The sequence below is a fragment of the Podarcis tiliguerta genome, assembly GCF_965153285.1.
Source record: "Podarcis tiliguerta genome assembly, chromosome: 13".
Classification (NCBI taxonomy): Eukaryota; Metazoa; Chordata; class Lepidosauria; order Squamata; family Lacertidae; genus Podarcis; species Podarcis tiliguerta.
Genome location: NC_139546.1, coordinates 30,961,612 through 31,105,790, shown reverse-complemented (window position 1 = coordinate 31,105,790; position 144,179 = coordinate 30,961,612). Strand labels below are relative to the sequence as shown.

At 42.2% G+C, this 144,179-nt stretch overlaps 11 protein-coding genes across 12 annotated transcripts; 8 read left to right on the top strand and 3 right to left on the bottom strand.

The window, feature by feature from the left end:
* Positions 1-1,083: 1,083 nt before the first annotated feature.
* LOC310662574 (vomeronasal type-2 receptor 26-like) lies at positions 1,084-7,305 on the top strand (the record flags this gene model as incomplete). Its single annotated transcript, XM_083409512.1, has 5 exons — positions 1,084-1,245; positions 1,716-2,567; positions 2,871-3,098; positions 5,089-5,215; positions 6,404-7,305. The coding sequence occupies 5 exons, from the start codon at positions 1,084-1,086 to the stop codon at positions 7,303-7,305; spliced, it is 2,271 nt and encodes a 756-aa protein (XP_083265638.1).
* A 4,062-nt stretch (positions 7,306-11,367) lies between these two features.
* Positions 11,368-32,245, top strand: LOC310662573 (vomeronasal type-2 receptor 26-like; the record flags this gene model as incomplete). The annotated part of the gene is made up of 13 exons (XM_083409511.1): positions 11,368-11,387; positions 11,484-11,630; positions 15,450-15,741; positions 17,114-17,965; positions 18,274-18,501; positions 19,096-19,198; positions 21,001-21,380; positions 24,358-24,473; positions 26,456-26,747; positions 27,700-28,533; positions 28,895-29,122; positions 30,584-30,710; positions 31,344-32,245. 13 exons carry the CDS (start codon positions 11,368-11,370, stop codon positions 32,243-32,245), a joined length of 4,521 nt encoding a protein of 1,506 aa, XP_083265637.1.
* A 4,154-nt stretch (positions 32,246-36,399) lies between these two features.
* LOC310662572 (vomeronasal type-2 receptor 26-like) lies at positions 36,400-49,702 on the top strand (the record flags this gene model as incomplete). Its single annotated transcript, XM_083409510.1, has 10 exons — positions 36,400-36,561; positions 36,878-37,738; positions 38,060-38,287; positions 38,967-39,093; positions 39,574-40,452; positions 42,538-42,985; positions 44,326-44,503; positions 47,447-47,674; positions 49,122-49,248; positions 49,635-49,702. The coding sequence occupies 10 exons, from the start codon at positions 36,400-36,402 to the stop codon at positions 49,700-49,702; spliced, it is 3,306 nt and encodes a 1,101-aa protein (XP_083265636.1).
* Positions 49,703-55,433: 5,731 nt separating this feature from the next.
* LOC310662190 (vomeronasal type-2 receptor 26-like) lies at positions 55,434-64,419 on the top strand (the record flags this gene model as incomplete). The annotated part of the gene is made up of 7 exons (XM_083408960.1): positions 55,434-55,462; positions 56,090-56,227; positions 57,071-57,365; positions 58,662-59,519; positions 59,858-60,085; positions 60,731-60,857; positions 63,518-64,419. The coding sequence occupies 7 exons, from the start codon at positions 55,434-55,436 to the stop codon at positions 64,417-64,419; spliced, it is 2,577 nt and encodes an 858-aa protein (XP_083265086.1).
* A 5,566-nt stretch (positions 64,420-69,985) lies between these two features.
* Positions 69,986-76,504, top strand: LOC310662189 (vomeronasal type-2 receptor 26-like; the record flags this gene model as incomplete). The annotated part of the gene is made up of 5 exons (XM_083408959.1): positions 69,986-70,150; positions 71,367-72,308; positions 72,639-72,866; positions 73,466-73,592; positions 75,606-76,504. The coding sequence occupies 5 exons, from the start codon at positions 69,986-69,988 to the stop codon at positions 76,502-76,504; spliced, it is 2,361 nt and encodes a 786-aa protein (XP_083265085.1).
* Positions 72,777-88,579, bottom strand: LOC310662188 (von Willebrand factor A domain-containing protein 5A-like; the record flags this gene model as incomplete). The annotated part of the gene is made up of 14 exons (XM_083408958.1): positions 72,777-77,483; positions 77,808-77,931; positions 78,117-78,244; positions 78,773-78,824; positions 79,343-79,521; positions 80,146-80,348; positions 81,162-81,265; positions 81,864-82,028; positions 82,681-82,795; positions 83,100-83,179; positions 83,703-83,838; positions 85,473-85,561; positions 87,845-87,918; positions 88,552-88,579. 14 exons carry the CDS (start codon positions 88,577-88,579, stop codon positions 77,404-77,406), a joined length of 1,557 nt encoding a protein of 518 aa, XP_083265084.1. The 3' UTR covers positions 72,777-77,403.
* A 3,485-nt stretch (positions 88,580-92,064) lies between these two features.
* Positions 92,065-98,297, bottom strand: LOC310662293 (erythroblast NAD(P)(+)--arginine ADP-ribosyltransferase-like). Of its 2 annotated transcripts, XM_083409077.1 has the most exons (4): positions 98,019-98,270; positions 95,660-96,368; positions 94,486-94,521; positions 92,065-92,981 (listed from the first exon to the last, which is right to left on the bottom strand). In XM_083409077.1, exons 1-4 carry the CDS (start codon positions 98,088-98,090, stop codon positions 92,968-92,970), a joined length of 831 nt encoding a protein of 276 aa, XP_083265203.1. In that variant the 5' UTR covers positions 98,091-98,270; the 3' UTR covers positions 92,065-92,967. The 2 variants fall into 2 exon arrangements, 1 of the variants encoding a protein (XP_083265203.1); XR_014504250.1 differs by lacking the exon at positions 92,065-92,981 and having other exon boundaries at positions 94,486-94,599; positions 94,931-96,368; positions 98,019-98,297.
* Positions 98,298-114,101: 15,804 nt separating this feature from the next.
* LOC310662064 (olfactory receptor 10A7-like) lies at positions 114,102-115,037 on the top strand (the record flags this gene model as incomplete). The annotated part of the gene is made up of 1 exon (XM_083408828.1): positions 114,102-115,037. The coding sequence occupies one exon, from the start codon at positions 114,102-114,104 to the stop codon at positions 115,035-115,037; it is 936 nt and encodes a 311-aa protein (XP_083264954.1).
* A 5,095-nt stretch (positions 115,038-120,132) lies between these two features.
* Positions 120,133-121,092, top strand: LOC310662187 (olfactory receptor 10AG1-like; the record flags this gene model as incomplete). Its single annotated transcript, XM_083408957.1, has 1 exon — positions 120,133-121,092. One exon carries the CDS (start codon positions 120,133-120,135, stop codon positions 121,090-121,092), a length of 960 nt encoding a protein of 319 aa, XP_083265083.1.
* Positions 121,093-125,355: 4,263 nt separating this feature from the next.
* Positions 125,356-126,321, top strand: LOC310662186 (olfactory receptor 10AG1-like; the record flags this gene model as incomplete). The annotated part of the gene is made up of 1 exon (XM_083408956.1): positions 125,356-126,321. The coding sequence occupies one exon, from the start codon at positions 125,356-125,358 to the stop codon at positions 126,319-126,321; it is 966 nt and encodes a 321-aa protein (XP_083265082.1).
* A 1,549-nt stretch (positions 126,322-127,870) lies between these two features.
* Positions 127,871-138,694, bottom strand: LOC310663479 (serine protease 27-like). Its single transcript, XM_083411345.1, has 6 exons — positions 138,450-138,694; positions 137,233-137,259; positions 133,866-134,031; positions 132,301-132,578; positions 130,980-131,161; positions 127,871-129,349 (listed from the first exon to the last, which is right to left on the bottom strand). The coding sequence occupies exons 1-6, from the start codon at positions 138,526-138,528 to the stop codon at positions 129,065-129,067; spliced, it is 1,017 nt and encodes a 338-aa protein (XP_083267471.1). The 5' UTR covers positions 138,529-138,694; the 3' UTR covers positions 127,871-129,064.
* Between the last annotated feature and the right edge of the window lie 5,485 nt (positions 138,695-144,179).

Genomic DNA, 144,179 nt, shown 5'->3' with positions numbered 1-144,179 from the left:
GTATGTTTCTCATCAACTGATTATGTCACAATTTTAAGAACCATAAAGTATAGCGTGAATATTCCTGTCCTCATCCTTTCCCCTTGCCAACTGAATAATCCACTTTCCAAATCTTGACTGGGCAAATCTTGATCTCTTTGGTTAGGTTAGAATAAAAGCACATGGACACATTCTGAAATATAACACCACCTCACTATAAGGAATTTCACATTCTTTTGGACAAACTCATGGAGAATCATCAGTGTTACACTTCCTTTATTTGTACACCAATGAAAACCTTTGATATTTCTACTTGAACAGGAACATATGAAGGTTTGAATTCATACAGAGGGGAAAGTGCAGAGATAAATAGAGTATGCTGTTTCGAAATATTCATTAAAGAGAACCATTATTGAATATAAAACCAGGAGATGGTTTACAGATACCATTAGATACATCCACATCAGTCTGTAGGTAAAAAGAAAATAGCTACATATACTGCTGTAGATGTAAACATGAGAATGTACATTTGGAGGTGAAACTTTTTCAACAGGAACATGCTTATGGTGGTGTTGCTGCTTGTTCTTCTGTCTCATGCTGTATGCAAGAAGTATTCCATTAACTGCAGCATATATGATGATCCCCTCCCTATTCCACATGAATTTTACCAACCAGGTGACCTCATCATTGGGGAGATGGTTTCCCAAGTCTTCTTAAACTATGAGAGCATCAGTTTCAAGGAACAGCCTACACAGATCTGGGTTGATGAACCTGCGTAAGACAAATTCTGTTTTCTCTCCCTTTCAGTCTACAGAATGTATTTTAAATCTCAATTCTTTTTAAGCCCATTATTTTCTATCGTTTTAAAGTTTGCCACCATCTCGGAAACATTTGGATAAAAGATGCTGAAGAGTACAAATGCATTTTGTTGTGGTGGTGGTGATTTTATTAAACAGCTGTCACCTTTATTACAGTTCAGTGCCTAAGAACTACCAGCACATCCTGGCCTTAGCATTTGCTGTCAAAGAGATCAATGAGAATCCCAACATCTTGCCAAATGTCTCTCTGGGTATCCGCATCCTCAATAGTTACTTGACTGCAAGAATGACTTATAAGGCCACACTGAGCCTGCTTTCCACACAAAAGAAGTTTGTTCCCAACTTCAGTTGTGACAAGCAGAACCAATTGATAGCTATCATTGGAGGATGTTTCTCTGAGATCTCTGTCAATATGGCTTTCATTTCAGCCACCCACAAAACTCCACAGGTAAGCTGTGTGTATGAGAGTATGAAGCATGCACATATGGCATAGTATCTTGCTCTTATGAAAGCAGTTTTGACCATACTCCTAGTGATATTTTGGTAAGCAGATTGTTTAAATTGAGTCTTGATTATGACAACTGCAGGTGGACTCACAGCTACTTTGAAAGCTTTATTCAATAACTGTTCATCAGCTGCTAGGACTGGGCATGCCCCTCTAGTCCCATTTTGGATAGTAATAGTTCAGTTTCCTGAATCAGTCGCAACTCTCCCTGAGATTATTCAATTCCAGCCCAATGCCTGGCTTGTGATCCAGAAATACAAAACTTCAAAAATTCCTTTTGCTTGTATTTGAAAACCCAAATGACCATGTTTGCTGACATACATGAATGGCAATTGGATAAACACAATCCACTACAATCCTATAATTCTAAGGGATAAGATTAATTCCAAAAATTCTTATACATTTTATTTCAGCTCCCTTACGGATCCTTCTTGCCATTAAAAGGTTCCAGACTGCTCTTCCCTTTTCTGTACCAAATGGTCCCAACTGAATCCTACCAGCAAATGGGAGTTGTGAGATTACTTCAGCATTTTGGATGGAAATGGGTTGGGGTTGGTGCTGTGAATGATGACAAAGGGGACAGGTTTTTACAGACAATGATGCCAATGCTTGCTCAAAATGGAATCTGTTATGCCTTCATAGTAAGAATGCCAAAATGGGATTATGTGGAGGAGATGATAGACTTGATTTTAAAGCAGTTTAAAAATTATGAAGTTATCTTTAAGAATAATGCCAATATATTTTTTGTTTATGGAGAACCTCCATCCTTTCAGATTGTGAGGATATTTCTTTTTCTAGCAACCTATATGGATTGGCCTCCCCTTGGTAAAGTGTGGATTGTTACATCCCACTGGGATTTCACATCAGTGACCATTCAGAAGACATGGGATATGCAAACCTTCCATGGTTCCATATCCTTCACTGCTCACTCAAATCAGCCAGCAGGCTTCCAAAAATTTATTAAGGAGATAACGCCTTTTGGGGTGAAAGGAGATGGATTTATCCAGGACTTCTGGGAACAGGCATTCAGCTGTTCATTAAAGAAGCAGGAGGAAGATGAAATGGAAACATGCACTGGGGAGGAGAAGCTGGAAAGCATTCCCGGTATTTTATTTGAAATGAAGATGACTGGCCATAGTTACAGTGTCTACAATGCTGTCTATGCAGTGGCACATGCTTTGCACGACCTATACAGATTGAGACTGAAGCATAGAAGGTTGTTAGAAGATTGGAGATTGGTGTTGCAGAAGGTGCAACCATGGCAGGTCATTACAACTCTCAATCATTCTCTCTCTCTTTCTTTCTCTCTCTCTCTCACTATTCACTCAAAATATTTGGGTGTTCTTTCTGTTTTATGCTGTTCTCATTTATGAATCCATATGGATAATTAATGATAGTTTCATTATAAAATAGTGGAGGTTGAAATTGCAACAAATGAAGACAACTAGAAACATAGAATCACAAATACTGTCCAAAAATAAAATGCAGTATGATAGGCCTTTGTAAAGCTCAATGAAATCATTTCAAAGACCTAGTTCTTCCTGTCTTCGGATTGTCTTTGAATACAGATCCATCACTTTCTAAAGCTCATCATATTCAATAACAGTGTTGGAGAAACAATACATTTTGATGACAATGGAGAATTTGTAACAGGCTTCGATGTTACAAATTGGATGATGTTTCTGAATGCCTCAGTGGTTAGAGTAAAAGTTGGAACACTAGATCCTCAGGCTCCTCGAGGCAAAGAGTTAACCATTCATGATGACCAAATTGTCTGGCACCAAAGCTTTAATCAGGTGAGACATACTGAAAAACTATTGAGTGCAGTATTTTTCGCTTTATAACACGCACCTGACCATAACACGCACATCGTTTTTAGAGGAGGAAACAAGGGGGGGGGGGAATTCTGAAGAAACAGTGGATGTATCATTTTTGTGCCTCATGCTGTGGCCACAGACATGTGATCTGATGGTGAATTTGGGGTGACCCAATGCAAAGATCCTGAGAATCCCTGTGGATCTGTGCTTTGTAACCACGTTTTTGCACCATTGTGGCCCCAGGCAACAGTGGGTGCGTGATTTTTTTGGTGCAGGCTGTAGCCATGGACATGCTATGTGATCTCATGGTGAATTTGGAGTGACCCAATGCAAAGATCCTGAGGATCCATGTGGATCCATGCTTTGTAACCACATTTTTGCACCACTGCAGCCCCAGGCAACAGTGGGTGCATGATTTTTTTGGTGCAGGCTGTAGCCATGGACATGTAATGTGATCTGATTGTGAATTGGGGTGACCCAATGCAAAGATCCTGAGGATCCATGTGGATCCATGCTTTGTAACCACATTTTTGCACCACTGCAGCCCCAGGCAACAGTGGGTGCGTGATTTTTGTGGTGCAGGCTGTAGCCATGGACATGTAATATGATCTGATGGTGAATTTGGGGTGACCCAATGCAAAGATCCTGAGGATCCATGTAGATCCATGCTTTGTAACCATGTTTTAAGTGGGAAGGGAAGGAAAAACACAGAAGGGACAAGGAGCACAAGAGGGGTGTGCAGAGAAGCAGCTGGCTAAGAATGCAGGAGAGTGGTTTAACGGGAGGGAGGAAAGGAAGGCAAAAGTTTTCCCCCACCCAGCCACCCAAGCCAGCCCTCTCTCTCCCCCCCACCTGCATGTTTTCCGGCTGCCTGCAAGTCCCGAAAATGCTTCCCTGGACGCAGCAGCACCGGAGCACGGAGTGGAATTAGAAGGAAGGAGGCGATCCTTTCCTTTCCCCTCTGCTTGCCTGGAGGGGAGGGGTTGCCTGGAGGGGAGGGGATTTGTCTGCTCTTTGTTCTGTTTGAGCAAACAGCAACCAAAACAGAAGAGGGTGGGCAGTAAGACCCTGAGGCAGAATGCAGGAAAGCAACAGCTTCCTCTCTCTCGCGATTGGATTTTTGCCTGATTTTTGCCCCTGCGCTCGGGCCAGTTGGCTCCAGGGACCACACATTCGCTCAATAACACGCACAGACATTTCCCCTTACTTTTTAGGAGAAAAAATCTGCGTGTTATAGAGAGAAAAGTATGGTATATGCAGTAAGAGACAAAACGTTCATCATACCAGTTCATTCTCCTGACTCCGCTTTAGGTACCAAAATATGCCGGGTACTCTAAAGATCCTCCCTTTCTTTCTAAAGATGTATAGACAGACTAGTGACATCTCTTTGATCTTTATCTGCATTTTTCAGAGAATATTCCAGTTTATTGGATTTTTTCAGTTTTTTAATAAACAGGATATCTTGAGACACACCCCTGCAAATTGCTGTTAGAATTGCTCCTGTATAACCAGGTTATTTCATGTTTTTGTTACATCTTATTGAAAAAGATCACTGAAATCTCTTCATACTTCCTAAACTCATTCTCAATTACAAGGGGCCTATGTCTATCTTCTGGGCATAAGAGCAGCAATATAGTTTAAAGGGTCATCCTCAGGAGTATTATTCTAGTTAATCATGTTTAACTGGGTGTGGGGAGAGCAGCTCTGAATAGGTTTAGGCTTTAGAAATGTCATTTCATTTCATTGGTAAATCATGTCCATACAGGAAAAGAAATAGCTCAGACGTGGAATCACCTACCACCCTCACTTATGGTTTCCCCCTGAAGCTCAGTCCTATACCGATAGCTTCAGTAAATGGACAGAACTATAAGACTGGATGAACTAAAGCTCCCTTCTTTCACTATTTGCAAAAAACAAACAGCTCCCCGTCTTCACATTATTTCTGAACATCCATCATGTTTCTGTGCAGGTACTACCAGTTTCTGTGTGTAATGACAACTGCTATCCTGGCTACAACAGGAAAAAGAAGGAGGGAGCAAAATTTTGCTGCTATGATTGTGTGCCATGTCCAGAAGGGATGATCTCTGATAAGAAAGGTGGGAGACAGAATAATAGCAATAGCAATAACAATAACAATAATAATAAGGTTAGTATTTATATGCCACCCATCTGACTGGGTTGCCCCAGCCACTATGGGTGGCTCCCTTCAAAAAATTAAAAATACAAAAAAAAATCAAACATGACAAACCTCACTATGCAGGGTAGCAGGAGTCTTCTAAAAGACAAAATTTTCCTTAACGTCTGATGGGATGGCATTCCACATGGGAGGTGCTCTACCAGGAAGGCCCCCTGCCTGGTTCCCTGTAACTTCACTTCGTACCAGAAAGCCCGTGAAACTGAACCTCAGTAGCCAGGATGGAGACGCTCCTTTGGGTATATAGCCCCAAGGCCATTTAGACGTTGAATTTTGCTTCAGAATGTACTGTGATCCAATGTAGATTCCACTCCCAGTCACCAGTCTAGCCGCTGCATTCTGAATTAGTTGTAGTTTCTGAGTCACCTTCAAAGGTAGCGCCACACAGAGCGCATTGCAGTAATTCAAGTGGGTGATAACTAGAGTATGTACCACTCTGGCAAGGGCCCATTGCCCAGCCCTGGATGGCTGTGGTCTTGTGAATCATTGACCTTGGATAGCACAGTGCCACTTTAAGGTCATATGGGACACCCTTGTTGATACATGTATCCTTTTGGTCAGGATAAGACCCAGAGGCAGGGATAGTCTTCAGACAATGACTAAACCTACCTCCTTGGTAATGCCATGATCTGGCCCTCAGACAACTCCTCCTGCCTGTGATCACTGTGATCAGATGTCCCAATACAACTCCCCTACTGAAACCTGCCCCAGCCATTCTGTTCACCATGGCTTACTCCCATAGCAGCCTTGCCATCCTCCCCTTAAAAACAAATTATAAAATTAACTAATTTAGAAAATACTAGTCAAAAAAATAAATATACATATATAGAAATATCCAGCCATTTTCATGACAAAAGATATCTAGTGTTTATTTCTTAGGAGACTGTAAACTGCATGGATATAATGGAGGTTTAAATCTTAAATAAATATTTTTCAAACAACACAGTACATTTTTTATCATTTTAAAAGAACTGCAAGAGAACAAAGGGATATATTCTCATGAGGTTTTAAGACTTCCTTAGACAGATGTTGTTCTGCATTTGAGAATATTAAAATCACTCTTCCTCTTCTTTAATTTTTATTTTTGAAGACATGGATGCCTGCATAAATTGTCCTGAAGACCAGTATGCCAATGAAAACCAAACTCAGTGCATTCCAAGGATTATAAGCTACCTTACTTACAACGAAGATTTGGGGATCATCTTATTTATTATGGCTATTTCTCTCTCTTTTGTCGCAGCTTTAGTTCTTGGAATTTTTATGAAGCACAAGGAGAGTCCAATAGTAAAAGCTAACAACCGGAACCTCACCTACATCCTTCTTGTTTCCCTCCTCCTTTGTTTCCTCTGTTCCCTGCTCTTCATCGGACAGCCTGGAAAGGCAACCTGCCCTCTCCGACAAACAGCTTTTGGCATCATCTTCTCTTTGGCACTCTCTTCTGTATTGGCAAAGACCATCACTGTGGTTCTGGCCTTCATGGCAACCAAACCAGGTGCCAAAATGAGGAAATGGGTTGGCAAAAGAACAGCAAATTCGATTATCCTTCTCTCCACTTTTATTCAAGCTGGTGTTTGTACTCTTTGGTTAAGTACCGCTCCTCCATTCCCAGATACAGACCCACATTCATTCTATGGGGAAATCATACTAGTTTGTAATGAAAATTCAGCTACCATGTTTTACTGTGTTTTAGGCTATATGGGCTCTCTAGCCATTATCAGTTTCATTGTGGCTTTTCTAGCCAGGAAGTTACCTGACAGTTTCAATGAAGCCAAGTTCATCACTTTCAGCATGTTGCTGTTTTGTAGTGTGTGGGTATCCTTTGTTCCCACCTATCTGAGCACCAAAGGAAAATACATGGTGGCTGTGGAGATCTTCTCCATCTTATGCTCCAGTGCTGGGTTACTGGGTTGCATCTTTTTCCCTAAATGCTACATCATTGTGCTGAGGCCTGACCTAAATAGTAAAGAGCATATAATGCAAAGGAAACTATGAAAGAGTTCTATCTTCATCTTTTTATTTTTCTCTTAGATGCATTTTATTGGAAGTCCACCATTATTAGTTTCTCTGAGTTCTGCTCCTCATCTGAACATTAGGGAGCAAATTATAAGAAAAACAAAATGAAATCATATATCCATTTTTTATTGTAATACTACTTAAATGTATTATTGGAAATGCTGTTGCTAAGGATCTCATGTGAATTCAAGCATGGGTGCTTGATTATTTCTATTTCTTCTTCTATTACTACTAATACCACTAATATTTTTTTAATTTCCCAGCCACTCTGTGAAGCTTAGAGCATATATATAAAAACATAGTGAAATATCAAACATTAAAACCTTCCCAATACAGGGCTGCCTTCAGATGTCTCCTAAGAGTTGTATAGTTCTTTATCTCCTTGGCATCTTAACACAGGGCGTTCCACAGGGAGGGCGCCACTGCCAAGAAGTCCCTCTATCTGATTCCTTGTAAGTTTGCTTCTTGCAGTGAAGGAACCAGCAGAAGACCCTCAGAGGAGGACCTCAGTGTCCAGGCTGAACAATGGGGGTGGAGATATAAGAATGCTACTACTATTACATTACCCACCATTCACCCTAAGGTCCTAGGTTTGGTTACAACTATTAAAACACAATGATAATATTAATACACAATTGTATGCAATATGAAAAACAGTTTAACAACAGAATTATAAAGATAAGGTGGGTCCTAAAAATAGACACCTGGAGTATCAAATGTCAGCGTGAACGAGTGCATCTCCAGCATTCACTGAAAGTGCTAGAAACCCCTCTGAGGAAAGTGAGTTCCACAACTTAGGGGCTGCTACAGAGAACGGCCTCACCAATTTCAGCTCATGTTGTTTCTGTCTAGCAGGCTCTCTGCAGTAGTAGAGAGCTACCCTTAAAAAAGATTTTAAAAATACAGAATGCCCTCACCCAGGCTGCCAGCCACCAAACTTACGAGGGTGGAGGAATAACAAGAGTGAATAATATACCAATCTCAGTACCAGACAGGATGTGTAGTGAGGCATTCTGAAAGTAAAGGAAGGATTGAACTCTGATTAATAAGAATACACACAGAGGCTAGAACCAGCAAGACTCTGGGAGGGGTGCATATAATAATCTCTCTCCTTCTACCCCTCAGCCCAGATCGTTTTATTCACAAAAGAACTTTTTACAGAGTGTTCATAAGAACCAATCAGATTTCTTCTGAGCATTTCAACAAACCCCATGTGGGGACAAAGTTAAACTACAAACACTAGTTAGGCATACATATTTTGGGGTAAATGAATGAAAACTACAAAGGAGTGCATTTAGCAACCCCGGAAGTCATAAACAATCAATACACATGATAAGGATGGCCAGAAGATTAACATCCTAAGATTAACATAACAGAAAAGCTACAGCAAAGAAACTGCCCACTGTCTTTGATGACCCAGGACACCTGCCTGTCGAAGTGGGTACGTGACTTGTGAAGAAAGAGAAATGGAACAGGGATGCAGAGGTGTGGATTGATCAAGAATCATATCAAAATAGCTTAAACCCAGTCAACGCAATGCTTTCATTGCTGACACAGATGGCTTACTCTATATTTGTTATAATTCCTCATAGCAATCCCACCTGATCACTACAGTGTAGGGAATGGGCCCTGGGTAATTTAGGAATTTAAACACTGATGTGAGCACCTTGAATTGGGTGAAGAAACAAACTGGCAACCAGTTCAGCTGTTTTAAAACAGAGGTCATATGAGATCTGTAGGAATTCCCAGCCAGCAATCTTGCTGCTGCAATTTGGACCAATTGAAGTTTCAACAGCATCAAAATGCATTAGGAGGTCAAAGAGAACAAGCAGGATGGAACTATCTGCATCTCTCTCCTGATAAATGTTATCAACCAGGGTGACCAAGGTACTTTCTGTGCCATGATCAGGCCTCAAGTGAGACTGGAATGGATCCAAGGAAACATATCTGCTAAAAATCTTCTCAGTTGACTTGAACCAGGCACAATCTACCTTAAACAGGTTCCATGCCTTCATTCTTCTGTATTGTGTACTCTTCCATACCAAAGATGGATATAGGGTTGCATCTATCAGCTCTTTGTAATATAGGAAAGCTCTACTGTTGCTAGTAAAAAGGAAGTCACTGCCAGATAGTTCTTCTGATGTCTCTCCCCACCCACATATTTTGTTTGTTTGTTTTTTGTTTGGTTCTTTTCATGAACCTGACAGAAACATCATTATACTTTACATATCCTTCACTCCAAGAACAGTTGTAGAAGAAGGAATGCAGGCCAACCAAGCCTATTCTATCTTTGAAGAGTTTTTGCTACAACCAAGTATCCTGCCTTAGCTTCAAATGTGAGCCTTTTCCTTTGGAATTGGGACTGAATAGAGATTTTGACCTATTCTGTATTCAAAAGTAGCATGTAAGAAGTCCAGCTCCTGCTCAGAGTTAGGACTATAATGTTTGAGTGATGATGAGTGAACTGTGAGATGGTGGACAGGATTATAAACTGAAGGCTCAGAATGAGGAAATAGGTAAAGAAAGGGAGTCCATTGGTCTTTTCTTTTCTTTTTATAAATATTTTATTAAGTTTTACATGAAAAATAAAAACATACAATAAACAACAAACAAAACAGAAAAAAGTACACAGTTACACAAACATAAAACACCAAAACAACAAAAATAAAAGCAATTTTATCTTCATAATAGCCTTGCATTAACTTATTTCTCCGACTTCCCCAAACCTCCCTTCCCTGTATTGCAAATCATACAATTGAACAACAAATCCCTTCCCTCTGTCATGTTTAAATTCTTGTCTTAATTTAAGTATCCTAATTTAACTTATTCAATACTTATAGCTTAAAATATTGAATCTGTTAATTTTTAAGATTTTAACCAATAACCTTTTACATTCAATCTGATGTCGTTCTAACATTCATTAATCTTGTAGTGTTTCTGTAAATAGTCTTTAAACTTCCTCCAATCTTCTTTCACCGTCTCTTCTCCCTGGTCTCTGATTCTGCCAGTCATTTCTGGGGATTCCATATAGGTCTTTTCTACTCCTTTATTGAAAAAGGAATGTGGTAGGTTCAGCACAATAATTAACCTCCACTCCAAAACACTGACACCTACTTCCTATATTTAGGTGAATCATAGAATTATAGAATTGTAGAGCTGGAAGGCTCATATAGTCTAACCCCCTGCAATGCAGGAATCTCAGCTAAATCATACTTCAACTAAATCATACATGACAGATGATCATCTAACCTTTACTTAAAAACCTTCAAGGGAGGAGAGTCTACCACCTCTCTTGGGACTCTGCTCCACTGTCAAACAGCTCTTATTAAGAGAAAGTTATTCCAGGTGCTTTTCAGAATCTCCTTTCTTCTAACTTGAAGCTATTGGTTCAGGTCCTACCCTGAAGAAAACAAGCTTGCACCATCTTTCACGTAACAGCCCTTTATGACTATTATTCAAGTTGCAATACTTGAGCTTAGCATCACAGCTGATGAACACAAGGCAAACTACAGCCAGGGGAAGATATAGCCAAGTTCCAGACAGGGGAATTGCATAAGGAAAAGGTTGGAATATTTTGCTGTCAGGACAAGCAAGAATTGGAAGTGATCTGTTAAAGGATATGATCACCAAGCCTCAAATTTCACAACCTTTAAGGCAAATTATGCCAAATGGGAGTGATCTGTTCGTGTGACCTTAACATTTGTACAGGATGAAAGAAGTCTGCAACTTCCTGGCTAAGAGTAACTTACTGATTGTTATTCCTCATAAAAGAGAATAATAGTGCTAGAGTCTGGGAGGGAGGGATGTCCTAGTACTTTTTGTGTACATGATGCAACTTCAAGGAGCATCAGCACACAGGGGAAATTATCATCACACCTATCATTGTCAAAATTACTAGCTTCCATCCTCTTACAAAATGGATATACAGGTGTCATCAGCAAGATAAGCTGAAAGAAGAGAAAAAACTTTTGCATTGTTGAGCACTGGATCAATTTCTCATGTATGATTATATACTCTTTATATAGTGCTGTAGACAGAAACATGGAAATCTACATGTGGAGGTGAGTTTTCTTCAACAGGGTCATGCTGGTGGTGGTGCTGCTGCTGCTTCTACTGCTGTGTCACACTGTGTGCAAGACACATTCCATTAACTGCAGTATAAATGATGATCCCCTCCATATTCCTCATGAATTTTACCAGCCAGGTGACTTCATTATTGGAGAGATTGTTTCCCAGGTCTTCTTCAACTATGATAACCTTGATTTCACAGATCAGCCTACACAGATGTTGATTAATGAACCCACGTAAGGCATTGATTTTGTTCTCTTTCTCATTCTTTAAAACATTCTCATGAACCACTAACTGAATGAATGGATCTTGTGTATTGTTATTGGCCTTCTACTGAATAGGACCATGGAGGATTATTCTCAGGTTTTATTTATTAATTTGATCAAATATGAAAATGGCTTAATATCAGAACAATCACTGTACAGTTCACAAAATGACCACAAATACATTATATGAAATGTATTAAATGTTACTTGGAGAGAATAAAAAGAAACACACAGAGACACATAGACTAATAAAATTGAGATTTTAGTATCTTTTAGCAAAATATTTCAGCTGCTCCAAAGTGAATCAAAGACTGTTGTCAGCAAGCAGATATCAAGTAGAGGCAATGTGCTGTTAAGGTGTCAGATCAAAATATCCAAGAGTTTTCTCTTGTTTCCACTAACCCTGGACTGAGTGGCATTGTAGAGACTGCAACATTCTTCTAAGGGTGGAAACCTGAACAATCTCTAGAAGAATAACTGTAGGGATTCTACAGGTACTACAAATAAAAAAATGTTTTACTAGGTGTTTTTTGTTTTGTTTTTACCTCCCCAAAGTAATTGACAGCGACTGCAAGTGTTTCATTCGAGTTTGGGTGGATGAATTATGTACTGAGAAAATATATTAAAATTTACACTGTATAGGTTGTGCAAAAAGTGTACAGTAGAATAACAGGATCTGGCACTTAAAAAAAAAAAAGTATTTCCCACTTTGATTGACTGTTTTCTGCGGCTGTAGTTTTTTGGCTGTGACACACAAACACATGATAAGACTAGTGCCTTGTATAGCGATGAAACTCCTCACATTCAAGTAGCCTTCCCAAACCCCTCTGGCGAGCCAGAGCCACACACGGAAACGCCGTTTACCTTCCCGCTAGTAAGCGGTCCCTATTTATCTACTTGCACCCGGGAGTGCTTTCGAACTGCTAGGTTGGCAGGCGCTAGGACCGAACAACGGGAGCGCACCCCGCCTCGGGGATTCGAACCGCCAACCTTTCGATCGACAAGCCCTAGGCGCTGAGGCTTTTACCCACAGCGCCACCCGCGTCTCAGGTTTCTTCTAAGTCCTTCCCAAACCATTGTGCTTGGATGCAAAAAGAAGAGCCCTTATGAAATTATTCCCTGGCCTGATACTAGAGCTGTAAGTTATAACAATACACCTCAATTATGTCATTCTCCCACCCCCCTACAATTGGGTTTACATTATAAGGGATGCATGGAAATAAATATTTGTTTTTCTTCTTTTTTTGTCTCTCCCTTGACCTTCAAATTGAACATGAACGTTTGGGTGGACCTGTATATGATTCACAGGGAGCCTGACTCAAATTGGATATCTCCTAAAACTCTCCAAACAAGGAAGATTTGGCCTAGATTACATCTCATTGAAATTTGATGCATACCCCAAATATACAGACATCATCAGTTGTATCCACAGTTAAACTCAGAGTAGACTTATAGAAATTAATATGCCTAATTAAGCCATGTCCTTTAATTACAATTGGTCTTTGTCTGAGAATGACTAATATTGCATACAATTCTAAAATACATACACATTCATCCATTGGGCTGGTTGTTATTCTGAGTATTTTAACTTTTCAAATGTCTTATATTATTTTTGTCAATTTTACCTGTTGTTAATGTTAACAATTTGTCTTTTTTGCAAACCACTTTGAGAGGTTGTTGATTTTTCCAATCAAACAATGTATAAATTTCAAGAAATGTATTCATAAAAATAAGATAAGGGAACAGTTTATTAAGCTCTAGAATGATCCCAAAATATTTAGACAACTTACCGTATTTTTCGTCCCATAGGACGCTCCGTCCCATAGGACGCACCTAGTTTTTTGGGGGGGAAATAAAGGGGAAAAAAATTTCCTTTATTTTCCCCCCAAAAGCAGGTCCGGGAAACCCAACCAGGTCGAGGAACAGCGGGGTGGCGGCGCTGCGCCTCCCTGCTGTCCCCCGAGCTTGTGGGGCTGGCCAATGTCTGCCCGGCGTGAGGGGCGCCCTGAAGCAGAGCGCCCCTCGCGCCAGGCAGCAGGCTGCTATCTGCAGCGTGGGGAGCGCTGCGGGGAACTCCTGGAGGGCTCCCCACGCTGCGGGTGTCCGCCTGGCACGAGGGGCGCACTGAAGCAGAGCGCCCCTCGCGCCAGGCAGCAGGCTGCTATCTGCAGCGTGGGGAGCGCTGCGGGGAACTCCTGCAGCGTTCCCCATGCTGCGGGTGTCTGCCTGGCACGAGGGGCGCCCTGAAGCAGAGCGCCCCTCGCGCCAGGCAGCAGGCTGCTATCTGCAGCGTGGGGAGCGCTGCGGGGAACTCCTGCAGCGTTCCCCATGCTGCGGGTGTCTGCCTGGCACGAGGGGCGCCCTGAAGCAGAGCGCCCCTCGCGCCAGGCAGCAGGCTGCTATCTGCAGCGTGGGGAGCGCTGCGGGGAACTCCTGGAGGGCTCCCCACGCTGCGGGTGTCTGCCTGGCGTGAGGGGCGCCCTGAAGCAGAGCGCCCCTCGCGCCAGGCAGCAGGCTGCTATCTGCAGCGTGGGGAGCGCTGCGGGGAACTCCTGCAGCGTTCCCCATGCTGCGGGTGTCTGCCTGGCGTGAGGGGCGCCCTGAAGCAGAGCGCCCCTCGTGCCAGGCAGCAGGCTGCTATCTGCAGCGTGGGGAGCGCTGCGGGGAACTCCTGCAGCGTTCCCCATGCTGCGGGTGTCTGCCTGGCCTGAGGGGCGCCCTGAAGCAGAGCGCCCCTCGCGCCAGGCAGCAGGCTGCTATCTGCAGCGTGGGGAGCGCTGCGGGGAACTCCTGCAGCGTTCCCCATGCTGCGGGTGTCTGCCTGGCGTGAGGGGCGCCCTGAAGCAGAGCGCCCCTCGCGCCAGGCAGCAGGCTGCTATCTGCAGCGTGGGGAGCGCTGCGGGGAACTCCTGCAGCGTTCCCCATGCTGCAGATGTATGCCCGGCGCGAGGGGCGCTCTGCTTCAGGGCGCCCCGCCCGCCGGGCTGCAGGCTGCTATCCGCAGCGTGGGGAGCGCTGCAGGGAACTCCTGGAGGGCTCCCCATGCTGCAGGTGTCTGCCTGGCGTGAGGGGCGCCCTGAAGCAGAGCGCCCCTCGCGCCAGGCAGCAGGCTGCTATCCGCAGCGTGGGGAGCGCTGCGGGGAACTCCTGGAGGGCTCCCCACGCTGCGGGTGTCTGCCTGGCGCGAGGGGCGCTCTGCTTCAGGGCACCCCTCGCGCCAGGCGGCAGGCTGCTATCCGCAGCGTGGGGAGCGCTGCAGGGAACTCCTGGAGGGCTCCCCACGCTGCGGGTGTCTGCCCGGCGGGAGGGGCGCTCTGCTTCAGGGCGCCCCACCCGCCGGGCGGCAGGCTGCTATCCGCAGCCTAGACATCCCTGCGGGACCTCCTGCAGGGCTGCCTAGGGTGCGGATGTGTTCCCCAAGCGCCGGGCGCTCTGCTTTCAGGGCACCCGACGCTCCGGGAAGCAGGCTGCTATCCGCAGCCTAGACATCCCTGCGGGACCTCCCGCAGGGCTGCCTAGGCTGCGGATGTCTTCCTGAAGCCTGGAGAGCGAGAGGGGTTGGTGCGCACCGACCGCTCTCGCTCTCCACGCTTCAGCGAAAGCCTGCATTCGCCCCATAGGACGCACCCAGATTTCCGCTTCATTTTTGGAGGGGGAAAAGTGCGTCTTATAGGGCGAAAAATACGGTAGTTTTCATGAAAGCAAACAGATGTTAAATGATGAAGAGTACAAATGCCTTTTTATTATTGTCATGTTCATTTTATTAAACAACTGTCACTCTTATTACAGTTCAGTGCCTAAGAACTACCAGCACATTCTGGCCTTAATATTTGCTGTCAAAGAGATCAATGAGAATCCCAACATCTTGCCAAATATCTCTTTGGGTTTTCACATCCTCAATAGCTACTTGACTGCAAGAATGACTTATAAGGCCACTCTGAGCCTGCTTTCCACCCAACAGAAGTTTGCCCCCAACTTCAGGTGTCACGACCGGAACAATCTGATAGCCATCATTGGAGGATGTTTCTCTGAGATCTCTGCCAATATGGCCTTCATTTCAGAAATTCACAAGACTCCACAAGTAAGCTGTGTGCATGAAGGTATGGCGGTTTCACCATTGTGACATTGCATCTTGATTTTAGGATAACATTTGACAAAGTTCTTGAGATGCCTGATCATGAAGATCACCTGGCTGAGGAGATCCTTGTTGCTGCTCAGTGACTCAGTGGCTTCCAGGAAGGGTATGAGAACCATCACTAGCTAGGAAATGACACCCCACTTCTGCCTCCTAATGGGACCTACACCATAACTTCCCCATAAATAGAGAGTTCATGGACATCTTTTGCTCCACCATACACTCAAGCATAAGGTAGGTGGCATTCCACAATGTGCCCATATCACACACCAGCCAGAGCTGTAAGAGCCCTAACTCTGCCTGCTTCTTCTACAGCAGCATATTGCCCTTCACACTGTGGTGAAAATACCCAGAAACACTTCTGCAGCTCTCAAGATCATGGATGGTGGAAATCAGAGGGAGATTTAGGGGGCACTTCAGGAGGCACCACAACTATAATATAGAATGGAAGGTGAGAGCGAGGATGCCAAATTTTGGCATCACACAGGGCACTGCTGAAATTTGAGGTCCCAAGGTCCACCAGTCATAGAGATGGAGGGGAAAGCAGCAGTCCTCTTGTTCAGACTGAGATGGAATTCATGAATGTTACAGTAGATGCCCACCAGTCCACTCTCATGCTTCATGTTGATATTGATGTCTTGTCATACCTCTATAACTGTGTTTGAGCTGGTGCCTAGTAAGCCACACCTACACCATGCCCTTCATGGCTGCTGTGATCTCAACTGGCTTGCAAGACTGGTCTACCAACACCCCTCCTTCCTATTTTCTGATGTGCTGAATGCTTTTTCCCTGTGTCCACAAACCAGTGTGGTGTCAGAGATAAGTAAGCATGTACTAAGGCCTTACTATTCACCTCATACCAGAGTGTCATAACATTCTAGATAATATAGGGAGTTAAGAACACGTTCAGTGTAGAAAACATACCATGGCTGGTGGCGAAGTTACGTCACTTCAGTTAACGAAGTTAAGGATTGGTTTGTCTAAATTGCTTGCCTCCCTTCCTTTTGATGGTGCAGATTACAGTCCCTGGTGTCATTGCCGCACTTTAAGATGATTCGGGGGGGGGGGGCGTAATGCTTTCCTATTATTGATTGTAAGGTTCATTGAAAAACAGTTCTTAGAATCCATTTCCTGCCTTTGCATACTGATGCTTTGGCACAACAGATTCTTTATCTGCAAATGTTTCAAGGAAGTAATGGGTCACCTTGGAAAATAACTGTACATATCCAACACTATAAGCTGCCACTTAGACATGCCACTTTAAGATGATTCTAAGATAGAAAATTCAACCAACAGATTTTTACACATTCTATTTCAGATCACTTATGGATCATTTTTGCCACTACAAAGTTCCAAAATGCTATTCCCATTTTTATATCAAATGGTCCCATCTGAATCCCACCAGCAAACGGGAGTGGTGCGGTTACTTCAGCATTTTGGGTGGAAATGGGTCGGAGTTGCTGCTGTGGATGATGACAAAGGGGACAGGTTTTTACAAGCAATGGTGCCAATGCTTTCCCAGAATGACATATGTTATGCTTTTATAATAAGACTACCAAAATGGAGCTATGTGGAGAATATGGTTGACGTGCTTTTGGAAAAGTTGGAAAGCTATGACATTCTCATTGACACAAAAGCCAATGTATTCTTTGTATATGGAGAACCTCCATCTTTTCAGATTGTGAGGATATTTCTATTTGCAACATTCTGTGCATCATGGCCACCTCTTGGTAAAGTGTGGATTGTTACATCTCACTGGGATTTCACCTCGGTGTCCTTTCAAAGGACTTGGGATATGCAAACCTTCCATGGTTCCATATCTTTCACTGCTCACTCAAATCAGCCACCAGGTTTCCAAAAGTTTATTGAGGGGATAACACCTTTTGGGGTGAAAGGAGATGGATTTATCCAGGACTTCTGGGAACAGGCATTCAGCTGTTCATTAAAGAAGCAGGAGGAAGCCCATAAGGAAACATGCACTGGGGAAGAGAAGCTGGAGAGCATTCCTGGGATTTTGTTTGAAATGAAGATGACTGGCCATAGTTACAGTGTCTACAATGCTGTCTATGTTGTGGCATATGCTTTGCATGACATATATAGGCTGAGATTGAAGCAGAGAAGTTTGTTGCGAGATGAAAGTTTCTTTTCTCAGAATGTGCAACCATGGCAGGTAATTAAAACTCAATATATGATCAAGTGGTGAAAGGAACTATATGTCTTCATAGAGCAATCCCATCAACATTGGTTGGGTGACTTGTCACTGTTGTTGCTGCTGTTTTATATGAACCCATTTGGATAATGAATGTGAGTGTCATTTTTAAATAGGGAATTTTGATACTGGGATAAAGGAAAATTGTAACTAGTAATATAGAGCCACTGCATATGCTTTCCAATAAATCAATAAAGTGTAGCACACCATTGTGAATGTCACTGAAATAAGTCCCACGTATCCTTTTTTTATATTCCTTTTCAATCTAGGTCCATCACTTTCTAAGCAGCATCATATTCAATAATAGTGACGGAGAAACAATACATTTTGATAATAATGGAGAATTAATTTCAGGATTTGATATTACAAACTGGATGATGTTCCTCAATGGCTCAGTGGTCAGAGTGAAAGTTGGAAGATTGGATCCTCAGGCTCCTCCAGGCAAAGTTTTGAGCATTCTTGATGACCAAATTGTCTGGCACCAAAGTTTTAATCAGGTGAGGCACAGAGACAAATGATTAAGTATATTAGAGGAAAACTGTCCATTAGGCCATCATTCTGCCTGCTCTTAGACTTATTGAAATATGATTGGTGACATTCTTCTTTAGCTTTTTTTAATAGTATATCCTTTCTAAAGATTTCAATAATGAATAATGATACCTACTTTAACTTCACCTACATAATGCCAAATTTCTGATGTCGCGGTATCTAAGTCACAAAATCTCTTCCTAAACTAGGTCTCTTCTGCAATGGCTTTTGCCATATTCCTAGTTATTTCTATGTGTTGGAAATAAGGAAAACAATGCATTTTCAATTGTCATCTTCAGGGTTGGAGTATTATTCTTTGTAATCAATCTGGTTAAACTGATTACTCAAGTTTGGTTCTAATGGAGAGAGCCACTCTGTGAAGATTTAGCTTTCTTTCTTTTCTTTCATTGGTAAATCCTCTCTTCAGAGTGGGAAATCAGCTCAAACCTAGGATCACACACCACCACGTATGGTTTTCCTTTTGAAGCACAAACCAATACCAACATCATCCGTGGAGGGGCAGTATTATCACATTATGTTATGTGTTGTGCGGTAACCTCTAGGTTAGATTACTGCAACATGTTATACATGGAACAGCCTCTGAAGATGATTCAGAAAATTCAACTAGTTCAGAATTCAGTGACTTGGTTGCTCAGAGGGACAAGAGTATATAATGCCAATCCTGACCTGACTGCACTGGCTGCCAGTTATTTCCCAGGCCCAACTCGAAGTTCTGGTTCTGTCCTATAAAGTGTGTTCTCCTTCATGGAGAGCACGTGTTGCGGTGGGCGCCACCAGGACACTCCAAAGTTGGGGGCGGGCTAATTGATCGTTGGCCACTGATGCGATTGGGGCTTCCCTTGTTGTTGGGAAGAAGTTAATGTTGCCATTTATTGATTGACAGACAGAAATGCTAAAACTCCTTGCACGAGGCTAGGGCTTCCTCTTTTCGCCGGTGCATCGGATTGCCCGTCCCTCCCTCCCTAGAATAGGGTTGTTCGCTTTGACCTTGCTATGCCTGTCATGGGGTCGTCTGCTTTGGAGCGGGGGCCTGGTAGGAATTTTGTCCATCTGGCTGATTGGCTGGGGCCATTTGGTTTTTGCCTACTGCGTAGCAAATCGTCACAACTTGTAAGGTTGCGGTTAGGCATTGGTTTATGGTTTGGTTGGTTGAGGGGCATGGATTGGCTGTGCCTGCCCCTCTAATGCTGCTGCTGCAAGGGATTCCATTAAAGGAATTAGGGGCTAACTATTGCTTGTCCACTCTGTAAAGGGGGCTCGGGCCATAGCAATGAGCTCCTGGTTGCATTTGGGGTGAGGGCAGGTTCCCTGCTCCGCGTTACCCCCAGGTGTATTCCCCTATTCTGACTTTCGCATCGTGCGGAATGTCAGTCTGTCCCCCATGGTGGGGGCAGATAGTCGCAACCAATGCCTAAGCAACCACTCACAAATCAGTATTTTAATAAAGTTGTGGCCAAAATTATGCCAAAAATCTTAAACAAAAAATTCTGTGTGATGTGTGAGTTATTGGGGTGGACCTGGGGACCTCGACACGCAAAGCCTTAAATGGCTCAGGACCACAATAATTCAAGAAGCAACTCTTCCCCATCTTCCTGTGCCAACTCTGTGAGGTGTCTGGAGGGTGGCAACATGAGAATGGGTCTTTTCTGTGGTGCCTTCCCATTTGTGGAATTCTCTCTCTAAGGAGACTTACCTGGTGCCTTTGTTACATATCTTTAGGCACCAGGCAAAAACATTCCTCTTATTCCAGAACTTTAGTTTGTTAAATGATCTATGGCCTCTTAAACAGTGTTTGTGTGTGGTTATTGTTTTTGTAGTTGTTGTTGTTATTGTGGTATGTATTCTTGAAGGGCAGTATAAAAATTTAATAATTTATTTTTTATGCATCTAATGCTCAGCTCACTATTTGGAGGCCTAACATCCTCAAAACAACCCCCCCCCCTTCCTGATTTCTGATCATGCTTCATGTTTCTGTGCAGGTGCTGCCAGTTTCTGTGTGCAATGACAAATGTTATCCTGGCTACAACAGAAAAAAGAAAGAGGGAGAAAAATTTTGCTGCTATGATTGTGTTCTGTGTCCAAAAGGGATGGTCTCTTGCCAAAACGGTAGGAGGCATAATGTACAGAGATAGCACACAATTACCATATTGTTTGATACTGTTTGTTTGTTTGTTTGTTTGTTTGTTTGTTCTGAGAATGATAATATATATAGATAATCAAGGATATAATGGTGGTTTATATTACAAACCAATAAATACTTTTTGAAGAACATCCACAGATAATTTTTTAATCCGTTTAAAAGGCAGGCTAAGTAACTTTTAACAGACAGATAAAAAAACCTCCAAGAGTCCCAAAGGATGCAGTTTCACTAGCTTTTAGAACTGATTTCTTTAGATTGTTCTTCTACATTTGGAAATGTTTAAACTTATCTTCTTCTTTTTCTTAAGACATGGATGCCTGTGACAAATGTCCAGAAGACCAGTATCCCAACAGGGACCAAACCCGGTGTATTCCAAGAGCTATAAGCTACCTTTCTTACAAAGAGTATTTAGGAATCATCTTAGTTATCCTGGCTATTTCTTTCTTTTTTGTCACAACTTTAGTTCTTGGAATTTTTTTGAAGCACAAGGACACCCCCATAGTGAAAGCAAACAATCGGACCCTCACCTATATCCTCCTCATCTCCCTCCTCCTTTGCTTCCTTTCATCCTTGCTCTTCATTGGACTTCCTGGAAAGGCAACCTGCCTTCTGCGGCAAACAGGTTTCAGCACCATCTTCTCTTTGGCCCTTTCCTCTGTATTGGCAAAGACCGTCACTGTGGTTCTGGTATTTATGGCAACCAAACCAGGTGCCAGGATGAGAAAATGGGTTGGCAAAAAACCAGCAAGTTACATTGTAGTTTCCTGCACCTTAATCCAAGCTGGTGTTTGCATTTTGTGGTTAAGTACTTTCCCACCATTTCCAGATACAGACATGCATTCCTTGGATGGGAAAATCATACTACAATGTAATGAGAATTCAACCACCATGTTTTACTGTGTCCTGGGCTATTTGGGTTCCTTAGCCACTCTCAGTTTCATTGTGGCTTTTCTAGCCAGGAAGTTACCTGACAGTTTCAATGAAGCCAAGTTCATCACTTTCAGCATGCTGGTGTTTTGCAGTGTTTGGTTGTCCTTTGTACCAAGTTACATGAGCACCAAAGGAAAATACATGGTAGCTGTGGAGGTTTTCTCCATCCTGTCCTCTAGTGCTGGACTACTGGGTTGCATCTTTTTCCCTAAATGCTACATCATTGTGCTGAGGCCTGAGCTAAACAGTAGGGAACAAATAATAAGGAAAACTAAATAAAATATGTGTGTGTCCATCTTTTCTTTGTGCATGCTTCGGCAAACGTAATTAGTCATCCCCCCCCCCCCATGTAGTCTTGAAGCAGGCACAACCGTCAATGTGTCACAAATAGTGCCCTTCCTGCTCCTATTTTGGCTGGTTCCAGAAAGATTTAAATGAGACCTATAGCTGATTCATTTATTAATGTTTTTCGTCATCCTTATACTGTCGTACCTTGGAAGTCGAACAGAATCCATTCCGGAAGTCCATCCAACTTCCGAAACAAAAGAAAACTAAAGTGCTACTTCTGATTGGCTACAGGAAGCTCCTTGCAGGAAGCATGTTAGGAATCAATTGGAAATGAAAGGTATCTCAAATCCTGAGGGCAGTGACAGAGGCCAGACCTGCATTCTGTTCCACAAGCTTTCTGATCTCAAACCAGCCATGCATCTTGTCATAAAACCATTAACATTTCAAGTTTATCCTAAAGATGTAAATCTTTGGTTTCACAAACATCAATTACAAACAAAAAAGTCACAGTTACAATAAAGTCATTTACTATACATCTACTCTACTATTAATTGAAGTCAATTAGCTGGATGAGTTACTTTCAAAATGAAAGTGGATACCTACATGTCCCTGAGGCTGACCCCATTTAAGGTAAAGGGACCCCTGACCATTAGGCCCAGTCGTGGCCGACTCTGGGGTTGCGGTGCTCATCTTGCTTTATTGGCCAAGGGAGCTTCCAGGTCATGTGCCCAGCATGACTAAGCCGCTTCTGGCAAACCAGAGCAGTGCATGGAAACGTCGTTTACCTTCCCGCTGGAGCGGTACCTATTTATCTACTGGCACTTGACGTGCTTTTGAACTGCTAGGTTGGCAGGAGCAAAGACCAAGCAACGTTGCGGGGATTCAAACCGCTGACCTTCTGATCGGCAAGTCCTAGGCTCTGTGGTTTAACCCACAGCACCACCCGCATCCCCATTTAGTATAACTCATATATCAAACTAATTTGCATTAGTGGAGGCTGGTGGAACCTAGACCTGGTGGGGCACCTAGGAGGTCAAGTGAGTGGTACCAGAAAGTCAAGTGGACAGGGCTTAGGGGACTCCTCCCTTTTGAGTAATTTTGTTGCAATACTAAGCCAACCCTTCCGTGGCTTATTTCCCTATTCAGTTAAGGGAGGATCTTGTATAAGTAGATAGAGGATTGTTTTTGTATGGAAAGAGCTTTTAATAGTGCTTTGCTGTTATCTGTATTTTAATAGATTTATTTTAATATATTTAATATATTTTAATAGATTTAATACATTTATTTTTCATTAGTTTCATTATATTAAATTTTAAGCACTTTTTAAAATGGTCGTCTTTCATATGTTTTTTGCTTTCTGTATCTTATTTGTGTTGTTTTAATTGGTGTAAATCTCCTTGAGTCCCAGTTTGGGAAAGGGCAGTTTAGGAAAGGGCAGGATCATCATCACCATCGTTGTTGTTGTTGTTGTTACACGTAGCATACATCATTCAACAAAATAAGAATCCAGGTCTCTCAAGTCCTTGCCCAACAGTCTTACCATTTAAAACCTCTACACTGCAGTACCTCTATAAATCACAGTATAATATAAAGTATCTCAGCAGGGTCATCAGCTCCTCCTGAAGGCTGAGCAGTTTTGTGCCCCTTATATTTTTGGGGTTGTGGCCAGCACCCTATGTCCAAAAAGCATAGAGGCAAAGTGCATAGTGCAGTTCCAGTGGCCAGTTCCTTCTCCCCTTCCTCCTGCCGATGTCTTGATGTTGTGCACACAATGTTGCCCCCCCCCATCACCCTCACAAGCTGGCCCCACTGTACCCCAGTATACTTTTATTTCTTAGTCTTAATGTAAACTAATGAATGCAAATGTATCTACTGGTAGGAGTAGGCAATGCTTCAGTACATAGTACAGGGTTTCTAAATAAGTTCTTGAGTTGTCACATTTTTTTATATATATATGGAGCAAGAATCACACTGATGGATCCGTGTAAAATGAGGTCAGTTAGTAGAGAATACAACTTTCCTCCACTAGAATCCAGAGTTCTCACAGTTCCATACTGGACAAAATGGAGATTTTGAATCAAGTTTCTTGGGGCACACTCCAAAGGGCAGATGGGCTAAACTCCTCATGAACAGACAATATATTGTTCATTTTTAACTCATTTCAATCTCCTCTGGTTTTTCCTCCTGTCTCCTCCTTTCCCTGTACTCCCAAAGACTGCAGAAAAGGGATTGTAGATTGTAGCCCCCACCACTGACAGGGCCCTTTGCCTGCCCATTGAGGCCCTTCCAGCTCCTGTCAGAAGGATTAAGCAGAAGGGCCTTGACCTGAAAATTTAGTAGCCCTGCTGTCAGTCCCAATACTGAGCTATATAAGCTTATTTCTTATGTCATGCATATGGTTTTTACTGCTTAAATAATCTGCAAAAATAATGTTAAATATAAACAGGACAAACAAGAATTGGAAGTGATTCAAGCAGGTGTACTCATCAGCATGAAGATGAACCTCAAATACCTCCAGGCATTTGACTCTGCATTTAAACCCAGCCCTTCCAGTTATGTCAAGTATGTGTTTTGTGGCTGACCTTTAAGTATCGGTATAAGCATACTGGACATAGGAGGATACTGGACTTCTAATTATCCCTCAAAAAAAATAGATTTAAGATGTTAATAGTTTTAAGATCCTGGTGAGGTATGGGGGAGTGGAGAAGCTAGCAGTTTTGCCACACGTTATGCAGTTTCAAAGGCAAACAGCACACTGGGGGAATGATAATCATCTCTATCATTATCAGAATCACAAGTTTCCATATTTGGACACAATGGGCATTCAGATTCTGTTAGCAAGATCAACAATCAGCCTCTTTAAGAAGCTACAAAACACTCAGGTTGTTCAGAACTGGATCTAAGCATATGCAGGGTTCTATCACTCTTTTGAACGGTCATCCCCTCCAAAGGACATGCTTCCACCGGATGATTCTTCACTGATTTTTAGCCCAAATATTATGAATATCTCTGTTTCTCATCAGTTCTACTCCACCAAATAATCTTCAGCTGCCCATTTTTCCCCTGTAACAATTGGATCTCATTAACAAAGTTTTAATTAACACCCTGCATGTTTCCTTACCATGATTTATATTTCATTCATTTGGAGAAATATTTTGTACCACTCTCCATAGAGGTCATTGCTGTATTGTTTTTCATCATAACTGCTTTTTCTTTTTTCCAGTACAAAATTATGTCAATTTACTTAACCGAGAGTTGTTGATGTTTCTTTTCTTTTCTTTGCACATCACATTAAATTTATTTGTACTTGTTCCTGAAAAGGCATATATGAGGATTCCAAAATGAAGCGGAAATGTCTAGTTTTCACTTAATTCTAGAGGATAAATTGAGAATATAAAAAGAATATGTTGTTCAGGGGTGCTGATGGACAAGGAGCAATATGAAATATAATATCAGGGCACAGGTACACAGCTTCCCCAAGTTGTCAAGCTGTAAATAAGTATAATGATATAATTTACCGTCAGCAAAACAGATGATAGCCACATCTAATGCTGAGGTGAAACATGGGGATTTATATATGGAGGAGGAAATTTGTCAACCGGACCATGCTGTTGTTGGTGATACTGCTGGTGCTGCTGTGTCATACTGTGTGCAAGACACATATTAACTGCAGCATATTTGATGATCCCCAACCTATACCTCATAATTTTTATCAACCAGGAGACCTTCTCATCGGTGGAATTGTTTCTCAAGTCCTTTATCTCTATAATAATCTCTCTTTCACTGAACAACCTGGACAGGTCTTGATTAATGAACCCATGTGAGGCATTATTTCTCTCTCTCTCCCTCTTTCATATTTTCAGGCTAAAGTAACTGACAACACACAACTATGCAACACGGGGCTTACATAATTCTTTATTTTGGGGAGAGGTGAGAAAAATATGGCATCCCAGCAACATTTGATTAATCTTTATTTTAATCCTCCTTATTTTGTTGCATAGAAACCACTAGTAAATCCCACCTTACAGGGGGGTTCTGTGTATTGCAATAGAGTTTGCGTAGAAAAACTACTTGCTGGATGATGCCTTTGGGGTCTGAGTGGTTTTCTGCTTGCCTCCTACACTGCTGAATGTAGAGTAGAATGTTTGTGAAGCGATTTAGGACATACTGAAGAAAGCCCACTGAGAACCTTTTCAGAGTAAGACATTTCCTTTGAAGCAACAAACAATCCTCAATATATTAAGTGTCCGTTTTTCATGCTAACCAAGTGTTGTATGCAATGTTAGTCATCCTCAGAAAGGAGCCCTTTAAATCAATGGATACAACTAACTTAGAACCAATAATTTCAATGGGTATACTCTGAGTAAAGTTCAGTTGCATTTGTGTCTGCAATAACAATTGAAGCAAGATGCGTGCCCCTCCCAGTAGACCCTGCAACAATTTCACTCTGTTATGGTCTTGAAAGAACATAGATGAGTGATAAAGAAGAAGACCACAAATGTGTTTGTTTTTGCATGATGAAACTGCTGTAACTCTTTCTGCAGCTCAGTGCCTAAAAACTACCAGCACATCCTGGCCTTAGCATTTGCTGTCAAAGAGATCAATGAAACTCCTACAATTTTAACAAATGTCTCTCTGGGATTCCACATCCTCAATAGCTACTACACTGCAAGAATGACTTATAAGGCCACTCTGAGCCTACTTTCTTCACAACATAGTTTTGCCCCCAACTTCAAGTGTCATAAACAGAATAATCTGAAAGCTCTCATTGGAGGATGTATTTCTGAAATCTCTGCCAATATAGCCATTGTTTCAGGAAGCCTGAAGATTCCACAGGTAGGCTATGTGCATAGGGATATGAAGATTTCACAACGTTGGCATACCATTTTATTTTATTATTATATTTTATTACCACATCCCTTGTTGCATTTGGGTTAGCAAACTGATTAAATCAGATCTTAAATATAATATAATCTGATAAATTCACATCTCAGTGGAAAACAGTACTCTAAAAGTACTTACCAAGAGTTCCACATTAAACAAGTTTCAAGGAGAGTGACAAAGGGATCTGTTGTGGGCTTGATAAGCTTAAAAATCTCAGTGATATAGATGGCAGGGGAAAGGGAACACATCAAATTTTTAGATGACGGAACACTGGGAAGGGTAGCTGATACCTCAGGAGGCAGGAATGAAATTCAAAATCATCTTACTAGATTAAAATTTAGTAGACTTGAGTAGAATTATAATTTCCAAATCACACGCAGTGTTGGTTTTACTTTATTTCTACTAGTCAGAACATTTCCAATTCTTGGTACAACACTATAAGAGGGATATGTAGACAAATTGGAACAGATTCAGTAGTGGACTGTGAAAATGATCAGGGAAATGGAACAACATTCTGTGAAAAAATGTTGAAGGAATTGGGTATATTTGGCAAAGAAGAGAAGAGAAGAGAGTTAAGGGGAGCCAATATAACAAGCTTCAGATACTTGAATTGCCAAACCATAGAAGAGGTAAAAACTTTTTTTCTACAAATGCAGATGATAAATATAGATTTTGATTCAACATGAGGAAAAATATCTAGTAAGGACAGTCAACCAATTGACAAGAGGTAGGTGGGCTCCATCTTGCTAGAGGACTGTTGCAGAGATTATTCAGGCAACTCCTGGGTATGGTTTAATTGTGGAAAACTCTGCATAATACAGGGATTTTAATGAGATGTAGGAGCTAGTGCAATTCTATGAATGAATGATAAAGCACTCTTATAACTTGGAATGTTTTATTTTAGCTCACTTATGGATCATTCTTGCCAGTCCAGGATGAAAAACTACTATTCTCTTTTTTGTACCAGATGGTCCCAAATGAAGCCCAACAAAACATAGGTGTTGTGCAGTTACTTCAGCATTTCAGATGGACATGGATTGGACTCTTTGCTGTGGATGATGACAAAGGGGACAGGTTTTTACAGACTATGGTGCCAATCCTTTCCCAGAATAGCATCTGTGATGCCTTTATAGTAAGAATACCAAAATGGAATTATGTGGATGAGCTAGTAGATTTGCTCATACAGCAGTGGAAAAACTATGAAATGGTCACTCAGAGAAAAGCCAATGTGTTTTTTGTATATGGAGAACCTCCATCCTTTCAAATGTTGAGAACATTGCTGTTTCTAGCACCTTTCTTGTCTTTTCCATCTCTGGGTAAAGTGTGGGTTATTACATCCCACTGGGATTTTGCATCTATTTCTTTTCAAAAGATTTGGGATATACAAACATTCCATGGCTCCATATCATTGACAGTTCATTCAAATCAGCCATTAGGATTCCAAAGGTTCATTCAGATGGTAAGACCTGCCTGGGCCAAAGGAGATGGCTTTATTCAGGACTTCTGGGAACAGGCATTTGGCTGCTCATTAAAGGAGAACGAAACCTGCACTGGGGAGGAGAAGCTGGACAGCATTTCAGGGGTTTTGTTTGAAATGAAGATGACTGGCCATAGCTACAATGTCTACAATGCTGTCTATGTTGTGGCACATACTTTGCATGCCATTAATAAATTCAGATCCAAGCATAGAAGATTGGAAGGGCAGAAACTGACATTTCAGAATGTGCAACCATGGCAGGTAATTATAATGCAACGTATTTTTAAAAAAGAAAATAAGAGACTAGCTTATGATGCAGAAGTAGAAGTCTACAGCTTCCTAAACTAATTCAACTACATTCTGGGAGTTTGGAAATCAATTTGGATAAGTAGTTCCAGCCACATTACAAAATGTTGTCTTAATATAATTATTACTTTTGTTGCTGCTGTACATAATTGGTGACCCACAATGTGCCTTGTGGAGAAATACAAGGAAATTTTATCTTGATATATGAAGTTTCCACATATACTGTTCAAAAAGAATAATCCAGTGGTTTGTTAAAACATGGTTTCATGAATCTCATTCAGAGTCTTCTGCCTGTTTGCATTTTCTTCCTATCTAGTTCCATCAGTTTCTTAAAGGTATTTCATTCAATAACAGTGCTGGGGATACTGTAAGCTTCAATAAAAATGGAGAATTGGTTACAGGATTTGATATTACAAACTGGGTAATGTTCCCCAATGGCTCAGTGGTTAGAGTCAAAATTGGAAGGTTGGAACCTCAGGCTCCTCCAGGCAAACAGTTAACCATTAATGATGGCCAAATTGTCTGGCATCAAGTATTTAATCAGGTAAGATATCATTGTGGATCCTTGCCTTAATTATTTGTTAAATCAAAGCAATAAAATGATTAAATCAAAGCAATAACATGAATAACATGAACATCAGCAATAAAAATGTTTATACAGTTTCATACATTAAAAAGACTGTAAAAAAAAGTCTAAAAAAAAAAGACTTTCATGTGTACAAACAATTAGTAAATGTTTTGTATGTAAAACCAATTCAAATTCAATACAAAGCAATATATAGGCTGGGCTAAATATTTCCACTTATAAGGCATGTTTTCTATGCTCAGTTTTGTCATGTATTCTATGCTATTCATGGAAGACCCATCAAATTCATGAGGACTAATAAAATGGAACTTCAACCAGGGAAGATGGAATACAATTTATATGTAGTTTGTCTACCCAGTTAGGAGGGATTCACACTTTCTTGGACAGGGTTGTACGCCTCCTAGAAGAGCACATTCATAATTTGGGGGTGTTCTTTGATCCCACCTTTTCACTTCAGGCATAGGTGCACACAGTGGCACAGCCCATCTTTTATTACACTAACTATAACCCTGTTTGGACAGAGATAGCCTTGCAATACATTCATGTTCTGGTAACATCCTACTTGTATCACTGCAATGGATTATTTGCAGGAGGACTACATTTAAAGACAGTGTGGAAACTATAGGTGGCCTAAAATAGAGCAGCCAAGAGTGCTGGTGGGGACTGGCAAATACAGAAATATATAAGTAAAACAAAGAAAACCTTCTGGTAAGCTTTAAAGATTCCTGAAGGTTGCATATCAACTTAGGGAGCAATTGCATATAAAAGAAGCTGGCATAAAGCACACTGGTGTATTTTAAACTGTATTTTAAATATCCCAGATTCAAGTCCTGATTTAAAGCAGGTCTGCTGCTGCTGCTGCTGCTCTGTGCATACCCTCTAACATTTACCCAATGAAAATAGGGACGTCCCATTCCATAATTTTACTGTTTATACCCCACACATCTTACTGGGTTGCCCCAGCCACTCTGAGCAGCTTTCAACATATATAAAATAATAAGAAAACATTAAGCATTAAGAAAACTTCCCTATACAGGATTGCCTTTAGATGGCTTGGGGGGTCATACCCTCCAACATTTCTCCAATGAAAATAGGGACATCCTAATGAAAAGCAGGACATTCTGGGATCAAATCAGAAACCGGGATGGCTTCTCTAAATCAGGGGTGTCCCTGAAAAATAGGGACACTTGGAGGGTCTGCTCTAAGCCCAGCAAAGGGGAAAGAAGACTTTAAAATAGTGTTCTGTGCTGATTGCCAGGTCATATGACCAAAATGAATGAATTTAAGATCTTGCCTAAGTTCTGCCTATCTGGTCTTGCCCCCCACTACACTGGTTTAGCAGAAGTTTCACAGCATCTTTCTTGTCAAAACATGCTCTTATTTTCTCATGGCTAGTCTCTCTTTTATGATTTCATGAAGGTGCTGCCTCTTTCTATGTGCAATGACAACTGCTATCCAGGCTTCAGCAGGAAAAAAAAGGAGGGAGAGAAATTTTGCTGCTATGATTGTGCTCCGTGTCCAGAAGGGATGATCTCTGACAAGAAGGGTAGGGGACATAATGTTGAAGACATAAGATTAATATACATGAAATGTAATGTTTGTATGCATTGAAGTTTAAAGCTGGTGTGATGATTTCCATTTTGCAAAGAGAATTTTGCATTAGGCAAGAGCTGTAGAAGAGTCCAGAGTTTTCTGTTTGAGTGTTTAAGGCTAATGGGACTTGCAAGTGGTCAACATTCCAATAACTATTGAGATATGGACTTCTGCATCTTTAGCAAGATGGCAGTGGGTTTTTTTATTTATTTTATTTAACAAAAATAACTGAACCAAGATTGTAATTTATCTAAATAATTCATGTCATGCAAGTATGCTTGGAACTGCTTTATGTACATTCAAACTAAAGTTCTTCAAAAATCAAATGGAAACAGCTTGCAGTATAATAATATTCACCACATTTCATATAGTAAAATTACTATCTACGTAGAAAGCACAAACTATTATTTAATGAGAGATTTCCTAGTCTACAGAAAATCACTCAATCACTGCAGTCCACCAGCTCAAGTTAAAAAACATCAAGAATGCGGAAAAGAGACTCTTTCATTGGCTGCTACTATGGATTCCATTTGATGGATGCTTGTCAATATATTGAAATATCTAAATAGTTCTTCCTCTTTTTCAGATATGGATGCTTGTGTGAATTGTCCTGATGATAAGTATGCAAACAAGGACCAAACTCAGTGCCTCCCCAGGGTGCCAAGCTACCTTTCTTACAAAGAAACTTTGGGGTGCATTTTATCCATCTTTGCCATTTCTTTCTCTTTAATCACTACTTTAGTATTTGGAACTTTTGTGAAGCACAAGGACACTCCCATAGTCAAAGCCAACAACCGGACCCTCACCTACACCCTCCTCATTTCCCTCCTTCTTTGCTTCCTCTGCTCCTTCCTCTTCATTGGACAACCTGGAAAGGTCATCTGCCTTCTCCGACAATCAGCCTTTGGCATCATCTTCTCTGTGGCCCTTTCCAGCATTTTGGCCAAAACCATAACCGTGGTTCTAGCATTCATGGCAACCAAGCCAGGATCCAGAATGAGAAGATGGGTGGGGAAAGGACTGGCAAATTCTATTGTCCTTTCTTGCTCCTCCTTTCAAACAGGCATTTGTACTCTTTGGTTAAGCACTTCCCCTCCATTCCCAGATAGGGACATGCACTCAATAAATGGCAAAATTGTATGGGAATGTAATGAGGGTTCAGTTACCATGTTTTATTGTGTCTTGGGCTATATGAGCTCACTAGCCATTGTCAGCTTCTTTGTGGCTTTCCTAGCCAGGAGGTTGCCAAATAGTTTCAATGAAGCAAAGTTCATCACCTTCAGCATGTTGGTCTTTTGCAGTGTTTGGTTATCATTTGTTCCGACTTACCTAAGTACCAAAGGAAAATACATGGTGGCTGTGGAGACTTTCTCCATCTTATGCTCCAGTGCTGGCTTACTGGTTTGTATCTTTGTTCCTAAGTGCTACATTATTATGCTGAGGCCAGAGCTGAACAACAAGGAGCAGCTAATAAGAAAAGCAAAATGAAAGAATACGTCCACCTCTTCATTGTGCATATATGGAAATGCTGATGCTACAGATCTTGTGAGAATTTGAGTATGTGTACTTGCTGAGGCAAAAATCTCTGTTCTTGTTGGTAGGCTTGTACCAGGTACAGCCCACCCTACTAGGTTGTCCTTCTTGAGTCTGCTGTCATTTTCTGCTTCCCTATACTGAAGGTGAGAAATGCAAGCCAGGACAGGCTTGCATCAATCAATCAGTTCCTCTCAAAATGGCACAGGCCTACTGTGTCAGTCCCCTTTCCCTTGCCACTGCTTTTCATTCTGCATGTAAAACTTTTTAATTTAGAAATATTAGAGCAGGAATACTTGCCTATGCAGACATCCCTGCTCAAATAATTGAGCTCAGATTACCTATAGTGATCCCATCTTGATTCTGTGCACAAATTATCTACATATGCAGTTCCAGAGAGATTGAAACAGGACCCACAGCTGATTCTTCTTGTAATGTTTTTCCCTCATCCTTATATAGCTCAATTCATGATGGGAATAAATTGGGAATGAAAGGTATCTCAAATCATGAGGGCAGTGACAGAGGCCCGACCTGCATTCTGTTACACAGGCTTCCTCTTCTTAAACCAACCATGCATCCAGCCATAAAACCATAAAAATTTAAGTTTATCCTAAATGCATAAATCCCTGGTTTCACAAACATCAGTTACAAACATTAAGATGACAGTCACAGTAAAGTCATTTACTACACATGTACTGAATTATTAATTGAAGTTAATTAGTTGGATAAGTTACTTTCAAAATAAAAATGGATATCTACATGTCTCTGAGGCTGACCCCATTTGTGAAACGCATGTGAAACTGATTTGTATTAGTGGAGGCTGGTGGAACCTAGACCTGGTGGGGCACCTGGGAGGTGAAGTGAGTGATACCAGGAGGTCAAGTGGACAGTGCTTAGAAGGCCAAGGAGGCCCCATGGATGGCATCTAGGTCCCCATCCACCTCCCTTTTGAGTAATTTTGTTACATACCTACATACAAAAAAATAATATTTGTATGCCACCTTTCCACAGTTCGAACCATGCTCAAGGCGACTTAGAATATGAAAAATGCATAACTACAACACAACAAAAGCAAAAATAAACATGTTAGCATATGTTGCAATTATATCATATGCAAATCAAATTAATTCATTTATAATAACAAAGTATTGTGAATTATACAATGGGACTTGATCTGCAGAAAGAAGAAGAGAAGAAGAGGAGTTTGGATTTGATATCCCGCCTTTCACTCCCCTTCAGGAGTCTCAAAGCAGCTAACATTCTCCTTTTCCTTCCTCCCCCACAACAAACACTCTGTGAGGTGAGTGGGGCTGAGAGACTTCAAAGAAGTGTGACTGGCCCAAGGTCACCCAGCAGCTGCCTGTGGAGGAGCAGAGACGCGAACACCTACCATAAAGCTTCAACTTCCCCAGGCTATGACTGAATTTAAATCTGGGCTTTCATCTTATTCTCAATAGTGTGGTAATGTGTATGCATTGCTACTCTGGACAGTGCATTGTTAATCATTGTAAGAGGGTCAATCTGCTTCCCAGGGTTAGCACAGGAAGAAGAACCTCTTTCAGGGCTCTGTGACAGCCAAGCTTCATTAGTATACAGCAGTGCCTGTTCTTAGTGGAATCCTGAGAGACTATCTCTAATTCTCTTCTGTATCAAATATGGGTGAGGTGTGGTTGAATTTAACTCTTGCTCTGGACAGAAGCAGCCTGGACTTACTCAGCCTTGTGTCACTTTCTATTTTATTTCCCAAAGAAAAATAATAGTTTTATGATTTAGAGGTGAGGGAACTCCTGGCAATTTTGTCATGCATCATCCAACTGCAAAGGACAAGTAGGGAAGTGATAATTATCCCAACTATGCCAAAATTACAGTTTTCCATCCTCTTTCACTATGGACATCTGGAGGCCATTAACATGATCAACAATCAGTAGGGGGGGGGCATGGTTATAAAACCTTCATCCGAACTGGATCTAGGAGTAGGCTTAGCTGTGTCACTCTTTCCTTTGAACATTCCCAGTTTATATATTAGGATATGCTTCCACCTCCTGAATCCATCATATTTTTTCATTCCTCAGATCATACTATGAATATCCATTTTACTTGATCCTTTCTGCTTGCCCACTTGATATTGCACCTTCCAGTGTCTTACCATGAAAATTAGGACCTCATTAAGGTGGTTTTAATTCACTCATGAACACCCATGTACAATGCTTCATAGCATTCTTCTTATTGGCCAGTATCTTGTCTATTTTATCATAACTGCTTTTAAAATTCTAATTTATATAATTTAAAGATTGATTGAAAATATCGGGGGGGGGGGTTCTTTGCAAACAAAGCAAAACCATTGTTACCTTTAGCTGAAGAGCTATATACATACGGATTTCAAAAGAGGGGAGTGGGAAGCTTACTGTTCTCACTCACCTTTAAAGTGAGAAGATAATTCACTGTTTAGGGATACTGATGGACAAGGTGTTATTATTAACAATAAGAACAAGTGCACAGTTTTTGTTACGCACCAAGCTGAAAACCACGGTAGCTACATTCTCATCTGTTATTCAAGAAAGGCTGTAGCAAAGTTGGGAATACCCACATATACTGCTATCGTGGGAAGTATGGGAATCTATGTTGGGAAAGGACATTTTGTCATCAGAATCATGCTAGTGGTTGTGTTGCTGCTCGTACTGTTATGTCATTCTGTATGCAAGACACATTCTATTAACTGCAGCATATATGATGATCCTCTCCCTATTCCTCATGAATTTTACCATCCAGGAGACCTTATCATTGGTGGGATTGTTTCTCAAGTTATCTTTCTCTATGATGACCTCCTTTTCACTGAACAGCCTGACCAAATCTTGATCAATGAACCTATGTAAGTCATTTCTGTTTCTCATTCTGTAATATGTTTAGACAAAAGTTGCTGAGAACACATGGTTATGAAACACCAGGCTTAAGAATCAGCCTTGCTTTTTAGTGTGCTAAAAATTAAGTCGCAGATACATCAAGACATTAACCATAAAACTATGAAGATAGCTAAGACAGTTGGACAGATATAGCCTTCTATATTATACTGATAAGCACATACTATGACTAGTATGTTTTCCGCCACAATCACCCTTGAAATGAATGGACCTTTTCCATTTCTATAGGATATGGAAGATTATGTCCTTGTTTAGATGGTTTGACAACCATTTCTGTTCTTTCCACAATTTGTTTCCTTTCATTATTTCCCTTCATCTGCAAGTTCTCACATGCATTCCCAATCTTCTTCCTTTTTATATTATATTTTATAAGTATTGCCATGTTTAATTTCTCCTGTAATTTTCACCATTACAGTTTCTCAGCCTGTTCCCATCTCACAAAGGGACAAGTGCTGAAATTTGAAGTGCACTTCAGAGGTACCCTGAGTCAAACATGATTCCTTTAGTCATGTGGGAATCACAGAAATAGGCAAGAACATGTATGATTCAGGGTATAACTGATTTTACCTTACTGTATATTTCTTCCTTTGTTGGATCTGTGGTTAAAGAGATTCTGAATGGTAGGAATGTATTGATTGAAAAAAATATGAAGATCACTGGAGAGGACACTGGAGAGTGGGGAACCTGTGGCTTTTTGGATGTTGTTGAACACCCATCAACTACAAGCATCCTAGTTACATGTCATGGATAATGGGAGCAAGATATAACAGACATAGGTCCCACAGACCAATTGTAGGCAGAGGGAGTGACACTAGTAACTAAAGGTAACAGCTGATTAAGCACCAGAATAATCCTAAAACATTCTGACATTTTGCTTTTCAATTCATGGGGAAAATAGCTATTTTTCATGTCTTATCTTTTTTCCACTGCACTGTATTAAGCTATCTTAAAAGCATTTAGATGAATTATGACTTAGATGAATTATGAAGCGTTCAAAAGCATTTTGCGATTGTTATTTCTGTTGCTGTTGTATTACTAAACAGCTGCAACGCTTTTTATAGCTCAGTGCCAAAGAACTACCAGCACATCCTGGCCTTAGCATTTGCTGTTAAAGAGATCAATGAGAATCCCAAAATCTTGCCAAATATCTCTCTGGGATTCCACATCCTCAATAGCTACTACACTGCAAGGATGACCTATAAGGCAACCCTCAACCTGTTTTCTGCACAGCATAGATTTGTCCCCAATTTCAAAGGTCACAACAACAAGAATCTAATAGCTCTCATTGGAGGAAGTATATCTGAAATCACTGCTAATGTGGCCATTGTTTCAGCAATTCAAAAGACTCCACAGGTAAGCTATGTGTATGCAGATTTCAGAACTTTTGCATACCATATTGATTTCTGCCTAGCAATTTAAAAAGGTTCCCATGATATTTTGGTTAACAGAGTGGTTAAATATGAGCTAAACAATATCAAGTGGTAAATAACTTGTTTTTAAAAAGGTTAGTCAAAGAGTACTCATCAACAGATCAGAATGCTCTAAAACTGGATTTCCTGCATTATCTGGGAACACTGGGTGAAATGGCCTCCAAAAGCCTTTGAGTCTCTAGAATTCCAACATAATCCATCTTCTTATGATTCATTTGATTTTTTTATTATTATTTCAGCTCACTTATGGATCATTTTTACCACCACAAGGATCCAAAATGCAATTCCCATTTTTGTACCAGATGGTCCCAAATGAAGTCCACCAGCAAATGGGAGTCATGAAGTTACTTCAGCATTTCAGCTGGACATGGATTGGGCTCTTGGCTGTGGATGATGACAGAGGGGATAGGTTTTTGCAGACAGTTGTACCAATGCTTTCCCAGAACGGCATCTGTTATGACTTCATAGTAAGACTACCAAAATGGAATTATGTGGATGAGTTGATAGAGTTGCTTATACAGCAGTGGCAAAACTATGCAATGGTCATTCAAAGAAAAGCCAATGTGTTTTTTGTATATGGAGAACCTCCATCCTTTCAGGTTGTGAGAACGTTGCTGTTTCTAGCACCCTTCTTGGCATGGCCACCTCTGGGAAAAGTGTGGGTTATTACATCCCACTGGGATTTTGCATCACTCTCTGTTCAGAAGATCTGGGATATTCAAACCTTCCATGGTTCCATATCATTGACAGTTCATTCAAATCAGCCATTAGGATTCCAAAGGTTCATTCAGATCATAAGACCTGCCTGGGCCAAAGGAGATGGTTTCATCCAGGACTTCTGGGAACAGACATTCAGCTGTTCATTAAGAATGTCTAAGGGGCTGGAGGAAAAGAAGAACAAATCCTGCACTGGGGAGGAAAAGCTGGACAGCATTTCAGGGGTTTTGTTTGAAATGAAGATGACTGGCCACAGCTACAATGTCTACAATGCTGTCTATGCTGTGGCACATGCTTTACACGCAATTTACAAATATAGCTCCAAACACATAAGAATGATAAAAGGAGACAGACCGGCAGTGCAAGATGTACAGCCATGGCAGGTAATTTCCTCTCAACACTTTAAAAAAAAAGCAAATAATAATAATAATGGGCTAGTTTATTATTCAGAGGTAAAGATAAATCTTAAGTCAGCCTTTAAAGAATCCATTGGTGGTTTTCTTCTTTTCTTCTTTGTTTTTCAATACAATTTGATACAAAGTGTTTCTTTAGCCACTCACTTGGAGGCAAATGTAGATGAATATCCATTAGAATTGTAAAGTCGCCACCTGCCCCCAACCTCCCAAAATATATTTCAATGGGATGTCCATTGAAATACATTCAAGACTTAGCCGTCTCTTTGTTCATATTCTTTTTTAACCTAGGTCCATCACTTTCTAAGGAGCATCACATTCAATAACACTGCTGGAGATTCTGTGTGTTTTGATGAAAATGGAGAGCTCATTGTAGGTTTTGATGTTACAAACTGGGTGGTGTTCCCCAATGGCTCAATAACCAGAGTGAAAGTTGGAAGACTAGAACCTCAGGCTCCTCCAGACAAAACGTTAACAATTAATGACGACCAAATTGTTTGGCATCAAAGCTTTAACCAGGTTAGACATAAAAGCCTGCTTTTCATGTGATGAATTGTGCAGGGTAGCAGTTTTTAAATGAATAAATTACACGCACACCCCTTTCTTGGTAAAGATGAAAAATGTCAATAGCTCAAACTTGTTTATTTCACCTGCATTATCCTACTTCTTGAGTGCGCTCATGATATATTTTTGACCCCATGTGTTCATTCCTTTCTTTTCTTCTCTTTAAAGAAGGCTTTCTCCCCAACAATGCCACTTGTTTTGTGATCAAATTATGTTAAATAAGGTTGTTGATAAAATAAAATAAAACACCTGGTTGTGTTCCCCTTTTAACGCTATTAAAATGCATTCAGATCATGAAATCTCTGGCAGCCCAAGCAGATCAGCTTTGCAGAGCTCTACCATGACTTGATAAAACTCAACTGGATGAGATTGTCACAGGCTGGAAAATACCTTGGATGGCTAAGAGAGATCTTATTTTTTGCCCCTGCAAAACTTATGTCAGCCAGAGAAACTGAATTTCTTATCTGTCTTTCATTTCAAGCTGAAAGAGAATTCTGGTTGAGGCAGGTATAAATAAGTGCTTGAAGTTTGGGGAAAATTCATTGGCATCTCTTCTGCCCTCAGTCAATGTCAACAGCCTACTATATGGAGGTTTCAAGAAACACTAATCATCCTTCATACATCCTTCGTACAGGTACTGCCACTTTCAGTCTGCAATGACTACTGCTATCCTGGATACAGCAGGAAAAAGAAGGAGGGGCAGAAATTTTGCTGCTATGATTGTGCTTTATGTCCAGAAGGGATGGTCTCAGGCCAGAAGGGTAGGAGACATAACATATAGTGATATCAAGGAATGTTGATAATGCAACATACTTATCAGGCACTCATTTGAAGAATGTGCAACCTTTGCATGTGTATATAGGGTGGCTCCCATATGTTTATCTCTTTAATAATCTAGGGCTCGCTGATTTTAAAAAGCAGCAAGCAACTAAACAAAAAGAGACAATTCATTAAAGATACAGGAAATATAAAAACTGTCAGCATCATGACAGACTGACAGACCAAATGCTTCTTAAAAATAAAAAGAGAAGATGGGGCGAAGCAGGCCTCCCTCTGCCGCTTAAATATGGCTACTGAGATGGCAATCCTTTGTCCCACCCAATCATATCTCAAACACAATGAGAAACTCTCCAGGAGCTTGTAATGCATGGAATTACATTTATCTGAGCTTATTAAAAATTAAATTAATAATAATAACAACAACAACAACAAACACTTAAAGCTCTTCCTTTTTTCCCCAGACATGGACGCCTGTGTCAATTGCCCAGAAGATCAGTATCACAACAAGGACCAAACTCAATGCATTCCCAAAGTTCTAAGCTACCTGTCTTACAAGGATGAATTGGGGATTGTCTTGGCTATCTTAAACATTTCTTTCTCTTTCATCACAATAACAATACTTCAAACTTTTATGAAACACAAGGACACTCCCATAGTCAAAGCCAACAACTGGACTCTCACTTACACCCTCCTCATCTCCCTCCTCCTCTGTTTCCTTTGCTCTTTGCTCTTCATTGGCAAGCCTGGAAAGGTGGCCTGTTTTCTCCGACAAATCATTTTTGGCATGGTGTTCACTGTGGCCCTTTCTACCATTTTGGCAAAGACTATCACTGTGGTTCTGGCATTTATGGCAACCAAACCAGGATCTAAAACAAGAAAATGGGTGGGGAAAGGACTGACAAATTCGATTGTTCTTTCCTGCACCTTTATTCAAACTAATATATGTACTATTTGGTTAAGTATTTACCCTCCATTCCCAGATGTGGACATGCACTCATTGAAGTGGGAAATCATACTGGAATGTAATGAGGGTTCGGCTACCATGTTTTACTGTGTCCTTAGTTATCTTGGCTTCCTGGCCATTGTCACCTTCATTGTGGCTTTCCTAGCCAGGAAATTGCCTGACAGTTTCAATGAGGCCAAATTTATAACTTTCAGCATGCTGGTGTTTTGTAGTGTGTGGTTATCATTTGTACCAACCTACCTAAGCACCAAAGGAAAATACATGGTGGCTGTGGAGATCTTCTCCATCCTGTCCTCTAGTGCTGGATTACTGGCTTGCATCTTTTTCCCTAAATGCTACATAATTGTCTTGAGGCCTGAGCTAAATAGTAGAGAACGTATAATGCAAAGAAAAGTATGAAGAAAATCTAACTTCAGCTTTTAATGAAGATGCATTTTATTGTTTTATACAGTTACTATGACCCCTGAATCATGCTCATGCACATCCTGACCTCTGATGCTTGTTATCTTGCTTAGTCCCCAAGAGGGAAAATGACCTTAAGGGTCAGGATAGGATAGCATGCAACAGCTGCAGCTCCAATGAGAATGGAAAATGTCCATGAGATCTCTCCTCCTTCCTCCATGACTATATGTAACGTAAATAACATGCTGCCAATATAGTGACGCCATGCTGTTTTCCTCCAGGGTTCATGGGGGCTAGACAGTACAACTCATCTCTGTCATTCCTGGCTGCATAGACATAATGCAGAAAACATTTTGTTCTATTTACAGATATTTGAAGACTTGTACTGGGAAAATAAAGCATTTAAATTGACTTGGAGCTGGCTGGAAATGTGTTTCCTTATTGTATGAAATATCTTTCCCGCCCTTCTGTCCTTTTCTCACACCTGACTAGTTAAGGTCCTCAATATGTGTCTGCATGAAATGATGCTTCCAACAAGTCCAATGGCAGCATAGAAAAACACTATTAGGGGAATGTGTATGCCCATCTAAATAGGCATTCTTGTAGCAATCAGAATGGGAAGGGCTCCCCATCTCCCTCCAATATTATATATAAAGTGAAGACTCTGCCAGTATAGCGATTGTGTCTTATTCAATAAGGAATCATGGGAGTTTTCATTCAACTCTGTCTGTTTTTGTAAGGATGGTAAAAGTTGAATTACAATCCTGATGATCGCTGGAAGAATCAGCATTATGCTGACAGCATCTTGGTTCCTTTACAAAGGAAATAGGAGAGGTCTGTTAGCTCTATTTGCAATGCATCTTGGGGTATCAAGAAAGAATAGAAGGCAATAGAAGGAATCAGGACCTTCAAGAGTTCAAATAAAATGAGGCTACTATTCATAAGACATACCAATTGGCTTAGGACGTGTTGAAAATGTATTTCATGTGTTTCCTTTGTGCATGTAATGTAGCTTTTCTTCTTTGTACATTTTCTCACATAACTAGCTAAGGCCTGTAAAAGGGATCAGCACCAAATTCTGCTTCCAGCCAGATCAATGGCAATGTTAATGAATGTTGACATGGAAATGTGTAAGTCCATCTAAATGTGCTTCCATACTATCTCCTTTGTGGCTTTGGCCCCCAAAATGCTGCTGGTTTTTATTGAAATGGTGTTGTCTTTTCTAAGATCAATTAAAAGAGACTGCACACATGCCGTTGTTGTTGTTGTTGTTTATACCTTGCCACTCTGGGTGGCTTACAGCATATATAAAACATAATAATATGCCTTATTTCACACATACAAGTTTCCTCATGGGCCATGGGCCCCTGTCCCACCCCTGCATAGTCTGCTTTGGGACTCAGAAGGGTTTGTGCTGCTAGAATTGTGATTATTGCTCAGAGAAGGTGTATGTTTCAAAGGTGTAAAATATTCCTAGCAGCTTCCTAATACATGATGCAACTTTTAAGGGCAATGGCACTCTCAGGAAGTGATCATCATCCCTATCATTATCAAAATTACTGGTTTCCAGCCTCTTACACAAAGGACATTAAGAGCCCATTAACAGGACAAACAATCACCATGAATTGGGGCGCAGGGGAGTTATGAAATCCTCATATTGTTCAGAGCTGAGCATAAGCATAGTCAGGGCTCTGTATCCTTTTGCATAATCATTTTGCCATAATATGCTAGGCCATGATTCCACCAGCTGATTTTCCCATGTTTTTAGCCCAATTAATATACCATGAGTATTGCCGATTATCATCCTTTGTCCTTGTTCACTTAATCCTCCACTTTAAAGTTTTTGAATGTGAAAAATAAACCTAATTAAGGAAGCATTAAATACCTAAGTCTTACCGCACACATTCCTTTACTGTAATATAGCTTATATTCCATTGGACAAATGTTTTCCAGTTCTCTTGATAATTGACCATTATCTTCCCTATTCGAACTCAAATATATATAGTTTGTACAAGGATTTTAAACAGAAAAAACTTACTGCTCTCACTCCTCCTTAAAGTGAGGCGATACTATTCATGGACACTGGTGGACAAGGACCCATTATTAACTACAAGACCAGGATACTGGTATGCAGATTTCCTACAAGGCCAAATTGTGAATCAGTGTAGCAACAGAACTGTCCACCATTCAAGGAAGGCTGGAGTAAAACTGGTAACAGCTACATATGATGTTGTGGTTGGAAGCATGAGGAACTTCTACATGTGTAGGAAAAGTTTTCTCAACAGGATCATGTTGGTGGTTGTGCTGCTGCTTGTACTGCTGTGTCATACTGTATGCAAGACAAATTCAATTAATTGCAGCATATATGATGATCCTCTCCCTATTGTTCATGAATTTTACCATCCAGGAGACCTTCTCATTGGGGAGATTGTTTCTCAAGCCTTCTTCCTCTATAATAATCTCTCTTTCATGGAACAGCCTACACAGGTTGCAATTAATGAACCCATGTAAGTCATTATTTATTTTCTCTCACTTCCTCTTGTTCTGTAAAATGCTCAGTCCATTAAAACTGGGGGGAAACCCCATCAATATGCAGCACTGTGCTTAATTTGTTTTTAGTTTCTGGCATGAGAAAAGTGACATTCAGGAATATTTGAGCTTGATTTTTAAAAATATTTCGTTTCATTTTAATTGATTTGTTTTGGGGGGAAATGATTTAGAAAAATATTTTATTTTTCCTTGAGTTTTCACCCCTGCAGTTTGCCCACTCTATTTCCATATTACACAGAGACAACATCAGGGATGGTGCTGAAACTTACAACATACTGAAAAGGGTCCCACAACCAAATATTATGCCATAAGAAGGTTATGTGTATGCGTCACACATTTGCAAACACTATCTGGTCCACCTTGTCCATAATTTTATGTGCAAATGTGCACTAATAACATAGCGTATGGATGGATGTGTGTGTGTGTGTGTGTGTGTGTGCTGCAATCATATGAGTTTCTTTAACTTTAGCCAATTATAGTAATAAATGCATTAAAATACAAGTGCCCAAATGTGTTCTTGAAATGCTTTCATAGTATTGTATATATCTCATTTGACTGAATCTTAGTACAGAGTTCCCAGTGATAGGAATGTATTGATTGAAACAACATGAATGTTACTGGAAAAAATATAGTATTTGGGGGGCAGCGACACTGAAAGATCTTCCCAACAATGTTCTTGAATGGTAGATTTATTTTGATAGTAGGAAACAAAATTAAGTTTTGGTAGGTGAAAAACAACTTAAGCTTTCTATGAATAGGAACTAATTAATATGTGACTTGATCTGTAGGCTAGCCAGTCTTTTTGTAATTGTTTTCAAACTCAGGAAAATATATTTATTCTCTGTTCCAATCAACCACTGTGGGGATTCTGAATTTTGAGGGTATAAACTTATTTCAACATTTTTTCCTGTATTACTTTTAGCTTTCTTTTAAAACACTTGCTATAACATTCTATCTTATGTATATGTGTTGTTCTAAATTCATCTTAATTTGCTTTGACATGATATAGTGTGAAGACTAATCCAGTAACTTCTATTCCATTCTATTATATTCTATGGTTTTAACCAAATATTGATCTTAAAAGTGGGCAGGTGAATGATAATGATGAGTACAAATGCATTATTGCTGCTCCTGTTTGGTGGTCTTCTTCTTCTTCATTAAACAACAGAAACTCTTTTTACAGTTCAGTGCCAAAGAACTACCAGCACATCTTGGCCTTAGCATTTGCTGTCAAGGAGATCAATGAGAATCCCAAAATCTTGCCAAATATCTCTCTGGGATTCCGCATCCTCAATAGCTACTACACTGCAAAGATGACATATAAGGCTACCCTGAGTCTGCATTCCACCCAGCATAGGTTTGTCCCCAACTTCAGGGGTCATAAGCAGAACAATCTGATAGCTCTCATTGGAGGGTGCATCTCTGAAATCTCTGCCAACATTGCCATCATTTCAGCAATTTGCAAGACTCCACAGGTAAGTCATGTGCATGTGAGTATGGAGATTTTGCAATGGTGGTACACTGGGTCTCCACACTGGCCCTGCACAGACACTTCCTCCAACCACAAGTCCAATACCTCTGCCAAAATAACCTCACTCCCAAATCCACCTTCCCCTTCATCCCCTATAGGGATGTGGGTGCTGCTGTGGTCTAAACCACTGAGCCTCTTGGGCTTGCTGATCAGAAGGTAGACGGTTTGAATCCCCATGACAGAGTGAGCTCCTGTTACTCTGTCCCAGCTCCTGCCAACCTAACAGTTCGAAAGCACGGCAGTGCAAGTAGATAAATAGGTACCACTGTGGCGGGAACGTAAATGGTTTTTCCATGCACTCTGGTTTCTGTCTCGGTGTTCCGTTGCTCCAAAAGTGGTTTAGTCATGCTTGCCACATGACCTGGAAAGCTGTCTGTGAACAAATGCCGGCTCCTTTGGCCTGAAAGCGAGATGAGCGCTGCAACCCCATAGTCACCTTTGACTGGACTTAACTGTCCAGGGGTCCTTTACCTTTACCTTTATAGAAATCTGCTGGATCTGTGGGAATTGCAAATGGTCTGCAAAAAAAGAAACGAAATTTGGAAGTGAAGGACTCATGTCCTTTCAAGATCCCATGAACCAAAGCTTGAAACCTGTCTCTCAAGAGGATGAAGTGTGGGACTGTGTATGGGGGAGGGGGGAATGTACTAAGAAGAGTCATTGTGCTGCTGGTTCTTCTAACATCACCCAAAGTTGCGTGTCTGCACCATTTTGTAGTTCTGTCACTTTTAATGCTTTTTTAAATGTGGCAGCCATTATGCCATAGCCCCATCTTATGCTATGCCACACTGCCACAGCAGTCATTCTGTGACTAAATTTGCCCAATTAAAGTGGAGTCCGTTGCACTACCACAACAGAACTTTTTGCAGTTAGTAAAGTAATGGGAAAGTCATTGAAAAAATCATTTACATGGATGACATGTAAACCATCCCCTAAGCAAATCAGGATGAGTTTGGAATGAATGCTCATTCTATTATAACTTCCCTGCTAACAAATCAGAACAAATGATCAATAACTAATGGACATAGTCTAACTACTGTGTAGCCATGTTCAAGCAAGTCAGGATAAATGGTTAATAGAAACAAGTCATTTCATTGTCTTCGGATTATTAATTATTTCTTCTTCTAAGTGTGCTATTTTATGTGATGACTTCTTGTTTTAAATGAATTAAATGCATAATAATAATTAATAAAATAAGATGGGATTTTATTTATCATGATGTATGTTGTACTTAGGGACGCGGGTGGCGCTGTGGGTTAAAGCCTCAGCGCCTAGAGCTTGCCGATCGAAAGGTCGGCGGTTCGAATCCCCGCGGCGGGGTGCGCTCCCGTTGTTCGGTCCCAGCGCCTGCCAACCTAGCAGTTCGAAAGCACTCTCGGGTGCAAGTAGATAAATAGGGACCGCTTACTAGCGGGAAGGTAAACGGCGTTTCCGTGTGCGGCTCTGGCTCGCCAGAGCAGCGATGTCACGCTGGCCACGTGACCCGGAAGTGTCTTCGGACAGCGCTGGCCCCCGGCCTCTTTGAGTGAGATGGGCGCACAACTCTAGAGTCTGTCAAGACTGGCCGGTATGGGCAGGGGTACCTTTACCTTTACCTTTATGTTGTACTTGGTTTGTTTTTGTTGTTGTTTTTATTATGTAATTTCTTATTTTTATCTTGAATTTTTCTGTTGTGAACTGCCCTGGGATCTACAGATGAAGGGCTGTATACAAATTTAATAAATAAAAATTTAATAATAATAATTGTAATTCATGGTTACAGGACACACACACACCCTACCTATCCAGTGTTTCTAAGATTTTGCATTCTCCTCTAAATTCTCTGGAAAATGATTATACGTTTTATTTCAGCTTACTTACGGGTCATTCTTGCCACTACAAGTTTCCAAAATGCTATTCCCATTTTTGTATCAGATGGTCCCAAATGAATCCCACCAACACATTGGAGTTGTGCTATTACTTCAACATTTTGGATGGACATGGGTTGGTGTTGCTGCTGTGGATGATGACAAAGGGGACCAGTTTTTACAGACAATGGTGCCAATTCTTTCCCAAAATGACATCTGTTATGCCTTCATAGTAAGACTGCCAAAATGGAGCTATGTGGAAGAGTTGATAAACTTGATTTTAGAGCAATGGAAAACTTATGTAACTGTAATTGAGAAAAAAGCCAATGTAATCTTTGTATATGGAGAACCACCATCATTCCAGGTTCTGAGGATATTGCTGTTTCTAGCACCCTTCTTGGCATGGCCACCTCTGGGGAAAGTATGGATTATTACATCCCACTGGGATTTTGCATCTCTCTCTGTTCAGAAGATCTGGGATATTCAAACCTTCCATGGTTCCATATCATTCACAGTTCATTCAAAACAGCCTTTAGGATTCCAAAAGTTCATTCAGATGATAAGACCTGCCTGGGCCAAAGGAGATGGTTTCATCCAGGACTTCTGGGAACAGGCATTCAGCTGTTCATTAAAAATGTCTAAGGGGCAGGAGGAAAAGGAGAGTGAAACCTGCACAGGGGAAGAAAAGCTGGACAGCATTTCAGGGATTTTGTTTGAAATGAAGATGACTGGCCACAGCTACAATGTCTACAATGCTGTCTATGCTGTGGCACATGCTTTAGATGCAATATACAAATTCAGTTCTAAACATAGAAGAATGTCTGAAGGAGAAGAACAAGAATTTCAGAATATGCAACCATGGCTGGTAATTACTGCTCAATACATTTTAATATTTTCTCCTTTATTTCTGCAAATGCCCATGAAAACAAATGGATGAAAATGTAAAATTATAGACACCGCATATGGTGACTATACACTGTGAAACACAAAATAATTTCAAGATTTAGATTACCCTCTGTTCATACTCCCTTTCAATCTAGGTTCATCGCTTTCTAAGGAGTATCTTCTTCAACAACAGTGTTGGAGATACTGTGCACTTTAATGACAATGGAGAATTAGTTGCTGGTTTTGATATTACAAACTGGGTGATTTACCCCAATGGTTCGTTGGCAAGAATTAAAGTTGGAAAACTGGATCCTCAGGCTCCTCCAGGCAACAAGTTAACCATTCATGATGACCAGATTGTCTGGCATCAGAGCTTTAACCAGGTGAGACCTAGCTGCACATGTTTGACTATGTAAGTTTATCTTTAGCAACCCATCTTTCTCAATGATTCTCAGCTGCTGAATGATATTGGTTAGCATTTTAAAAACTTTTTTTAAAAAATCATAATTCCTTCTCCATAGTTTTTCAATCTGCAGCTTTACAAAGTCAAACTTCTCTACTATATTAGTATTGAACCATAGGCCTGATGAAGCATGCAGTAGATCTTTTACCTCACAGATTCATCTTTAAATTCATATTTAAAACAAGGAGCTAGGAAACCCTGCCTCCCCAATAATACACTTCTTGTATTGTTGTTTGATCATATAAGCCTATTTTTTATCTTTTTTGAAGTATCTTATTGCTTTCCAGCTTTATTTCTGATAAAATGCCACAGAACATCTTTTTATTTTGTGAATATGTAGGAGGCGTCAACCAGAATTTATTTTGAACCACCAATTTGAGTGCAAATGATCCCCAAGCCTGTAAAACAAAAGGATGTAAAACTAAGAACATTCCCTCTGATGTAGCTTACAGTTCACTTTAAGGTAAAAAGTTCATGCAAAGGTTATGCAGACCCAGGCTAGAAACACGTGAGGAATGAACTGTGAGTGAACTAAGCCCACCTGACCAGTTGAACAGGCGAGAATCTTAGCAAAGGATCTAAAAAGGAATGATGGAAGCCATGCGAAAAACTGGCATCATATACTTGCACCATGTGCATCTCGTGTCATAAATCATATCAGAAGGTACCCCTGCCCGTACGGGCCAGTCTTGACAGACTCTAGGGTTGTGCGCTCATCTCACTCTAGAGGCCGGGAGCCAGCGCTGTCTGCAGACACTTCCGGGTCACGTGGCCAGCGTGACATCGCTGCTCTGGCGAGCCAGAGCCGCACACGGAAACGCTGTTTACCTTCCCGCTAGTAAGCGGTCCCTATTTATCTACTTGCACCCGAGAGTGCTTTCGAACTGCTAGGTTCGTATCAGAACAGTTGTTTTAATTACTCTTACATCATAGATGGCTTATTTTTTACCAAATGGGGCTTTCCACATCATATACAGCTTGTCCTTTGGCCAATAAGAAATTTCCATGTCTTCTCTGTGAGAGAGGAGGGAGAGTAACTATGGGCTACATAAGCCTGGACTTAGCTGCATATTTTGCCTCAGTCCGCCTGGACTGGGGACCATAACTTAAGTTATTAAATAAAGGTGATTTTCCTTGAACTCTATTTGTCTGTTGTTTATCAGAATACCCCTGCTTACTTCAAAATGTTTCAGCTGTTGTTGTTTGGAAGAGAAGAAGATCTAATCTCTTAGAGCCAGGCTTATATTTACAGTCTGTGACCCCATGTGAGGCTGAATGGTTGGCAGAAGGAAATTTACTGGCGAATTTATTTTCCGTGGATTCCTCCTGCATCCTATTAACTATCTAACCTTCATATTTCCATGTAGGTGCTGCCTGTTTCTGTGTGCAATGATCACTGCTATCCTGGCAACAGCCGAAAAAAGAGGGAAGGAGAGTTATTCTGCTGCTATGATTGCGCTCCATGCTCAGAAGGGATGATCTCTGACCAGAAGGGTAGGTGTCATAAAGATATGGCCAAATTTCTAGAAAGTAACATTGGAGATTATTGGGTGTTTCTTTGGATTTGTATCTCTTGAACATATACTGAATGTAGGCAGTTTAAACTACAATTTTTAAGTTAGTAAACCACAAAGCAGTTTCAATGTACAACTTAAGAGTGGGAGTAAAATTTTATAAAAGACTTAAAAGATCCTTTAAAAGTGCCAAGAGGCAGCAAGGCAGGCCTCCCTTGGAAGGGATTTTCACACCTGTCAAAAAAGATCATTCACATGGATCTAACCCAATCATATCTGAAAAGTCAAAATTCTCTCTGGCAGAATTTAAGGCATGGATCAATTCATGTGGAATTATATAGTCATTTTGATAATATGTCCCTACAGTGTTAAAGACGTTGAAATTCATCACCCAGTTTTTTGAATTTGGCCCTGGAAATGGCCAAAGACAGTGAAGCTGTCTTAAGAGGACAGACATATTCCCCCAATAACAATTTCTGGTCAAGGCACTAGCTTCTATATTTTTGAATGTGTGTAAGGCAGCCCCAACGAGAGTATATTGCAAGAATGCCATCTCAATATAACCAGGACATGGATCCATCATTATGGTCATATTCATGAAAGAAGGGGGGGGCGTTGATTGAAGCAACAGGTACTCCATCCAAAACTGGGCAAGCACACAACACACCTGACTCTGGCAGTCAACAGGAGCAAAATTAATTAAATGCTATACATACAATTTAGCAAAATTTAACCAAGGGTGGTTTGTGCAATCTGTGTAGGCTGTGGGCACACCTGCTTTTCATTGGTTCTCCTTCTCGGCTGAATCGAGAACTGTGTATATGTCTCATATTCCTCTCTAAGCTAAGAAGGTTAGACCAAGTTGTGTCAAGGAGCTATTTTCTCCTTGCTACAGCATTCCCAACCAATGGCCTCATGGGATATGTGATTCTCCCTTGTTTGTTTGTTTGTTTGTTTTTTAAAATAACAGCAAAAATGCATTTATTCCAAAGACATTTGCTTTCGTTAGTTCTTTTTATGGCTCCTCATGCGTGATAGGTCATTTCCTTCATCTCTGAGCCACCATCATATTGTATTCTCAACCACTGTTTCCTCTGGACACAGTTGGTGGGCCTCAAGAATCTAGGAAAATGAAGCAGTTTCTATTAGCCTGAGTTATATCCATCAAGCCTTTAAATAGATGGCTGGAGATAAAAAGTATTTTGCATCCAAAAGACCCAGTCTCTGATTTTTATTTTTATTTTAGTCTAAAACTCTAGATTCTCATTCTTACATGTGCCCAAAATAAATTTCCAGTCACTTGGATTCACACTGTGCTATTGACACATACATTAAGGACTGAGAAAAATGGCATTTGTGAAAGGCTGCCTTCTGAAGATATAGTAAATACCTTAAAATGATATAGTAAACAGGAAATACCTGGTGCATGGGGGGGGGATGGGGACTCTTAGCTATGTACAGTGCCACTTCACTATAATCTACATAACCATTGTGGAACCAAGATTAAACAAAATGATGCAGACTTTGAAATTTTGAGACTCTTAGAGTTTGTCAAATATTTACAAAATGGGATGATGAAAAGGTATTTTCACTATGTGCAAAAGTTAATTTTTTTATAAATGTTGGTCAAAGTCGTGATAAACTTAAAAGATTGCTTCCTTTTTTTCAGACATGGACACCTGTGTCAACTGCCCTGAAGATCAGTATCCCAACAAGGACCAAACTGAGTGCATTCCAAGGGTCCCAAACTATCTCACTTATAAAGAATCTTTAGGGATCATATTAGCTATCTTGATTATTTCTTTCTCTTTGATAACAATTTTAATACTGGGGATTTTTAGGAAGCACAACGAGACTCCCATTGTCAAAGCCAACAATCAGACCCTCACTTACACTCTCCTCATCTCCCTCCTCCTTTGCTTCCTTTGTTCTTTGTTTTTCATTGGACAGCCTGGAACGGTGACCTGCCTTCTCCGACAGACAATTTTTGGCATTGTGTTCTCTATGGCCCTTTCCAGCGTTTTAGCAAAAACCATCACTGTGGTTCTGGCATTCATGGCAACCAAACCAGGATCCAGGATGAGAAAATGGATTGGGAAAGGACTAGCAAATTCAATTGTCCTTTCCTGCTCCTCTATTCAAGTTGGGATTTGCACAGTTTGGCTATTTGTTTCTCCTCCATTCCCAGATGTGGACATGCAGTCATTCGATGGGGAAATCATCCTGGAATGTAATGAGGGTTCACCTACCATGTTTTACTGTGTCTTGGGCTATATGGGTTTCCTGGCCATTGTCAGCTTCATTGTTGCTTTCCTGGCTAGGAAGTTACCTGACAGTTTCAACGAAGCCAAGTTCATCACTTTCAGCATGCTGGTGTTTTGCACTGTTTGGTTATCCTTTGTTCCAACTTACCTGAGCACCAAAGGAAAATACATGGTGGCTGTGGAGATCTTCTCCATCCTGTCCTCTAGTGCTGGATTACTGGGTTGCATCTTTTTCCCAAAATGCTATATCATTGTGCTGAGGCCTGAACTGAACAACAGGGACCAGCTAATAAAGGGGAGAAAATGAAAGACTGTATGTTCATCTGTTTATTTTAAGACCGTATTCCCTCCTATGAAGCTTCCCAGTTTCTGAGATATTCAGGGGAGGCCCTTGGGAACTTGCTCCTAGAGAGGTTAGACTGGCTCCCACCTTGTTGTCCTGCCACTGGGAAGTAAAGACTTACTTGTTCCAACAGGCTTTTGGAAACTGAATGCTTGTAGTGAAAGGGCAGGTGTAGTGATGTTTTTATTATAACTGTTTTATGTTTTCAATCATTTCTATATATATAGTTTTAATTCTACCAATGTTAAATGTTTTTTAACAAAGCTATTAACACCAACCTAAATATTCAAATGGAGCTGCAAGCACTCAAAACGACAATTGAACATATCACAGATCAATCAGATAGAGATAAAAGGGGGGGTGTAAATTATGCAGGATTCCGGAAAAAGAGAGAGGAGAGATTATTGCTTTTATTTTAAGTTGTTCTGACAGTTTGAAGATAGACCTGCCCCCATTGTTCTCCCTGACATTGAACAGGTGCACAGAGTGGGTAGGCCTTAAAGCAAGAAAGGCAGATGCACCAAGAGACATTTTGAATGCTGCCAAACCAAAACTTTGATCTCTTTGATTTTAAATGCCTTACATAACTTTCAAGAACTTAAAATACAACTCCATTTCCAGATATGGACATGCACTCATTGAATGAGGAAATTAGATTAGAATGTAATGAGGGTTCCTCTACCATGTTTTACTGTGTCTTGGAGGTTACAGACAGGGGGCCATGCAACAACTCTGGCTCCTTTAAGAAAGGAAAAGGCCACCAGATTCCCCTCCTTCTTCCATGTTGGGGTGTAAGCGGAAAAGGATTCTGCAATTAATAATAATAATAATAATAATAATAATAAATTTTATTTATATCCCACCCTACCCAGCCGAAGCCGGGCTCAGAGCGGCTTACAATATTAAAATGATACAACATTCTAAAATCATTTCATTATAAAATCAATTCAAATCAGATTAATGGCAACCATTGGGCTAGAGTTCTGTGAGGATTGCCAAAGGAGGGGGTGAGGCTGTGCCCTGGCCAAAGGCCTGGTGGAACAGCTCTGTCTTGCAGGCCCTGCAGAAAGATGTCAAGTCCCGGAGGGCCCTAGTCTCTTGTGACAGAGCGTTCCACCAGATCGGAGCCACAGCCGAAAAAGCCCTGACTCTTTATACTGAAATGGTGTCTTTTTCCCTCCAGGGATGTTGGTGGTTGTGGGACAGGGGAAAGAGAATGGATGGGCCTGGTATGCTGTTTTGTGTATAAAGAATATGTACATATTTGCTTGGGCAGGGACAAGCCATCTCCATGCTGCCGTGTCCATCCTGTGTCCACAAAGCCTAGGAGAATTGGCAGGCTGCTTTGCTCTAAGTCTACACCTTCTAAATAAAGCACTAGAAGTGGCCATTCTGTTGTTTTAGAAATACTTCTTTAGTATCTCTACATCCAACCACTCCGACATGCCCTCGGTTGGGCCTACGGTTCAGAATGTATGTTCTCCTTCAACATACAACAAAACCTCTGTCAATTATGAGCTGAGCAATGTTTGCTGTTTAGTCGTTTAGTCATGTCCAACTCTTCATGACCCCATGGACCAGAGAAGAAGAAGAAGAAGAGTTTGGATTTGATATCCCGCCTTTCACTCCCTTTAAGGAGTCTCAAAGCGGCTAACATTCTCCTTTCCCTTCCTCCCCCACAACAAACACTCTGTGAGGTGAGTGGGGCTGAGAGACTTCAAAGAAGTGTGACTAGCCCAGGGTCACCCAGGAGCTGCATGTGGAGGAGCGGAGATGCGAACCCGGTTCCCCAGATTACGAGGCTACCGCTCTTAACCACTACACCACACTGGCTCTCCAGGCACTCCAGGCACTCCTCTGTTCCACTGTCTCCCGCAGTTTCGTCAAACTCATGTTGGTAGCTTCGAGAACACTGTCCAACCATCTCATCCTCTGTCGTCCCTTCTCCTTGTGCCCTCAATCTTTCCCAACATCAGGGTCTTTTCCAGGGTGTCTTTTCTTCTCATGAGGTGGCCAAAGTATTGGCACCTCAGCTTCACGATCTGTCCTTCCAGTGAGCACTCAGGGCTGATTTCCTTAAGAATGGAGAGGTTTGATCTTCTTGCAGTCCATGGGACTCTCAAGAGTCTCCTCCAACACCATAATTCAAAAGCATAAATTCTTTGGCGATCAGCCTTCTTTATGGTCCAGCTCTCACTTCCATACATCACTACTGGGAAAACCAGTAGTTTATAGCTTTAACTATACGGACCTATACGGTTTGTCATTGCTTTTCTTCCAAGAAGCAGGTGTTTTTTAATTTTGTGACTGCTGTCACTATCTGCAGTGATCATGGAGCCCAAGAAAGTAAAATTTCTCACTGCCTCCACTTCTTCCCCTTTCTATTTGCCAGGAGGTGATGGGCCCAGTGGCCATGATCTTCATTTTTTTGACGTTGAGCTTCAGACCATATTTTGCACTCTCCTCTTTCACCCTCATTAAAAGGTTCTTTAATTCCTCCTCACTTTCTGCCATCAAGGTTGTGTCATCTGCATATCTGAGGTTGTTGATATTTCTTCTGGCAATCTTAATTCCGGTTTGGGATTCATCCAGCCCAGCCTTTCACATGATGAATTCTGCATATAAGTTACATAAGCAGGGAGACAATATACAGCCTTGTTGTACTCCTTTGCTGAGCAGTGACATAAGGCCAATCTATATGTTAGGTTAGCTACATATCTGCGTCCTAACTGCTTCTCTGTTGGAAACCAGGTTGGAAACACTGAGTAGACAGCAATGTTATTAGTTGTTGTAGAACCAGTTAAACAGTTACTCAGCTTGAACTCCTCGTTTATCCCAAAGTTGGTGTCTCACCTTGTTATTTCTTCTTTGGTTGAAAATGCCTCCTGAAAAAGCACTTTTTCTCCACAAAGTATCTGCATAATTTCATTGTCCTCATATATACACAAAGCAGTATTTATTATTCCTATTATTCTATTGTTATAGATTAATTTCACTCCCAATAGTCCTTTCTCTGCTGTTTCCTTGCCCTTGCCTCCTCTTTTTGTTCACTCTGTCTCCTCCTCGCATGACTACAGAGAGTAGAGTAACTGGAAAAGTCAGTATGCCAGGACTGAAGAACATTTGTGGGTCCAGCTCCAGTGGAGCCATGGGAAGGGAGCAGGCATGCAAGAAGACTAAAGTGTCCAGTATTGGGATCAAATCAGTCCATGACTTATATTGTTTAAAATTATATTGCTGAAAAGTTGTACAACAGGAGAAAAGCATACTAAAAAGAAACCTGACAGCATATTTAAATATAGTCCCAGGCAATGTTAACTTGCAGTCACCTGGCAAATTTCCACCAACAATTATTATCCTTCTAACAATACTGTAAAATAATTGTTCTATAATTTGGGGAAAACTCCTAGCAGTTCTGCATGATGCAGCTGCAGAGACCAACAGCACACTGGGGAAGATATAATCATAATTACCGTTTTTCATCTTCTCATACAATTGACATCCAGAGTCCATTAGCAAGATAAACAACCAGCATCTGAGGACAGCTATAAATCACACATGTTGTTAAGAACACAATCTAGGCACAGGTAAGATGGTGCCAATTGTTTTCTATGAAAATTTGTTCTTTATATGTTGCCCTTGTGTCCATCACCTTGTTCTGTAATGATTTTAAGCCCCTTCTCCCCTCCCCCAAAACCCTACTGTATACGTATCCCAGTTCTCATTCTTGTTGCTCTTTTCATCTTCTACTTCTCAATTTATTGGACAAGCTGATTGAAAATCCTCAAGGTTACATTTCTTTTCTTACATTTTAAGACAAGATAATAGATACCTGTAGATGAAAAGGAGCACATGGCTATTTTTTAAGAAAAGGAAAAGGCATACTTCTTAAGATCTCCCTTCGAGAATACAGGGAGGCGATAACAAGAATATGCTGTTGAAGGTCACAGATTGATAAGGAGCTACTTTTAAATATAATATTGGCACCAAAATTCCCTAGAAGACCACTTGGTAACCAAGTGTAGCAGCAGAATAAACCACAATTCGAAGAAGGCTGTAGCAAAGCTGGTAATATCCTCATATGTGCTGTAAATGGAAACGTACGTTTGGAGGGGACTTTTTGTCAACAAAATCATATTGGTGGTAACATTGCTGCTTCTAATGCTATGTCATACTGTATGCAAGACTCATTCTATTAATTGTTCCATATATAGTGATCCTCATCCTATCCCTCATGAATTTTACCAGTCAGGAGATTTTGCCATTGGTGGGATTGTTTCTCAAGTCTACTTCCTTTATAACAACCTCTCCTTCTTGGAACAGCCAGCACAGGCCTTGATTGAGGAATCCATGTAAGATTTCCTCCCTTCCTTTCTTTGTTCCTTCTCTCTCCTTCCCTCCCCTCCCCTCCCCAACCTTCCCCCACACACCTCCATCTCTCTCTCATTCAACAAATAGGTTTTCAGGAATAGTCTTGTCCCCACTTGTTCTTAATATTTTAAAAACTGCACGGGGAAAATCATGGGAGTTTATGTTTTCTGAAAAGTAATTTCTTAATTGTCTCTCGGGCACTTTGCACTACCCTGACATAACTGAAGTATGGTTTTCAAATGCAAGTTAGTTTATGGAGGTTTGATAGTCTCCTCATTGCAAATGGCAGATGCATTTAAGTTACACTACTGTGTCCCTGCCTTTCAGGAATTAAAGGATCCATTATTTGTTGCTTGCACTTAACTGACTTGATTGTATAATATATTTCTTCATTGATTGAAATGGTTGTTATATAGAGGCTTTCAGGCATGTTCAAGGCTCAATGGGTGGACAAGGGAGAGGCACACATTCAATTCCCACTCCCAACGTCCTTGCATACATCATGCCTTCCCAGTCCCCCTGTTGATTAATGTGACATGGTGCATGATTGTGAGAGGGGTTCTATTCACATTCAAGCAAACATGAATAAAATCCTCCCTCATTACACTGTAATGTTTTGTTGACCCCAAAACATTCAAATGTTTCATATAGCTTACTTTCTGCTAACTTCATTCTATTATCTCCTTGGCCTTTTGAAACTTCTGTAGTGTTGAGTTACGTCTCAATATCAGAAGTTTGCTGTTGAATGATGATGAAGTGTTCAAATGTATTTCTGTGGCTGATTGGCTATTGTTTTATTAAACAGGTTGTACCTATTTTTACAGTTCGCTGCCTAAGAACTACCAGCACATTCTGGCTTTAGCATTTGCTGTCAAAGAGATCAATGAGAATCCTTGCATCTTATCAAACGTCTCTCTGGGGTTCTATATCCTCAATAGCTACTTCAGTGCAAGAATGACCTATAAAGCCACCCTGAGCCTGCTTTCCAAACAACAACGGTTTGTTCCCAACTTCTGTTGTGATGATGATCAGAACAAGCTGACTGCTTTCATTGGTGGATCTATCTCTGAAATCTCTGTCAATATGGCCATTATTTCAGCAATGCACAAGACTCCACAGGTAAGCTCTTGGTCTAGAGATACCACAAAAGTGTTGCACCATCTTGATCAGGGATGCTGGAGAATTCCACTCCAAGCACACATGGAAATGGAAATTCACATGTTCATTTGTATTTAGGAAAGGAAATCAGGCAAGCACATATTATCTGTATTCACAGTTCTTGTTTTCTTTTTTCTTTTTTAATTATTTTTATTCATTTTCCAAATTATTGCAAATCAAACCAAATTTAATTAAAACAATTTCTTAAAATCCAGTTTCCTGTTCCTGTTTCAAACATATGATCATCATCATTCCCTCGCATAGCTGCATAATTTTTTATTTAGAGTCCAATTGACATCCTTGTGGGACATCCTTCATCCAGCTGGCCACGTTTTTCACCATACAAACAGCACCTCTGTTACATTTTATTAATAAATAATCCATTTCAAATGTGTAGTCCTTCATATACATTGTTGTTCCGGACCTGGTGTGCTGGGAGAGTTAATTAGTATCTTCCATTGTTCAGTTATTTGCAGTGTTAATCTGGATAATACAAGGTCAGATTCCATTCCTTCCTTGGTTAACAGACTAGCGTATGAGCTGCAGCCATAAATAACTCACACAGTGCATATCCAAACTCCGCCATTAAAATTCCACTCTGCAGTTCTTCCTCTGAACACAGTTAAAAAGCAAGATGTTTTTTCTCAATTTCAGCCTCTTTACCACATCTGTTCAGCAGCAGTTCATTCTCCCCCCCGCTCCGCCCACATTCCTGCAACAGCACTCCTACTCCAGTCCACAAATAATTTTAAATAAAGTCCATTCAGCCTCGGGAGCCATAGTGAAACCTTGTTAAATTCCTTGTTGAGCATAAATCAAAAGCCTCCCCGCTCTTTTCCGGAATAACAAACAGAAAAACATAGCAATGGCTACACTCATCTCTTTCATTATGAAGTAGAGGACAAGAAAAAAGGAGACCATAAGAAAACCATGAGAAAGCACAAAGCACCTTGTCCTCCCCCTTCCTTTTCCTGTTGCTGTAAGGATTCACAAGCTTCAAAGAAAACATTCAGATACCTTGAAAGAGTGTCTCCATATGTCGGTCCAGTTCATATTTAGAACTAATTATAAAAAGGTACTTCCTGGAATTCTTCAAGCAGAGGGATGAAAAGCTATAAATCATGGATGGTCAAATGCTTGATTGCCTGCATCATGCTACATTTTGCACTTGATTGCCTGCAGGACCATTTTCAACTCTAGGATACAAAGACATACTTTTTTGTTATGTGGAAAAAAATCTTATATGTTTTATTTCAGCTCACTTATGGGTCATTTCTGGCAGTACAACATGGCAAAATGCTATTTCCATTTTTGTACCAGATGGTTCCCAATGAAGCCTACCAATACATGGGAGCTGTGCGGTTACTTCAGCATTTCAGATGGACATGGGTTGGGCTCTTGGCTGTGGCAGATGACAAAGGGGACCAGTTTTTACAGACCATGGTGCCCATGCTCTCCCAGAACGGCATATGTTATGCCTTCATACTAAGAATACCAAAATGTAATTATGTGGATGAATTCATAGAATTGCTTATACAGCAGCGGAAAAACTATGAGATTGTTACAGACAGAAAAGTCAGTGTATTCTTTGTATATGGAGAACCTCCATCCTTTCAGGTTTTGAGAACATTGCTATTTCTAGCACCTTTCTTGTCACTGCCACCTCTGGGCAAAGTGTGGATTGTTACCTCCCACTGGGATTTTGAATCACTGTCCGTTCAAAAGATCTGGGATATACAAACCTTTCATGGTTCCATATCCTTCAGCGTTCATTCAAATCAGCCATTGGGATTTCAAAAGTTCATTCAGGGAGTAAGACCTTCCTGGGCCAAAGGAGATGGTTTTATCCAGGACTTTTGGGAACAGGCATTCAGCTGCTCATTAAAGTCTAATGAACAGGAGGAAAAGGAGAATAAAATCTGCACTGGAAAGGAGAAAATGGAGAATATTCCTGGAATTCTGTTTGAAATGGACATGACTGGCCACAGCTACAATGTCTACAATGCTGTCTATGCTGTGGCACATGCTTTGCATGCCATGTACATGCACAGCTTCAAATACAGAACAATGGAAGAAGGAAGGAAATTAGCTGTTCAGAATATACAACCCTGGCAGGTAATGACAATTAAATACAATGGCTACAGAACAGATTAGCTTAAGATCCAGAAATAAAGCCACTTCTATCTCTGCATGAAACAATTCCAGCAGTAGGGGACTGTTTGGGGATGAGGGTATTCATTTTGATAAGCAGTGTCACTAATGACTTTCCCCGCATAATGGGCCAAGCATTTGTAGCCTAATAGAGAGGAACAACAGTAAGCAATAGAAAGTGAACTCATACACAGAAAAAGACCCAGACAGACCTTTAAGAATGCTAAACATTGGAATATTTGGGAGGCCAAGAATCATAGAATCATTATTTATCCCTTTGTCAATATACTCTTCCAAATTAGGTCCATCACTTTCTAAGTAGGGTCATATTCAATAATAGTGCTGGAGAAATTGTGCACTTTGATGGAAATGGAGAAATGGTGGCCAGTTTTGATGTTACCAATTGGATGATGTTTCCCAATGGCTCAGTGATGAGAGTAAAAGTTGGAAGGCTTGAACCTCAAGCTCCTGCAGGCAAAGAGTTAACAATTCATGATGACCAAATTGTCTGGCACCAAAGCTTTAATCAGGTGAGACTCATCTTTTGAAAACATATTATTGCAGTCAAGCTTTAATTCTAAAATCTCACAGAATCTCTTTATTTCATGAACAAGGCCTCATCTCAAAGATGCTTCATCATCTTGATTGATATTTCATGAGGGCAGCAACACCTTTCTGATGAACTTAAGCATTGTTCTTATTAATCAAACCAATCAATTAAATGTATGGGAGCTGAACAAATCAGATAAGGAATTAGTTTTTCATTTACTTCCATGTGAAGTCCACTACAATACACAAGTCCCATCATTCCTGACCACTGATTGGAGTTATAGTTATGTCTAGAGGGCAGCATTTTGGCTACCTCTGACTTATAAGCAACTGTAATCTCCCTCAATCATCCAGCACTTGAGACTTAACTACCTTTTATAGATCCATGGCTTGATGCAGTGCAAACTGAATGAGAGAGATAAAAGAAGTGCAGTTTTCCACCTTTCACTGATCTTTTTAATTCTGGCTGCTGTAAAGGCTGGCAATTTTGGTGCATGGGGACAATGTGCTTGGAGACCAATATCAGGTCATGTTATTTTTGTTTGCCAAAGCAGCTCTGTCTCATACACCCCATTGTGTAGAATGGTTGACTAGCCTTGCTAAAAATCCTTCATGTTTCTTTACAGGTGCTGCCAGTTTCTATATGCAATGACAACTGCTATCCTGGCTATAGCAGGAAAAAGAAGGAGGGAGAGAGATTTTGCTGCTATGATTGTGCTCGGTGTCCGGAAGGAAAGATCTCTCACCAGAAGGGTAGGAGGAGTAATGTCAGCTTTCTTCCGGAGCTGACAGAGGCTGGGAATGAGAACAGACAAAGAGAGATAAGGACACTGGAATGTGAGAGGGAGGAGGGACAGCCTAATGGCATGGGTTCAGAGAACAGAGAGCAGGCAGCAGATAGCAATGGTAACCTGATCCCTGAGCATAGTGAGCAAGGAAAGGGGAGCCAGAGCAGAGATACACAAAATAGCAGTCTGAGCTCAGAAAAAGAGGGAGGGAGGCCAGGAATAGCCAGCCCAAAAACTCGAAGGCGCGAAAAGGTCAGTGAGTGGAGGAAAAAAGAGCAGAAACAAAAGGGCTTTTCCCCCTGTTGGAGGAAAAGGAAGGGGCGGAGTTTAGACTTGGCAGCTGCAAACTTGGAGTCATACACGGAGTGAGGGAGCTCTGGAGTGATTTATGTGTTTGAGCAATAAACCTGAGATAATTACTACCACAGTCTCGCTTCTGTGGGAGAGCCAAGCCATTACAAGTAATCAATAAATTTTATAAAATACACAGGGAACAGAACATAAAACAACATAACCTAGAGTCACAACCCTCCAAGCAGATCTTAATGTGCACTCATCAATTCAATTGGCAAATTGAGATATAGATAGATAGATAGATAGATAGATAGATAGATAGATAGATAGATGATGGATAGATAGATATATGACCACCAATTATATTGCTGCAATAGGTTAAAGCATCTTTGAAGAGCAGCCACCATATTGAGGAAAAGAGACACAGCTGAAGTAAGTCCAAAAGACAGGAGGCTCATGAAAGTGCAATAAGCATATAGATGGAACAATGTATTTGAAGGGAAGAAAAAGCAGATGCAGAAACTCCAGTGAAATATGTAAGGCTTATGCTGGCAAGAGGGAGCAATTCAGAGCCCAAAAACCTCAACACTGACGTCACATCCCAAGAAGGCATTGCCATCCTTCACACACTCAGCAAGCTTAGGCCCTGCAACAAAAAGGGATACAAGATTGTTATTTCAGTGTAGCACCAGCAAGCAGTTCCCTAACAGGTCTAAGCTGTCTATATGTTGTTGTTGTTGTTGTTGTTTAGTCATTTAGTCATGTCCGGCTCTTCGTGACCCCATGGACCAGAGCACGCCAGGCACTCCTGTGTTCCACTGTCTTCCGCAGTTTCGTCAAACTCATGTTGGTAGCTTCGAGAACACTGTCCAACCATCTCATCCTCTGTCGTCCCCTTCTCCTTGTGCCCTCAATCTTTCCCAACATCAGGGTCTTTTCCAGGGAGTCTTCTCTTCTCATGAGGTGGCCAAAGTATTGGAGCCTCAGCTTCACAATCTGTCCTTCCAGTGAGCACTCAGGGCTGATTTCCTTAAGAATGGAGAGGTTTGATCTTCTTGCAGTCCATGGGACTCTCAAGAGTCTCCTCCAACACCATAATTCAAAAGCATAAATTCTTTGGTGATCAGCCTTCTTTATGGTCCAGCTCTCACTTCCATACATCACTACTGGGAAAACCAGTAGTTTATAGCTTTAACTATACAGACCTATACGGTTTGTCATTGCTTTTCTCCCAAGAAGCAGGCGTTTTTTTTAATTTTGTAACTGCTGTCACTATCTGCAGTGATCATGGAGCCCAAGAAAGTAAAAAGTAAAAAAGCTGTCTACATAGCAAACACAATAAAAATGGCAGTAAATATCACACTAAGAACAAAAAAATAAACAAGTTAGAAGTATATGTTGCAAGCTAAATGAAAAAAATTAAATGCACACTTTTATTTCCTTCCTCCACTCTTACCTTGCCCTTCTTTACCTTTGTATATCCATCACTATTGTACTTATCCTTAAAAGCTCTTTGCCTCTCATACAAACACTTGCTCTCTCACCTATGCTCTCATGGAGCCATCCCATGGCTTTTGCCTCTTATAGCTGCCAGACATCACTATGTTCTGCAAAGTGGACATGTAGCCAGAAAACAGCAAGAACTGTTGTCCATGCAGTGTGGACCACATGAGATTAGAAAGGCATTTGAGAAAGAATGGCATTTGTGAAAGGCTGCATTCTGAAGCTATGGTTTAAATTGATATAGTAAACAGGAAATTCCTGGTCATGGGGGGAGGAGACTCTTAGCTTTGTAAAGTGCCACTTCACCACAATTCCCATCCTCTTTGTGGAACCAAGATTAAACAAAATGATGCATACTTTGCAATTAATGGACTCCCTTAAAGGTATAGGTAAAGGTACCCCTGCCCGTACGGGCCAGTCTTGACAGACTCTAGGGTTGTGCGCCCATCTCACTCAAAGCGTGGCATCACTGCTCTGGCGAGCCAGAGCCGCACACGGAAACGCCGTTTACCTTCCCGCTAGTAAGCGGTCCCTATTTATCTACTTGCACCCGAGAGTGCTTTCGAACTGCTAGGTTGGCAGGCGCTGGGACCGAACAGCGGGAGCGCACCCCGCCACGGGGATTCGAACCGCCGACCTTACGATTGGCAAGCCCTAGGCGCTGAGGCTTTAACCCACAGCGCCACCCGCGTCCCTATGGACTCCCTTAGAGTTCGTCAAATAATTACAAAATGTGGGGTAATTTCACTCTGTGGAAAACTTAATTCTTTTTGATAAATGTTTGATAAATCTTGAAATACTTATAGCATTGCTTCCTTTTCCTCCCAGACATGGACACCTGTGTCAATTGCCCTGAAGATCAGTATCCCAACAAGGACCAAACTGAGTGCATTCCAAGGGTCCCAAACTATCTCACTTATAAAGAATCTTTAGGGATCATATTAGCTATCTTGATTATTTCTTTCTCTTTGATAACAATTTTAATACTGGGGATTTTTTGGAAGCACAATGAGACTCCCATTGTCAAAGCCAACAATCAGACCCTCACTTACACTCTCCTCATCTCCCTCCTCCTTTGCTTCCTTTGTTCTTTGTTTTTCATTGGACAGCCTGGAACGGTGACCTGCCTTCTCCGACAGACAATTTTTGGCATTGTGTTCTCTGTGGCCCTTTCCAGCGTTTTAGCAAAAACCATCACTGTGGTTCTGGCATTCATGGCAACCAAACCAGGATCCAGGATGAGAAAATGGATTGGGAAAGGACTAGCAAATTCAATTGTCCTTTCCTGCTCCTCTATTCAAGTTGGGATTTGCACAGTTTGGCTATTTGTTTCTCCTCCATTCCCAGATGTGGACATGCAGTCATTCGATGGGGAAATCATCCTGGAATGTAATGAGGGTTCACCTACCATGTTTTACTGTGTCTTGGGCTATATGGGTTTCCTGGCCATTGTCAGCTTCATTGTTGCTTTCCTGGCTAGGAAGTTACCTGACAGTTTCAACGAAGCCAAGTTCATCACTTTCAGCATGTTGGTGTTTTGCACTGTTTGGTTATCCTTTGTTCCAACTTACCTGAGCACCAAAGGAAAATACATGGTGGCTGTGGAGATCTTCTCCATCCTGTCCTCTAGTGCTGGATTACTGGGCTGCATCTTTTTCCCAAAATGCTATATCATTGTGCTGAGGCCTGAACTGAACAACAGGGACCAGCTAATAAAGGGGAGAAAATGAAAGACTGTATGTTCATCTGTTTATTTTAAGACCGTATTCCCTCCTATGAAGCTTCCCAGTTTCTGAGATATTCAGGGGAGGCCCTTGGGAATTTGCTCCTAGAGAGGTTAGACTGGCTCCCACCTTGTTGTCCTGCCACTGGGAAGTAAAGACTTACTTGTTCCAACAGGCTTTTGGAAACTGAATGCTTGTAATGAAAGGGCAGGTGCCGTGCTGTTTTTATTATAACTGTTTTATGTTTTCAATCATTTCTATATATATAATTTTAATTCTACCAATGTTTAATTGTTTTTTAACAAAGTGATTAACACCAACCTAAATATCCAAAAGGAGCTGCAAGCACTCAAAATGGCAATTGAACATATTACAGATCAATCAGATAGAAATAAAAGAGGGGGTGTAAATTATGCAGGATTCCGGAAAAAGAGAGAGGAGAGATTATTGCTTTTATTTTAAGTTGTTTTGACAGTTTGAAGATAGACCTGCCCCCATTGTTCTCCCTGACATTGAACAGGTGCACAGAGTGGGTAGGCCTTAGAGCAAGAAAGGCAGATGCACCAAGAGACATTTTGAATGCTGCCAAACCAAAACCTTGATGTCTTTGATTTTAAATGCCTACAGAACTTTCAAGAACTTAAAATACAACTCCATTTCCAGATAAGGACATGCACTCAATGAATGAGGAAATTATATTAGAATGTAATGAGGGTTCCTCTACCATGTTTTACTGTGTCTTGGAAATTACCAGACAGAGGACCATGCAACAACTGTGGCTCCTTTAAGAAAGGAAAAGGCCACCAGATTCCCCTCCTTCTTCCATGTTGGTGTGTAAGTGGAAAAGGATTCTGCAATTATACTGAAATGGTGTCTTTTTCCCTCCAGGGATGTTGGTGGTTGTGGGACAGGAGAAAGAGAATGGGCCTGGTATGCTGCTTTGTGTATAAAGGATATGTGCATATTTGCTTGGGCAGGGACAAGCCATCTCCGTGCTGCCATGTCCATCCTGTGTCCACAAAGCCTAGGAGATTGGCAGGCTGCTTTGCTCTAAGTCTACACCTTCTAAAGAAAGCACTAGAAATGGCCATTCTGTTGTTTTTGACATCCTACTTTAGTATCTCTGCATCCAACCACTCCTACATGCCCTCACTTAGGCCTATGGTTCAGAATGGATATTCTCCCTCAACATACCACAAAACCTGTGTCAATTAAGAGCTGAGCAGTGACATAAGGCCAATCTATATGTTACGTTAGCTACATATTTGTATCCTATCTGCTTCTCTGTTGCAAACCAGATTGGAACTAGAAGGAATTGCACCCATACACACTGATTAGACAGCAATGTTATTAGTTGTTGTACAACCAGTTAAACAGTTACTCAACTTGGGCTCCTTGTTTATCCCAAAGTTGGTATCTCACCTTGTTATTTCTTCTTGTTTCACCTTGCTATTTCTTTTTGATTGAAAATCCCTCCTGAAAAGCACCTTTTCTCTGAAATATCTGCATAATTTCACTGTCCTCATATATACACAAAACAGTATTTTTTTATTATTATTAATCCATTGTTATAGATTAATTTCACTCCCAATAGTCCTTTCTCTGCTGTTTCCTTGCCCTTGCCTCCTCTTTTTGTTCACTCTGTTTCCTTTTTGCATGAGTACAGAGAATAGAGTAACTGGAGAAGTCAATACAGCAGGACTGAAGAACATTTGTGGGCCAAGTTCCAGTGGAGCCATGGGAAGGGGGCAGGCATGCAAGAAGTCTCAAGTGTCCAGTATTGGGATCAAATCAGGCCATGACTTATATTGATTGCAGATGTAAGCCAGTTTTGGCATAGACATTGAGTGTGTATTGTAAAATCGACCAACCCAGTTGATTGATAGTAGGGGTTGATCACTGTCAGGGGTCACTGTATAATGTGCATGAAGTGCCTCCCTGGTGCTGGGGGCCCCTTATGATTTGCCTGCAGGGCCCTATTTGGGCAAATTGCTCCAATTGCCTTAAGGCCAACCCTGATGAGACTGCAGGGTTTCGACTGACAAGCCCTGCGCCTTCTAGGTCCATGGTGCCACTTTTCAGAGTACAGACTCCAGGACTCCAGAGCCAGGAGGCCCAGAGTCAGCAACCAACTGCACAGCCTTCCCCAGCTCAAGGGTCAGGTCAATAGTGGTACGTGCTGCAATTTAATCAGAGGAAGGAGTGCGAGTGGGGGGCTGGCTGGGGCAGATCGACCAGGCAAGAGAGCTCTCCCAAGTCCCTTCCATTCCTTCCCTTATCCTGGGCTTGAACAGAGCAAGGCAAGCACATGTAACTGGTACTGGCCTTACCCCTCCCAGGCAGGGAAGTCTATTTCACACTTCACACAATCCTGTATGCATTTTCTGGCACCTAGCAGGATGCAAGAGGAAGAAACAACCCCTCCTGCCATGCTGAGGCTAGGGCAAGGAGCCGCCGTCTCCACCATGGCCACTCCATGCCACAGCTGCCACCCTGCCACAATTCCATGGGGAACAGGGATTTTCAGTCCATGGGCCATATTCGCATATGAGAACCTTCCAGGGGCACAGTAGTGTGCAGGGCAAGAGTAGAGCATGGCTTGAACATTTGATGGAAGTCTTATCCAGGGATGAGGAAGAAATTCAATTTAGTTTGCATTTAAATATCAACCTACTTAATTCACATTTACAGAAACAATGTGTGGCCAAAACACAAGCATTCTTAAAAATGTGCATGTTTCTGAATTTTTCAATGCAGTTCTGCAGCCAGATAATGTGTGCAATAATGCATAGACTAAAGTGTACTAGACTGGACTAAAGTGTACATAGAAATGCATATATTATTGAAAAGATTTTTTAAAAAAATGCATTATATTAAGGAACACTGCATTGCAGAAGCGTGTATATTAGGTAAAATTGCATAAAGATTTGTACATCATGAGAAATGCACACTAAAAAAAACAAAAAACCTGGCAGCAAATTTAGATATAGTCGCAGGCAAAGGTAACTTGAGGTCACCCGGCAAATTTCCACCAACTAGTTATTATCCTTCTAAGAAGAAAATAATTGTTCTATAATTTGGGGAAAACTCCTAGCAGTTCCACATGATGCAGCTGCAGAGACGAACAACACACTGGGGAAGATATAATCATAACTGCTGTTTTTCATCTTCTCATACAATTGACATCCAGAGTCCATTAGCAAGATAAACAACCAGCATCTGAGGACAGCTATAAATCACACATGTTACTAAGAACACGATCTCGGCATAGGTAAGATGGTGCCAATTTTCTTTCTATGATCATTTGCTCTATATTTGTTTCCCTTGCATCCATCACCTTTTCCTGTCATGCTTTTAAGTCCCTTCCCCCCCACTAAAAAAAAAACTACTGTATATGTATCCTAGTTCTCATTCTTATTGCTCTATTCATTTTCAACGTCTCAATTCCTTACTGTAAAAAAGTCCCACGTTTATTAGTTATTGATTTACACATTCATTCCTGCACACTGCCATACCCGAATGTACCTTACATTCTTTTGGACAAGCCGATTGAAAATCCTCAAGGTTGCACTTCTTTTCTTACATTTTAAGACAAGATAATAGATACCTGTAGGTGAAAAGAAGCACATGGCTATTTTTTAAGAAAAGGAAAAGGCATGCTTCTTAAGATCTCCCTTCAAAAATACAGGGAGGAGATAACAAGAATATGCTGTTGAAAGTCACAGATTGATAAGGAGCTACTTTTAAATATAAGACTGGCACCAACATTCCCTGGAAGACCATGTGGTAACCAAGTGTAGCAGCAGAATCAACTACGATTCTAAGAAGGCTGTAGCAAAACTGGTAACATCCTCATATGTGCTGTAGATGGAAATGTACGTTTGGAGGGGACTTTTTGTCAACAAAATCATATTGGTGGTAGCTTTGCTGCTTGTAATGCTAAGTCATACAGTATGCAAGAGTCATTCTATTAATTGTTCCATATATAATGATCCTCATCCTATCCCTCATGAATTTTACCAATCAGGAGATTTTGTCATTGGTGGGATTGTTTCTCAAGTCTACTTCCTGTATAACAACCTCTCCTTCTTGGAACAGCCAGCACAGGCCTTGATTGAGGAATCCATGTAAGATTTCCTTGCTTCCTTCCTTCCTTCTTTCCTTATCTCTCCCTCCCCTCCCTTTCCGCACAAACTTCCATTTCTCTCTCATTCAACAATAGTTCGGTTCTCAATATCTGAGTGCATATCATTAAGACATTATTTCTTCTCCTTCATGCTGTAACACATTGAGACTACCTTACACTGGGACAATCTAGGCTTTGTGTCTGGATATTAAAGCACCATGGATTGGGGCCATCAATCGAATCTGACTCCTAAATGAGAAGATGCCTATGATAAATGGTAGATGCATTTAATTTACATTAATATGTCCCTGCCTTTCAGGAATTCAGGTTTTTAGGCATGTTCAATGCTCAATAGGTGGACAAGGAACAGGCACACATTCAAGTCCCACTCACAATGTCCTTGCACACAGTCCCTCTGTTGATTAATATGGCATGGTACATGATTGTGAGAGGGGTTCTATTCACATTCAAGCAAACATGAATAAAATTGTCCTTTATTACATTGCATTACATTACTGTTATAATGTTTCATTGACAAAACATTTTTGTAAAGAAAGTGAATCTAACAATGCGAGGAACAGTATACTAAGGCCTTAAATGACCCCAAAACATTCTGATAATTTAAATATTTATCAGAAAACTATATGTTTCATATAGGTTAATGTCAGGAGTCCAGGTTCCCAGCTTGATACCGCAGTAAGCATAGGTAATTAAAAAGCAGGATTTATTGCAAAAACAAACAGATAGCTCCGCACAGCTCTAACACAGCCGATGGTATTATCACTCAAGATGACCCTTCTGAAGACTCCTTCCAGTTTCTACAGAATATATTGAACCGTCACCCCTTGCGTCTCTTGTTTTGCTTCCTATTCAGCAGCCCTCCCATTCACCAACTCTTCAGACTTATTGGATTAGCTCCAGCCTCTTCCTGTTCTGACAGACTATCTCTGTGCCTGTTTGTGACTGATTGAGCTTCCTGAGAGCTTTGGCTGTGTTCCAGCCCGTTCTCAGTCATTTCCTCGGCAACTGGCATTCCAATGCCTGGAGGAGGCACCCCTGTCTGCTTTGTTCTTTGCTCAACCTGCGCTAATTCTAACCTGTTTGTTGTGCAGCAGGCTGTGAAGTTCCACTAGGAGCTGGCTCTTTCCTGACACATACTTTCTGCTATTCTATTCTATTATCTCCTTGGCTTTTGAAACTTCTGTAGTATTGAGTTATATCTCAATATCAGAAGTTTGCTGTTGAATGATGATGAAGTGTACAAATGTATTTCTGTGGCTCATTGGCTATTATTTTATTAATACCTCTTTTTACAGTTCGCTGCCTAAGAACTACCAGCACATTCTGGCTTTAGCATTTGCTGTCAAAGAGATCAATGCGAATCCCAGCATCTTATCAAACGTCTCTCTGGGGTTCTATATCCTCAATAGCTACTTCAGTGCAAGAATGACCTATAAAGCCACTCTGAGCCTGCTTTCCAAACAACAACGGTTTGTCCCCAACTTCTGTTGTGATGATGATCAGAACAAGCTGACTGCTTTCATTGGTGGATCTATCTCTGAAATCTCTGTCAATATGGCCATTATTTCAGCAATGCACAAGACTCCACAGGTAAGCTCTTGGTCTAGAGATACCACAAAAGTGTTGCACCATCTTGATCAGGGATGCTGGAGAATTCCACTCCAAGCACACATGGAAATGGAAATTCACACGTTCATTCGTATTTAGGAAAGGAAATCAGGCAAGCACATATTATCTGAATTCACAGTTCTTGTTTTCTTTTTTAATTATTTTTATTCATTTTCCAAATTATTGCAAATCAAACCAAATTTAATTTAATACAATTTCTTAAAATCCAGTTTCCTGTTCCTGTTCCAAACATATGATCATCATCATTCCCTCGTATAGCTGCATAATTTTTTATTTAGAGTCCAGTTGACATCCTTCACTTGCCATTAAACCATTCATCCAGCCTGCCATGTTTTTCACCATACGAACAGCACCTCCGTTACATTTTATTAATAAATAATCCATTTCAAATGTGTAGTCCTTCATGTACATTGTTGTTCCGGACCTGGTGTGCTGGGAGAGTTAATTACTATCTTCCATTGTTCAGTTATTTGCAGTGTTTATCTGGATGGTACAAGGTCACAATCAATTCCTTCCTCTGTTAACAGACTAGTGTATGAGCGGCAGCCATAAATAACTCACAGAGTGCATATCCAAACTCCGTCATTAAAATTCCATTCTGGAGTTCTTCCTCTGAACACAGTTAAAAAGCAAGATGTTTTTTCTCAAATTCAGCCTCTTTACCACATCTGTTCAGCAGCAGTTCATTCTCTCCCCCCCACACACACATTCCTGAGACAGCACTCCTACTCCAGTCTATGAATAATTTTAAATGAAGTCCATTCAGCCTCGGTTGAGGGGGGGGTCATAGTAAAACCTTGTTAAATTCCTTGTTAATAAATCAAAAGCCTCCCCCCTCCTTTCCGAAATAACAAACAGAATAACATAGCAGCGGCTACACACATCTCTTTCATTATGCAGGAGAAGACAAGAAAAAAGGAGGCCATTTGAAAACCATAAGAAAGCACAAAGCACCTTGTCCTCCCCCTTCCTTTTCCTGTTGCTGTAAGGATTCACAAGCTTCAAAGAAAACATTCAGATACCTTGAAAGAGTGTCTCCATATGTCAGTCCAGTTCAGATGTAGAACTAATTATCAAAGGGCACTTCCTGGAATTCTTCAAGCAGAGGGATGAAAAGCTATAAATCACGGGTGGTCAAATGCTTGATTGCCTGCATCATACTAGATTTTGCACTTGATTGCCTGCAGGACCATTTTCAACTCTAGGATACAAAGACATACTTTTTTGTTATGTGAAAAAAATCTTATATGTTTTATTTCAGCTCACTTATGGGTCATTTCTAGCAGTACAACATGGCAAAATGCTATTTCCATTTTTGTACCAGATGGTTCCCAACGAAGCCCACCAATACATGGGAGCTGTGCGGTTGCTTCAGCATTTCAGATGGACATGGGTTGGGCTCTTGGCTGTGGCAGATGACAAAGGGGACCAGTTTTTACAGACCATGGTGCCAATGCTCTCCCAGAATGGCATATGTTATGCCTTCATAGTCAGAATACCAAAATGTAATTATGTGGATAAGTTGATAGAATTGCTTATACAGCAGCGGAAAAACTATGAGATTCTCATGGAGAGAAAGGTCAGTGTGTTCTTTGTATATGGAGAACCTCCATCCTTTCAGGTTATGAGAATGTTACTATTTCTAGCACCTTTCTTGTCACTGCCACCTCTGGGCAAAGTGTGGATTGTTACCTCCCACTGGGATTTTGAATCACTGTCCGTTCAAAAGATCTGGGATATACAAGCCTTTCATGGTTCCATATCCTTCAGCGTTCATTCCAATCAGCCATTGGGATTTCAAAAGTTCATTCAGGGAGTAAGACCTTCCTGGGCCAAAGGAGATGGTTTTATCCAGGACTTTTGGGAACAGGCATTCAGCTGCTCATTAAAGTCTAATGAAGAGGAGGAAAGGGAGAATAAAATCTGCACTGGAAAGGAGAAGATGGAGAATATTCCTGGAATTCTGTTTGAAATGGACATGACTGGCCACAGCTACAATGTCTACAATGCTGTCTATGCTGTGGCACATGCTTTGCATGCCATGTACATGCACAGCTTCAAATACAGAACAATGGAAGAAGGAAGGAAATTAGCTGTTCAGAATATACAACCCTGGCAGGTAATGACGATTAAATACAATGGCTACAGAACAGATTAGCTTAAGATCCGGAAATAAAGGCACTTCTATCTTTGCATGAAACAATTCCAGCAGTAGGGGACTGTTTGGGGATGAGGGTATTCATTTTGATAAGTAATGTTACTGATGACCTTTTCCCCATAATGGGCCAAGCATTTGTAGCCTAATAGAGAGAAACGACAGCAAGCAATAGAAAATGAACTCATACATAGAAGAAGACCCAGACAGACTTTTAAGAATGCTAAATATTGGAATATTTGGGAGGCCTAAAATCATTATTTATCCCTTTGTCAATATACTCTTCCAAATTAGGTCCATCACTTTCTAAGTAGGGTCATATTCAATAATAGTGCTAGAGAAATTGTGCACTTTGATGGAAATGGAGAAATGGTGGCCAGTTTTGATGTTACCAATTGGATGATGTTTCCCAATGGCTCAGTGATGAGAGTAAAAGTTGGAAGGCTAGAACCTCAAGCTCCTGCAGGCAAAGAGTTAACAATTCATGATGACCAAATTGTCTGGCACCAAAGCTTTAATCAGGTGAGACTTATCTTATGAAAACATATCATTGCAGTCGAGCTTTAAGTCTTCTAAAATATCACAGAATCTCTTTATTTCATGAACAAGGCCTCATCTCAAAGATGCTTCATCATCTTGATTTATATTTCATGAGGGCAGAAACACCTTTCTGATGAACTTAAGCATTGTTCTTATTAATCAAACCCATCAGTTAATTAAATGTAAGGAATTAGTTTTTCATTTACCTCCATGTGAAGTCCTCTACAATGCACAAGTCCCATCATTCCTGACCACTGATTGGAGTTATAGTTATGTCTAGAGGGCAGCATTTTGGCTACCTCTGACTTATAAGCACACTGTAATCTCCCTCAATCATCCAGCACTTGAGACTAACTACCTTTTGTAGGTCCATGGCTTGATGCAGAGCTAATTGAATGAGAGAGATAAAGGAACTGCAGTTTTCCACCTTTCACTGATCTTTTTAATTCTGACTGGTGTAAAGACTGACAATTTTGGTGCATGGGGACCAATATCAGGTCATGTTATTTCTGTTTGCCATGCACCCCATTGTGTAGAATGGAGGACTGGTCTTGCTAAAAATCCTTCATGCTTCTGTACAGGCGCTACCAGTTTCTATATGCAATGACAACTGCTATCCTGGCTATAGCAGGAAGAAGAAGGAGGGAGAGAGATTTTGCTGCTATGATTGTGCTCGGTGTCCGGAAGGAAAGATCTCACACCAGAAGGGTAGGAGGAATAATTTTATAAAATACACAGGGAACAGAACATAAAACAACATAACCTAGAGTCACAACCCTCCAAGCAGATCTTAATGCAGTCATCAATTCAAATGGGAGGTTTCGTCTCTCTGTGTGTGTGTGTGTGTGTGTGTGTGTGTCTAAGAAATGTCAGACTTTAAAAATTATCAGTCAGTTTTTGAAATGGGTCTGGAAATGTACTAGAAGCTTCAAGAGAAGAGAAATGTGTTCCTAATATTTACTTCTAAATAAGATATGAGCTGCCACATTTTGGAACAAGTGAAATTTCAAAATCTTCAAAGGAAACCCCTGGTGGACTTCATTGCAGTAATGCATCCTCAATGTATTGAACACATGTATTGCCATAGCCAGATAAACCTTCTTTAGGAATGGGCACAGTTGGTGTACCAGCCCAAACTGGACAAACATACTCACCCAAGGCTACAATGCCCACCTGGATGTGAAAGAGCAAAACTATTACAAAATTATAAGTAAGATTTAGCAAAGCTAAGCATGTGGTGATTGGTGCAATTTGCATAGACAGTGGGAACAACCAAATTGCATGGGCTTTCCTTTTTCATGTATAATGTTCAGAACTGTGTGTATGGCTTGATGCCATCATTGAGATAGAAAGGGAATAGCATTTTTTTATTTATTATACCAAACTAATTTTGATTTGTTTATTCACATATAGCATCCCTCATAGAAGACTTTCACCTAAAGCCTTCACTTCTGTGGCTTCCCCAATAATGGGAAGTAGGTAGATGGTGATTTAGCAGTAAATCACTATATTATTTTAAAGTACATTAGTGGGAATTTTTGACTCGGTTATTTAAAAATGACAATAGAAAGGCTTTTATTTTCTGAACTAGACTGTTAGGATTTCTAGAATCTCTTTATTAAGAAGCAGATTTGCATTTGAATATAAAGCTGACCTTTCTCCTCCTCTTTCTCTCTTCCACCCGCAAAAAGCAAACCACTTTGCAAAATTTTCTTCAAATATTCTGCACCATATGTTGTGGCTGCCTCAATTTCCCCCACTCAGTGCTCTGGAATGATTCAAGTGGTACAGACAAAATAATGCACAGGTTGCCAAGCAGTTGATGGCCACTTAAAGCAGCAGCCAAAAAACCCACATCTTTTGGGGCTGGTTATACAGGAAGGAAGGAAGATGCTCTAATGGGGATTAGAAGCCCAACACTGAGGGACAGGCATAAAATTTCTACTTCTGCTAGACAAATTTGGTGCAATCCTCTTCTAACTTCCCCATTACTCTGCTAGGTTATCCCAAGTATATGCAGTGTATCCCATCAACTCACCAGTAAGGTGAGACAGCAAATTTTCTTCATCTGTGCGACATGATCTTATTGCACATGTGTTCCACTGAGATAAATGTCACTTAAGTCAATACATGATTAAATGTTCATATCCATTATAAATGAATCAATGTATTCCATTCTTTGCATTCATTCCACAAGCAGAATCAAGTCAGTGTGCTTCAGAAACATCATGGATGGTCCACCATCCAGGAACTGACCAGACCCAAACTATTACAGTTTCAGAAGGCTAGCTAAGCAATGTGCCTTCATACCATGCTCTGGGATTAAAGGGCTCTCCAAACTCAAATACAAAAGTAATAATAATAATTAGGCATGTGAAAAGTGCTTTTTGGATGTTTAAAGTGCTCCACATACACTATCCCAATAACATCAATAACAATCTTGTAAATTATACATGAGAATTAAGACTAACAAAGAACAGCATTTCCAAGAGCCACCTTCTATGTTCATGACTTGAGAAGAGGTCTGCATCATACAAAAATTGTGTCACAGAAAACATTTAGACATTACCAGATCTGCATGATCACCAAGCACTCTCACTTTCTCTTTGAAATTATGGGAATCCTTTCTCCTAGTGTTGGTCAAAGAAATGCAACATTTAAAAATTAGGGAGGTGTTGGTTAACATTTTAAAATACTTAAACAATTCCTTCTTTTTTTCAGACATGGATGCCTGTGTCAGTTGTCCAGAAGACCAATACCCCAACAACAGCCAAATTGAATGCATTCCCAAGATTCTAGTCCACCTTTCTTATAAAGAAACGTTAGGGAGCATTTTAACTATCACGGCTATTTCTTTCTCCTTGATCACAAGTTTAGTACTTGGAATTTTTATGAAGCACAAAGACACTCCCATAGTCAAAGCCAACAATGAGACCCTTACCTGCATCCTCCTCATCTCTCTCCTCCTTTGCTTCCTATGCTCCTTACTCTTCATTGGACAACCTGGAAAGATCATCTGCCTTTTTCGACAAATTACTTTTGGCATCATCTTTTCTGTGGCTCTTTCATCTGTGTTGGCAAAAACCATCACTGTGGTTCTGGCATTCATGGCAACCAAACCAGGATCTAGAATGAGGAAATGGGTGGGGAAAGGACTCGCAAATTCTATTGTCCTTTCCTGCTCCTTTATTCAAGCAGGCATTTGTGCTCTTTGGTTATTTACTTCTCCTCCATTCCCTGATAGAGACATGCACTCAGTGCATGGAAAGATAATACTAGAATGTAATGAAGGTTCAGCAATCATGTTCTACTGTGTCTTGGGCTACATAGGCTTCCTGGCCATTGTCAGTTTGGTTGTGGCTTTCCTAGCCCGGAGGTTGCCAGACAGTTTCAATGAAGCCAAATTTATCACTTTCAGCATGTTGGTGTTTTGCAGTGTTTGGATAACCTTTCTTCCAACCTACTTGAGCACTAAAGGAAAATACATGGTGGCTGTGGAAATCTTCTCCATCCTGTCCTCCAGTGCTGGATTGCTTGGTTGCATATTTTTTCCTAAATGCTACATCATTGTACTGAGGCCAGAGCTGAACAACAGGGAGATACTAATAAGAAGAAAATAATAATATGAGAATGCTTATACAACTGGATAGCTCAGTTGGTTAGAGCATGGTGCTTATGATACCAAGGTTGCAAGTTCATTCCCCATATGGAAAGCTACATATTCCTGCATTGCAGGTGGCTGAACTAGATGATCCTCACAGTCCCTTCCAACTCTACCATGCTATGATTCTATTACCTGGTTTTATCTGTGTTACCTGAAAATAGTGAGGGAAGGGGTGTTATGAGAATTTATGCATGAGTGCTTGCCTAGGCAAATGTTGCTGCTCAAATTCTCAAGGGGTCCTTGTATCTTGATCCTTCTCTCTCACACACACTTTTGGCTTCAGCTCATCTGCAAGATGTCCTCCTCACCTTTGACTATTAGTAAGGCAAAAACAGTGTTCAGCATTGTGTCACTATTGTCTTTTTTCCACTCAGCATCATGGGATTTGTAGCTCACCATGACATATCAATTGATAAGTCCTTTGCCTACACTTAATATGACCAAACAACATTGAAGCAAGTAACTGTTGCACTTTGCATAAAATACCTGCACACCTTTTTCTTTATTGAAACTCACCCAACCCCTAACTCAAACTGTGAACATGTTCTCCCAAAACATATCCCACACACAATCCAGTTGCCTATTACAGTTCTCTTTCCGCTCTCTCAGTACATGTTTATGAATGGAGTGCATAGGGAACATCACTGATATTACTGCAGTAAGTTAAAGCATCTTTGAAGAACTGATACCCTATTGAAGAAAAGAGACACATCTGAAGTAAGTCCAAAAGACAGAAGGCTCATGAAAGTACAATAGGCATGCAGATGGAACAATGAGATATTCTTGAAGGGAAGAAAAAGCAAGTGCCAAAACTCCAGTGAAATATATAAGGATTATGCTGGCAAGAGGGGCAGCTCAGAGCCCAAAGACCTCAGCACTGACGTCACATCCCAAGAAGGTATTCCCAGCCTTCACACACTCAGCAAGTTTAGGCCCTGCAACAAAAAGGGATACAAGATGGTTATTTCAGTGTGGCACCAGCAAGCAGTTTCCTGACAGACCCCTAAGCTGTCTATCCATAGCAAACACAGTAAAAATGGCAGTAAAAATCACACTAAGAACAAAATAAATAAACAAATAAACAATTTATGTTGCAAGCTAAATGACAAATTAAAATGCACACTTTGATTTCCTTCCTCAACCGTTCCTTGCTCTCCTTTGCCTTTGTATATCCATCACTATTGTCCTTATTCTTATAGGCCGTTTGTCTCTCTCTCTCTCTCTCTCTCTCTCACACACACACACACACACACACTCACCTGTGCTCTCATGGAGCCATCCCATGGCTTTTGCCTCTAATAGCTGCCAGATATCACTACGTTCTGCGAAGTGGACATGTAGCCAGAGAACGACAAGAACTGTTGTCCATGCAGTTTGGAGCACCTGAGATTATGTGCAGGGAAGGGGAGGAAAACAGCAAGTGATTCTCACTCATCCTGTCAGGGACATCTCCAATGCCTGCCCCCATGGGGACCCCCACCTTGGATGGATCCAAGAATGATTTCTATCTTCAAGGGCCCATCCAGGTGAAGACACAGAAGAGCGTATGAGCTTTCCAAATGTCCTACCTGAGTAGGCATTTTCCCCAGAATCTCTGCTTCACCCAGACCTAGTATGCTGAGCAGGTTGGCATCAAGGGACCAGGAACCATCAGCATTCTGCAGGGAGACTAGCCTCAAAAGAAGTGATTCATTTGCTGTTGGGGAAATAAAGAAAAAAATTGCACACCTTGCAAGCATTTCCTTTATTCTTCCTCTATTCTCCAAAGGGTTTTGAAAATCCACAAAAACAAAGAAAGGTCACAATCTGTGGAACCCAGGAAATAATGTATGAAAGTGTACAGGATTGTTTACGACACCATTCTGGAATCATTTGATACATGTTGTGGGAGCCTTTGGGAAGCCTTGAATGCTGGGCCCTTAGAAGAAGAGGGATTCAGCACCACATGATTGCAATTCTGTTCCAAGCTGCATTTAATCTATATTTTAGTGCTCTGTATTTAACTTCTATTTTCAATTTCTCATTATTGGCTACCTTGATGTTTTAGTCCAAGAGTATTTTTAATAGATTGCGGCTTTCTAGATTAATATGTTGTGAGAGCCACCTGGATGGACTTTGAATTAATTATAAATTATACAAATGATAAATGCAAACAGAATAAATTCCACATGAATCATAATGAACTGAGTCATCCCCACCTGCAAAGTTCCCCTCCTTCACTTACATAGTCCTTTCCTTCTTTCCATATATTGAAGAGATAAGGTGTGTGACAGAATCTGGATTTAAGAGTGGGATTTTATTATGCATAGACACTTAAACCTTCTGCTTTTTTCCAAAAACATTATTAATCAACAATACATGCTGCTAAATAGAGGTAAGTTATTGTCTCAACTCTCAAGCATGCTTATTTTGCATGCCCAACCATTTGTACACCACATAGTGATTCTGAAGATCTCTGTGACTTAATCTCTGGAGGCAGCAAGTGGTCAGAGGGTGGGAAATCTCCTGCCACAGATCCTAGACTCTTGGCAATGACTTCTAATTGGTGGCACTCTGCACCTGATTTCTCCTTGCAATAGATATTATCCTTCCAAGTTCTTGACCAAGATACTGATAAGAAGGAAAGGAGGCAGGAGAATCTGTAAATGTTTAGACTAAGAAATCCAACATGATCTGGGGTTTCTTAGCACATAAATCTAAACAAGGATGTAGTACAAACTCACATCCTGTTGCAATCCTACACTTACTTGGGAGACTGGCAGGGTCAAACACTGTATTTTGAGCATTAAGGAACTCTCCAGTAGTGGAATAACTTCTCCAACCTGGTACTGCTGGCAAAAAGTGTGGATGCTGAGAAATAGAGCTTTGAGGAAAATTCTAAAGCTCTCCGCAAAATACTCTCACATCTGGAAGGTTCGCACTTATATTCATAACAGCAGTGATCACTTTGGAGTATAGCAGCCCACACAGAGCCTAAAAAGAGATAGAGCACAAGTAATACTGAAGTTGGTGTTTTCCACCATATCCCAGGCACAAGACAAAGAAAAAAGAGCAGGGGTCAGCAACCTTTTTCAGCCATGGGCTGGTCCACTGTCCGTCAGACCTTGTTGGGGGGGCGGAATATATTTGGGGGGGATGAATGAATTCCTATGCCCCACAAAAAAACCATTTTAAATAAAAGGACACATTCTACTCATGTAAAAACATGCTGATTCCTGGACCATCCGCAGGCCGGATTGAGAAGGTTATTGGGCCGCATCTGGCCCCTGGGCCTTAGGTTGCCTCTCTCTGAAATAAAGGGACAAATAGCCACCTTAAGTGGAGAGGCCTTGGTGAGGAAGCCAGTCTACAACATTCAGCTTCTTTTACATCCATCCTACCAAACACAAAAAAATATCTATAGTCATTCTTAGTTCTTCTCCAGCTTTCATACCATCACCAAAGCCCCTTTTATTTGTTTCAGTATAAATCTCAGGCCCCCTATCTTGAAGTTTATCTACTGTTGTCATATCACACTGCTCTGCTAGTTTCCTCCAAGTCCCAGTACTTGTTGATTTTCACTGTTCCCCTCCCCTATAACGCTTCAGTGCTCCGTACTATTTGGATATGGAATCTCTCTGAATTCAACAGGGGCTTGAAGCGGCTTGCCCCATTCCATATTCACTACCACGTAAGCAGTCTGAGCAGACAGCACCCCAGAGCTCAGGCTGGTCTCCAGCACCAGCTGCTGCTTTGCTGTCGATCTTGTTTCCTCCAGTTCTTTCAAAACAGCCTGAGCTGCCAGTCGGTGAACAGGAAGCCTGTAGAGAGACAAAGGGTGGGGAGGAAAGTGCAAGGTAGAATTTGAAGTGGAAGGTGTGATGGGTGGTGATGGCTTCATGGCCCCCCCCCTTTCTGGTATTCCCTGGGGGTGGGCAGCATTATAATAGACTGCTGCCAACCAGTGGCATAGCGTGGGGGGTGCAGGGGGGGCCGACCGCACCGGGCGCAACATCTGGGGGTTAGGGTTAGGGGGCGCAAATCCACAGGTTAGGGGGTGCAAATCCACGGGCTAGGGGGCGCGAATTACTTGCCTTGGCCCGGGTGCTGACAACCCATGCTACGCCACTGCTGCCAACTTCAAAGGTCAATTTCATTGAAGATAAAGCCATGAATGGCTACTAGCCTTTATGACAGTGTACTACCCTCCAGTATCAGAGGTGATATTTTGGGAATCCTGTTGGACTCAGATCCTGCCTGCATGTTTCCTATAGGCATCTGAATTGCCACCGTGCTGGATTAGAAGGGCCTTTGGCATCATCTCACAGGACAATATGTTCCTAATCATTAGACAGGATGAAGCTCCTGCCTGAGTCTGCTCTGTCAACTGCGCCTCCTATCATCCCTGGCCATTGGCCATCCTGACTGGTGCTGGTGGCAGAATGAGTCCAACAACAACCAGAGGGCCAAAGGTTCTTCATTCCTCCTCTCTTTATAATTTCTGTTTAATATATCTGGTCTCAATTTTTAGCTTTCAGGAACAAATACATTTTTGAAAGTTAGACAGTACTTTCCAATGCAGCTGCATGTAAAGAGCAAAGTGGGAAGGGGGAAAGCGGGGTGGAGAGTCCAACCTGTCATTCTCCTCTGCCTCAAGCCGAAAGTCCATCTTCTCTGTGAAAGTCTGGCCTTGCATGCTGTACTGGAGCACAACAGAACCCTCTGGGGGGTCAGAGGTCTGCAGGAAAGAAATAAAAGCATCAGGTGAAGTAGTGCTTGACAATGGTGGGTACCCTGAGTGGTGTAAAAGGGCCATTAGCTCACAGGGACAAAGCCTAAAGAGAGACTGGCACTTTCCCTTCTTATTTTGGCAGACTTTAGAGAAATGAGCATGAATGTTCATGTGCAGGGCCAGCCCTGCCGTTTGGCAAACTGATGCAGTTACCTTAGAAGACAGATGCATTGGGGCAGCAATTTCTAGTTAATTTCAAGTTTAGTACAGACTACACATGGCCTTCTTTGACCAAACTGTGGGAGGCAGTGGAAGACAGAAGTGCCTGTCAATCTCTGGTTCATGGGGTCACGAAGAGTCGGACCCGACTAAACGACTAAACAACAACAACACATGGCCTTCCCCATAATGAAGAGAGAGAGCATCCCCATCCACTCTCAACCTATTTCCCTGTGTTATCCCTGGATAAGTTTAGTTTCCACAACATTATCATATCATTTTCCTCCACCACCTTTGCCCCCAACTCTGGTGCACCTCATCACACATCACGCATCACATTGATTTTGCCCACCATGTATCCCACCATTATATTGGGCCTACTTGCCTGTTGCTGCCCACAGATCTGAGCGTACATGAGGCAGCGTTCCCCTGCAAAGATGGCCTGAGTGCTTGACCCCAGAAGCACAGCCTCGAGGCCAGGAGGCAAATGCCACTCTAGTTTAATGTGTTTCACTTCCGGCTGCAGAGAACACTTCCGAGATTGCAGTGCCTGTGAAACACAAATGATCTCACAATCAAGGGGGACGAGAGATCAAACATAGCTTGGGGAGAAAACTTATAGCAAGATCTGTTGGGATGGGCAGGGATAGGATCTGGTGGATATCTGGCTGAGCTATGTATGAGGTTCCTGACACAGCTGTACCACACCAGCTTAACTCCGTCATCCTTGGCTCAGCCAAGAAATACACACGTATCTCCCTCTCCTGGTTTGGGTGGGACCCAATTGGCTGAGCAGATCTTATGTGTGAGCCCTGAAAAGGGGGTGTTTGGAGGTGAGACCATAGAGGGCTGTATCCCAGGCCTGCTCAGCTCAGTAATGAGACATGGCAACCGGGTGTAACTTAAGCTGGCCAAAAGGGTGGTGTAACTCAAACACCATTTTAAAAACTTGTTCCCACCCTGCGAGGTAGAAGTCCAAAAACTACTGGAGAGCCACATGGTCTTAATCCCTGGTCCATTCTGATTGGCAGTAGCTCTCCAGAAGCTAAGACAGAAGTCTTTCCTAGACTTACCTAGAGATGGCAAGGATTGAACCTGAGGCATTCTGCATGCCCTCAACCACTGAGCCCTGGCTCTTCACCCAAGTGTTGGATGGGGTCTATCAGATCATGGTGATGAAGACAAAACACCAGGACACTCACCTTGGCCTGCATTTGCTCCTTGCTCCTGATGAATTCAGCTCTGCCACCACTTGCTTCAGCAATGCCACCTATGAAGTATGAGGAAGTCCCTTCACCAATCCCAAAGGAGAAGCATCTGTATGACAGTGGGGGACAGGTCAATGCTCTGCTCTATCCCATTGTGCATGTTTCAAGAAGTATCCACCATCAAGGCTTGCTAACCATAGTATCGTGACACTCCCGGTGGGTAAAATTGAGTGTTTCTCAAGTAAGCACCACTGGGACCTGAAAAGGCTGGCACCATCCATCCCATACTTTCCTGCTTCCTCAAGTTTCCAGCCATGCTCAACCAGACTCTTCCTCCAACCCCATTTCACAGGGCTAGTTTACTTAAAATTAAATGTCAGTCACCCTACCACAATCTCATATCCTGTTCTCACCTGTGGGACTTACTGTGACTCTGAACTTCAGCAATGACCTCATCTATGTTAGATACCTCTCCATCTGTGAATACAAAGACCTGCAGAAAAATAGGGGTGTATAAAGTTAACTTGGAAGTCTGTGCACGCGCGCGCACACACACACACATACACACTTCTTCTATCCCTTGGGGAGGAACAAAGTTGTATTTATGTTTTGAATCCCTGGTTCAGACTTGCTTGCAGTTCACAGCAACTAGGATCAATTTTCCAGCACACTGGATACATTCCAAATCCTCTTGAGATCATAACTTGGCTCTCTAAAATACAGTAGTATATTATTTAATTTATTTCATTAACTGTATATACCACCTGATTGTATTTTTTTTTTAAAATCAAACAAAGGAAATAATTTGTTTTAAGTGAATAGCCAGGGTGTTGTCATTTGAGCAGATATAATTTGGGAGGTGGGGGTTACATCTCCTACCTGTCAAACAGGGATGAAACTAGCTGAGGCTACTTTTTTTGCCCTTGTTGTATCGGTTGAGATTATACCATGAAGAGAGGAGATAAATGGAACTGCAATTAATTTATTTCACATACATGAAGGTGTGATAAATTTACCTGATGGGCATATCCTTCCCTACATGGCTGGCTGTAAATGGCCTTCAGTGGTTGCAGAATCTCTGTGCCACCCAAATTAGCCTGCAGGTCCAACACCCCCCGCAGGGACTCCAACATGGTCTGTTGTGTGTACACTCTTCCTGCAGAGGTCATCAGAGAGTAAAAGTAATGCAAAGAACTGCTCTCCTGTACTATATTTCCACTTCCACACACCCATTAATCCCAGAGCTGCATACTTTATTTAACAAAGCCCAATATTAGTATATAGGGGACGCGGGTGGCGCTGTGGGTAAAAGCCTCAGTGCCTAGGGCTTGCCGATTGAAAGGTCGGCGGTTCGAATCCCTGCGGCGGGGTGCGCTCCCATTGTTCGGTCCCAGCGCCTGCCAACCTGGCAGTTTGAAAGCACTCCTGGGTGCAAGTAGATAAATAGGGACCGCTTACTAGCGGGAAGGTAAACGGCGTTTCCGTGTGCGGCTCTGGCTCGCCAGAGCAGCGATGTCACGCTGGCCACGTGACCTGGAAGTGTCTCCGGACAGCGCTGGCCCCCAGCCTCTTGAGTGAGATGGGCGCACAACCCTAGAGTCTGTCAAGACTGGCCCGTACGGGCAGGGGTACCTTTACCTTTACCTTTAATATCAGTATAATAATTAAAAAGTGTGCTTTAAAAAAAAATGAATTTGTGGATGCTTGGCTCCCCAGAACCTAATGAAATCAAAAGCCAACCCACTTAGGTTTGCCAGTTTCTCTCTTAAATAGATGCTGGCAAAAGGGAATTTTAATTAATTGTCCACTTTTAAACCACTGGATCAAATTTGCTTAATTAGTATACTATGAACAATGAAAGAAGGTGCCTTAAAGGACAATTCTGAATAAATAGAACTGGGTGGCCTGAAGGCTGCATGCTGCCCTCGAGGCGTTTTTTAGTGGTCCTCGGGAACATTTGATCTCCCCCACCAGCCCTTATGCTACTTTCCTCAAGCCCTGCAAGTGAGGTGCTGGGCTTTGGAAAAGAGACATGAGGGCTCTTTCCCAGCTTTGGAAAGGAGGTGGAGGCCCCTCTAGGACCCTTTGTTCAGCCCCCCCCCCCCATGAAATTGCTAAAAGTAGAGAGCAATGAGATAAACCCTACACCTTGTGGGTAGTAGTCAACTTTCTCAGAGTACACCTACTGAAATTAACGAACATGACTAAGTTAGGGTCCATTAATTTCAATGGGTCTACTCTACACCCCCATGTATGTTTTAGAGATTTTGATATTTTAGAATCTTTGGCTCCTTATACTGCAAACTACATTGAGATATTTTATATACAGTAAGCAGTATATTAGTTGACTAAATTGTTTTAACCAATTTTAATATTGTATGTTTGCATGGTTGCAACCCACCCTGGGATCTTATGATGAAGGGCAAATAATAAAGCAAATTAATAGTAGGAAGAGGAGTAAAAAAAATAAAAGAACAAACATTGATAAACTGGAGGCTGTGTTCAAGGCAGCCTTCTTCATCCTGGATCCCATACATTGTTGGGCTACCACTCCCATCATCCCTGGCCATTGAGAGTTGTAACCCAACAACATCTGGGAACCCAAGAACACCAGTTAAGGGAAGCAAAGCTGCAGAAAGCAAGAGATGGAGAAGGGAGGACAAGTGGATGGTATTATGTAGTACTATTGTTGTTTTATGATGCATAGTATCTTTTTATGCTGTTGGTCATCCTGGGCTTCCTTTGGGAAGATGAACAAAATAAATAAATAATACTTGGTCACTTACCGGTAGAATGAGTAATAGGAGGATCCAAATGCATAGATGTTGAAGTAACATCCCAGAGGAAGACTCTTCAATAGGAAAATCAGCGTCTCCTAAGGCAAAAGGTATTGTCACCCTGGGTCACCTAGCTGTCCCAAACTAGACTGTTGACACTGTCTCAGCAATAAAGCCCTCAGTCCTAATCTAGACCCATACACTTCCATGCATCACTCTCTGCCCATCTGATCTCACCTTGCCTATAGGACCGAATTCTATTCTACCCATGAGAGTCAGATCCCTAAATAGGCTTTATCAGCCTGTCTGGAATTACATTAAACTGGCTGCCACTCCAATTCTTGAAGCAAGAGGTACACAAAACATCCATCATAGTCAAGCAGGAAGAAAGGGATATCCCATCCCATGTCTTTTCCATAAATGAGGCTGCAAAGCTCTCCCTGCAACAGGACTCCAGGATGTTGCATGCTCTTTGATGCTACAGTGCTTCCTTTTTTCCTGTGACGCCATTAGCATCAGCACTGCAGCCAGTCCCGTCATCCCCACCCCTGTCTGGGAATGCCTGCCAAATGCACACGTATAGTTCAGTCACAGTCTGCTTTCCAGAGTAATGACTGCAGCAATGTTCCAATGTCATCTGGAAAATTGCTCCCTCTGCTGGCAAACCAGCAGCTCATGACAAAAACTAAAATCCACAAAGCCCATCCTGAGCAGAGGAAGGTTTGGATGGGCAGAGAAAGGAAGGGGACTAGCAGAACTGAGCTGCATTTGCAGCATTTGAAAAGGGTGGCAAGTACAGCTCTACGTCTCCTGGGTTTCCTATTGTTCTAATCTTAAACTCAGCCCCCAAAATTTCCACATCAGCTTGTGAAATAAAATTCACCAGCATTTTAGAGCAAATGCCTCCTAATATTTTCATTTTGCTTCCTGGATATGTGTGTGTGTGTGTGTGTGTGTGTGTAGGGGCAATCCAGATTAAAATGCAGGCTAGCACTGTCTGGCATTGTCTTGACAGTGCTGTCTGGGTGCTGGGGAAAACTTGCCTGTATGAGCAGCACTGATTCCAGAAAAAGTTCCTGTCTGGAAGTGGTGTGTAACATTCAAAATGAGTTCTAAACCCGAACAGCCAAACATTGTTTTGAATAGTTGGTTTTGTTTTTTAAAAAAGAAAATAAAATTTAAGGCTGAGGCAGGCAGATTATTGACTCTTCAGCCAGGCATTTGGCTGACTGACATTCTATGGCCTTTAAAATATGTTTGTGAGAGTGGGATTATTGGTTTGTTTTTATTCTTGCTTTTGTTTTATTATAGATCATTGTGTTCTCATTTTGTATTTTTGTGTTGTGATTTTGGGATGAAGGGCTGTATACAACGTTTAATAATAATAAGGCTGCCTGCTTTCCAGACTGAGGATACATTTGATGAGCTTGCAGCATTAACACCCAAACAGCTCTCTCTCTCCCTCATTAGGTTCTGAGGCAGGGGGCAAACACAAAGCCTTGGACTCTTTGCACAAAGTCACATAAAGTCAAGCTTCCAGCCCCAGATAAGACCAGACTGGACCCTGGCCTACTGTTCTCCTTCCACTCAGGATGACATCACCTCCAGCCGGGGATTAGGCAGCGGCCTGCCCCCATCTTTGGGAAGCATCTTGAGCTCATAGTTTCTATGACAACACACCTGTGCTTGGCCAGCTCTTTTCAGTAATGCAAGGAGATGCTTAACAGACTTGGCTCAGGCAATTAATTTAACAAAGAGAACCAATTTGACTATTTCTGGCTGTTCCTTCTCTCCTACAGAATCCCACCATGCAGATTCTGAAGTCTCACAGCTTCAGATTGCTGCCTTCCATGTCTTGAAAAGTGACAGAAACACCAATGGTGAGGGGCAAATCTAATGTGTTTGGTCCCCACTGCCCCCTCTCACGTGTTGGAGTTAACAAAGTAATGCTTGAATGTGGTTACAGTGGTCAATGCTGGCATGTAGAAAACAAGTTACAGTGATCTCTATGTGTGGCCATATCATATTTACTGCCATGATCAAACTGTTTCCCTTTCACACATACGCTCATAATGGTCAGGTAGAAAAAGGAACGAACAAAATGGTTATTTGTGGGGAGAGGGGATTAGATGGGACAGAAGCACTGATGTGTGAATTTGCCTTCTTTATTCAACCCACAGAATTCAGATTGCTTTTAACACATGGAGTCAGAGAGCACAAAGTATCCATTGCCCTCACTATGAGAGTGGCCTCACATAAAGTAAAATGAGTAAACCATCCAAGCTCAAACGCTTTGATTAAAACTTTCTAATCTGTATTGAGAAACAGCCCCAAACTCTGGTCTAACTTTGTGAGTGGCATTTACTGTAACTTGTGTTTACCTGAATGCCGTTCTTGCCATTTAGTGTCAGTTCCCAAAGGGGCTCCTCCCCAAAGCGGAAACCAAGCCAAGATCCTGCAATTAGGCTTAATTGTCAGAGGCAGCACTGGCGACAGGCTCAATTAAAAGGTGTTGTCAGGTGCACAAACTAAGTTTGGAATGAACTTTGCCAAATAGCTGATTATCAGGTACGGCAACTCTCCAGTCCCTTAGACACAGCTGCTGCCTCTCAGCCATCTCCGTTTAATAATACCAACAAGCAAATGACACAGCTGGTGTCAGAAGGGAAACACAGAAGCGTTCAGGGCAGAGGAGGGGGGAGTTTCAAACTTTTTCTAGTGTGTGTGATTTCTCATGGTATATTCTGTACTCAGAGACGCAGGCAAAAAAATATTGCTAGACATTAACCTGGTACAATTGTAGAAAGCAAAACTAAATAAAGGCCTTCATAATGTGAAGGAATGTTTGGGCCTGTTTGGCATTACAAATCAGTTGAAACAGCAAGTGCTTTAAGCCTAATCCACACACACATAAAACCCCTCACTTGTGACTTGCTATAACAGAGCTTTCCAGTCTTTTCATGTTGGTGACACACTTTTTAGACATGCATCATTTCGCAACACAGTAATTCAGGTTTACTAGCAAACCGGAGTTTAACTAACCCCTTTCCAGCTCCAGGAGTAGTGCAGGGAGTGTTTCACGACTCACCTGCACACTGCAGCTGACACACTAACATGTCATGACACACAGTCTGGAAAGCTCTGTGCTATAGCTAGAGGGCTAGCAAATGTCCAATTGAATGCGTACAAGGGCCAGGATTGACCTCGGCTGGAATTTAGAGGACTGCACTGTGAAATAGCAGCGGTAGCATCCTCTGAGTGGTAGTGGTATACTTGTGAGGATAGGGGTGGGGTGAGGTGAGGTGGCAGCAAGGTCAGTGCAGCGGCTCCAAGTTGGTGGCAGGGCTCTGTGGGACTGCTGCCACCAACCTGAAGCTCTCCCAGCCTCACCACTGCTACATCCCTTTGGGGCCTAAGGAGCCCAAAAGAACCACTGCCACAAAGAGGACACTAGTGATGCCCGGCTGCTATGAGCTGTTGCTGCTGTGAAGGTTGCTACAGATTTGGCATCACCATTATACTAAATATGCCATCCTATACACACTTACCTGGGAGTAAGCTCTATTGAACTGTGTCTAGAACTACAGTGGTACCTTGGGTTACATACGCTTCAGGTTACAGATTCCGCTAACCCAGAAATATTACCAGGTTAAGAACTTTGCTTCAGGATGAGAACAGAAATCGTGCAGCAGCAGCGCAGCAGCAGCAGAAGGCCCCATTAGCTAAAGTGGTGGTTCAGGTTAAGAATAGTTTCAGGTTAAGAACAGACCTCCAGAACGAATTAAGTTCTTAACCCGAGGTACCACTGTATACCATAAGATTTCCCACCCCCGCCTCTGCTTAATACAACAGCACAGCAGACTGCATACAGCTACTTATGGTCATAATTGTCAAATATACTACATTTCCTATGAAATCATATGCGCTCTCTTGCTCTCTCTTGCTCCCTCTCTGTCTTTCTCGCAACCTAGTCTACTTTTCAGTGCCACTTGCTGTTCCCACATTACAGAGGCCGAACAGATCTCCACTAGAAGTGGAGCATTGAGTGTCACCAGTCCTGTGCTGTGGAGATTCAGCAACCATCCTTGCTTTTCATTCTCAGGCATCTCTCCAAGACCTTTTAATATAGACAGGTTTATGTAACTGTTAATGTTATATATATATATATATATATATATATATATATATATATATATATCAGCTACTCATTTTAATTTATATTTTATATAATTTATATTTTAATTTAATTAAAATGAGTAGCTTATATATCTATTATTGCTTGTAAGCCGCTCTGAGCCCGGCCTTGGCTGGGGAGGGCAGGGTATAAATAAAAATTATTATTATATATATATTATATATATTATATTTTATATATATATATATATATATATATATATATATATAAGCTACTCATTTTAATGGTCTTTTTTACCATTTTATGATGTTTCCCATTTTATTGTATATATTGTTGCCCACTACCATGATATACAGTGGTACCTCGGTTTACAGATGCTTCAGGTTACAGATGCTTCAGGTTACAGACTCCACTAACCCAGAAATAGTACCTCAGGTTAAGAACTTTGCTTCAGGATGAGATCAGAAATCGCACTGCGGAGGCAGCGGGAGGCCCCATTAGCTAAAGTGGTACCGCAGGTTAATAACAGTTTCAGGTTAAGAACGGACCTCTGGAACGAATTAAGTACTTAACCCGAGGTACCACTGTATTTATCAACTGGTGATATTTAAATAGTTTTCTAAATAAATAAATATATTGCTTCATTCTCACAGCCTCCAAACTTCCCTCCCATCTATAATACATCAGCAATCCTCTTTCACCATATAGTTTATTAATAATATCTTCACTCAGTCTCGCCATGTATCTATTTATTATATTAATATATTAGTGTTCCACCCTTCTTCACCCATGGAGCTCAATACATAAGAATTATCCCTTTCTTTCTTTTTTTTACTTCTGTGTGAGGGCAGTTAGGCCCCAGGACAAAAGAGATGTGCTTGCCTTGATAAACATTCTACATTTATTGCACATAGTTACAATATACTTGTCATTTGTACTGGTGTACAATTACTTAGGTGTTCCAGTTTGCATGTGACTTCTACATGTGTGGAGAGGCTTGCCTAAACAAACCTGTTTTAAGCAGGCGCTGAAAAGAATACAGCAAAAGCCTAGTGTCAATAAGAAGGTGGGTCCAAAATACAGGTGCTGGTGTGGCACAATAAAAATATCTATTCCTTCTAAGTGTATCATTGTGCTTCCATAGGAACTGATTGTTAGAGCATTTTCCTCCCCCCCCCCTTTTTTTTTTCTTTTTGACTGGCCAATAAATACCTGAAATCCCTAAGAATGGTGTGATGTCTATGTGAAGGGAGACTGCAGTTTTGAGACAATGGCTAAGGAGAACTGAATTAGGGTACTGTAAGCTAACGTGGGTGGTGCTGTGGGTTAAACCACAGAGCCTAGGGCTTGTCGATCAGAATATTGGTGGTTCGAATCCCCGCAATGGAGTGAGCTCCCCTTGCTCGGTCCCTGCTCCTGCCAACCTAGCAGTTCGAAAGTATGTAAAAGTGCAAGTAGATCAATAGGTACCGCTCCGGTGGGAAGGTAAACAGTGTTTCCATGCACTGCTCTGGTTCACCAGAAGCGGCTTAGTCATGCTGGCCACATGACCCGGAAGCTGTACGCTGGCTCCCTCAGCCAATAAAGCGAGATGAGCACCACAACCCCGGAGTCGTCCGTGACTGGACCTAATGGTCAGGGGTCCCTTTACCTTTAAGCTAACAAAATTTGGGAGGCTGTGTGATGTGGGAGGTAGTATTAGAATTTGGCTGTTGAAGTTGCTCAGCTGTTATATTTGTAAATTAACATAAGAATTACAAAATGCAAATAAGCCTCCAATGACTCCTTTGCTAAAGGAACCAAGTGTAAGCATCATGCCCCTGGAATCTCTCAACACTCAGAAAATAGCATTGAGTGTAACAATACACCTTTTAAAAAATAAAGGTCTTACATTGCATTTCTTCTAGAAAGGCCAACTATAACCTCAGGACAATTCCAAAAGAAGCCCTGTTTCACCCACATGCAATCTAATATTCTTTCTTCTGAAGCCTCTCGATACTGTTTGTGGTTAAACAAAAACAAAAACCCCCAAAAACAGAGGAGACAGGTTGTGTATACCCAGGTAGGTCTTTTTAGTAAGCAAAATTCCAAACAGAGAGATAGCTCAAGTTACTACATCTCATTGAGGAAAATTCTCCCTTCCTACCCTGTATACCTGTCTGTTCCCTCAGTACTGGCAAAAGCCTTGTTTTCTTCTCCACTACCAAATGGAGTTAAATACCTCTCACTGTAGAGTTTCGAATGCTCTACTTTATTTGTTGCCTGGGTATTATTATTTTTTTTGCAATTGTAGCATAGGCAAACATCTACCTCCTGAAAATCCCAGTGAGATAACAGTAGGGATTATGAATTATGCCCCCCAAACCCTCCAAAGGAAAACCCTCCTCACACTTTTTACTCTTTTAAGAGGCATAGCAGCAACAGGCATTTTCAAATTGCAGAGACCAAAAATCACACCAGTTTAAGTTGTCTTTAAAAGTGCTTTTTATTATGTGGTTATATCAAAACCCTGACAGATAATTCAGAAAATTATTTCATACACATCAGATTAAGTGGTTTTACAAATCGAAGCCCCAAAGTCGAGCTGTGCAGGAGATTATTATGCAAAGCAAAAGAAAAGAAGAAGAAAATCAGTGTACAATTCTATACCCGCTTAGTCCCATTTAACTCAATGGGATTTACCTCTGTAAACAGATATACTATATAGAGAGAGAGGATATGTAGATATAGGATTGTGCTGTTAATCTGCTTTAGCTGGTCTTCAATATTTATGCACATGTCTTTAGATTAAGGCTCAGCCAAAAATTATCTGGGTTGAAACTGGGGTTAGGGGGAGAGAACATTTCCACCACTTGCCACATGGCCCAAGGGGAAAACATAAGTCATTGTCATGTATTTTTATTCCCAGAGAATGTTGGGGGGGCAGAGGGAAAAATTTTGGCTGCCAGCCATACAGAGGGGCATTGCAACAAGCAGTGCATTTCTCTAGTGTACACAGTACCGCCACCTCTCTTTTTTTGTTTTTGTTAAAAAGTGTAACACTTACTGCAACAACTTCATGGTGAGTACTGGCACCTATTTTTCTAGGGGGGAAAAGTACTGGCCACAAATAAGGGCTACATCCCCCACTCCCTTTGCCCTCTTTTTGCAATTCTCAAATAGTGATGAAATATCTCTCCCCTCCCCCCATTTTGCTACCTGTAAAAGGGAAAATAAAATTGCTGTGGAACATTTGGGGCCAGCATTCCTTCAGATTCTTGACCCTGCATCTACAAATATAGACATAGACAATGTGGAAAGGCCACAGAGATTCTTGCAAAGCGTAATTCTTGGCAGGCCACAACCTGACATCACTGGGATGATGAGGTCTCAGAAATACAGCACTGTGGAGGAAAAGACAGAAGATGCATTCAAAAGTTAATAGGGCACACCCTGATGTGGTTTCAGTCTCACATTGCAAAGCTTTAGGGTTAGCAGAGAATGTGGCTAGTCCACCTACAAACTAAAATAATGTAGCTCTTGCTCCATGACAAGAGCTATTCTACATGTTTAGAAAGGGGGGAATTGTGTGCAACAAATGTGGAAAATAAAGGTGCACTTATTGAGCATTAGAAAACCTGATGATGGAGGAATGCCCTGAGGGAAACAATGGGCAAAATGCACAGGAATATGCTGTTAACCTGCCTGTAAGTGACTTCAGCAATGAAGTGTGGACTATTATAAACTATTTCTCTCCTCCTCCCTCTCTATCTAATGGCAGAGAGTCTGCAGGGAGGAGGAAGATTGGAGGCTGCTGCCTGAAACAATGGCTTCATGAGTTTTTTATGGTGAATTTGATAATGGAGACTATTGCTGTTATTCTTTACCCTTCCTTGAAAAACAAATAAAAAAACTCTAGCTACTGTGAAATGTGGTGTTTGTCATAAGCATAAGATTCAGAGGAGTCGAACAGTACAAGCTGGGAGTTTGTAGGCCCTCCTTCCTTGGAGGTTTCTAAGCAGAGGTTGGATGGCCATCTGTCATGGATGCTTTAGTTGAGATTCCTGCATTGCAGGGAGTTGGACTAGATGACCCTTGGAGCCAACTCTACAATTCTGTGATTCTAGAATTGCAAAGTGTGGAGATGCATTTCCACAAGTACACAAGAAGAATGCAATCTGCTCTTGAGAAACGTGACATATCCCTCTAACAAAAGAACAACATGGGTTAAGATACAAGCCACATTCACACCATACATTCTTAAGCACCGTGATACCATTTTGAACAGTTGTGGCTTCCCCCAAGGAACTTGTGAAGCGTAGTTTGTTAGGGGTGCTGATAGTTGTCAGGACACTTCCACCCCCTACCCAGAGCTACAATCCCCAGAGAGGTTTAATCTCTCTTCCCAGGGAATGCTAGGAACTGTAGCTGAGGCCCTTGTGCCAAATGTGACTCTGTGGATCTCTTTATCCAATCATCCCTGGGCCACATTCCTCACCAGCCCTGCTCATGAGTGCTTTTGCCTTCCTGGAATGTGTACTTGAACTGGGCTGCTGGTACCTCTTGCTTGCCTGATGGAGGATCGAGAAGTGTGGTTATGGGTGTAGAAACCTCAGGTTTTTTACATGGTTGGAATGGAGCCAAGTGAACAAAAGTAGGAGTCTCATCCATTGCAGCACGGCCCACTTACATTCTTGAACCCTCCCATCACTGGCATGCGACCTCTAGAAGGTTTCCCAGGAGGAATGTGGCCCCACGGCCCCCACCTTTAACTATCTTCTTTTGCAGGCTAACCTCTCTTGTGCTAAGGAATCTAGGGATTCCCAAAACCACTCCATATAGATCCATTTTAGTCATCCCCTCCACCACCAACACCAAGTTTTAATTCCATCTCAGGCTGTCACGTACCTTGATGTCCAGGACAGGCTTGGTTATTATCCCAACCTATAGAATAGAGAGAGAGAAGTATTTTTCCCCCTTTAAACAACCATTCTCCCAATTCCCATCTTATAGTCTGAGAACCTTAAAGGTAAAGGTAAAGGTACCCCCTAGGGTTGTGTGCTCATCTCACTCTATAGGCCGGGAGCCAGCGCTGTCCGCAGACACTTCCGGGTCACGTGGCCAGCATGACGAAGCTGCTCCTGCGAACTGGCTCCAGAGCAGCACATGGAACGACGTTTACCCTCCCGCTAGAAAGCGGTACCTATTTATCTACTTGCACCCAGGGGTGCTTTCGAACTGCTAGGTGGGCAGGAGCTCACCCCACCGCGGGGATTCAAACCGCGGACCATGCGATCGGCAAGTCCTAGGCGCTGAGGTTTTACCCACAGCGCCACCCGCGTCCCCTGAGAACCTTAGAAGGGGCAAAATTCTGTATTTCTGTCTCTCCAATTTGTCTAGTTCAGTGTTTCCCAAAGTGGGTGATACTGCCCCTTGAGGGGTGCTAGAACAATCCAGTGGGGGTGGTAGTAGCCTCAGATTGGTGGATAAAAATAAGGGAGCTGTGGAAGGATAAAGAAAGAAGATAAGAAAATTTTGAAAAACTGTTCATACATGTTTCATCTGTTGTATAGTGATGCCGACCAGCAGGTCAACACCTCCCCTGAATCCGGCGGTCGTGCTGGAGGTGAGGGGTTTGGGTGAACCCTTTTTGGCCATATCCAGTCCCAGGATGTAGATCACGGCTTGCCTGCCTATTGGACCAATGGCAGGTGGTCTGTGACACCAGCCCCACCCCATGGGCTTTTAAATGCTTAAAGAAGGTAGATTTCCAGAGGCCACTAGTAAAACAATTTCTGAAAAGGGGGCAGTAGGCCAAAAAAGTGGGAACCTCTGGTCTAGTTCATAGTGGGAGGAGGATTTTAGAACTGAATATATACCCTATACAGAAAAGAAAACATGTTTTTCCCTCATCCATTTAGGATGGTATTGGATGAAGAAAAAAATCACACATCCCATTGCTTCATGAGATTTACTTCTGCCCACCACCCAACTACACCAAACCCAACCCAGACAGGGAGGGATGAGGAATTAGAACTGGTGCCCCACAAAATGAAAAGCCCAGTAACTTCCATTTGGTTACCTTTCCCCTCAAAAGCACAGTTGTGGTAGCTGCAAGTCCCCACTGACTTGGCATCTACGGTCTGGCCATCTGGGGTGTCTTCAACTGACGTGACCTTGAAAATCTCATAGGGAGGGACCAACACCTCCTCTTCTTTCAAAAGTGACATCTCACTTATATCAATCCCCTCGCAGGTGAACAGTTTGAAAAAGGTTACAGTGTGAAACACTTCGGCCACATTCGAGTTCTCTGATGTGGAAGTAAACTGCCCAAACCTGAAGAGGTCATTGATGGAAAACTTCACACCAGTGCCCCTGTAGACCTTAACACATTTGTGGTCCTTTCGTTTGAATGACAGGGTTGCCTGGGTTAAGAGGAAATGCAGGGACTTGAAAGGGTAGGCCTCATATTCCTTAGGCCCTTTTCCTGCTGTGCGGGTGGCAGCATTGAACTCCATGTAGAGTGAAGGCCCAGTGTATGCCCAGATAGCCACTTCAGAGAGCTCTTCCATATTCTTGGGGTATAACTTGGACTGGTTCTCCTGCCAATTAAACAGTGCTTCCTCCCATGCTTCCTCATAGATCTCAGACATATTCAGCTCACTTAGAATGAGAGACGTCAGGATGCTCTGCATGCTCTCCAGGCAGCCTTCATACTTGTCATCAAGGGAGTAATGTGCCATGTTCAATATCGGTTGGGATCTATTTGTTGACATTTCACTGGAGCCAGCCTGGAGCAAATTGATAATTGCATCAGGTGAGTCATATGGCCTCTCAGAAAACATGTATGACAGTTTGCTGTTCACAACACAAGGCTCCCAATCCATTATGCAGACAAGAGGCTGCATCCTATGCATTGTTGGCTCAATGGTGAATCACCTCCACCACATGGCCTCACCTCAAGCAGAGAATGGATGAGCTTAAAATGTTCAAACAGGCTGGCCTCATTTGAATCAGGAGCAGGAGACTGGTCCAACCCAAAATGGGCTTTGGAAAGGGTAGTATGCAGAGGAGAGCAGGAGCTTGAGCCTCTCCGTGTTTGTAATTTACATGCTCTGTATATCATTACTTAATGGGATGCAGCATTATTAAAAGCCCCATGATCCCTGGAAGGTAATAATGCACATCACACATCACACACAGCCAAGGAGAGGTCTTGCATGCATATCATGTTTAGGAACTGTAGATTATATTTGGAGACACATTGACGGGTCTCTGTGGTGTTGCCTCAGCTTTGGAACTCCCTGCCCCTTGAAATCCAGCTGATGTCTACATTGTCTTCCCTTAAACACCAGCTTGGAGCATGGTTTTTTGTGATTGCTGTTGAGGTTCACCTGTGATATACTTTGGCCATATATTTTTATGGGTTTTATAGATGTGATTTGATTAATTTACTGAAGTTGTGTACTTCATCCGGAGATCTTCAGATTAAAGGAGCAATACAAATGCTTTAAACAAATAAAGAATATGCAGTCAAGGAGATACCTTGTTGCTGCTCTGTTTTTCCAAATTATGTGCCCTGCATGTAATTTCCGGCCAAGAATCAGGGACTTGTAATCCAGAACGGTGATGTGTATTACATTAGGAAATGATGTGTGACGCACCAGGTACAGCTGAGGTTAGACTTCTCATCTTCTCACCCACCCTCCACTATCAACTCCTATATCTCCCTACTCTGAGAAAAGTGGGGGCATGGCAGCAGCATAGGTGGTGAGTATTTGACTTGGAAAAAAGTCCTGTTAGACAGCCTGCTCATTCCTAACAACAACACCGAGACAGTTTCAAAAAAACAACAACAAAGGCTATTGTCTTAGTTTGGTCAGTAGTCATATAATGCAAGAAAAAAAAAAGAAAGAAAGAAAGAGGCATGGGACATATAACCCTGAGACAGCTCACAACTGCATACTCCATTCTCTTTCTAAATTCTGTTTGTCTCTCAATTTCACCATCTTTAAGAATCAGTTGTGAGTAAAACACAATAAGACTCTGGAAGAGCAAGCATTTGATCACATATTAATCCAATGGCAAGATATAGGGAACTTTTGCTGAACCCATGGACCTTCTTGCAAGGCCTAAGTGCTCATAGCCATCTCCTTAGCACTGCCAAGATTTACCACAGTAGATTCCTTCCAAACTTGGGGCAACCCTTGGGTTAGAGAAAGCCTAGCTTTCTCTAATTCAGGAGTGGGGGATCTTTGGCCCTCCAGATGCTGCTGAACTACAACTCCCATCAGTCCAAGCAAATATGGCCTATAGCCAGGAATGATGGGAGTTGTAGTTCAGCAACATATGAGGGGCCAAAGGTTCTCTGCACCTCCTCTAATTAGTCATTCTTTGTTCATCAATAGCCCACACAAAGCAGGGAAGGACATAGGACTTACCTCGGCAGTCCCTTGAGCAGATGACACAATGAAAGCAACTAGCAGAAATGTAACATGCTGTGGGTTCTCCATCCTGATGCCCCACAGTATGTCCACAGTTGTGCAAGAACTGTGTCAGGTAATGTAAGTTGACTGGAGCAGTGGATATCTTTGAGGCTTTCACCTATCTGGAAATTCTGACCCAAACTGAAGGGACAGTATTGTGACAAATGAGGATCTTCCCTCTTTGCCTTCCAAATGTAGCTTCATGGTGCTATAAAGCCACAGTACAGCTCATATGACACAAGTTAGAGCCGTTAGGAAGATTACAAGATAGGTAGAGCATGTGTGCTGATAAAGCCACTTCCTCATGACATGGGGACATTCTATATTATCTCAGTGGTCTCTGACCATGTGCTTGTCCGTTTTTTCAGAAGTACTTGATGCTGCTCCCTAAAATGGCTCCTTTGCACCATCATGGCTGAGGCCTACTCCAAGTTAATGCAAGCAAAATGGTAGTGAGGCAGCGAATCATTTCTTTCAATTAGCCAGTCCGTCAATCAATACCTTTATTATGGTCATAAGACCCATTCAGGTCAAAATACATAAAGCAAATAGCAGTACACAAAATATGCAATTTCTCCAATTTAGCTAAGATAGTCAGCCTCATATGGGCATGCCAGTTAGGAAAGGTTAAGTCACCTGTTTGGTGATCTGTTGGACAGATAAACAATGCATTGTCAGTCTTTCATCCGGACACCCTAGCAAACTAGTCAGAAGAGGGTAAGTTATATGACATGTCACATTGGAATAAAACTTACTATATAATCTCAGGAACTCCCACCTTATAGGGGCACAATCAATTTGGAAATTTAATATTCAAAAATCTGCTGATTTATTTATTTATATAGGCTTATACACTGCACAATAAACAAAGTATCTCGGTGGTAAGCATCACAGCCATAAAGCAGCATCAGAATGCTTAGTAAACATCTTGACACTGATACACAATAACTGGTGGTTGAGATATATAAACAGAATTGTCTTAAATAGGCTTTTGAAACAAACTACTGATGGTGCCTGCTTAACATTAATAGGCAAAGACTGCCACAATCTTGGTGCACTGCAGACACACTAAGTACCCCATTTTTTGTAGAAGCAAAGGGAACGCAATGTGGTATCCTTAATAGTAATTAATAGGTTTTCTCCTTTGGCATTTTTGTAAAAGAATTGCAGTGTTTCCATGTATCATGTGGTTCACTGACGATAAAAAGTTTACGTTTCAGGCCGAAGTTACTGTTGTGGAATCACCTTGTTAAATACAAACATAGGGGAGGCAGGTGCACTCTGTGCATGCTCATGGGATATATTTCTGACACTTGTAATTCCTAATCATTTCTCCACCGGGTCAAGTTAAACTCCTTAGGCTGTGTCACACTTTGATGTAGAATATTGCCTGCATGTTTTCTTTCTCAGTCAGTGAACTTTTAAAAACAAACAAATCATGCATTGGTTGGCATATATAGTTGTATTGCATTAGATCAGGCATCCCCAACCTGCGGCCCTCCAGATGTTTTGGCCTACAACTCCCATGATCCCTAGCTAACAGGACCAGTGGTCAGGGATGATGGGAATTGTAGTCCAAAACATCTGGAGGGCCAAAGGTTGGGGTTGCCTGCATTATATTAAGTCCTCCATTTTACATGTACCTTATCACAAATTTATTCTTGTCATTTATTGGTCCATGACTTTGTTATTTCTCTTGAGTGGCAATTTTAACACTGATTTTTCCGGGGTCTACCTTATCCCACAACACAACACAACACAGGATTGCTATGTTTGCATGTATTGAATGCTCTCTCTCTCTCTCTCTCTCTCTTACACACACACACACTCATGCCTCTGGTAACACCTCCAAATCTGTTAACATATCAGCGCATCATCTCATGGGGTGCATAGAGGGTAGTGATTTTAAAACGGTCACTGAGATGGACAGATTGCCACTATCACTTAAGCCATTATGCTTACCCGTTCCTCCTCCTCCTGTTTCCTTTGTTGATTTCTATCCTGGGGAGGGGGGTTGGAGGGCAAGGTAGAGATCTAAATTTCCCCCCTAGAAACTTACAGTGGAAGTAGCTAAACTGTGGCTGACCAGATGTTGCTGGACTATGACTTGCATTAGCCCCAGCCAACATGTTCAAGAATGAAGAGAGTGGTAGTCCAGCAACTCTTTGGTTCCTTGGGCACAACTGCTGCCTCTCACACACTTTTGTTTAATAACATCCACTGGCAAGCATCACAGCTGCTAACAGACGGCAGCCATAGAAACAATCAGGGCAGAGCTGAATGGTGTGGAGAAAATGGAGGGAATCAAACAAGATGTGCATACAAGGCCAGTTCCAGCTTTGAGGGGACCGTGAGCCAAGTGCTCACAAATACCTGCAGTGACACTGTGTCAGGAACATTGTGTGACATTGAAATGGTGGCTTGCAAACTCAGATACAGGAACAAGTGTCAGTGCCAGGGTGCTGGGCCTGCATGCACTTGTTTGTTAAAGAATTGCTGGCCCATTTGAGTATAACAGGGGATGGAGGAAATCTATCAAAGGGGGCACCTAAGGAAGGGGAATGACACTGACTCCACCTTTCCCACTCATTCTTCCACCACCTTACCTTGCCACTGCTTTGGGATGCTTTAGTCATTTTCCCTCAGCCCAGGCAGCAATGTTCTAAGGAGCACCAAGTTGTTTGTGTCTATTGACAATTTTATATTTCCCAGTGTTGCTCTAAAGCAGAGGTGAGGGATCCTGTCGCCAGGAGCGCCAATTATAGGGGCTTCACCCACAATATTTTTGTTGTGGATGCTCAGCACCCACAATGCAGCCCCCCCCCCCCCCACACACAACTTCCAAGGTCTTGCAAAGTCTCAGAACCCGACTTCCAGTGGCACCAGAAGTCAGGTTCCAAGGCCAGGGGGCAGGCGTGACGTCATGACGTCATGTCGTAATGTGATGTCACACCCACTGGCCACCCATAACCTGGGGCCCAAGTTGGCTCTCCTACCTGTGGCCCTCCAGGTAGGAGGATGCAATTCCCATCACCCCCAGTCAACCTGGGCTGCCCAAATAGCATTGGGCCTGTCAGGTACAGTCTTCTTCTGGTCAATATTGTCCCTTGAATTGACCAGTGGCAGCCTGTACCTGACAAGCCAAATGCTATTTGAATGAAGAAAATTTCAGAAGGTGGAGAAGGAATCCTACCGCAAAGGCCAGAACTCTGGAGATTTGATTAGGTACCCTATCATTGTCAAAATTACTGTTCTCCTGTTGACCACCTGATGTCAATAAATTATTCGCAAGGCCAACATTATCCACACCTGAAGGATGCTATTAAAAAAAAGCCTGTTGTTTAGAACCAAATCCAGGGGTAAACAGCATTTTGTGTGGTCCTTCCCCATTTATATTTTAGGCTTGCTTTTTTCAAGTTGATACCCCCGTGGTCTATAACACAGAAATACATAGCTGTGACTCAAGCACATTTGATTACATCTGTAGGTGCAAAGCTATCAGTGAGAATTGTTTCAAAAGGCACCTGCACTGGGCCTAAACATCCAGTCATCCTGAGTGTAAAATGTGAAAAGGTGAAGAGGATTTGCTGTGTTGAGGCATTGACTGACAAGAGGCAACAAAATGGAAACAAAGGCATTACAGCAGGCAGAAGAGACTCTTAACTGGCCAGTCTTTCCTTCTATAACCTGACAAAACTGATGCAGGACAGATAATATTTCATAGATGGAAACATGGGGCTTCACATATGGAGGGGATGTTTTGCACTCCAGAAGGCGCTGCCACTCGTGCTGCTGCTTTTTCTGCTGTGCCATAGTATATACAATGCACATTCTATTAATTGCAGCATATACACCGACCCAATCCCTATTCCTCATGAATTTTATCACTCAGGAGACCTTGTAATCGGTGACATTGCTGCTCACATCTTCTTCTTTTATGAGACTCCCTCTTTCAAGGAACAGCCAAGACAGACTATGATTGAGAAACCGGTGTAAGGAAATACTTTCTCCCTTCGTTTTCCTTCTGTAAAAATGTTCCACTCTTGATATCTGAGAGCAGAAAATCATTTAAGCACTATGGTACTTGAGAAACACTTGGTCTAGTCTTCAGGGTGAAAAGTAGTGTTCCAGGGGACATTTAGTTTGTTCCGTCATTTTATTTTATTTGTTCTGTGTTTTTCCTTTACCATCTGGCACATTTTATGAAGAATTTCTCTTACAGACCCTGTGCATTTTTAAGGGGCTGATACAGAAAAGTCTGTCTTGAATTACTCTTTGATGCACCATTCTTGCACTTTAAGAACATTGACGAAATGGAGTGTGTCCAGAGGAGGGCAAACAGGATGGTGAGAGGTTATTGCATAGGCCTTATAGTAAAACAAAACACTGCACCACTAGAGACCTGCCTCTCCACACATTCCCTGGAACACTGCCCCCCCAAATGGACCCCTCTCTCTTGCCTCACCTCCTCTCCACTCTGAGCCACACAAGGCTCCCTGACCTTTCCTAACCAGCATCTGTTTTGCTGGGAACACTCGAAAGAGCTGGGTATTTTTAGCCTGAAGCATAGGAACAAACACAAAAATAATTGAAAAAATTCAAATGGTTTGCGTGCACTGCATCATGTGATCAATTACCTGTCTCTCCCCACCCCCCACCCCGCTCATATCTTATTGAAGTTGGCACCTCTGGCCAGAAGAAGAGAAGATTGACAGCTGATTTCAAGTATCTGAAAGGCTTTCATTCCCTGTAGCTCAAAGGGCAGGCTCAAATTTGTAGAGAAGTAAACTTTTGGCTGAATACTAGTCGAAACCTCCTAACGATAAAGGCTGTCTGATACTGTAATCAAATATCTTGTGTGCAGTGGGCAGTAGGCTGAGCTAAATTATTTCCAGGGTCTCTCAACTCCTTCCTCTAACTCTGTCTCCTCCATTTATTCATTAATTTCAGAACATTAAAAAAGGAGTTGTGAAATTACGTGGTGGGTGTGGGTGGGTGGGTGTGTAGCATGCTATTGTAGTAAGTTAAGTGCCCTCAAACAGACAGAAAACAACAAGTAACTATTTCCATGGCATTGTTAGCTGCCAGCTGCCACAGGACAAAAAAAAGCTATTAAAAGCACAGTTAAAGCAGGCACATCAAAAGTTCGCAACTCTACTGTTCTGCAAAAGCCTTCAAGTACATTTTTAAACATTGTTTGGCTAAACCTCTAGTAATTCTCATTGCAGTTCAGTGCCAAAGAAATACCAGCACATCTTGGCCTTGGCATTTGCCATAAAAGAGATCAATGAGAATCCCAGCCTCTTACCAAATGTCACTTTGGGCTTCCATGTCCTCAACAGCTACTACGTTGCAAAGACAACTTTTAAAGCCACCCTCAGCCTGCTTTCCACACCACATAGGTTTGTTCCCAACTTCAAGTGTGATACTCAGAACCATTTAATTGCTGCCATTGGAGGGCTTGTTTCTGAAACCACTGCCAATATGGCCACCATCTATACCACCTACAAGACTCCACAGGTAGGCCATATGCAAAAGCTATGGATATTTCTCAACTGTGGCACATAATCCAGTCATCCAATGATAAAATTAATTATTAAGATGTTTATTCATTTCCCTGGAATTGTAACTGAAATGACCCTGGTCACTCTGGTAGACGATCTACACCAGAATTACAACAGAGGGGAATGAGACCTTATGATCCCCAGTTTTTTCTGGTGCAGCAGTCACAGAAGGTGGTGCTGGGAAACCACTCTTCCAAACCCATGGACCTATGGGTGTTACAAGGATCAGTTTTGTCTCCCGGGATTTTACAAATTTACATGAAGTCTTAAGGACCACCTTCTTCCATGAACCTGTTTGAACAATGCATTCAACACTGGAGACTCTGTTTCAGGCCTCCTCATTGCAGGATGAGCGGCAGATGGACCTGAGGCAAAGCTCCTTTTCTCTTATGGCATCAAAGCCCTGGAATGGCTTCCCAAAGCAGAGGTCCTAGCTGGTGGTTAAAGGGAATGTAACCCTCAAAATGCAAGGTTGATCTTCAAGGAGTAGAAAATTATCAATCTGTAGTTGTAGATTCTGACCTGAATGGCTGAATTTTGTATTCTTCAAGACACATAAAAAGCAAAGGTAGCTGTGTTGGGAAGGCGCGGACCTTCATTCTCCATGACTGAAGGTCTCACATGGGCAAGACCTACCCAAGAAGTGTAGCTGTGCTCATGAGGCCTGACACTGCTGTGCAGATCCTGTTTTTTCTCATAATAAAGAGTTCACTTCTTTCATGTGATTTACGGCTGGTTTGCTCCTGATACAAACTGGATTTTTGCAGTTTTATCTTTTATAAAATGTGTTGGGAGGACTTTTCCCTGAAAGTACTTTAAATAAACAAGCCTTCATTTTAAAAAAGAAGCCAGTTTTTATCTTTTATGTAGCAGAGCAGAGCATAGATGATTGAAAACGAATAAGGAAACATGTTCTTGGAACGCAACTGAAAGATTCCAACCTATTTCTTTCAGTTAACTTATGGATCATTTTCTCCAGTCCAAGGTGACAAAACACTATTCCCTTTCTTGAACCAGATGGTCCCAAATGAAGCCTACCAGTACAGAGGGATTGCCCAATTACTTAAGCATTTTGCATGGACCTGGATTGGACTCGTTGCTGTGGATGATGACAATGGAGAAAACTTTTTGCAGACAGTGATGCCCATGCTTTCCCAGAACGGCATCTGCTATGCTTTCATATTAAGAACTCCAAAGCGAACTGACATGCAAGAAATGTTAGAGTCATTGGTAACTCTGCTAGATCAATATCCAGTCCTCACGGACAGGAAAGTCAATGTCTGTCTCGTATACGGAGAACCTCCAGCTATGCAAGTTTTGAGAATGATGTTGTTTACAGCAGAAATGTCTGACTTGCCACCTCTGGGTAAAGTATGGGTTGTTACATCTCAGTGGGAATTTGCTTCTTTATCCGGTCAAAGGATTTGGGATACAACCCCCTTCCATGGTGCTTTATCCTTCACAGTTCACTCCAATGAGCCACCAGGATTCCAAACATTTCTTCAAATTGTAAGACCTTCCTGGTCTAAAGAAGATGGGTTCATCCATGATTTCTGGGAGCAAGCATTTGGCTGTAGCTTGAAACATTCTGATGAGTACAGTCAAGCCTGCACCGAGGAAGAGAAGCTGGAGAGCATCCCTGCAGTTTTGTTTGAAATGAACATGATTGGCCATAGCTACAATGTCTACAATTCTGTCTATGCTGTGGCACATGCATTGCATGCCACATATGTATCCAGATCCAAAAACGGGAGCTTAAAAAAAGGACAGGTACAGCCATGGGAGGTAACTGAACACACATTTGTACTTTAAAAAGAAGTAGGGTAGAATATTATCTAGACAAGGACGGAACTCTGATCTCAAGCTCTGCACAAAATAAATCCTCCAAAATCATGCTAACAAATTTTCCAAGTTAATGTGTTTAACTAATGTCAGTTTAATAATCAAATTGCTGTTGTTCTTGTAATACAATTAAGGAAAACTATATGAAGGTTTTCTATAGATGGTATCTAACACCAAGCAGACTTGGCTTAATGTATTTTTTTAAAAAAAAAACCTCAAATAAATGTTGGAAATGCATTTAAGTGGTGGGTACAACATACCACGTTTGGTGGACATGCAGAAAGATGAGGGAGTTTGGGGATCTAATTTATAATGAATTAAAAAGGATGTTTAAAATCTCATTCCCAAAAAAAACCCCAGAAACATTCCTATTGGGAATTGTGGGAAATGAGATTCCAAAAGATTTAAAGAAAGTATTCATGTACACCACCACCACAGCAAGAGTTGTGATTGCACAGAACTGGAAAAGGGAATGTTTACCGACCAAAAGAGATTGGTTGGTCAAATTAATGGAGTACGCGAAGATGGGCAAGTTGACTGGGCAGATAAGAGATCAAACAAAACAAAAATTTAAAAAAGATTGGAACATATTCAAACAATATTTGAAAGATTATCAGGGGGAAATTGAAATTTTGACTGGTTTAGAATAACTTCTGTAAGAAAAAATACTAAAATATAGTGGAGAAACAGGAAAACAAACTCATAGACATGTTAAGAGAGGCATTCAAATAAGGAAAACTGAGGACCCAAGCAAGAAGGGGAGGGAAGTCAAGTATAAAAGGAATATGAATGAATCAAGCAATTAAGCACAAGATTTTGTTTTTATTTTCTTTATTATTATTTAGAAATACATGTTTAGTCATAGGAAAACTGACATGTTATAATGTAATTCTATGAATGTAAATTAAAAGAAACCAATAAAGATGATTTGCGCGCATATATATATATATATATATATGCTGTTGGTCATACTTTCATCTCAAGCCAGTGTTCTAGCAAAATAAAATAATTTAGGTGTAGCTAAGCCAGGACTTTATATAAACTTCACTGTAAAGATTTCAACAAGTTCTTCCTTTATTTTCTTGTTCATCCTAGATTAATCGCTTTTTGAGAAGCATTTTGTTCAACAACAGTGCTGGAGACACTATACAGTTTGATGAAAATAGAGAACTAGTTGCTGGTTTTGATGTTACAAACTGGGTGACTTTCCCAAATAGCTCTTTTGTTAGAGTAAAAGTTGGACAACTGGAACCTCAAGCTCCTGCAGGCAAAGAACTAATCATTAATGATGACCAGATTGTCTGGCATAGGAACTTTGATCACGTAAGACACAGCTGCAAATGTTTTTAATCTACCGAATAATTGAAGTTCAGTTTGGGCCAATTCAGTCGTCTTCTTGAGGCTTGATTTCTGCTGTGTATCAGTTGTGAAACCATAGCTCCTGCACTTGTTTGTAAAAGAAGTAAAAGAACGTGAGATGCGTTAACTCAATAATGTTGGCATTGGACTAATTAAAGCAGTGAGGTTCTTAGATCACAATGAAACAAACACCTCCTTTGTTTTCTTGATGCTAATTACCATTTTGTTTATGGACAGGTACTGCCACTTTCTGTGTGCAACGACAACTGCTATCCTGGTTACAGAAGGAAAGAGAAGGAGGGAGAGAAATTTTGCTGCTATGATTGTGCTCCATGTCCAGAAGGGATGATTTCTGGCCAGAAGGGTAGGAGAAATAATGCACACTGGCTAAAAACAAAAATGGCCTAACCTCATATTCTGGTTGTTACAGTGGTCTCAAGGCTATTATTAATTAGACAACTTGTCTTTGAGTGCAAGTTTTTTGTTCCACAAATTGCTGGTGTGTGTCTGGGGATGGAGTACAAATTGCAACCCTGGTGTGGGGTTGTTGGGACTTTAACCTTTTGCTTCCTGCTTCTTTCCTGATCTGGATCAGACTCTTATGCCTGAAATTTGCACTCAAGGTGGATGCAGAACCAATCATAAGTGAAATCCACTAATTCGCTGTGGAGACCGTAGCTGCATAATGGGATAATGAAGACAGCATCAAAATGAAAACTTAGACCCTTGTCCTGGACCAGCATCTAGAACATAAGGGTACATGAAACACCTGGGATCCTGAGAGTGATCTATTTCAGGATCTGGTGCCTTTGACGCTATATGTGAAAATAACCCCAAATGTGTGTTATCAGCTGACTATACATTTTTTCCATGCCTACCCTCCCCACCATCCACATTCCACTCCCCCATCTTGAATTTTATACTGGAAACTTGTCAATGCAGAAATCTTTCCTTCTCTCAGGGCTCTGTAAAGAGCCAGGCAGATCATCTATGCTAAATAAATCAGAATGCTAATGAAAGATGCTTCAAATTATAACGTTCATTTTTATAATGTATTTTTTTCTGTAAATATTATTATTTAAAAAAAACAGTAACACAACATTTTGAAGGCAGCAGCTCTGTCAAAGACATACAATCTACATTTACATCTAGTTTGTATTGGTTATACGTCATATAGCAGCTGCCAATTCAGTTATTCATTTTGATGATGTTAAACAAAGTCTTGAAATATTTCTCTTCCTGTTTTCAGATGTAGATGTCTGTGAAAATTGTCCAGAAGATCAGCATCCAAATGTTGACCAAAATCAATGCATTCCCAAAGTTCTAAGCTACCTGTCTTATGAAGAAACATTAGGGATCATCTTAGCTATCTTGGCTGCTTCTTTGTCTTTGGTCACATCTTTAGTGCTTGGAACTTTTATTAAGCACAGGGACACTCCCATAGTCAAAGCCAACAACCGAACACTCACCTACATACTCCTTATCTCCCTCCTCCTTTGCTTCCTCTGCTCCTTGCTCTTCATTGGACAGCCTGGACACGTGACCTGCCTTCTCCGGCAAATGGCTTTTGGCATAATCTTTTCTGTGGCCCTTTCCTCAGTGTTGGCAAAGACCATCACTGTGGTTCTGGCATTCATGGCAACCAAACCAGGAGCCAGGATGAGGAAATGGGTAGGGAAAAGGCTGACAAACTCAGTTGTCTTTTCTGGCTCTTTTATTCAAGCTGGCATTTGTATGATTTGGTTAAGTACTTCTCCACCATTTCCAGATACAGACCTGCATTCACTGAGTGGGACAATCTTAGCAGAATGTAATGAGGGATCAGCTTCCATGTTTTACTGTGTCCTGGGCTATATGGGCTTCCTTGCAGTTGTCAGCCTCACTGTGGCTTTCATAGCCAGGAAGTTACCTGACAGCTTCAATGAAGCTAAGTTCATCACTTTCAGCATGTTGGTGTTTTGCAGTGTTTGGTTGTCCTTTGTTCCAACCTACCTGAGCACCAAAGGAAAATACATGGTGGCTGTGGAGATCTTCTCCATCTTATGCTCCAGTGTTGGGTTACTGCTTTGCATTTTCACCCCAAAATGCTACATCATTGTGCTGAGGCCAGAGCTTAACAACAGAGAGCAGCTAATAAGAAGAAAATAATCAACAAATATGTATGCACCTCTCTTCTCCTTTTTTTTATAGTTTGGGGAAACAATTTCCAAAGACTACAGATCCTGTGGTTCATTGTGGAAAACCTTCATGGTCAAAGAAGTGATAAGAAGTACTGTAAGATAGGGTTGCCATATTTCAAACAGTGAAAAGTTGTTGAGCTTTCTTGGCAATGTTTTTGAGCTTTTGGGGGGAAATCGCTTACAAAATTGCTGGTTTTGAGCTATTTTTATGGGAAAACGGTGCTGCCAACATGGGTTGCCATACGTCCGAATTTCCCCAGACATTTTCCTGGTTTGCAACTGCACACTGCTGCCGACTGCCATATTTCGGATATGTTTGGGAAATTCCGGAAATATGGCACCCCTAAAGTGAGAAAATCCATCAAGAACAAACACTGCATGCATTTGAGAAAGTATATGAGCGTGAAACTGACTTGTGCTGTAGTCAGGGCCACCTCAACACGTTTTGTTGCTCGAGGTAGAACAGCAAATGATACCCCCCCACACACACCCCCACAAGGTCAGGATGCACAGTACCCAAGGCTGACCAAGGTTTTTTGACACCTCTGATAGAAACCCAGCAAGGACCTTTCCCTGCATGTGAAAACACAATAATTATCAGTGGAACCTTTACTCACAACCACAATCCGTTCCATAGGCCCATCCGGAAGTTGAAATGGGACACTGGGAGAGGCGCTGTTGTGTGCGGGTGCGGGCGACAATTGCCTACTTTTGCGCATGTGCAAACGGCAATTGCCACTCCTGCGCATGCGCGAATGGCGGCAAACCCACCAGTTACTTCCGGGTTTGCCACGAACGTTGGGCAAAATGGATGCTAGCAGAGGCGGATTTAAGAAGAGGTTTGACTGTATAACAATTTGTTGTTGATGGGTTTGTAGTCAGTTTCCTGCTGTGGCCAGCTGCTTCAATTCTGCCTTTCTACATATCATTTTAGACACTGAACACTGTTTGTGAACTAGGCATCATATAGATTCACATGACCACATAGCCGAAACTGCTTGCCAGTTTGCAGAGCTGCAGTCCTAGCTTTCCAACACCAGTGCTGCCATCCACGGGTTACTGGCGGTGTGGGAGGAGGTGGGAGAGCTGAGAGTGGCATTGTGGTGCTTCCCCGCTGCTCCTAACTGACCACACAAGTGCATGTGCCCGCCATCCCCCCCCCACCATGATAACAGTGTTTTTCTTTAGTTTGATGGCCAAATATCAGTGGGAGTGGGCATGCCATACTGCCCATGTCCATTCGGTGGTTATTGTTTCTGCTTGAAATTGAATTGTCTACTGGACCCCCCCCAACCCTGAAGCTACTGTTCAGCTTTGGACCTTGCCTTTCAACCCTACTCCCCAGAAAGTGTTTTGATGTGCTGAAGAGAGAATCAGATGCTTTCCATTGTGGTACCATTTGCACAAGTAAACAAACAAACTGCAGCACCCCTGAAGCCCTTTTACACAGTGAGCTCAGTCCTTTTGTCGTTAAATGGTACGGTATTGTTCCTCTTTTGCAGGGGGAGGGGGCAAGAGGGGGATTTTTATCTCTTAAATCACTAACCAAGAGTGTAAGAGAGCAAAGATACAGAGTGTAAGCAAGGAGCAAAGCAAACTTTATGCTCATTTGGGGGTCTTCCCCCTTTTTTAGTGTGCTGGGGATTTTGTGCAGTTGGAAAACCTGCTTTTAGAAAAAACCCCAGGTATAAAACATTTCCTGCACATGGAAAACTAGGTGTCTAGGTGGAAAAGCAGGCTAGAACACTAACCTCCAACCTCTAACTCACTCTGAGGGTGGGAAAATGGTTAGTGTATGTAGGAGTGTTCAGTCATGTGAGCAATTAATTCATATGTAACTTTTCCTGGATTTCATGTGCTCTGGCATTCAAACTGTTAACAGAGAATGCAAAAGAGTTGACAACTCACCCCACTACTCCCCTGAAAACTAATTCCCTGAACTTTCTTAATTAACCAAAAAGATTCAGTGAGTGAATTTTCTCCACTGGGAACAAAACTGGTGCTGACTGGGAAATGTTGAGCTGGCTAACAATGCCCTTTGGAGATGTTAGAAAGCTGTCTTCTCCATGCTGATAAATTATGGTAAATATTACACTGAGGGCTTGGGAAACAGGTCTTGCTGGGATAGATGGTAGCATTTCCCACTGTAACGTTGGCCACAGAAGCATCGTATCGCATATGGAGTTGTGCTAAGGAGAAGTTCAGCTGAAAAGAAGGTAGAAGGCTTCCATTGCTATGGCATTCTGCTAGGGCAGTCTTCCATAATCTGGTCTCCTCCTCCAAATGTTGTTGGGCTCCAACTCCCATCAATCCCAGCCACATTGGCCAAAGTTCAGGAACGATGGGAGTCAGAGTCCAGGCTAGGGGACTTTTTAAAAAACAAGAACTGCACGTATCTGCAGGTTCAGAAAGCCAGGGTAATGTAGTGGTTAGGGTGTTGGACTAGGACCTAAGAGAGCCATGTTCAAATCTCCATTCAGAGCTGATTCAGCTTTCCCCCCTCTTTATCTCCATGTTAGTTTGGTTTTCTTTGGAGGGCACCCCATCTGGCAGGCAAGAAATCACATTCTATTTGGGTTTGAATTTTAAAATTTCAGATTAGCATCCTAAAGGCACAGAAACTCTGAATGCATGTACCATCAACACTATTATACTATTTTCAACAATAAATCAAAACAGCTTAGTATTGCTATACAGTCATATCTCGTATTGCTTTGTGCTCTTCTTACGGACTTTCAGCTTACGAATGCGGCAAGCCCGGAAGTGTTTACTTCCAGGTTCGCCGTCTGTGCATGCACAAAAGTGCTCAGTCATGCTGCGCACATGCGCTGAAGAGGTGCTCTAGTTGCAGACTTTTTGGGATATGAAAGGCACCCCGAAACTGATTAAGTCTGCAACTATAGAGGTACCACTGTATCTGCTAAGGGGCTTTATAGATTTAGTATTCTCCTATGGAACCTCACAGGGACACAGGGTGGCACTGTGGGTTAAACCACAGAGTCTAGGACTTGCCGATCAGAAGGTCGGCAGTTCGAATCCCCACAATGGGGTGAGCTCCCGTTGCTCGGTCCCTGCTCCTGCCAACCTAGCAGTTCGAAAGCACATCAAAGTGCAAGTAGATAAATAGGTACTGCTCTGGCGGGAAGGTAAACGGCACTTCTGTGCGCTGCTCTGGTTCGCCAGAAGCGGCTTAGTCATGCTGGCCACATGACCCAGAAGCTGTACGCCCGCTCCCTCGGCCAATAAAACTAGATGAGCGCCGCAACCCCAGAGTCGGTCACGACTGGACCTAATTGTAAGGGGTCCCTTTACCGTTACCTTATGGAACCTCACAGCAAGATATGTAGATGAGCGACATGTTTATTCCAGTACATTATAAAAATGCTCCATTTCTCAATAAATTGATTGTCTGCCTGTAAGGCAGGACACGACTCTTGATTTCCCCAGCAACCTAAATTAACCTGTATACAGGAAGGAAAAGGGATAACAAATGGCTCAGCTCTACCTGGATAGAATTCATCAGGGGTTTTGAGTAAGAATGAGTAAGATTTTTATTTAGGAGAAAGATCATATTTGATTGGCAGAGAATACGTTTTACACGCAAAAGATCCTTGGCATCACCAAAGTAAGAAGTTTTAGCACTGAAATGTCAAATGGAACCAATTCCACTCCCATCCCAAGTCAGCAGCTGGCATTCTTGGGCAACCAAGGGTCCATATTTGTTGTCCTCTTGAGTTCTGAGGAAGTAGATCCAAAGCTTCATACTGAATTATTATTTCTAAAGCTGGCCTTAATAGGAGATGCGTCCCCATTGTTGCAGCATATTCCATATAGTCAGATACCTAGAGATTTCTTCAAGCTAGTATCATCCTGTGATTGCAAATTATCAAAATTCCAGGGGCAAGGCAAACATCAATACAAAGGGAAGTTTGTGTGCTAGTATAACAGGTTTTGGCCAATTCTTAACAGCATGTACAGTTTGATTTCAGTTCCTTCAGTTCATGTGCAACTCTCTCTCTTTTTTCAATGTACATACAGCAATTGATAAAATACAGCAAAAAAAAAAACCAAACTTGATGTGAACGTTTCAAGATTCTTTTTTAAAACCTGTATCAAGATTATTTCTGTGTGCTCTTTTACTACACATTAGGGATTTTTTTTTTAATGTTCTGTTTTCTTTTTGTGAGCTACTTTGTGCACCGTTCTGCTGACACACACACATGTGCCCCTGCACATTACTAAAGCCCAGTACAAAATATTATCTTGGTTTGGTCTTTGTAAGGGTTTTATCAGTGCACACATGCAAAACAGTACAAAACGGTTCTTGATACTGTCAAGCATGTAAGCATGTCAAGATGGCTTTTTAAAAATATTATATCTGTTGGTAATAGGGGCAAGAGGAGAAAGGCGCAAATGAAATTATAGCAACTTATTCACCCACAGTGTTACTACTGTGACCTTAAATCGAAGGAGAAATTTGCAAGCACCCCAGTTAGGGGTTAGCTGTATCTCTCCCATATAATGTCCTAGTGGTCAGGTCAGATACTGAGCTCCATCTTGGGATGCACTATGTTTCACCCAGGTGGGCATGCTCAAAAGCATACATGCACATGTTAATCAATGAGGAATAATGTTGCGTCAATTGTTGGCCCTTAAGAGGCAAGTCAGACACTTTATTGGATGGCAATTTTCCTTCACAGTGCTACATATACAGTGTGTGTGTGTGTGTGTGTGTGTGTGTGCGGCGCGTGTGTTCATATTACTTTATTTTAAAAAACACTCAAATTAGTGCACAAATAATAATAATAAAATGCATCCTATACAATGAAGCAATGACATGCTGACAAAAAGCACATTTGCAGAAAGTGCTGTTTAATTTAAGTCCCAAATCAAGGAAATATTAACAGCCTGATTTAGAAAAGATGTATAAATTATGATCTATATGATATTAGGTGGAGGAAGGAAGTTTTCATTACATTTAGTTTATTATTGAGACCAACATTTGGAGGAAATAAACATTCACCTTATCCTGTGGCTGCCTAATCAGTATCTGTAGTTCCATGATTCATCCCTGTACCTCTGTTTCTCCACAGATGGATGCTGGACAGGCCAAGCACTGGGAGAACCAGAGCACAGTGAACGAGTTCATCTTGTTGGGATACCAAGAGTATCCTGCTGTCCTCTTTATTGCCTTCCTGGCCATATACATGGCAATATTACTGGGCAATGGTCTTATTGTGATGGTTACAACACTGGACCCTGCCTTACGTACGCCCATGTACTTCTTCCTGCGCAGTCTCTCAGGACTGGAGATGTGCTACACCTCAGTCACCCTTCCTAAAATGATGGCCAATCTAATCTCAGGGAACCTCTCCATCTCTCTACTAGCCTGTGCCTCACAGATGTTTTTCCTGCTTTTTCTGGGTGGAACCGAGTGCTTCCTACTGGCAGCCATGGCCTATGACCGCTATCTTGCCATCTGCCTGCCTCTCCGCTACATGACCATCATGAGCCAGAACATGCGGGTGGGGATGGTGGTCGGCTCCTTTGCCATCAGCCTCCCTGTGCAGATGTTGCAAATTGGGTTCATCTTCTCCTTGCCTTTTTGTGGGCCCAATGAGATTGACCACTTCTTCTGCGACATACCACCAATACTCAGCCTGGCATGTGCTGACCTGTATGCCAGCGAGTTGACTGTGTATACCAATAACTTTCTCTTTGTTATAATCCCCTTTTTCCTCATTTTGGCCTCCTATATACACATCACCAGAACCATCCTGAACTTGCCATCAGCCACAGGACGCCAAAAGGCCTTCTCCACTTGCTCATCCCACCTTACTGTGGTCATTCTCTTTTATGGCTCTGCAACGGTCGTGTACCTGAGGCCCAAGACACCCGACTCTGTGAAAGTGGACAAGTTGCTTTCCCTGCTCTACACAGTCATCATTCCCCTCTGCAACCCTCTTATTTACACCCTGAGGAACAGGGAAGTGAAGGCAGCCATTAGAAAGCTATTAGGAAGGAAATAGGTTGGCACAGGCGTCCACTGAATCCACCATCAAAATCTCACCCATACTAATATTTGGCATTTCCTTGCTTGTTCAAAGGATTTCATATGCATTAGTCTACAACAACCCTACAAAGCAATTGAGTATTATTTTCCCCTTATAAAAGATTGGGTTGGAGGGGTAGAAGCTGAGAGAGAGAGAGAGAAATGGTAAGTTCATAGATTGGGGTTGATACATCTGTTGATTTCAGTTCTCTCAGGTTCTCATTTTTCCTATCTTAAATTTCTGCAGCAATTTGCCCCCCCCCCCAAAAAAAATAATTAAGGAATCCTTGTGAAAATTCATCAGCATGTTAGTGTGAATTTATACTGATAAACCCATTTTTTTGTTTTGTTCGTATTTTGAAAGTTTGTGTTTTTGTAAGCAAGTTAATTTGAATAAATTACTACAGATTATGAGATTTAAATGAGGTAGCATTGTGAATTTTCAGCAGAACAATTTTAGATATATATTCGTGGACAAATATTTATTTAATTTAAAAAAGGGTTTCTTTCATTTGGTTTTTTTTTATATTGGTTTTAAGAAATGAACAATGCAGGTGTGTAATAAGCCTTGACCTCTGTGAACTGAAAAGAGATTTGTAATTGCCTGTCTGCTCCTGAAATGGAAACTGAAATAAAGAAATCTATGATTTAAAAAATACGAATTTGTAATGTCTGGTTCCTTATTGTTCAGGGTATTTTTATTGTAAAAATGAAAAATTTGCCTTCAGAACTGTAAAACTTGGAGGCGGGTTATTGGTCACTTGGTCTTTGGAAGGCTAAAAATATAGACTGCTGGTCACTTGGTCTTTGGAAGGCTAAAAATATAGACTGCTGGAAACCTAGAGAACACCCACACATAAAAGAGAAAGCTAGGAACAATCACATATGTCAGTTGCACAATGCAACACACACACAGGGCCGGCCCACCCATGAGGCAAGGTAAGGTGACTGCCTCAAGCAGCAGGATCTACAGGGGCAGCAGATCCAGCCTCCAGGGAATACATTGCCTGCTGCTGCCACAGCAGCCACCATGGCAACAACAGCTGTGCTGTGCTCTTTGGAGAGTAGATCTGCCTCCTTCTCCACAGCCCTCCTCCATGCCGACTGTACAGTGGTCTATTAGTGAATAGGAGGTACTGTTGGTCTCCCCCCGCCCCTAGGGAGGAAGCAGAAGGGGTTTTAGGGTATCCTGAGCTCTGCTAGTGCCTGGCGTGGTTCAGATTGGGCCCTGATCTTAGTGGGGGGGTATAATTGTTGCCAAGCTTATGGATATTGATGATCCTGGAAACCAGGGATACCTAATTTGTGGCCCTCTGATGCTGCTGAACTCTATTTTCCATCAGCCTCAGGAAGCATGGCCAACAGGGGTGATGGTCATCTCAACCTAACATGGCTAAAGTCCAGAACCCCCCAAATTGGCTTGATTCAGTTTGGGTTGCAGTCAAATCTGGTACATAGCCCTATCCAAAACCATCCCTGCAAACTGAACAAATGCACAATGAACTGGTAAAATAATGCATGTTTGAGGCAGATCATTCAACTTTACGTATTCAGCAATGGGGTCTAAGCTAGTGGTGACCAACCAAGAAAGAGGGCATCATGGTGTATTGAAACATCAATTCAGGGTTTCGTGACAGACAAGAATGGCAAATTGCTTGTGAGGGATTGTTAGGGAAAGCAAGGAAATTGCTTGAGAATGAAATTGTCTCAAACAGCAGGTACAAGGCAGACAAAAGAAAGCACTCCTTCACACATTGCATAAAGTATCTATGGAACTCCCTGCCACATGATATTGAGGTGGCTATTAGCTTATCTGGCTTTAACAAGCAGTTATATCAGTTCATGGATGGTAATAGTTTAAGTGGCTATTGAATATATGCATATAACACTGTAATGCTGTGATCTAAACCAGGCATAGGCGAACTCGGCCCTCCATATGTTTTGGGACTACAGCTCCCATTATCCCTAGCTAACAGGACCAGTGGTCAGGGATAATGGGAATTGTAGTCTCAAAACATCTGGACGGCCGAGTTTGTCTATGCCTGGTCTAAACCACTGAGCCTCCAGGGCTTGCAGATCAGAAGGTTGGCGGCTTGAATCCCCGCGACGGGGTGAGCTCCTGTTGCTCTGTCCCAGCTCCTGTCAACCTAACAGTTCAAAAGCATGCCAGTGCAAGTAGATAAATAGGTACCACTGGGGCGGGATGGTAAACGGTGTTTCCATGCACTCTTGTTTCCATCTCGGTGTTCTGATGCACCAGAAGCAGTTTAGTCCTGCTGGCCACATGACCCGGAAAGCTGTCTGTGGACAAATGCTGGCTCCCTCGGCCTGAAAGCGAGATGAGTGCTGCAACCCTTTGACTGGACTTAATCGTCCAGGGGTCCCTTACCTTATCTTTACCTAGTCACTGTGAACCAGTTGCTGGAGGGAGAAACCATTATTGCCCTCAAATCCTGCTGGACTGGGCTGGATGGGACTTAGGACTGATCCAGTGGGGCTCTTCTGATGCTCTTGATTTAAAATGTACTACTTTCTCTGCTGTTTACCCAATGGAATGAGCATATTATTCCCACTGGAATCCTACCACTGCTACAGTTGATGCTGATCTTGGGTTGGTTAACAACGACCTTTGGTGGCAAAGTTAGTTAGCAGCCAACTGCTCTCTGAGACTCCCCACATCAGCAATAGGCATTTGGGGGAGCACTGCTTCCCATGCTAAAGCTAAAGGGTGTTAAGAGTCCCCTACTCTGACCCCGGCAAGGGAAATACAGCAGCCTTGCAAGAGCTGTGGACAGCAGAAACGAAGCTGCAAAGAAGGTAACACTTAAGATAGCTTAAGAGTACTATAATTCTATAATAATTTCTCCATAATGATAAATTAGGCGAGGGACATCATTCAGCTGTAGAAATGTTCGCTTGGGTATATTATCTCTGTCTGTTTGCTCTGTATCTTTCAGCCTCTTGCCACCAAAAAATTCAGCTACTTTTCATTGTTCTTGCCTGTCCTATTTCTGTGGTTCCCAAACTCCCCCCCCCCCCACGCACCACTTGAAAATTGCTGAGGGTCTTGGTGGGCCATTTATTTATTTTTTCTTATAGCATTTGTGATGCTTTGTGTGATCTTTAATTGTACTTTTGTTGTTCATTTTATCTCTTTTCTTTGTAATCTAATAAACACAGTATTAGAATAAAATACAATGAAAAATTGATGTGAATTTTTAATGTGGGCGCACCACAGACTGCCTGCCAGAAGCTTGCAGAGCAATGGAAATCCTCATACCACAGAAATAGTACTTCTTGTTCATGCAGGAGGGGAAAGCAGATTCAGGAAGCCAGTGTAATATAAGGACTACAGTGTTGAGTTGGTAGCAAAGGGACATGGGTTGAAATTCCCTTCTATCCATAAAGTTTCTTGGGTGACTTTGGACTAGTCCTTATTGCTCAAAGTAGGGTTTACCTCACAGGTTTGTTGTTGTACTAAAATGCAAACATCCTTAGTAGTGCTTTCAGGGCAAGACTTGGTTGGCAACGTTTATTTTATTTTATTAATTTACTTACTTGCTGTATTTATATATTGCCTTTCTGCCAAGGCACCCAACAGAATGAGGAGGAGCCGCCCGCCCCCCAACAAACTAAGGTGGGATTAATTTTGAAGTAATCAAAGGGCCTCCTCCACTGATCATAGATCTCAAGATTTATTGGGGGAGGCAAGCTTTAAGGTACATAGTTCCCTCTGCAGACATTCTCATTTTATTTTTATTGTAGTTTATTCTCACAACAAGCCTGGGCCATTAAGTCAGGAGCCTAAAATTCACACACTTGCATCAACGCATATTTCATGTGCATGAATTTTGAATGAAAGGTGAGATACAAAAATATTTGCTATTAATGGAAAGAAAGCAGGGAATTTTAGGCTATGGAGTCCACGCAGCTAAACATGATTAAAAACAAACAAACAAACCAGTCCGTCTTCTAAGAATACACTACAATACAGTTTTCAGAATACGTTTGAAAGAACGCAGGGAAATCAGACATCCCCCCTTTTAACCTACATTCAGGAAACATGTAAAAAAAAAATTAAAAATGATCCAGGCTTGTGACTAATAATTTTATGAAGCTGACCATAGATTATCGTGCTGCTTTGAATTCTTTTACACAACATTTTTATTGTTGTGAGTTACCCTTGGCTCTCTTTGGGGAAGAAGGGTGAGTTAGAATTTGAAACAATTAATAAATAAGCGTCAAACAGGCAGATGCAGAAGCCCTGTCCTCTGTTGCACCTGACCACCCTTCTCTGGATCACCTTGAACCCTAATCCGTAACAATTGCATGAGCTACTTTTAATCTTTCTTTAATCACATATATCCATCTTCTTTTTCTGTTTCACTCTTCCTCTCTGTTTTTGTTCTTCTCTCTCCCTTTTTTTGTATTTCTTCTATTCCCCCTGCCGCACACTCACACAGTGGCGTAGCATGGGAGTGCAGGGGGGGCCAGCCGCACCGGGCACAACATCTGGGGGGTAAGGCTAGGGGGCGCAAATTACTTGCCTTGCCCCGGGTGCTGACAACCCACGCTACGCCACTGCACTCACAGTGCAATCGTACATGTCTACTCAGGAGTAAGCTCCATTGGGTTCAATCACACCTACAGTGTCAGATTTAGGGTGATTTTGGCACTTTCCCCCACCACACACACACACACACACACACAAACACGCACACAGGGCACAGAACTAAGAGGGCTCACATTTGAGAAGATCCGTAATTGAGAAGATCCATTTTGGGGCACCAGATTTTGGCCTTGCAAAGGGCACAATGTTGTGAAAGATGACCAAAGTCTGCCTCTGGTCGACTTTACCATTTACTCTTGGGTAAATGGATTGTTTTGCCCTTGGTTGTTGGATTATTTCTCCTCTCCTCAATAAATTGTCACTGCAAAGGACAGATGATCTCTATCTAGTCACTACTGGGAGGAGACAGGCACTTTTACCCTTTGTCACCCACCACTGTCCTACCTGATCCTGATCCAGAAACTGGACCTGAGACTCACAAATGCCTCACTTGCCTCTGCAGATGGATGCTGAGCAGGCCAGACGCTGGAAGAACCAAAGCACAGTGAAGGAATTCATCTTGCTGGGATACCAAGGACACCCTGTCCTCCTTTTTTCTGCCTTCCTGGCCATCTACCTGGCCATATTACTGGGCAATGGCCTTATTGTGGTGGTGACAACGCTGGACCCTGCTCTCCATACCCCCATGTACTTCTTCTTGCGCAGCCTCTCAGGGTTGGAGATCTGCTACACTTCAGTCACCCTTCCTAAAATGATGGCCAATCTTATCTTAGGGGACCTCTCTATCTCACTGATAGCCTGTGCTGCACAAATGTTCTTCATGCTCTTCCTGGGTGCCACAGAATGCCTCCTGCTAGTGGCCATGGCCTATGACCGCTACCTTGCCATCTGCCAGCCTCTCCATTACATGACCATCATGAGCCATAAGGTGCGGGTGGGGATGGTGGTCAGTTCCTTTGCCATCAGCCTCGTGGTGCACTTGTTGCAAATTGGGTTTGTCTTCTCCTTGCCTTTTTGTGGGCCCAATGAGATTGACCACTTCTTCTGCGACATCCCACCCATATTTCGCCTGGCATGTGCCGACCTGTATGCCAACGAGTTGGCTGTGTATGCAGAGAACATCCTCATGGTGGTGTTCCCCTTTTCCCTCATAGTGGCCTCCTATGCCCACATCACCAGAAACATCCTGCGCATGCCATCAGGCACAGGACGCCAGAAGGCCTTCTCCACTTGCTCGTCCCACCTGATTGTGGTCAGTCTCTTCTATGGCTCAGGGATGCTTGTGTACTTGCACCCACAGACAGAGGACTCCCTCAAAGTTGACAAGTTCCTCTCTCTTTTCTACACGGTCATCGTCCCCCTTTGCAATCCCCTCATCTACACTCTCAGGAACAGGGAGGTGAAGGTTGCCCTCACGAAACTGTTGTGTAAGAAAAGAGCTTTTGAGGTGGGCACAGGGTAATCAACTTCCATCCATTTCTTAAACCTTTAAATTAACCCCTATCTCCCAAAACTCAAATTGCCTTTTAGGGGATCCTGTAAGTCTCCCTGGGTGTATCCAACTAAGTCCTACTACGAGTAGACTCATTGAGATCAGTAGACCCAAGTCATTTCCATTAATTTCGTTGTGTCTCCTCTGAGAAGGGCTAACAATTATTATAACCAAAAAGGGTTTTGTTCTTTATAAGAAGAAAACCAGAACGAATAACCAAAGTTTCAGGGAACTCTTATTTACCTACATGCCTGGCTCCTTTTGTCTTCTGCTCTGCTCCCCTGAATAAATGATTTTTTGATTAAACTAATTTTGGATTTCCACTAGGATGTTCAGAGGTTCCTCCCTACATCATGCTGATATAACAACCCTATATGGCTATAGCACATTTGGGAACAGGCCTGTGGAAAAGGTAGAGGGCACTGGGAAACTCCCTTCCCAATATAAGTGTGTGAACCCAACTATCTGGCCTACTACATGTTTAGAAAACTGTTGTGGGGTCCCAGATCAAAGGCGAAGAATAAGGGCTTGCTGAGAATGCTCACACACACTGTGGATGTATAAATCTGTAATTTCAGTTTCTCTCAGTTTCTTCTTTTCCCAATAAATTTCAATGTCAGCTGGCAATTTCTTTGTTTTGAAATTCCAGTGAAAATTCATACACATATTTCAGCTTATTTCTGATATATGTATTTTTGTAAGAGGTTTTGTCTAATTCACACATATTTCAAGCAATTTCCTCTAATCTGCATTTTTGTGGATTATATGCACCATATATGCATATTAATGTCGGAACACGCCCGGGGGGTACACACAGCCCCCGGGATGAGACAAACCTCTCCGGGCATCTTCCTAACGCAGTGCAGCCTGGGACGTCCATAAATCTTCAGCCCCGGCATGCACCAGTGACACATATCAGAAGACCATGTGCATGCTCACTCAACAGAGAATAGCAGAAACAAAGTGGAGCTTTGGTGTGTGCATTCTAAATATTTATTAAGCAATATATACAGGACAAAGCAATCATGGCGACTCTCTCCTTTCTTCTCTGAGAGAGAGAGAGAGAGAAGACAAAAGTACAATAGAGTGGAAGAGATAAGACTGACTTCCGCTCTCACACTTTCCAAGCCTGGAAAGTAAACACAGACATGTGATGTAACCATCACATATCCAGCAATGGAGGAGTGAAATGCTGACAATTATATGTACTATATTATATGCACTATATATGCACACACTCCCCTAAAATGCACTTTTTAATCTTTTGTTGCTGTTGGAGAACTGCACTGCAAAATTCAGAGAAGTGCGAATTTTGAAGGGTAGCAGTGTTGCAGTTCATGTATTGGTTCAGGAAGTGTGAACTGGGCACAGGGCACATTCAAATGAGTTTCTCCCTGGTCCCTACCTCCACCATACCTGGGAGCAGTACAGGGCACATGTGACCCTGCCTTATAACAATTCTGCCAGGAATCCTCTGGGGATATTCACATTTCCAATAACTTAGCATTACATTTGAGGCCTGGGTGGGACATCCACTCTCCTTAACAACAGAGCCAGCCCTATGATCACACTATGATTCATGCTAAGTTGGTGCAGAATAGTGATTCTGCTAGAGGAGCCTGTGGACCATGGGACCAAACACCTAGGATTTTTACATCCCTACAGGTTCTCAACACAAACTGGACAGTGGTACCTCGCAAGACAAATGCCTCGGAAGACGAAAAACTCGCAAGACGAAAGAGTTTTTCATTTTCTGAGTTGCTTCGCAAGACGGATTTCACTATGGGCTTGCTTCGCAAGACGAATACATCTTGCGCCTTTTTTTTTAAAACCGCCAATGCATTCCTATGGGAAACCGTCAATACACAGCGGTGTTCCGCAAGACGAAAAAATTCACAAGACAAAAAAACTCGCAGAACAAATTAATTTCGTCTTGCGAGGCACCACTGTATTTCCAATGTTTAGCATGATTAGCACATTTGCTCCTATGGGATTCCCCACAGCCACCTTCCTCTTCCATCCTGCACATGAATGGCAACTCTATATATACCTTGGGAAAGTGTGGTTGCTAGGCAAGGACACAGGTAGAGGCTTCCTGCCCTGGTTCTTAGAGGAGAAACTAACCCAGTGCTTGGCACAGCGGCATCTCAGCTTCAAAGCAGGTAAGTGTTCTTCCTTCCCTGTGGCAATTCAGTTGGGTTAGTTAGGGAACAGACCTCTAGGGAAGATAACCCAAATCAGGTTAGTAAGAATAATAGATGTGGAAATAGAAAATGTAGCCTAGGATAGTAGATGGTGGACCTGAATTTTAGTTGAGTTACATGTTGAAATGTGGAGGAGAGCTTTGCAGGAAAGGTGAAGCAGCCACAGCACTGAGGAATCATTACCTGAAACAATTTATGTTGCTCATTGACATATGATCACTTTTGAATGTATTCAGCTCTTCAGGATCCGAATTTTCCTTGCATTGTGAGGAGGTAAGGTGAAGTGATTACTTCTAGGGAGTTTGGGAATTTAGGACACTTTCATTGTTTTGTGGGTGGGATTCAAGGCATTCTGGCAACTTCAGCCTGTCACTCAGTTTCATCAGTTAAAACTTTGCCAGCAAGATCAGTTAATTTTGAGTGAAGAAGAGCTGCCTCTTATCTTTACGAACCTACTGTCAATCACTTTCACTGGGTGAGCCAACTCTGTATGTTATCAGAGAAGTCCTGTCTTGTGGCATCTAACCTAGGGATGGGGAACCTGTGGCTCTCCATATCTTGCTGGACACCAGTTCTCAACATTTCTGACCATTGGCCATGTTGGCTGGGGCTGATGTGATGCCCAACAAGATCTGAAGGGCCACAGGAAGGGATGTGGGTGGCGGAGGTGGGAGACAGAATTCAATTCAGTTTGTATTTATGGGCAAACCTACATGATTCTCACTTTCTCAAACAATAACAGTTATCCTTCGAAATTCACACTAATACGTACAAAAATCTATATACTGGGGTAAAGTGTACATAATAATCCATATATTAGTGAAACCAGCATGCAAAAGTGTATTCCATTACACCTAATAGCTTTGAAGAAGTGTATATCAGGCAAAATTGAATACAAAATGTGCATGTTTGGTCAAAATTCCCCTTAAAATGGTGATGAATTTTCATGAGATCAATAGATAGATAGAGATAGATAGATGATAGATAGATAGATAGATAGATAGATAGATAGATAAGAACTGAACTTAAGATTGGGAAAATGAAACTGAGAAACAAAATTTGACAGTTTTACCCATCTCTAGCCACAGGGTTCCCATTCCTGATTTCAATAAAGAAAAAATAGGATAGTTTTTTAAAGGGTTGGTTGTGTTGCATTGCCAGCTGAAACCTTCGGTATGAGCATCACTCGCCCCCTTTCTTGTTAGAATTATAGTCACCCCATTTTAGGATTCTTCCCACAATCCATCATCAGTCATCCCAAATTAAGAACACCTAGAGCTAGATCCAAGTCACTGAATCTAGAGGTCATCTTTGCCAGTGAGAAATGCAACTGTCCTATGATTCGTTCATTCTTATGGGAGAAAACCAAGTGCGTTGGAATGGGAGGAATTGAGATCAGTTGAAGTAATTAATCATGTGAGAGTGGTTTCTTTCCATCCCATCCCTGACATTATTCTTTCATTAAATTGAGCTGTCAGCAAAGAAGGGCACAGGTGTGAGTAGATGTGCCTTTCTTCTTCTTCTTTCTAAAATACAAGCACTTGCTACTAGAAAACATCCTGAAGCCAGAAGTTTCACCCGGCCACTAAATTGCGGACACTGGAGTTTATGGAAGGTTGAACCTCCTATATTCTTACCACCTCAAAAATGAAAGACAGATTGGACAGAGTGAGGTCTCAATACTTGGCCATGGTCTTCCCGTAACAACAAAAATATTAAGATCCTACTGCTCTATTAATTCAGTAAGTGGTAGCCGCTATAATTTGTTGGTATATTTTAGGATAGGGTTTGCATCCAAGTGGTAAGGCTCAGGCAATCCTAAAGCCATTTTATATTTTGATACATCAGGGTAAAGAGAGACTCTGAAGGACACCAGGGCATGTCAGATTCAGCTAGTGGTATACTCTAGGCAAGCATATGGGTTTGTCTGTGTTTGCATGACAGACAGCCTGGAGAGAATGAGATCTTCATCTCATTTCAGGATACGGCAGCCTCCCAGCATACATCTCTTGCCTCTGTTCTTCTGTAGATGGATGCTGACCTGGCCAGACACTGGGGGAACCAGAGCGCTGTGACTGAGTTTGTCTTGCTGGGATACCATAAGTACCCTGCCCTCCTCTTCTTCACCTTCCTGACTGTCTATCTGACTATCCTACTAGGCAACGGTCTGATCATGGTAGTGACAACATGGGACCCTGCCCTTCAAACTCCAATGTACTTTTTTCTGAGAAGCTTATCGGGGCTAGAGATGTGTTACACCTCTGTCACTCTTCCCAAGATGATGGCCAGTCTGGCCACTGGGCAGCGCTCCATTTCCATCCCAGCCTGTGCCTCACAGATGTTTTTCCTGCTTTTTCTGGGTGGGACCGAGTGCTTCTTACTGGCGGCCATGGCCTATGACCGCTATCTTGCCATTTGCCTGCCTCTCCGCTACATGACAATCATGAGCCATAAAGTCCGGGTGGGGCTGGTGATTGGCTCATTTGCTCTCAGTCTCCCAATGCAACTGGTGCAAATCGGACTCATCTTCTCCCTGCCTTTCTGTGGTTCCAATGAGATGGACCACTTCTTCTGTGACATCCCACCAGTACTCAGTCTGGCATGTGCGGATCTCTATGCCAATGAGTTGACGAGCTATATTGAGGATGTGGTCTTTGTTGTGGGACCATTTGTAGTCATCCTAGCTTCCTATGTGTACATCACCAGGGCTATACTGCGCATGCCATCAGCCACAGGACGCCAGAAGGCCTTTTCCACCTGTTCATCTCACGTAACAGTGGTCTGTCTCTTCTATGGCTCTGCAACACTTGTGTACTTCCTCCCCAAGACCCCTGACTCTGTGAAGATTGACAAGTTCCTCTCTCTTTTCTACACAGTCATCATTCCCCTTTGCAACCCTCTCATCTACACTCTGAGGAACAGGGAGGTGCAGGCTGCCCTCCAAAGGATCTTTAACAGCAAATGGCAGTTCAAAGTAGGCATGGAGATCGGCTGAGAAATCAGCTGAATATCTTGCAGTCTGTCTAAAGCTGGCAGATACTTGTTATATAATATTTTCGGTTTCATCATCTTTGGAGTTTTCACACCCAGGAGGTGTTCGGAAACTCTTACATGCATTTTTACAACATTTTCCACTCATCTCAGCTTCTCAGTTATAGCCTTTTTCTTTTACTTTTTTCAGTACAGCCTTGCCCCAATAGGTATAAATAAGATATACCTTGGAAGTCAAACACCTTGGCTCCTGAACAAATTGGCTCCCGAACGAGTGAAACTCGGAAGTGAGTGTTCCAGTTTTCAAACGTTCTTTTGGAAGCTGAACATCCAACAGGGCTTCCGTGGCTTCCTGCAGCCAGTCAGAAGCCACACTTTGGTTTCTGAACATTTTGGAAGTTGAACAGAGTTCCGGAGTGGATTCCGTTCAACTTCCAAGGTACGACTGTAGATGCAATAATTAAATAAATCAATAAAGGTGTGGATTTATTTACACATACAGTGGGTGGAGGCAGAAAGCTTTAATATTGCAACCCAGCAAAAGCCATTGCCCCATATCAGATCTCCAAGGGGTGCATCCCTTTGAGAAGAAGGCACCCTAGTGATCTCAAAGGAATGCACCAAAGCGCCTCAGTGGGACTTGCAGAGGGGGAAGAGGCGGCCCCCATCTGCGGAGTGGAGCAAAAGGTAAGTGTGGCTAAGCCCTAACACTTTTTCTAACTCAGTGGCGGGAGAAATGAAAGCATGGGACAAGTGGAAAACCTCTTGGATACTGAAGTAATGCAAGTGTGGACAAGGCCTAGAGTAACAACTTTTCAAAATGTGCCAAAATCATTCTGAGCACAAGGGGGAGCTGGAAACCAGTTTATCGGATTAAGAAGCCATTCTCAGATCATCAGCTGATCTTCCTGAGAGCACTGAACTGCATTGTCGAATTCCTTGAGTCTCCTCCAAATTAATGAGAATGACTGTAGACTCTGTTCCGATTAGTTCAGCTTGGCTCAGCGTAGAGAAGAGAAAGGAGCTTATCTTGCAAGTAAGGACATCCTTTCATAAGATAAGGTCCTGGCTGAGTTCCTCTCTTTTGCATTCTCCAACCTACCACCTTTATTTCTCGCTTGAGCAAAAATTGAACCCGGCTGTATCCTCATTCCCTCCAGATTCCTAAACTGCCTTGTTTTGTGTTTAATTGTTTTTATTAAAGATTTCCTTGGGTTCCAAAAGTTCATACAGCACCTCTGCATTCTGTTCACAGAGTCCTTTGTGCAGATTAGTTATATTTGATGTGAGCCACTAATGCCATAGACAGTCTAACTTGCCTTGTTCTGTTGCATCCTGAACCTGTCTGGGGCAGAATGTTGCCTTGCACACTCTCCCCCATTGCATCTCAGGTCCTTCTGGATCGACAGGGCTAAAATCTCCCTGCTTCTTATTCATTCATAGCTATGCCAGAATGAATTGGCATAAGGGACATCATTGGGGGAACTGGAGAAGAAGCATAGGGTCAGCCACAATGCTGGGATGTCTGTTGTGTGGAAACATATCACTTGCTATTATCATCATCATTGGCTTTTATTTGTACATCTCATTGGCTTTTTACAGTTGTATTCTCAACAGTTAATAAACATACATTTTTTCTAAAAGGAAGATGACACTTTCAGGAGCCCTTTTATAGACTCAGGCACAGCTGCTGTTGTGTAACAAGAAGTGAAGAGTCAGCCCTGCTCCGTCACTCCTCATTCCTTTTTGGCTTCGTTACAGGTCCCATGTAGGCGAATGTATTTTCCAGTCCTCTTACAAATTTGCGAACCTGTTTAGTGGCTCAAAGCTCATTTAAGGGCTCAAATCTCCCTGCTTCTTATTCATTCATAGCTATGCCTGCATGGATTGACATAAGGGGAGCTGGAGAAGAAGCATAGGGTTAATCACAATGCTGGGCTGTCTGTTGTGTGGAAATGTATCACTTGCTATTATCATCATCATTGACTACTACTACTACTACTAATAATAATAATAATAATAATACATAATGTATTCCCATACAAACAGACACCAAAGCTTCGTGTTCATTTGTGCTGCCCGAAAGCTTATTTTAGGGTGCAAACCCTTCCCTTTTTCCTATTTTCATGACTATAGTGGCAAGGGAGAAATGGGGTACATTTATTTTACTATAGAATTTATATCCAGCCCTTCAGTCTATATATGTAAAACTCTCCCAGCAGTTTTAATCAGGGCTTTTTTTTTCCAGACAGAACTCAGTTTTGGCACCTCTCAGGTGGGCGCCATTATAAGAGAACAAGGGATGTGTTCATGGTGAGCTCCAGCACCTCTTTTTCTAGAAAAATAGCATTGAATATAATTACGTTAAAATAGGTGTTGTGTACCTTTTACATGTTTCCCATCTCACAGCTTATCAACACTTCCTTTTGTCCCACTGTTTCCTCCCGGGTAAAGCCACTCTTTAGTACTTAATTGGAGCAAACAGCAATTCGGGTTTAACCCAAATTGCCATTTGTTCTGATCTATCGTTAAAAGAGCGGGTTTTGCATGGGAGAAGAGTGGGGCAGATGGTTTTAATTATTTAGATAAAGCAATACCAGGCTGCAATATTAAGTGTGTCCTCTTAAGAACAGGTACTGAATGGGGGTGAGTGAGCATCCTTACGGGCTTGCCTTTGGGCACAGGCAATGCAATGTTTAAGTGGGAGAATATAATATGATATTAAGTGCCGTGTGGAACCTCCATTTTTAATTGCACCTCCAGCTGGTAGCGGAACAGCAGTGCCTCAGCAGGGCAAAAGGGCCCAGGAGAAGGAGAGTCAAGAGGAGAGCAGGGTTGGCACTTGAGAGACGGGCACCACCACTGGAGGGGGTGTTCTTTTCCATGGTGCGTTGAATCCAGTCCATGTAGGAGGTGACCCGGGTGTGGACTCCAGGACGGTTGGGCTGCGAACAACCCAACCCAAAGCTCACCACTCCAGCCAGGAACCAAGTGTCGTTCAGCTTGCAGGACAGAGGCCCCCCAGAGTCACCCTGGAAGGAGAAAATCATTAGGAAATGGGGACACTCAAGTGAAGAAAATCGAGCATTCAAATATGTTAAGTCAGGGCTGCACATATGAGGAGCCGTATGAGGAACGGTTGAAGGAGCTGGGTATGTTTAGCCTGGGGAAGAGGAGACCAAGAGGAGATATGATAGCCATTTTCAAATATCTAAAGGGCTGCCATATGGAAGAGGGAGCAAGCTTGTTTTCTCCTGTTCTGGAGGATGAGACTCAAACCAATGGCTTCAAGTTACAAGAAAGGAGATTCCTATTAGACATCAGGAAAAGAACTTTCTGACAGTAAGAGCTGTTTGACAGTGGAACGGTCTCCCTCTGGGAGGTTGTGGACTCCTTCCTTGGAGGTTTCTAAGTAGAGATTGTATGGGCATCTGTCATGGATGCTTCAGTTGAGATTTCTGCATTGCAGGAGGTGGAACTTGATGACCCTTGAGGTCATCTACAGTTCTAACTACATTTTTAACCTGAGGTGAAGGACAAGACGACACCTTGTGCCCATTCCATGTAAAGAAACCAACTGGACTTGCAGCTGAATCTTCTTTCAACATTAGTGACAGGATATCATCCTCCACAGCACCTGAGGGAACCCCTCACCGTCAAATGGATGGCACATTGACCAGCACTTGAGCTGTGCAGATGACAGATCCTTACCTCATGTTTATGCCAAACTTATTTCTCTGTAACCAATAAAAAGTTGTGGCATTCATTTATCTCAACATCTGGCTTTTGGCTGTTGGCTACTTGTCCCTTCCCTACTTTATTGTACTGCTTGGGCCTGCAAGGGCAGCACAGAAAACCTACTGCCTCTTAATTACTGTAAGGGGAGCAGCTCCAGCCTGTCTTGCAGCTTACTAATGAAAACCTACCACAACAAAGATGGGTGAGTGCACACTAATCCTAAAAAATGAAAAGGAGGGATGGAAATTATTAATAATAGTGTCATTTGACGCATAAAATCCAATGTGTTGCAGTGGAGCTAGTGTGCTGGAATTTATCTAGGGCAACTCAAGTTCAAAGGTCTGCTCAATATTGCAGCTACCTGGCTGACCCTGGGCAAGTCACCTTCTTCTCCTCCCTCCCCTGAACTGACAGGTGTCTTGTGCAGATGAAACTGACAAAGGGGGCAAGGCCTGCATGAACTTTCTGGAAGAAGGGATTGGTTACACATGTAATAAATGGGATTTAAAAGAAAAAAAGAAGTGCAATGTCAGCCTGGCCAGAAATAAGAGTATTCCAACTGCCATCAAGTTGCCTATCTGAAAGAAGAACTGAGCAGCCCTGTCCTCCTGGCCTTAACATTGTCTTCCTGCTCTCTTCCCAGATCTGATAGAGTTCCCCTCGACCCTCCTCATCCCTTCTTCCTTGTGTGTTATGTCTTTTGGATTCTAATCCTGAGAGCAGGGACTGTCCTACTACTTGGCTAAAAGATGAGGTCTCAATTCTTCAAATAAATAAGGACTGGCTTAATGAGGGGTGATCTGAGAGCAAACATAACACATACTAACAGCATTCTTTTTCACACAAACCCACCTACCCCACCATCAAAATACACAAATATGGGATCTTCTGCCCTTGATCCATTGCCTGTTCCACAAATCTTACCTGGCAGGAGTCCTTCTTTCCTTCTGGGTACCCAGCGCAGATCATGTCATCATAGATCAGCTTGTAGCCCTTTGGCACAGTGTCAGTGTCAGAACTGGAGTCATTGTGGTACATTTGATCACACTTGTCAACATCTAGGATTGGCACCTCCAGCTCCTGCAGGATCCGAGTGAGGAAGGGAGCTGGTAGGAGAAAAAGGGATGGGGCAGTTTGAAGAAACTAGCCTGCCATACAAAGGGAAAATTCAGCATTGCACCCTCTGCCCACTTTTGCATGTGGTCCCACTCCCCATCTTGCAGGTGGCCTCAAAGGGAATGTGGCCCTTGGGGGGAACAAGATTCCCACCTTGGGGTTCAGGGAGTCCTTCTGGTCGAACTCTTATATGTACAGAATCATTTAAGAACTCCTTGGGGAACTGATGTCTCACTTGGATTGTATCACTTGGACAGAGCTGTGCTCTGAACCAGGCAAGGAAGGACGTCAGCAGCACAGCTAATCAAGAAGTGCTGTTGAGTATATGTCCAACATCTCACTTTTATCATTCACTCAGGCAAGTAAGAAGCATTAACAAAGTCTGAGAACATATTCCAGCCAGGCAATAACACTCAAGGAAGGTGCAATGCAGAGCAGGTGAAGGCTGTGGCTCCAGAGGGCATGTGGCTGGGGAGGGTCCTGAGAGCCAGGCAGAGATACCTGGGCTGGATCTACACTGCCCTGTTTAATGTTATTTTCCCCTATTAGAACGATATTAGATTTGTTGTTCTACAACATCACAGGGCATCCTTGTTAATTAAAATATTTATTCCCTTTTTGCGGGGTCAAATGTAAGTAATACCAAGTCACACCATTTTCTAAAACGCTGTTTCTTTTCCTGCTGCTGGTTGCTCTGCTCCACCCTCTGATATAGCAGCATAAAACGATTAAAGAGTAAGCAATAAAAAAAGACGAGGCAATAATGCATTATGAACGTAAAAAGTAGGATGTCATGTGTCCATCTACATTATCAAAACAATTCCTTAACCCTTCCTTAACATTAAAAACCATGAGTGTATATCTGACCCTGGAGGACAACATTTATCACCCGTACCTGAGATTCCCTATATGGAATAGGTGTCCTGGCCCCTAGTTCCACCTTCTTGGTTATGATTTTACAATTGAGACTATTACATTTTGTTCATCCAGTTTCCTATTTCAAAACTAGTTCCTAACACATCCTGCACTCCCCGCTCTGTTCCATCCCATAATCCTCCACCACCAGCCAACCCCCGAAGCAACACCATCTCCTATAAACACACCCCGGAATGAGAAGATTCATGCTTACCTTCTGGGTAGAGGTCACCCCAGCCAGTGACCCAGCATGACATCCCCACAGGGAACAAATCAGGGTCTGAAGCATTGGGCAGGCAGATGGGCAAAATGGTCCGAGAGAAATTCACCGGCTCCTCCAGCCGTACCAGTGCAATGTCAGCACTGAGCCCATCTCCAGCATAATACGGGTGCACTATGATCTGGCTGACAGAAACTGGGACCATGGTGTGTGCTGGTTTGGGGAGCTCATATTCTCCCAGGTGAATTCGGTACCGAAATGGATTCAGCGACCTGTGGTGGGAGTCAAGAAAAATCAGTGCCATCTGCAGGGAGAAGGCCTGAGCTTGATGCCTTCCTCAGTTAAGAGGTTACTTAGTTAAGCCTTTGGAAAGATACTACTGTTCAGCCTTATCCATCTCACATGTGGTTGCAAGGCTAGGATGGATTAATAATAATAGTAAAACACTTTATATGCTGGAAAACATTTATGCCTGCTTGATCCCAGTCAAGTTGACTCAGAACTAAGTCCCAATGATTTCAGTGAGATTTACTTGCAAATAAATGTGAAAATGGAACAATTGCTTGTTTGTTTGTTTATATATTGCCCACCCTGCACCCTATGGTCACAGGGTAGGTCACAACATTAAAACACAATATTATAAACAGTTTGAAACAATTACAATCACAAAAATAAGGTGGATCCTTATGATATATGGTCCTTATGAGTATGGTAATTCAGCAGCCAAAGATGTATTAAATGGGTGCACGTTTTTGAAGTATTTGAAGAGTACTTAGCATTTATAAAATGTTTTATAAAAGCGCTTCACATATATTCTCCCAGTAATGCTTAAAACAACCCTTTGAGGTAGACAAGAGGCCAAGGCTGAGGGAATCACTAGCTTATCCATCAAGTTCTTAGCTAAATTGATATTTGGACTGCTTGGCTCAGCAGCTGCTTGAACCACTACACCACAACATATAAAGCATAAGCCTAAAAACCATTTAAACACCAAACAATCAAGGAAAAGTTGATCCGGTTTGGCAGCATGGTAGAGATAACTCTGTACTTTGTTGACGTACTATATAACAACAATTTGCACTTGATGCTGTTTACTGACTCAGTAATTAACATCAGTGTTGCACTGCCACCTCTTTTTTGCTGCCCATAGAAAACAGCATTTTTTTCAAGATACGACTACTAACACCTCAATTCTTTTTTTACTGAGCACTGATTAAAAGAGATCCTCATAACCAGTCCCAGAAACTGTTTCTTATCAGAAACCATATTCTGGTTTACAAAAGATTGCAGGTTGGATCCAGCTTTGGTCTTGCCTAGAGTAAAGCCATTCAAATCAATGGGACATAAGAAAGCATGTCCTACTGGTTTCAGTTTGGAAATCCCAGTTTACAAATTATTATGCCATTTTGGTATTTGGCAACATGCGGTTGGGCCTCTGACGCTGACCCCGATTCTGTCTCTCCCTCCACCTAGTACTGCATTGGGGTCACTATAAACGCAGAGTGAATCAAATTGCTCCCCCATCCCTTCGTAGAAGACAAAAGACATTTTCTACTCACCCTTCAAAACAATGAGCAGCTGTCACCACCCACTGGGGTGAGATGAGGCTTCCACCACACACATGTAGCCTGTTTTCTCGTATGCTGACCTGCCATGGCCATTCACCTTCCTCAGCCTTCTGCCCCCCAACAATCCGAGGGGAGTGTACTATGGGTCGGCCACAGGCTGCAGAAAAGCAGATGGAAGAGCAGAGGTATGGTTAATGAACCCTGCCAGGTAAGTGTGTTCACTGCCACTCCATATCACATGCAAGCCAACAATGTTGCCTTGAAATATTATTGTCATCTTTCAAGCAGCATTGGGGAACTTCCAGGACATGGGAATAGCACAGGTCCCCCTTTGGCCCATCAGGTCGTTCCCCACAAACACCCACCTGCCCCACACCTGCTGTCAGACTTTACCTTGGGTGTGGGACAGGTAAGGATGCTGCTATCAAAGAGCAATTCGCAATTTTAAGTGAGCTCCAGGTTGATTCTTTGCAAATGGGGCTCCCTGTTGGTGCCTTTAAATTTTAAAGGGTAGGTCTGCAGCAAGGCTTCTTCTGTTGTTCAATGCATTAAACCCCTGCTCACACATACACACAACAAGATCAGATGTTTCTGGGCAACTGCAAACCAACCAAATTAAAGGGGGGCATTGCCAATTGGCACAGAATTCTTAATCCCCAATCAGTGATGGCATCAGGGCAGGACGTCTGGGCAAGCAGCCCAGTCCCACTTCACTATGTCAAGACTAACCCCCTGGACTTTGGAGCAGAAGCTCAGCCCCACCCCTAAGCAGGTGAGGTCTCTGATCACAGTGGGGCTGGCTTACCACTTTTTCATGTAATACATTTTCATGTAATGTCATACACATTACTATCTAAAGAAGGGCCCCTGCATAAGACCTTTAAGTCCACAGTCTAAAAATTAGCTAACTGCACCGGTGCCATTGATGAGAGGATGATAAGATAGAATGCATTTTTCACATATATATTTTTTCCAAAATTTATTCAATATAACTTTGCAGACCTGCAATTCTTTTTCACTCCAGATAATGAAACACTGTTGGCAAAGCCAAATCAATCATAATGTGTATATAGCACAACGATTAGGCAGATATGAGTAGTAATATCTTCAATTAGATATGATTAGTGATATCTGTAATTAGGTAGATATTGGATGAGCGGAAAGAGGAACAGATGGAGGAAGAGTGCAAGGAAGAGAGAGAGAGAAAGCTAGACAAACAGAAAGGAAAATGAATGTGTATGCATGGGAAAGAATGGGGAAATTAATGAACGGGAAGAATTTTCTATACAGATGGAAAATGTAGAAGTATGACTATGAGGTAAAGGGAAAGGGAAAGGGAAAGGACCCCAGGATGGTTAAGTCCATTCAAAGGCGACTATGGGGTGCGGCGCTTATCTTGCTTCAGGCTGAGGGAGCCAGCATTTGTCCGCAGACAGCTTTCCGGGTCATGTGGCCAACATGACTAAACTGCTTCTGGCACAACAGAAGACCGTGATGGAAACCAGAGCACATAGAAAAGCTGTTTACCTTCCTGCCAGTGGTACCTATTTATCTACTTGCACTGGCATGCTTTTGAACTGCTAGGTTGGCAGGAGCTGGGACAGAGCAACAGGAGCTCACCCCATTGCAGGGATTCGAACTGCCAACCTTCTTATCAGCAAGCCCAAGAGGCTCAATGGTTTAGACTACAGTGCCACCCGCATCCCATGTGTATGAGTGATGGACAGATGGATGGATTTGATGCACACAAAAACATTTTTAAACGTTGCCTCTCTGTACCAGGTAGGCACCACATAGTAATGTAGGCAGATGTTTTTAGTCACTGTTCCATAGCTATGGAATTCTCTTCCACTGGGGACTCACCATAACCATAACCAGAGCCCAAGCATCCTCCAGAAGATGTTTTAATAAGGCAATTTTGTCTGATTGTTTGGAATCCTCTTCCGCTGGGGACTCACTGTAAACAGAGCCCAAGCATCTTACGGAAGGTGTTTTAATAAGGCAATTTTGTCTGGTGGTTTGGTACAAGTCTTTCATGTCTTAAATTTTTACACATGTTGGCACCTGTCCAAAGTCTAAAGGGCAGGGTGGTTTCTGACTGCAAGTAATTAACGCAAACAAATTATGCAAAACACAAAACAAAATAATGGCTGTTGTGGGAAAAGAGAGAGAGAGATGTGGAAGGTACGTGGGCGTATAGGTGTAGACTGAATCATTTGATGGAGGTGTGTGGTAAATATTAGGTCACACACAGTGTCAGATATGTAAATAAGGGAATTTCATAGGAAAATACAGGTGATTAGGAGCTCATGGGGAAAACATATTGTACTCCTTCCAATAGGCATTATGTGCTCTCAGACATGTTCACTTAATGCACCCATAAGCTACACAACATCCACACACAGCCCCTCCTGATGCCCACACACAGCCCGTCCTGATTCCCCTTCTGTTTATGGGAGGGGTGTGAGTGGGTGGGGGGGGTGTGTGTGTGTGTGTGAGAGAGAGAGAGAGAGAGAGAGAGGCCTCCATGGAGGAAAACCAATTGTATGTGGGTGGTGAGGAACCCAGAGCAGAGTTTCAACCTGTCTTCTTATGCATGTGTTTCCTTCCCATTGTTCTGTAGAATGAAGCACATGCAACTATGCTCACTGGTAGAGCTGGTATGCTAGTTGCCATTGACTGTACCCACCATAATCTTCCCCTTTAAAAAGTAGAGAGGCGGGGGGGAATTAAGGAGGAGACTCAGGTAGTTAGGAATATCCCTGTTGATACTAGATAAAGTTTTCCAGAACTCTTCATCAGGCAAGAGTCATTACACAAAGCAGGGAAGGAGGTGAGGGGGAAAGAATAATAAAACCAGTGCTTTTTAGGGGGTACTCAAGGGTACGCAGTACTGGCACCTCTCTTTTTTTGTTAAAACATGTGGCACTTACTGTAACAACTTCATAGTGAGTACCAGCACCTATTTTTCTAGGGGGAAAGCACTGAATAAAACATTATATTAAATATGCTTATATGCTATGTTTTGTTTATAATTTGTTCTTCTGTAACCTGCCCCAACAGCTTAAATGAAGTGTGTCTGTGTGTTGAAATAAAGAGATCTGTACACATGATGTTTTACAGACTACAGAAAGGGAAGTCCTTGCCCCAAGGAGCTTACAATATATAATTCAACAGAGGGAAAACAGAAGAAGGCAAAGGAACTAGAGCCAAAGTTCAATAGTGATAAACCGCGTGACAGTTTTAAGTTGTACATCACTTGCTATGTGCCCCTTAACTTTTCTATCCCCTCTCAACCCAAGCCAGTTACCATCCTATTATTAGGTCTGACTATTATTTTCCAGGTGTCTTTTCTCACCTTTTTGAGCTGCAGTGTTTTCAGCACCTGTAAAAAGAAGAAGAAAATATGCAGTCAGAAGAGCAGAGAAAGAGACTATGGGCTTAAGAAGACAGGGTGCTCAAACAGTCAGGCTTTGCGTTGACTCACCAAGCACATTTCTATAATGAGCACATGGGAATGCCAAACCCGGCCAGTGGAGAAATTGTTGCTGTGTCTGGAGCATAGCATGTCCAGGCTAATAAAAGCTACAGAGGAGTGCCTAAATGAGATTTCTTGTTCAGCACTGCAATGGATCTGTTTCTAAGGTGCGATAACCAGCAACTTCAATCTCCGCAGCATTCCATTACAGAAATGCGAGCAGAAAGGTAACCCAAAACTCCCCCAGGACCTGCCGAGGTACAAACTGTTTCTGTCCAGCTGAATGTTTGTTACCAGAATATCATATGATAGAAGGAAAATCCAAAATGTTGCGCATTTAATGGCTGTGAGGGAGAAAATCAAGATCCCTCCTGATTCCAAACTCTAGGGTACACCCATTTGTGTGTGTGCGCGAGCACACATGCCTCCCAGATTTAGGATTGCTCCCTGTATTCTGGCTGGGCTCCTGGTTTGCAACCTACATGGCAGACAGAAATCATACAGATGAAATCTTCTGTGTGTCATGGTGCTTCCTTACCTGAAGAAAAGCTACACCTGTTGAACTTTTGCCAGCTGGGAAGTAGATAAAAAGGCACAGTAGCCCCAAAAGGATAATGTGTTTTAAACTGTTTTTTGTAATGAATTTTAAATTGCTTCCACCTTCCCTGGGACCGTATAGTGAAAGGCAAGGAAGAAATCGAATTAATAATATTAATGATAACAACAACAACAATAATAATACTTTGAACCGAGAATATAATTTAGACTTTTCAGCTCCCAGGCTGCCCTGGTCTAACCCACTGGGGGGCGGGGGAATCCTCACCTAACCCCATCTTCAGAACCCAGGAGTCCAATCTCCTAGGTCCCTTCTTGTGACCCATTGTCCTCTTAAAACATCCTTGCTCCCCAATCACTCCACCTCCCCTTTAGACTCTCTCTCACACACACACATCCCCCTCCCATAGAACCCAGGCTTTTTCCTTCCAAAGGCAGGAACTGAAGGTCCAGGCAAGCAGGCAATCTTCTTCAGGCAAAAGACCAAGGAGTCTTCCCACCTGTGACATGTACAAACACATCCCTCCCGGGCCACCACTCACCTCTCAGCAGCAGAAGCAGCAGCAGAAGCTGGGAGCAGCAAAGGCTCCGCATGGTCCAGGAGCAGATGCCCTGGATCATCTAGTTCTGATACCAACCAGAGAAGGGAGAGCAGAAAAAAGTGTGCTGGGCTGGGATGCTGAGGCCACGTGCCCCTTTGACAGGATTGGTACACAGGAGAGAGAAAAGGAGCAGCCTCTTGGCATCCCAGGTACCAGGGAAGCTGCCAAAGAGGTGAACCTGACCTGTTAGGTATTGTCCTCCACACTCCACCCACATCTACTCAGTAGGGCCAGCCCAGCTGCCTACTCAGCAGGAAGACAAGCTATCTTAACCACAGCAATCCCCATATCCATCTCTCTGGAAATGGAGAAGAGGCAGGTGGATTTTGATACATCTGAAAAGGGTGTGTATAGGATTGTAAGAAGCTAAGGAGAACTGGATTCAGTACTGCTTACAGTTGCACATGGGGCAGAAAACTTCCACTGGTGCAGTTTGTCATTAAGGGTGTGTGAGAGAGAGAGAGAGAGAAATCTGCACATGAAATTTCCCCTTCAAGAATTACACAGACTTAATTTGTTTCCAAGCACAATTCTAAGTACTCAGCTTGAAAAGCCCTTCTATGGCTTGGGAACCAGGTACCTGAGGGAGCTTGTGTTATGTTGTGTCATTTTAACACATTTTATTAATTTCTTTCCAAGTTGATATCAAAGATTACAGGAAAATAAAATAACCTACAGTGGTGGCCAAAATTGTATAAACTTTTAGGGCAAGTTGTATTTCTAAGGTTTGATAGCTTTTAACATCAGTCTATTTTTGAATAATGACATAAAATTATACATCATTAAACTGTATTGAATAGCCCTGCAGCAGATCCAACCACTTATCAACAATTAATAATGTGGCAGACTCACTCTGCTAACTGCCCCCTATTAAATATAATGCACACCAATTCTCTGTACACCAATGGGATACAAAGTTTTACAAATTTGTGTGAGGGAAACCTTTGTGATTCGAGTCTCAGGCAGAAAATGATCAAACAAACAAGCAAAGTTTTATTAAACAAAAAGAAGTTTGTGAAACAAAGTGGGTCAGAAAATGTGTTCTTTCAGGTAGAAGTTAACTTTTTTACTTTAACTAGCTATAGGATGTCTCAGGCTTAAACACAGTATTGCTCAAAATCAGTTGTTATACTTCAGTTTCTGTTACATAGTTATGGCAGTTAAATACTTTTAACACCATACAGCTTCCTTCACAACAGGTAGCCTGTATTCCCACAGGTTCTACCTGTCTCGCTTCAGTCACAGGCCTCCCAGAACACTCCTGTCTATATATCTTTCACAGACCCTCAACACAGTCTCCCTATCCAAGCTGTGTGGCTCTGTCCTCTTGCTAAGGATAGTCTTCTCTCAGTATGGATGCTTAACTCAGGACCGGTTCTCCCTCAGGCAGATCCTAGCCTACTCCCTATCTCTCCTCTTAAATCAAGCCCTATCTAACCAACTCCCTTAGAAACTGCTCCTTTTATACTCTCTCCCAAAGTGCTCTTGCCCCCCCACCTCTGTGGCTAGCTGACTTTATGGAGATGTTCCATCCCTCTGGTGGAGTCTCTGAGGAACTGCATCACCAGACTCTGGTCTGGCTCTGCTGTCCGCCACAAGCCCTGACCTGAATCCAAAAGAAAATTTGTGAGGCAAACAAGAATATTGTGATATATTGACATATCACCATGTTTAGCTGGTGATATATCGTGATACTGAAAACCAGTTATTGCCCAGCCCTACTCAGAGCAGACCTGTTGAAACGAATGGAATGAGTAAATTATGGCTAATCTACTGCATATTACCCAGATATCTACCTGTAGTTCCAAATCTATTTTCTGCCCTCTGCTCTAGAATTTGAATCTTGGCTGCTGGGTCACAGGTTCTAGGCCTTGGTTTGCCTCTCGTTTAGACCAGAAAAGGACAGTCGCTGTGCATCAAAATCAAATGACTAGATTCTTTAGCTCCACAACAATTCTTTTTTCTTCTTCTTAAGATTGCAGTTTGTCCTACAGTGAAAACTCAGCTTCCTCTGGGCTCATAGTCCACACCCCAGCCCCCATTTTCCTCCCACGAGCAAGAGAAAACCCGGACACTGGAAAAGCCGGTTTCCCTGGAATTCCTCTGGTAAACAGCAGTGTAACTGAGATGTTTGTATCCCTGCTGCCAGCCACGCACTGTAAGGCATGTGAGTCACCACTCAGCACGCTTCCGGAAACACTTGACATACATTTACACAAAAACGTGACCATTGTCTAAGAGAGGAGCATTAAACAATCAGTTTCGTTGTTTCCATTGATGTAAAAATTGAGGCTTGGCTTTTGTTGCCCAACTCTCCATGGGACTCTTGAGTCCCCTAAGTCCATGATTGGTCAGAGAAGAATGGATGGAGGCAGGATCCAGTGGAAAGCAATGCAGATTTTTATTCTTTTGTTGCAACAGAGATCGTTCCCTTCTTCCAAGGAGGGTGAGACCTAGAACCAAAGTGTGCAGGAACCTTTAAAGGCTTTTGACATTGTGCAACCTCCTTAGCCAAAGACCACCCCAAAATCATCATACATACGTCATAGGAGGTAGTCTACAGCAGAAATCCTGTCTGCCAGGATACCTGATAATGGTCACTGGTTGCATTACCTGGGCAGCCTGGCCATTCTTTTAGTTCCTGAATCCAGGTCACAGGCTCACTCTATTCATATACAAATATGCCCTTAAGACAGGATTTGTAAACAAAAAGACAATGGGAAGGCTTTCCCCATTTGCCTCCCTTACTGCAGAGAAATATTTTGAGGTTATTGGGAGAGTCAAAATGGCTTCAGAATTGCTCTCCTATATAGTAGTACCTAGGTTCTCGAACATAATCCATTCTGGAAGACCATTCAACTTCTGAAATGTTTGAAAACCGAGGCACAAAGGGCTGGCTGCAAGTTCAATTGGAAAAATTGAAAAACACACAGTGGAAGCCGTTCAACTACTGAGGCACGTTCAAAAATAGAAGCAATTACGAGTTTTCGGCACTCAAAGATATAATGCATTGCTTAGAACAGAAGCAAGAAATCCATCTCAACTCAAGGGCCTCATCCCCTCATGGGCAGCCACCTGTGGGCCACAGATTCATGGTGTGGGGGGCTGGAGGGGAAAGTAGACAAAACGTTAACTGTTAATTTTACCTTTGTGCATTGGCTTTTATTCCTGCCACGTAAAAGTCATACACTGTACACTTCTCTCCCAGGCAGGCAAGCAACGGGTACTATCGCAGTTCAAGAGCACATTTCAGCCAGACAAAACCACTGCCGGAGGGAGCAGTAGAGCAAGCCTGCTGAAGGATACAACCTGAGGACAGGGAGGAATCCCAGCAGCTAGATAGAGAGGCCTGCATTCATCCCCAGGGCCTGGGGTTCCCCACCCCTGGTTTAGACATACACCTATCATTAGCCGGTTTAATCAAGATTAATGTTTCAAGCCATGTGTGGTGGTACCCAAGTTGTGCCTGGATCTCTGAGCCTACGCAATGACAAGGAACAGCCATGCTAGTCCGTTGCAGCAATGAACCAGCCAGCAAAAGTACTCTGACACTTCGCTAGTCTTTTACTAACAAAACTAGTGCATTTGCTACCAGCTTGTAAGGCCATGGCAAGCTTCCAACTTTATGCCTTCCCCCTCTTTCTCCTACCCTACAGCACCATGACAAGTTAATGGGTGGTTAATGTGAAACTTTGAAGCTCCTGGTGCTTAAATTTGAAGTGCTCAAACAAACGGCTGCTCAACATACGAAACAAAACCAAACACAGGATCCAGTCATACTGGATGTGATCCATTCCTCCCAACTAGTGGCCACTGATGGTATGTAGGTCAGAAACACAGCATGAAGACACCTGAAGTGTAACAATAATTTGCTGTGGTGACAAAAGTTTTTGTTTGTCACTACGTTATGTATTCTTGTGTTTTATATTGTAAACCACTCTGTGATCCTTGGATGAAGGGCAGTATATAAATTTAATAAAATAATAATAAGGTACTCCTAGTTTCGGTTGAGACTGAGGTGTGCAGTGTCAAATTTTGCTAATGAACTCCAACGCACCTCTGCCACCAATGTCGTGTCATTTATTTTCAGGTATTAAGGTGATATTGAATAAATGAAAGTGAGGGAAAGCTTTGGCCTTCTGAATGTTGCAGAACTACAGCTCCCATCATCCTTGCCCATTGGTCATGTCTACTGTGGCTGGTGGAAGTTATACTTCAACAACATCTGGAGGGCCAGAGGTTTTCCACACCTGAAATAATGCAGTGGGGGGTTCCACTCTGAAATTAGAATTTCCTATTTTAATCATTTTTACTCTCCCATCTAATCCACTCACATAAAAACTATGGGGGGAGGAGGGGGGAGGAGGAGTGCCTGTGAACTGAACGGCTATTTGATTTACTGATTTCTAAAACATATATCCTGCCCTTTGTTCTAGGGCTCCAGGGTGGGATATAACAATCAGGAGTAAGAAGAAGTATGTAGATGTGACAACATAGTAATACAGTATAGGAAAGAAGAACATCTGTTTTCTGCCACGTAGATATCCCTCTGCATTAATAACAAAGACAAAAAAGCCTAATAAGATAAGGAATGGTTCCTCTCCCCCCCCCCTCTTTTTCCCTCTGTTGCTTTACAGCATGGATCCCCCATGGGGAACCTCACTTGTGCAGGATTTCAATTTATCTCACCTTTCTACATGCACTATCCCAAGTGTTGAACAGTGTCTGGTAAAGCATTTGTTGATGTTCCCTGGCTGAGGGTTAAGGGGTCGGCAGGAAATTATTTATGGCTCCTATTTAGGAAAGCCTTCTTTCATTGATGCTCAGCAGCTACAGGGGGGGGGGGTGAGGAGGAAGTGAAATCAAGCTTTGAGGTTAGGAAATGATTTCATGCATTTGCTTTCTGAGTGGGCTTGTCTAAACACACTCTCTCTCTCTCTCTCTCTCTCGCCCATTCATTTAAACAAAAATGCAGACCATTTGGGACAAAATCCGTCTTTGCTTTTCTTCCGGCAACTTTGGCCCTTCTGGATAAAACAGCCCAGTCCTGCCCCCCCCCCATACACCATTTTTTTCTCCATTGCAATCTGTATTCTATCCTATCTTAACTGTTTTGTGGTACTTTTGGCCAAATTAGTGTGGCATTGTGGTCGGAGCATGAGACTAGGAACTGGGAGGCCAGGGTTCAACTCCCCACTTGGCCATGAAGCTCACTGGGTGACCTTGGGCCTGTCGCTGCCTCTAAGTCTAACCTACCTCAAAGGGTTGTTGTGGAGATTAAATGAGGAGACAGAGAACCATGCACGGCACCTTGAGCTCATTGGAGAAATAGGTGGGATATAAATGAAATTTTAAAGAATTAAAAAATCCCTTTCCCACCATTAAAGATGAATCTGTCTTCCTGCAATCTGGAAGTACTCTTCCCTGTAGGGGAAGTACTCTTCCCTGCTCCACTCAGATAACAATACACCATGGCCAGTTAATACAGGGGTCCACAAACTAAGGTCCGTGGGCCGGATAAGGCCCAAGGGACTCATTTATCTGACCCGCGGCGACCCCCGCCGCCCACTGCCGCTGCCCACTCTTACCAGCGCTGCGCTGTGCGGCTGCCCACTTTTGGGTCGGAGGAGCACCAGAAATAGCTTGTGCGCACGCGCAAGCATTATTTCC

What these genes read in the sequence shown, in the direction of transcription:
- LOC310662293 (XM_083409077.1), bottom strand. Translation starts at nt 98,090, where the DNA reads ATGGAGAACCCACAGCATGTTACATTTCTGCTAGTTGCTTTCATTGTG. An exon ending in CTGCTCAAGGGACTGCCGAG is followed by an intron (nt 96,369 to 98,018) that starts GTAAGTCCTATG and finishes AATTTGCTCCAG; the next exon opens with GCTGGCTCCAGTGAAATGTC. An exon ending in CTGTGCTTTTGAGGGGAAAG is followed by an intron (nt 94,522 to 95,659) that starts GTAACCAAATGG and finishes TCTATTCTATAG; the next exon opens with GTTGGGATAATAACCAAGCC.
- LOC310663479 (XM_083411345.1), bottom strand. Translation starts at nt 138,528, where the DNA reads ATGATCCAGGGCATCTGCTCCTGGACCATGCGGAGCCTTTGCTGCTCC. An exon ending in GGGTGACCTCTACCCAGAAG is followed by an intron (nt 131,162 to 132,300) that starts GTAAGCATGAAT and finishes TTCTCCTACCAG; the next exon opens with CTCCCTTCCTCACTCGGATC. An exon ending in GAAAGAAGGACTCCTGCCAG is followed by an intron (nt 129,350 to 130,979) that starts GTAAGATTTGTG and finishes TTCTCCTTCCAG; the next exon opens with GGTGACTCTGGGGGGCCTCT.